At 43.8% G+C, this 134612-nt stretch overlaps 22 protein-coding genes, 2 non-coding genes and 1 pseudogene across 28 annotated transcripts; 15 read left to right on the top strand and 10 right to left on the bottom strand.

Annotated features, from left to right (window-relative positions):
• The first annotated feature begins 4350 nt into the window (after positions 1-4350).
• Positions 4351-12093, top strand: LOC9653797 (annotated as a pseudogene).
• A 10447-nt stretch (positions 12094-22540) lies between these two features.
• Positions 22541-24571, top strand: LOC112340692 (pentatricopeptide repeat-containing protein At4g02750-like). Its single transcript, XM_024659525.1, has one exon. The coding sequence runs from the start codon at positions 22541-22543 to the stop codon at positions 24569-24571; it is 2031 nt and encodes a 676-aa protein (XP_024515293.1).
• A 2852-nt stretch (positions 24572-27423) lies between these two features.
• On the bottom strand, positions 27424-29289 carry LOC9653795 (LRR receptor-like serine/threonine-protein kinase FLS2). The gene has a single exon (XM_002985551.2). The coding sequence runs from the start codon at positions 29287-29289 to the stop codon at positions 27424-27426; it is 1866 nt and encodes a 621-aa protein (XP_002985597.2).
• Positions 29270-32238, bottom strand: LOC112340691 (pentatricopeptide repeat-containing protein At2g33680-like). Its single transcript, XM_024659524.1, has 5 exons — positions 32187-32238; positions 30495-32126; positions 29570-30425; positions 29450-29505; positions 29270-29379 (listed from the first exon to the last, which is right to left on the bottom strand). Exons 1-5 carry the CDS (start codon positions 32223-32225, stop codon positions 29338-29340), a joined length of 2625 nt encoding a protein of 874 aa, XP_024515292.1. The 5' UTR covers positions 32226-32238; the 3' UTR covers positions 29270-29337.
• Positions 32239-57917: 25679 nt separating this feature from the next.
• Positions 57918-63992, bottom strand: LOC9653794 (pleiotropic drug resistance protein 1). Its single transcript, XM_024659497.1, has 23 exons — positions 63503-63992; positions 63210-63330; positions 63026-63114; positions 62872-62956; positions 62656-62815; positions 62523-62599; positions 62391-62444; positions 62234-62324; positions 61874-62175; positions 61538-61819; positions 61155-61465; positions 60780-61095; positions 60564-60720; positions 60373-60513; positions 60220-60320; positions 59827-60159; positions 59456-59746; positions 59316-59399; positions 59123-59256; positions 58845-59072; positions 58620-58791; positions 58313-58567; positions 57918-58249 (listed from the first exon to the last, which is right to left on the bottom strand). The coding sequence occupies exons 1-23, from the start codon at positions 63829-63831 to the stop codon at positions 57980-57982; spliced, it is 4383 nt and encodes a 1460-aa protein (XP_024515265.1). The 5' UTR covers positions 63832-63992; the 3' UTR covers positions 57918-57979.
• Positions 63993-64464: 472 nt separating this feature from the next.
• LOC9653391 (pentatricopeptide repeat-containing protein At4g02750) lies at positions 64465-66027 on the top strand. Its single transcript, XM_024659523.1, has one exon. The coding sequence runs from the start codon at positions 64465-64467 to the stop codon at positions 66025-66027; it is 1563 nt and encodes a 520-aa protein (XP_024515291.1).
• A 14-nt stretch (positions 66028-66041) lies between these two features.
• Positions 66042-67257, bottom strand: LOC9653793 (pre-mRNA-splicing factor syf2). The gene is made up of 5 exons (XM_002985549.2): positions 67148-67257; positions 66929-67092; positions 66625-66865; positions 66418-66554; positions 66042-66359 (listed from the first exon to the last, which is right to left on the bottom strand). The coding sequence occupies exons 1-5, from the start codon at positions 67251-67253 to the stop codon at positions 66132-66134; spliced, it is 876 nt and encodes a 291-aa protein (XP_002985595.1). The 5' UTR covers positions 67254-67257; the 3' UTR covers positions 66042-66131.
• A 6-nt stretch (positions 67258-67263) lies between these two features.
• LOC9653792 lies at positions 67264-68118 on the top strand. Its single transcript, XM_002985652.2, has 5 exons — positions 67264-67351; positions 67398-67511; positions 67575-67654; positions 67712-67836; positions 67898-68118. Exons 1-5 carry the CDS (start codon positions 67299-67301, stop codon positions 67967-67969), a joined length of 444 nt encoding a protein of 147 aa, XP_002985698.1. The 5' UTR covers positions 67264-67298; the 3' UTR covers positions 67970-68118.
• Positions 68119-74610: 6492 nt separating this feature from the next.
• LOC9653791 (EH domain-containing protein 1) lies at positions 74611-77291 on the top strand. Its single transcript, XM_024659585.1, has 16 exons — positions 74611-74844; positions 74900-74979; positions 75032-75100; positions 75156-75213; positions 75259-75311; positions 75375-75411; positions 75474-75529; positions 75578-75691; positions 75742-75844; positions 75890-75939; positions 75996-76124; positions 76182-76433; positions 76484-76563; positions 76618-76741; positions 76802-76945; positions 77000-77291. Exons 1-16 carry the CDS (start codon positions 74766-74768, stop codon positions 77192-77194), a joined length of 1623 nt encoding a protein of 540 aa, XP_024515353.1. The 5' UTR covers positions 74611-74765; the 3' UTR covers positions 77195-77291.
• LOC9653789 (LRR receptor-like serine/threonine-protein kinase GSO1) lies at positions 77292-79904 on the top strand. Its single transcript, XM_024659584.1, has 2 exons — positions 77292-79739; positions 79810-79904. The coding sequence occupies exons 1-2, from the start codon at positions 77591-77593 to the stop codon at positions 79812-79814; spliced, it is 2154 nt and encodes a 717-aa protein (XP_024515352.1). The 5' UTR covers positions 77292-77590; the 3' UTR covers positions 79815-79904.
• A 105-nt stretch (positions 79905-80009) lies between these two features.
• On the top strand, positions 80010-81622 carry LOC112340715 (mitochondrial substrate carrier family protein E-like). Its single transcript, XM_024659587.1, has 7 exons — positions 80010-80134; positions 80184-80322; positions 80399-80541; positions 80598-80793; positions 80844-80977; positions 81040-81285; positions 81337-81622. Exons 2-7 carry the CDS (start codon positions 80196-80198, stop codon positions 81553-81555), a joined length of 1065 nt encoding a protein of 354 aa, XP_024515355.1. The 5' UTR covers positions 80010-80134; positions 80184-80195; the 3' UTR covers positions 81556-81622.
• On the top strand, positions 81593-83286 carry LOC9653390 (Down syndrome critical region protein 3). 3 transcript variants are annotated; one of them, XM_024659588.1, is made up of 11 exons: positions 81593-81704; positions 81758-81850; positions 81909-81973; positions 82030-82084; positions 82138-82239; positions 82291-82375; positions 82434-82520; positions 82573-82757; positions 82815-82903; positions 82974-83061; positions 83112-83286. In XM_024659588.1, exons 1-11 carry the CDS (start codon positions 81651-81653, stop codon positions 83151-83153), a joined length of 945 nt encoding a protein of 314 aa, XP_024515356.1. In that variant the 5' UTR covers positions 81593-81650; the 3' UTR covers positions 83154-83286. The 3 variants fall into 3 exon arrangements, 2 of the variants coding, with proteins under 2 accessions (XP_024515356.1, XP_024515357.1); XR_002990242.1 differs by having other exon boundaries at positions 82819-83061; positions 83112-83132; XM_024659589.1 differs by lacking the exon at positions 83112-83286 and having other exon boundaries at positions 82819-82903.
• Positions 83287-83411: 125 nt separating this feature from the next.
• LOC9653788 (BTB/POZ domain-containing protein At3g22104) lies at positions 83412-85765 on the bottom strand. The gene is made up of 3 exons (XM_024659522.1): positions 85625-85765; positions 84363-85565; positions 83412-84306 (listed from the first exon to the last, which is right to left on the bottom strand). Exons 1-3 carry the CDS (start codon positions 85763-85765, stop codon positions 83806-83808), a joined length of 1845 nt encoding a protein of 614 aa, XP_024515290.1. The 3' UTR covers positions 83412-83805.
• Positions 85766-86127: 362 nt separating this feature from the next.
• LOC112340690 (putative germin-like protein 9-2) lies at positions 86128-86790 on the bottom strand. The gene has a single exon (XM_024659521.1). It carries the CDS (start codon positions 86788-86790, stop codon positions 86200-86202), a length of 591 nt encoding a protein of 196 aa, XP_024515289.1. The 3' UTR covers positions 86128-86199.
• Positions 86791-89663: 2873 nt separating this feature from the next.
• Positions 89664-90324, top strand: LOC112340718. The gene is made up of 2 exons (XM_024659594.1): positions 89664-89783; positions 89880-90324. Exons 1-2 carry the CDS (start codon positions 89750-89752, stop codon positions 90254-90256), a joined length of 411 nt encoding a protein of 136 aa, XP_024515362.1. The 5' UTR covers positions 89664-89749; the 3' UTR covers positions 90257-90324.
• A 1169-nt stretch (positions 90325-91493) lies between these two features.
• LOC112340689 (putative germin-like protein 9-2) lies at positions 91494-92081 on the bottom strand. Its single transcript, XM_024659520.1, has one exon. The coding sequence runs from the start codon at positions 92079-92081 to the stop codon at positions 91494-91496; it is 588 nt and encodes a 195-aa protein (XP_024515288.1).
• A 319-nt stretch (positions 92082-92400) lies between these two features.
• Positions 92401-92472, top strand: TRNAD-GUC. Its single transcript has one exon. It is a non-coding gene; the product is annotated as a tRNA-Asp (tRNA).
• Positions 92473-111282: 18810 nt separating this feature from the next.
• On the top strand, positions 111283-116126 carry LOC9653389 (pentatricopeptide repeat-containing protein ELI1, chloroplastic). 2 transcript variants are annotated; one of them, XM_024659583.1, is made up of 10 exons: positions 111283-113748; positions 113801-113874; positions 113971-114259; positions 114315-114363; positions 114427-114548; positions 114603-114674; positions 114758-114961; positions 115023-115169; positions 115413-115697; positions 115759-116126. In XM_024659583.1, exon 1 carries the CDS (start codon positions 111284-111286, stop codon positions 113714-113716), a length of 2433 nt encoding a protein of 810 aa, XP_024515351.1. In that variant the 5' UTR covers position 111283; the 3' UTR covers positions 113717-113748; positions 113801-113874; positions 113971-114259; positions 114315-114363; positions 114427-114548; positions 114603-114674; positions 114758-114961; positions 115023-115169; positions 115413-115697; positions 115759-116126. The 2 variants fall into 2 exon arrangements, with proteins under 2 accessions (XP_024515351.1, XP_024515350.1); XM_024659582.1 differs by having other exon boundaries at positions 115023-115697.
• An 83-nt stretch (positions 116127-116209) lies between these two features.
• Positions 116210-117770, bottom strand: LOC9653787. Its single transcript, XM_024659519.1, has 2 exons — positions 117647-117770; positions 116210-117394 (listed from the first exon to the last, which is right to left on the bottom strand). Exons 1-2 carry the CDS (start codon positions 117768-117770, stop codon positions 116505-116507), a joined length of 1014 nt encoding a protein of 337 aa, XP_024515287.1. The 3' UTR covers positions 116210-116504.
• LOC112340717 lies at positions 117512-118804 on the bottom strand. The gene is made up of 5 exons (XM_024659593.1): positions 118548-118804; positions 118422-118483; positions 118083-118187; positions 117881-118032; positions 117512-117754 (listed from the first exon to the last, which is right to left on the bottom strand). The coding sequence occupies exons 1-4, from the start codon at positions 118789-118791 to the stop codon at positions 117901-117903; spliced, it is 543 nt and encodes a 180-aa protein (XP_024515361.1). The 5' UTR covers positions 118792-118804; the 3' UTR covers positions 117512-117754; positions 117881-117900.
• Positions 118805-118869: 65 nt separating this feature from the next.
• LOC9653786 lies at positions 118870-119937 on the top strand. 2 transcript variants are annotated; one of them, XM_024659590.1, is made up of 4 exons: positions 118870-119149; positions 119224-119362; positions 119421-119506; positions 119563-119937. In XM_024659590.1, exons 1-4 carry the CDS (start codon positions 118889-118891, stop codon positions 119719-119721), a joined length of 645 nt encoding a protein of 214 aa, XP_024515358.1. In that variant the 5' UTR covers positions 118870-118888; the 3' UTR covers positions 119722-119937. The 2 variants fall into 2 exon arrangements, with proteins under 2 accessions (XP_024515358.1, XP_024515359.1); XM_024659591.1 differs by having other exon boundaries at positions 119573-119667.
• A 231-nt stretch (positions 119938-120168) lies between these two features.
• On the top strand, positions 120169-120780 carry LOC112340688 (germin-like protein 9-3). The gene has a single exon (XM_024659518.1). The coding sequence runs from the start codon at positions 120169-120171 to the stop codon at positions 120778-120780; it is 612 nt and encodes a 203-aa protein (XP_024515286.1).
• A 2854-nt stretch (positions 120781-123634) lies between these two features.
• TRNAD-GUC lies at positions 123635-123706 on the top strand. The gene has a single exon. It is a non-coding gene; the product is annotated as a tRNA-Asp (tRNA).
• A 170-nt stretch (positions 123707-123876) lies between these two features.
• On the top strand, positions 123877-126156 carry LOC112340687 (pentatricopeptide repeat-containing protein At2g35030, mitochondrial-like). The gene has a single exon (XM_024659517.1). The coding sequence runs from the start codon at positions 123877-123879 to the stop codon at positions 126154-126156; it is 2280 nt and encodes a 759-aa protein (XP_024515285.1).
• Positions 126157-126223: 67 nt separating this feature from the next.
• LOC112340716 (germin-like protein 9-3) lies at positions 126224-127034 on the bottom strand. The gene has a single exon (XM_024659592.1). The coding sequence runs from the start codon at positions 126862-126864 to the stop codon at positions 126241-126243; it is 624 nt and encodes a 207-aa protein (XP_024515360.1). The 5' UTR covers positions 126865-127034; the 3' UTR covers positions 126224-126240.
• Between the last annotated feature and the right edge of the window lie 7578 nt (positions 127035-134612).

Here is a 134612-nt window from a genome sequence, read left to right as displayed (position 1 = left end):
ACAAAGAATGCCGTTGTACGACGCTCTGACTTGGACAACCATAAGATCAGGCTACGTATACAGTGGTAACATTGGTAGCGTAAAGGTATACTTCGAAAAAATGCCAGATCGAAGCACCATCACCTGGAACTTAATGATCTCGGCATATGCCCGGTGTGGGAATTCACGTCAATGTAGCAGTCTTTTCGCTGAATCGTGGAACTCGGCAACGCAGGCTCTAGCTAAAGCTGGAAAAGTAGCAGATGTTTGAGCTCATGCTGGAGCGAGATATAGTTTCATGGAACGTCATGCTGCTGGCTTCCAAGCAGCTCAAGCCGAGAGCTTGTTTGCGAGCATGCCGCCAGGACGAGACGTAGTCTCTGGAAATATCATGCTAGGAGCTTATGCCAAGGCTGGAAGAATGGATCTCGCTGATAGCTTCTTCGCAAGGATGCCACAGCACAGCTCCGTGTTGTGGAACGAGATGAGCGCCGAGCTGAGCGATGCCTCCTACTCGAGCTTGCTTTTCGCGATGATTCCGGAGAGAACTGTGGTCACCTGGACGGTTCTGCGTTGCCTCTACGCTCAGAACCGCTGGACGCTCGCTTCTTCGTCTTCGATAAGATGCCGCAGTGAAACCTTGTGACTTGGAACTCGATGATGGCAGCATACGCACAGCTTGGAAATCCGGCGGAGGCTCTCGAGCTCTTCAAGTCCATGGATTTGGAAGGGTTAACTCCCAACGAGGTCAGGTTCTCGACCGCCATCGACGCGTGCACAACGCTCCACTTGTTTGAGCTCGGCAGGATCATCCACTACGATATAGTTGCCGCTGGAGTGGAGCCAGATGCGTTCCTCGCCAGTGCACTGGTGAGCCTCTATGGAAGAGCCGCATCGCTCTCGAGCTCTTTTTGAGAGGAATCCGGACAAGGTGGTCGGCTCCTGGAATGATCACGTCCTATGCTGACAACGGGCTTGCCGGAGAAGCACTGGAGCTGTTTAGCGCGATGCAGATCCATGGAGTGGATCCCGACCACGTGACTTTCAAGAGCGTCCTATCGGCTTGTAGCCATGCCGGACTGCTGCTCGATGGTGTCGTTAACTTCGGCTCCATAGAAATGGACTTTGGACAGGAGATCACTACGAGTGCGTTATTGATCTTCTCTCGCGATCTGGAATGCTGCGGCAAGCCGAGGTGCCGTTTCTCTTCTATATGCCTCTTCCTTCTTCCTTTGTCTTTTTTATTCGCTTCCTTGGCATCCCCAATTCTCCAGAGGCCAGGAAATAGTGCCTCTTCCATCAGCACAATCTCCCAGCGTGGTGCAACCAAGTGCAACCCCTGCTGCCCAATCCGTTTCATGTGCAAACAGTCCTGCACGATCTCAATTAATGTCACCAATGCAAGCATCCCAGTAGTCCTAAACTACCACCGACACCCTGTCAGTGAATTAAAATGTTAGATAATAATTTGTTTCTGATAATAAGGTATAATCAAAAGTTTAATTTTAACAAACCTTTAGAACCAACTGTACCTGTATACCTAGAATATATTTGGATATTCTAGGATATTATACCATCCAATGGTTGTTATTCATTTAGATTAATTTTATCATTAACTTTTATTTGATTAATTAAATAAATAAATAAGAATAACAGTACTAGTAAGTAAACCAAGAATTACTTGGAATGTGAAGCAAATTATTTCTTCTTTTAGACCTTGATTTTAAATATTTATATTAAATGGCATTTTATACTAGGCAATTTAATATATTTAGTTCATTTTACTTTTTTAGTTTCTGCTAGCTTGTCAAATCACTACCCAAGGTTAATAAGTTTATTGTTAGCTTGAGCACAAGGAATGAACTAATCACCTCTGCCATGAAGTTTGGCTGGCTACTACCTTCTTTCTTTTGAGCAGCACCTTTGTACACCAAGTTTTTATTTTCGTTTTTGAGCTAACAAAGAAGAACCAATTGGAAGCTTCCAACAGAAGATCGCTATTTTATCTTCTGCTTGCCTGTTTCTCGGAATTAACAACTCCACCGCAGCTCAACCTGTTGTTGGTGTCGAGAGGACTGTATTCTATCGAGAACGGGCAGCAGGGATGTATTCAGCAATTCCATACGCTTTAGCACAGGTTTGTCACACATATTCAAACTAAGCTCGTGGTTTATGCAATGTTACCACAGGTAGCAATCGAGATTCCTTATGTCTTCATCCAAACTGCGATCTATCTGATCATAGTTTACTCCACAATCGCATACGAGTGGTCGCCAGATAAATTCTTTTGGTTCTTCTTCTTCATGTATTCCACATTCTTATACTTCACCTTCCATGGGATGATGGTGATGTCTCTCATGCGGAACTATCAGCTGGCAGCAGTGGTTTCATTTGCATTCTTTGGTTTTTGGAATTTCTTCTCGGGGTTTTTTATCCCGCGTCCAGTAAGTTGGCTGATTGCCTCCTGCTATAATTGAGTTTTCATCTCGTTTTTGTTGTTTGTGTAGAAAATCCCGATATGGTGGAGATGGTATTACTATGCTAACTCAGTTGCGTGGACGCTCAATGGTCTCATAACTTCACAACTCGGGGACAAAGGAACAGTGATGGATGTTCCTGGCAAAGGCCAACAAATTGTGCGAGATTACATCAAGCACAGATTTGGTTTCCATAAGGATAGATTGGGCGAAGTTGCTGCTGTCCATATACTGTTTGTATTGGTGCTAGCGCTTACTTTCGCCTTTAGCATCAGATATTTTAACTTCCAGAAGAGATAATTACCAAAACTAAACCTTTGATGGACAAGTAAATGCCATGTCAGCAAATATCGGTCATGAACCTCAGTCATTTTTTAGATTTCTGCTACTTTATATTATTTGCCGTGCCACAATGCATGGCTGGCCGGATGCCACGTTGCGTCGCTTTATCTCTTACTTTTCTCGTTTGGGTCATATGACATGGCCGTACAAAAATCATGATATTACTTGCGTCACTAACAGGGTCCTTTTGCTAAAGTGCCAAGGTATGCGAGCCTAAATTTGTACTCCTAGTAAAATTATTAAATTTCAAATCGACCCGCGCTTCTCTCCTTTGTTCGCGATTCCAAATGCTGGCCGATCGTGGATACGGATAGTCGCGGATTTCTCTTAGATCGGCCTCGAAATGTTTCGGGCCCGTCGATCGCCATAATCCGCTGCTTGTAGGCGACCGCCTCGAAATCCTTCTCCCCGCCATTGCCCCGGACCAGCGCCGTGCGCATTCGATCCATGCTCGACAGCTTCTGGAGCGCGATCCGATCCATGCTCGACAGCTTCTGGAGCGCGATCCACTTGAGCGTCACCTCATCCTCGGCCCGCTGCGAATCGCTCGACGGCCGCCCAAACACCCTCTCCTCCCACGTACTCTCGGTCAAGGAAATCCTCCCCCCGCCCTCCACCACGCCGCTAGATCCCCCAAGCTCCGCCATGGAGGGAAAGAACCACGATCGATCGGAGCAAGTGGCGCTGGACAACGAGCGATTCTTGCGGAAGCTGCGGGATCGCATTGACAAGTAAGGGATGGAAAGATCCATTCTTTCTCCCTTTTCTTGCCTGCTTGGAAAATCCTTCTCTCTTGATCTTGGAGACTCTCTCCCATTTCCCGTTTTCATCGTGAGCCTACGATGTGCTTGGATGTTTCTCATTTCTTTCTTTCCATTTTTTTGGTTTTTTGTTTTGTTCTAGAGTGGAGATCGATCTACCCAAGATCGAAGTTCGCTTTCAGGATTTACATGTTGATGCTGATGTTTATGTTGGAGGCCGGGCTCTCCCCACGCTTTACAACTACACCATCAACACGATTGAAGTATGATAAGCTGAGAACTCCTCTTTCTCTATCTTTTCTCTGCTCTTCCTTCTCCACGTTGACTCTGTGTTTGATATCTTTGTTCTTGGCCGGAATTCCAGGAGCTCTTTGGATCGCTTCGGCTATCTCCTACTAAGAAACGAGTGCTCACCATCCTTGACAACGTTACTGGCATCATCAAGCCGTGCAGGTGCTAACTAGATCAAGCAATCCTTGTTGAAACATTTCTTCTTCCCATTTTTCTGGATTGTTTTCCAGGCTGACTTTACTTCTGGGACCTCCCGGTTCGGGAAAGACAACTTTCTTAAAGGCACTATGCGGAAAGTTAGATCACGACCTCCGGGTAATACTATTTTTTTTTGTTCTTTTGGATATTTGTTGGACACACAAGCTTTTCAGGTCTCAGGGAACGTTACATACAATGGATGCGAGTTTAGCGAGTTTGTGCCACACAGGACGTCGGGATATATCAGCCAGACTGACCTTCACACCCCGGAGCTTACTGCCCGAGAGACCCTGAACTTTTCTTGTCGGTGTCAAGGTGTTGGATCACGATATGGTAAGATTGATGTTTGACGACCTTGACACTGACGAGCTCTTTGGTTGCTCTTTAGATATGCTTGCGGAGCTCTGTAGACGTGAGAAGGCTGCTGGAATCAAACCAGACCCTGATATTGACGCTTTTATGAAGGCAAGAGCTATCGTGATTATAGTTCTTCTATGTTGGATTTATTAATTATTTTTTGTGACTCAGGCTTTGGCTTTGGAAGGACAGGAACGAAACATTCGGACGGACTACGTTCTCAAGGTAAAGTTCCTGATCTATATACTATGTCGTCACATTTACTTTTAAGTTTTATGTCCGGGGCCACAGGTTTTAGGACTCGACATATGTGCTGACACGCTAGTTGGCGATCAAATGCGTCGCGGAATTTCTGGTGGGCAGAAGAAACGACTTACAACAGGTAAGTAAAAGTCTCTCAAGACAGTTCTAAGCAGTACTGACTTTATTTACTCTGTCAGGAGAAGTTCTTGTTGGACCAGCAAAAGCTTTGTTCATGGATGAGATCTCGACAGGCCTAGACAGCTCTACTACGTACCAAATTGTCAAGCATTTGAGGCAAACTGTGCACAATGCCGACTACACCATCATTGTCTCGCTTCTCCAGCCGGCTCCAGAGGTTTACAACCTCTTCGACGATCTTATATTGCTTGTCGAGGGGCGTATAATCTTTCAAGGACCCTGCAACATGGTTCTCGACTTCTTTACTTTGCTGGGATTCAAGTGTCCTGAAAGAAAAGGCGTGGCAGACTTTCTCCAAGAGGTAAATTCATAGAAAAAGAAAGGAACGAGATCTCATAGATATGTTTCTGTGGAAGACTTCGCGCTAGCTTTCTCAAGGCATTATATTGGCCAGGATCTAGCGAGAGAACTCAAAGTTCCGTACGACAAGTCCAGGAGCAATCCTGCTGCTTTGGTGACAAAGCAATATGGGTCAACCAGCTGGAACATCTTTCAAGCATGCTTTGCGAAAGAAGTTCTTCTCATGAAGCGCAATGCTTTCATCTATGCTTTTAAAACCACACAGGTTTGTGTGAACTATTCTCTTTTTCTTTAAGCGAAGTTCTAACTATGATTCTATGATTGTTCTTCCTTGCAGATTTTGGTGATGGCGACCGTGAGTATGACCGTGTTCTTGCGAACGCAGAATCACATTTCTGTCACAGACGGAACTATTCTGGTTTCTTCTCTTTTCTACTCGATCGTTGTCATCACGTTTAATGGTTTTGCGGAGCTCGCAATGACCATTAACAGGTTACCAATATTTTACAAGCAACAGAACTTGCTCTATCCGTCTTGGGCATTTTCCGTTCCGGTTTGGATCATGAGAATGCCCTTCTCGCTGCTTGAGACTGCGATTTGGGTGTTCCTAACTTACTGGGTCATCGGCTATGCTCCAGAGGTTGGAAGGTAAGAACTTATGTTTCCTCATGAGCATTATCTTTCCCTGAGTGGTAGAAAACATGTAGATTCTTTCGCCAGTTTTTGCTGCTCTTCACGCTTCACAACATGGCAATGTCTGGATTTCGTTTCATGGCATCTTTGGGAAGAACTATGCTCGTTGCAAATACTTTTGGTTCCTTTTCGCTGGTACTCGTCTTCACTCTTGGTGGTTTTGTCATCTCTCGAAGTAAGTTGAAAACAAACCTTTTTTTTGCTTATGGACACTAAAGTTTGGTATAGATTCTATTCATCCGTGGTGGATCTGGGCTTATTGGTCATCGCCTCTGATGTACGCACAAAACGCTATTGCCGTTAATGAGTTCACGGCCCCAAGATGGCGAGTGGTAAAATTTTCGCCATTTTTTCTTTTTTAATCTCTTACTCTATGAATTTCTACTGCAGCTTGCACCAAATTCCACCGAAAGTGTCGGTACAATTGTGCTCAAGGCTCGAGGGATTTTTCCAGATCCTTCTTGGTTTTGGATTGGAATTGGCGCCCTTGTCGGGTTTGCGATTTTCTTTAACATCTTTTTCACTATAGCGTTAACGGTTCTCAAGCGTAAGATTATACTCCTTTACTTTCAAGTAGCTCAACTTCTGGTTTCACAGCTTTTGGAAAACCATCGGTGATTCTTTCTGAGGAAACATTGAACGAGAAACACAAAACCAAGACCGGACAAGCTGTGAACTCTAGCTCTCAGGAGAAGTCATCCCAGAGTTCTAGAAAATCATTTTGTTTTCATTCAAATGGTATTGTTCTCAAATTGATTTCCATATTCAAAGTCTGCCATTATTTCCTCAGGGGACCCCGAATCTGGAGATGTAAAAACAGGCATGGTGCTACCTTTCCAGCCACTGTCCATAGCTTTCCACAAAGTCAGCTACTTTGTTGACATGCCAAAGGTCTGTTTTAGCTTCACGTTTAAAATCCTCACTGACAGGCTTGGGTTTTGTAACTGTTACATGACACACCCCTCGCCACGTGTCCATTAGGGTTTTCCTGTTCTGTCCGCTAGCGCGGTGCACTTTGATCCCGATTTGTCTCATGGTATCGGAGCTGGGATAGCGCTATGGAAGGAAAGCCATCCATCTGCGAGTTTGATGGAGAAGGGTTTGAGGGATTCAAGATCCATCTTGAATCCTATCTCTTGTTTCATGGTTTGTTGGGGATTGTAGATGGGACAGAGTCATCACTGGCTCCAGGCTCTAGTGCTGCTGAGGTGCGTGATTGGAACCTTCGGGATTCCAAGGCTAGAGGGAGTATTGCGATGTGCTTGTCCTCAAATGTTCTCTTTGCTGCCCCATCGATTCCAAAGTCCACTGCGGCAGAGCTTTGGAAGTGGCTGAGTGACACTTATGGCACCAAGAGTGAAATGGATGTCTTCAACATCCATTCACAAATGGATTCCTTGAGGCTAGAGGAAAATGGCAGTATCCAGACTCACACTGCCAAGCTCCAGGGCTTCTTCACACAACTTGCAGCTGCTGGGGCGAAGCACTGTCTCACGGATGAGCAGCAAAGGCTGCGGCTCTACAGGTCCTTGCCAGCGAGCTGGAAGAATGCAGTTGAGAGCCTGCTTCTCCAACCAGGGATGACTTGGGCAGATGCCGTGAGGAGTCTTCGCAACATTGAGGCCATGCGAAGCGAGAGAGCTGAAATGCCACAGGCTATGTATGCTTCGCAGGCTTCTGGTGATGCCCAGGTGGCAAAACCGCATGCAGCTGCAAATGCCCAGAAAGGGCAAAATTCCGTGGCATCTGGGCGTGCCAAGCCCAGACTTGCTAAGAATCAGTGTGCTCGCTGCTTGGAGATGGGCCACTGGGCTCGAGATTGCCCTGCTCCCAAGCCTGTCAAGCGACTAGCTACGTTGGCGAAAGCTAATTTGCTTGAGCGTGATGGAATTGCTATTGCAAATGAGGCTGTTGAGGAGCTCTACAACACAGAGGCAATTGCTGCACCAAGCCGGTGGCTCTTAGACTCTGGTTGTACTAATCTTATGAGCAATAAGAAGAGTCTTTTTGAGTGTTATCAGCCGAGCATTGGAAAACGTGGTGTTCATTTAGGTGACAATACCACCATCCCTGTGGACGGCATCGGGCAATTCCGGCTCTCACTCGATCATGGGAGGACCATGGCCTTTGATGGTGCCATGCATGTTTCCACCCTACGACGAAACTTAATGTCCGTCGCTAAGATATGTGATCAAAATGCGGTGGTAGTCTTTGATGCAAAAGGAGTCTCTTTAGTTGACTCTAGCGACTTTCATATGCTTGGTACACAGTTGCTTCGTGGGTCACGCATTGGGGACTTGTATGAGATTACTGCTGTCGACCCAGTTCAGGCCTTTCAGACTATGGAGGCAGATTCTCGTGCGGAGCTTTGGCATAAAAGACTCGGTCATGTTCATTACCAATCTCTTCAATAGATGAAATCCCAAGATATTGTTACTGGATTGGATTTCCGACGTATCCCATCTACATTTTGTGAAGCTTGTGTTTTAGGCAAGCATCACCGCCGGAATTTCTCACCGAGTAAGCATCGAGCACTTGGACTTCTGGACTTAGTCCATTCTGATCTTTGCGGCCCCATGGACGTGCCAAGTCACGATGGCACAAGATATTTCATCACATTCATTGATGACTATAGCCGTCGAACATGCATCCACTTCTTGATGCGTAAGAGTGATGCAGTTGCTGCCTTTCAAACGTACAAGGCGTACGTTGAAAACCTCCTTGGTCGAAAGATAAAAGCTCTTCGAGTTGATGGTGGTGGTGAATACCTCAACAATGAGCTTCGGAGCATCTGTCGTGATGTAGGCATACGACTGCAAGCTACAGCCCGCTACACCCCCCAGCAAAATGGTGTTGCAAAAAGGAAGAATCGTACTCTTGTCAATGCTGCTCGTGCTTTGTTAGCCGATGCACATCTTGACAAGATGTTTTGGCAAGAGGCCATAGCCACAGCAATGCATGTACAAAATCGCCTTGCCACGGCTGCTTTGGATGGAAAAACCCCTGAGGCATTTTGGACAGGTTCTACTCCTGATGTGTCCCACTTTCGGGTCTTCGGTTGTGCAGCATACGCACATACCCCTGATCAACTTCGGAAAAAGCTAGATCCCAAGAGTAAAAAATTCATCTTCGTGGGATATGCACAGGACGACACTATCGGGAGAAAAGCTTACAAGTTGTGGGATCTCGCATCTCACAAGGCTATTGTAAGCACAGATGTCATGTTCAATGAAGACGACTTTCCCATGCGTACAGAGGCTCTTCAAGATCCTTCTTTCATTGCTGAGACTCGACTTGTTCCTTTAATCCCACTTATGGGAGATGGTCCACTCTTGCCTCCGCCTCAAGATCCTCTTCATGAGTTGCCACCAGAGATTCCATTGGGGAATCCTCCACTTCTGGACATGCTTGAACCAGCTGATGCTCCTCTAGTTGAGGACAGGCCTCCGACACCTCCACCACCTTGTCGACGTCGTGGCATGCCTGATCCGATGCCAGTTCTTGATCACCCCCGGGAACGTCGGCCCTCGTTAAAAGTCCGGGAAAATGCTGAAGCAGATGCTGCAGAGCTTGATGACTTTTGTGGCCTTGTTGACATCGGCATCCCCATGACCTGTGATGAGGCCATCTCAGGACCTGAGGCTTCATCTTGGATGGAAGCTATTGCGGAAGAAGTTTCTTCCATTCGGGCTAATGGAACTTATGTTCCAGTTGATTCAGCGCCACCGGGACGACGTGTTTTGGATCCAAAATGGATTTTTTCCAAAAAGTATGGGAAAGATGGCCAGGTTGTACGTTATAAGGCACGGTTGGTTATTCGCGGTTTTCGCCAAGTCCATGGCCTTGACTACGATGAAACATTCTCACCGGTTGTAAAAATGGCCAGCCTTCGTACTCTTTTTGCCCTTGCGGCTGCTCGCAAATGGCCAGTCCACCATATGGATGTCAAAACTGCATTTCTGAATGGGGATTTGCAAGAGGACATCTATATGCATATACCTCCTGGTTTTGAGGACGATGTTGCCCCTGGTGGCCCTATATGGCAATTGCGGAAAGCTTTGTATGGCTTAAAACAGAGCTCCCGTATTTGGTATCAAAAATTTGATGCCACCCTACGTGCTCAAGGCTTTCGTCGTTGTCATGCTGATCACAATGTGTATGTCAATGGTCATGCTGAGTGCATGGTTATTGTGGCCCTCTACGTTGATGATTTGCTCATCATGGGTGATGACAACGATGCCATTGCTGCTCTGAAAGATGCCCTCAGCCAGCAATTCCAGATGAAGGACCTTGGCCATGTCTCCTACTTTCTTGGCTTTGAAGTCACACGTGACCCTGATTCTGGTGGTTACATGCTTAGCCAACGACGTAAAGTCGAAGTCTTGCTGGATCAGTTTGGTATGCGTGATTGCCACCCCGTCAAGACCCCAATGGTCGTTGGTGCTATCGACCTCACAGTTGAGCAATTTGGTGAGCCTCTACCCACTAGGACTCCCTATCGGCATCTCATTGGTTGCCTCACATATTTGGCCCTGATGACTCGCCCCGACATCACATATGCGACTATTGCTTTGAGTCAGTACAACACATCACCAACCACCATACATTGGCAAGCTGCCAAGCGTATCGTAAGATACCTTCGGGGAACTATGGACTATGGCATTGCTTATTCAGGGGGTGATGCATCATTAGCATGCTACACGGATGCTAGTTTTGCCAACAACAAAGGTCATCGCTCGACTTCTGGCATTTGCCTTTCCTTCTTAGGAGGTGCCATCACGTGGGCCTCCAAGCGACAATCTGTGGTGGCCCTTTCTAGTGCAGAAGCAGAGTACATCGCACTCACTACTGGTAGCAGGGACGTGGTCTGGGCTCGAGGGTTACTTGCTGAGCTGGGATGTGCACAAGCTGGCCCCACTACTTCTTGGTGTGACAACCGAAGCAGCATTGCCATGTCCAAGAACCCCGTCCACCATGCCCGCTCGAAGCACATTGAAGTCCAATTTCACTACGTGCGTGAGTTGGTTGACGGTGGCACCCTCGCCGTCCAACATCTCGGGACACAGGATATGCCAGCCGATCTTCTCACTAAGCCGTTGGGGCCACATCAGTTTCAGCTCCTACGTGACAGATTTGGTTTGGTGAGTGGCTTCGGTTTGGGGGGGAGTGTTACATGACACACCCCTCGCCACGTGTCCATTAGGGTTTTCCTGTTCTGTCCGCTAGCGCGGTGCGCTTTGATCCCGATTTGTCTCAGTAACTTCGCAGGAGATGAAAGCACAAGGAGAAACTCTGGACAGGCTTCAGCTTCTCAAGGAGGTGAGCAGGGCTTTCAGGCCTGGAGTTCTCACAGTACTAGTTGGCGTAAGTGGAGCGGGGAAGACGACTCTAATGGATGTTCTTGCTGGTCGTAAGACACTTTTGCTCGAATCTCCGGCTACTGCGAGCAGACTGATATCCATTCTCCAAATGTGACAGTTGAAGAATCTCTCATTTACTCGTCATGGTTGCGGCTTCCGAAAGAAGTTGATAAACAAACGAGACTGGTACGGTAATCCTTGCGAAACTTGTTAGCTCTCTCCTTGTTCTAAAAGCTTGCGTCTTCGATTTCGTTTTGTTATAACAGATGTTTGTGAAGGAGGTGATGTCTCTTGTGGAACTCACGCCTCTCAGAAACGCTCTCGTTGGTCTCCCTGGAGTGAGTGGACTCTCGGTGGAGCAAAGGAAGAGGCTGACTATTGCCGTGGAGCTTGTTTCGAATCCTTCCATCATTTTTATGGACGAGCCAACTTCGGGACTTGACGCTCGTGCCGCAGCCATTGTGATGAGAACTGTTCGTAACACTATGGACACGGGAAGAACAGTGGTATGCACCATTCACCAGCCTAGCATCGACATATTTGAGTCTTTTGACGAGGTATATAAATATCATACATCTCTGATATTGCGGGAGTTCATGGTTGGATTTCACAGCTATTATTGATGAAACGAGGTGGTCAAGTGATCTATGCAGGACCTCTCGGTAGACACTCCCACCACCTTATAGAATTCTTCCAGGTACGTTAATGAAACGCTGGGTATCATATGTAATGATACATGTTTCGTGTTTTTCTCAGGCCGTGGAAGGTGTTCCACCTATTGAAGATGGAAGTAACCCAGCAACCTGGATGCTCGATGTCACTGCTGAGGAGGTCGAAGTCAGACTTGGAATCGATTTCGCAAAGTACTACGAACAATCTTCTCTGTACAAGTAAGTCACGACTTCTCTGGATATGGTTTTGATTCCAGCTTTATCACCAGGCAAAACGATGCTCTTGTGGAGAGACTGAGCAAGCCAATGCCAGACTCGAGCGACCTCCACTTTCCAACCAAATACTCTCAGTCATTCTATATCCAATGCAAGGCTTGCTTCTGGAAGCAATATCGTTCTTATTGGAAGAATCCTCATTACAACGTGGTTCGCTACTTCTTCACTACAATATGCGCTCTACTATTTGGAACGATCTTCTGGCGAGAAGGGAAAAATATGTAAGGAAATCTCTTTCATTCCAAAGCTCACTAGAGTTCTTGTATGATCAGACGAACAGAGCAAGAGCTGTTTAACGTGATGGGATCGATGTACGTGGATGGAAAAAAGTATCAGCCATGTCAAGTGTCCCCTCGAGTGGAATGCCAGCCACAAGAACCAACCTTGATGCCACATGGATCCAAAGCCATGGAAAGGAAAAGATTGTAGAATGAAGTTACAAGATTCAAAACATTTTATTTTATGTCCTAACAAACATCTTTATTATAGCATATAATAAATATCTAAATTATTAGAACAAAAAGTGCCCTTTAGAACATTTTTATCTATATAATGTATAAAGAGTTGTGAAACTATCAATTTTGCCATAACCTTAATATTTCAAAATTTGATATTCACATGATTTTTCTCATAACCTAGATTTAAATTATAGGCTCCAAACTTTCACACTCTCTCTCAATGTTACAATTTGAAGAACTTTGTGAGGAACCATTGGAATATTTTCCTTGCTACAGAACACAATTTTCTCCATGTAACTTATCAAAATCACCAAAACATGTGGTGATTTTCTTTGTGACAATGCAATGTCACTCAAACTCATTTTAATAGCATTTCCTGGCTAAACTAATTTCACTAAAATTGTCACCCACACTCTCTTTACTATACTGTTAATAATAATCCATTTCAAATAGTGGAGGAGATGGGATTTGCAAGAGAGATTAGGAACTTTCCAATCAAAGTGAAAAGGTTTTGTAGAGAAATTGATTTACAGTTGATACAATTTTTTGGTTGAGCCATTCAATTATCAAGCTTGGAAAAAATTCTATCTAGATCACTCCACAGTTGACTGCAAATGGATAAACAAGATTTTTCCTTATACAATGTTTGTAGTGTGATTAAAAAATATTACACCCATCTAGTGAGTGACAACATGGAGTTTAATGTTAAAGTGAACATGCATAAATAAATGGAATGATTTAATGAAGTGTTCAAATGTCAATTGTAACTCCTTTGGGAGATTAAATGATTAATGCTTTTCATTCAAGTATGAGTGGCACTACCTACTTAAATACCTTGCATAATTCATCATAAACTTACTCTAACTACACAATTGGGGTATTTTAGTGGTGGAATATAATGGGAGTACTCACAAGACTCACATTGAGCTGTGGTGTTTCAAAATGTCATTTTAAAATCATGGATCTTGAAAAGGAAAAATAATGGCCCTTTTGTTTAGTGACCAGGAAATAGTGAAAAACATTAATAACCAATATATATGCATTTATTTAAATTCCTTGACTATATTCCAAAAACTCTAAATCCACAATCTAGACAACAGTATATCCCACTAATTTGAAATTTTAAACAATGTAAAGATAATTTTAAACTAAAGGGTTAGCAATTTTTCAAGCTTAGAGTTGCAATACAATGGTTTAGTCATGATTTTCTTGATTTACATTTTGACACTTTATCCCATAATTGTTTTAGATTGATAATTTGACCAGTATGGTCAGCTGAAACTGGGAATGTAGCATAAGATAAAGAAAAAAAAACTAAATAATATAAAAACCATGAAATTTTTAAATGAAGGAATGGAACTGGAAAAATTCCATCACTGAAAATCATGTGCTGTGACTGTGGAGATGAGCCTCATGTTAATTGATGATTCTATATGAGAAATGAATGTGAGAGAGGTGCAACACTACGATCTCCACTGCCACAAAAATTATCTAGGATTAAAAAACAAGGCTTTGGAAACAGAACTAGATCCTACTCCAGAAAGCCAGTCAGAATCTTTGGAGTTCATTGTGCCAACACATTGCGAAAGCAAAGAAAAATAAAAAAAAACAAAACTTGAAAGATCTACAATCCAATCCATAACAAGTTATAGATGATCTTGTTGAGAATCAAGCTAATGTTTAGAGAAAAGCTTGCAATGAACGAAGTGATTGAATCAAGGAAAAAACACATTACCATCAACAAGAACTTGCTCCTCTTCTCTCTCTCTCTCTCTGTGGACTGGGACTGGACCGACGCTGACTACTCTGACCGGTCACGGATTAAAACCAGAGTTGTCACCTCACGTTCTATTCTATTCCATTTTCACCTGCTGCATTTACTCCCATTCGTTAAGTGAGGAATCAATCAGTAGCAGCGCAGCAGCAGACAAACAAAAAAGAAGAGAAGGAAAAGATCTCACACAAACGAGATAAACAAGCAGAGAACCTGGCAGGGATTTGGAAGGATGTAAAGTTCAACACAGGTGCTGTACGCTTTGGATTCCAAGACGTACGCTCATGATTCTATTCTATTGCGGAGATCGCTAAAACCACTCCTAGGTGGAAAGCTAGACTTGACGATAAAGAGCTAAAGAACATATAAACATAGAGCAGGGAGCGAGCGACAGCTTACCTCCATTCGTCTCAATTCTGCCTCGGCCTTGGCCTTCTGGTGATTCTCCCACGCCAAAATCTTAGCTTCCTCGTGCTCATACCTTTTTGTTTGCATCGATAAATCGATCGCAAAGACAAGAAAAACGGAAGCTTTAGAACTGAATCGATCAAACAAGAAGAAAAGAACTCTATCGCTTACCTCGCCATGCACTTGGCGTGCTCGGCCTCCTCCTCCGCGGTCGCGCGGCTTTCAACCATGGTCCGCCTCACCTCGTCCAGGTCAACGACCGGTCTAAGATAGTCAACGGTTTGATTTTGCTGCTGCTGCTGCTGGATCACCACCTTGAGGCGCATCGTTCTCTTCCTCCTCGCGCGTCGCCCACGCCGCGATGCTACTCTTGCCCCTGCGTGCCAAGCACCAAGATCTCGTGCCTGGTAGTGTTCCTGGTGGTGTGGATCGTCGCTCCACCCGGGGTCGCTGGAAGCGCTGGAATCGATGTGAGCTGCTCGACCGGAGGGAGCGGCGGAGGAGGAGAGGCGTCGGTGCCAGTGGAGCGGTAATTCGGTGGCATGGTGGGCGTGGTTGCCTGTGGCGGCGGCAGCGGCGGCGGCGGTGGAGGGATTGGCCGCAATCGCCCCGGCGAGACGCCCGGGCTGGTCATGATTGGAGTGCGCATCCGCGTCACTGTTCTTGACGGCTCCTGGCTCGCGATTGGGGTCATCTCCGTGCCCATGTCGCGCATGGAGATGGATCGAGGCCCTGGAGCGATGCACACCATACAGAGACGTCGGGCTCTTGGGCGGCTGGTGGGGATCATGCTTGCAATTGAAGCCGCTGGTAGCTGTTAGATCGTACCTTTGGATGTCACAAATATAATTATATTAAATTATTATCTAAATTAATTCATAGTATAATTATAATAAACGAAAATTTATTTGCTAGAGTTGATGGTATAAAATTATCTACTGCAATAATTACGTAATATAAATATGGTTTTGCCATTAGTTTTGTTAGAGAATTAGCCATACTAAGAAGTATATTTCTTAGATCTGTAGTAAAATTTGGATAATCATCTTTGAACGTTTTCCAAGTTGAGCCATCTGTAGGCATTCTCATTCTTTCATCAGAGGATTAATGATCAAAATAATAAATCATATATTGTGCTATTTCTTTATATTAAAATTGTTCTTGAAGTTGAAGTATAATAAGAAATTAGTCACCATTTTCTTAGGTATAAAATTATTAAAATCTTTATACCTCCTAGTGTTGTAAATTTGACAAAATTGAAAGTCTTTATTCTCCTTATGAAATAGCAAACAGTCATTGATGTATGAATCAGTTTTTGTTATGTGTAAATCCATTGTGCTTAATGACTTTTACCACTTCAGAAAAAAATTATTTTCAGGTAATATTTGTTTGAAGAGCTTTCATCTAAATAAATAAAAACTCAATACTAAATAATATTAAAGAAAAACTTACCTCACAAAATGATATATTGCTTGGTTTGATACTTTAGTAATAACTTGCACATCTAAAATATTTAAACAAGTAGACAAAATAGAAGCACTAGCCCCTTCATAAATAAATATTAAATTGTTTTTATTCCCATGTAACCATTCTGAGTAAACACTATCATTGCCACCACCATTACCATAATCATTTAAAGTTATAAAACTTTCACCAATTTCAAAATATTGTCCTACTAAAATAATAGATCTACATAATCTAATCCTTTGAATATCTTGGTGTTAAAGGATGTCTACCATAAAAATGGATATGATTTGTGATAATGTGTATGAGGTGAATATGATTATCTCCACATCTTAAACACCAACATGCAACTTTCATTCCTAAATTCTAAACAAAAAGTCTAATACAGATATGAGAAAGAAAAAATCTTATTAGTTTTAATAAGAATACAAAGTCTTTTAATAAGAAATTATGAGTTAAATGTAGGCACATTATATTGCTAATAGTAATTTAGTTGATATAAATATTATTGACATTTATGACTTAAAATTTTGAAACTATAACACTTTAAAAACTAACATTTTAGTCGTAGGAAAGAATCATATTAATGCTCAAGGACAAGCAGGGTTTAGAAAACATCACTCATGCTATGACCACATTATCACACTACACATTCTAATGGAGCACACTAGATTGAATCGAAGTAAAATACTCTTTTTGGGATTTGTCAATTTTGCTAAAGCCTTTGATAAAGTACCTTGACATGCATTGATACTTTAATTCCAGTGCCCCAACTCTAATGCTTGCTGCAATAGGGGAAATCTACCACTCAGTCAAATTGCTAATCGTTGGAGGAGACACCATCCCCTCCACAATGGATGTGCTAGTTATCTGTTATGCTTTTTGCTATATATATAGGAGCTCTTGAAGCTATTTGAATATGGCATACACCTCTATCTGTTTTTGTATGCTGATAACTTGTTGTTAGTAGCACCAAATGCCATGACCATAAAGGCTTTTTGATGCACTATTTCATTTTTGTGCATAAGCTGGAATGATGGTGAATCTATTAAAGCTATAATTTAGCAACCCATCCTTAATAGGAAAAAATTATAGCTTTCAATTAGACTACAAAACGATGCAGTCATGAGCTGGAAAGCAAAACAAGCTTTTTACATAGCTAAGATCATCCCTCTGACATTGTATGTGAGTGAAGCTACAACCCTAGGACTCCCTCAGTATATCTGTAACATGCTAGAGGACATTCACATCTAGTTTATCCAGCACAAGTTGCAAATGTGGAGGGTGCCATACACAAATTTAATATTGGAAAGTGGCTTAGTCTTTATGGACACTTCAGTTTGGAAATGAGTGGTGGATTTTGTGAAGGCTCAAAGACGTTCATACCAAGACAAATTGGTATGTTGTGCTCTGGATGACTCCATACCCCTCTTGTGGAGTGGTGGCATGAGTTGAAAACATGGATGGAATAGCTATCTAATTTGGAAATAATCCTGATAAATCCTTATGATAACTTTGCCTATTAGACTAGTAAGGCATTTCAACAATGGTTGGAAAACAAGACAAAATATGCTATCTACAAGATAGCTGTTCAACTTTGATTTCTTTGTACTTTGAATCTAGTGATATTAGTAACTTACTGGTGTAGTCAAGTTAAGCATAGGTGCCACCATCATCCATGAATTCCACCACACAAACAATGTATCTTGAGTCAAGTGAGGATGTATTTCATGTCTTCTAACAATGTCCATGACACCAGTCACTGTGGACCTGGACATCAACTCTAGAGCACAACCAAGCCTCCATGCTAGGTGATGCTGCCAACTTGCAAACTATCGCATGGTATTTTACAAAAATGGAGTGGGTGTGCATGACAAATGAAGACTACAGGACACAAGAGAGATAAGATGCATTGTATGCATGTAGGAGTAGGGTCCTTTGCTCCTTAGTTGGGCTGTAGTGGATTGTAAATATTTTATATATTGAGTAAAGATTACCATTGATAAAAAGATAGTTGAAAGGGGACAAATGATTTTTCATTTTAACTTATTCCTTAGATCTTATGAAGCGAGTACTATTTAATGAAATGTTAGTATGAAAAATTGTTCTGTAGTCACTTGAGGACAGGAAAATAAGTCAATAATTATTTAGAAAAAACTGTATTTACTAACAAGAATTTCGTATTACTAGTTGTCAAGAAAAATTCATTCAAAGCAACCAAAAAAAAAAAAAAGAAAACCTGGAAAAAGAAAATTAATATATTTATTGATTAAAATAATAATTATTGAGGTACAAAATATAAGATTTTTGTATATTTATTATTATTATTATTATTCTTATTATTAATATCATCATCATCACCATCACCATCATAATCATCACCATCATAATATGGAACATAAAATATTTGAAGTATTTGATGACTATAAAATTTTATTTGGAAATTTTGTTTCATAAAGAACTAGATTACAATTATTTTGGATAGAAAATATTATTAATTAAAAAAATGGTTGTGCTAAGCAATATCTGTTAGTAGTCCATAAAACATTTTACCATGGTATAAAACTAGATTACCATCATGTTTTAAAACTAAAATACAATCAAATAAATTATTTAAGCATATATTTATCTTCCAAATAATATGGAATTTTTAATACATCTTTAAAATAAAATTTGATTCAAGAATTAATATGTTTTGGTATTTGAAGAAACTAAAATATAATTTTTGTATACAATACTGATTTAGTAATATACATACTACTTGCATCAAAATAATAAAAGGAATATAATCTGTTAAAAGGAACTTAAAAGTTTAACTTATAAATAAAGTTTTGTTTCCTTAACTAAATTATACTGTATCAAAAAAGTTTATTGTCTTACTTTGAAAAATATTTAAAAGATTTTTATGTATATCATTGAAGTTATAGTTTAAAATATATTGTAAAAAAACAAAATTTATTTAGCTAGCATAAACAATAGACATAGATAAATAACATTAAAACTATATAAAAAATGTATAAATACACAAGGAGAATATATTAATCAGGCATATGATCTTTTTTACTCATTGTGATTATTTAGCTCTCTTTGTCTAAATGAAATTTTTTTGGTCGATTTTATGACTGGCAAGGCTGATAAAGGTTTTCACATGGTATAACTGTTGGAACTACAGGACCATAAAAAGTTTTTTTAATGGTATAATCATCTTTACATTTAATAATTAAATTAATAATTCATTGATATTTCACTGCTATCACTAAAATTTATTAGATATGAATGTCCATTATTTATTTTATTTGTTAATTTATAACATATTGTAAATATTTATACAATATGATGTGAATTTAAAACTCTAACATTTCAAAATCTTGTATGTGGTATCACAAATACAAAATAAATTAAAATTATAACACTTAAAATATTAAATTTATATTTATTAATTTAACAGAATTCTTTTTTTCTAAGAAAAGTCTAAAAATTAAATATAAATACCAAATTTTTATTATTATTTAATATTTCATCTTTAATTTCATTATGAAGTTATAATATTTTTTTTTTTTGTAAAAAATAAATATATAAATATTATTGTACTTTTTTTTGGTGTTTACTAGCTAAATTATTAAGAAGGGAAGTTCTAAGGCACTTTACTAACATATTTTTGAGTATTATTTTATGTTTTAGTGTCTACATTCTAGACCATGGTATTCTCTTTTTTCAAGAGAAAGAGAAAGTATAACTCAATTTATTTCTTGAAAGAATGCTTCTAATTTAATATCAAGATGTCAACAAATTTTTCTTTTCTCAACTGATATTATCTCAAAAGCACATAAGACCTAATGTGCATGTGTCATAGAACAGAGAAGAGTTAAAGTCAAGTTTAATTCATATAGGAAGATGATGTGATAAATGATAGGGAGGAAATTACTCAGATAGTGAAATTAAAGATTCTGTGGGGCAATTAATGTGTTGTCTTCTAGGAGTTACAGCTTAACAAAATTGCAGCATAATTCATAAAATAAGGCTAGAAGATGGCAAAACGTTAGGAGATCTAGACATAGGAATCTCTAGCAAAGGCATTATTAAGTAGCATGAAGGAATCTTGGGTTTGAGAGTATAAAAACAACATTTTGAAGTCTAATGGCATTGGACAATCATGAGCATTGGATCTTAGATCTTATAAAAAATTTCCTTCTAGAGAGAAGTGAGGAATTTTTATATGGCTCACCATCAATTATGGCAACATAGTATTTCTAAGTTTATTTGAGTTTATGCAAGTGTGATTTGGAATTCTTCCAGATCCAAAGTGAGTGAAGAATTCAGTCACCATCCCATAGTTGAGTTGGAAAAGAATCCTTATGTAGCTTTCAATTAATTGTAGAAACACAGTGCTCTTTAGGTACAAGCCTATCTGGCATCTTTTGGCTGTGTTTATGGGAATCTACAAAAGACTTACAGTCAGCCATGAAATCCCGAAGTGTAGAGAAGTGTCAAGCATCACCCAAGGAAAAGTTAGTGCAGTCATGGTGTAAAAGAAGAGTGTTTGACATTAGGAATTAACATCTGCTACAATGCAAGGCACACTTATGACATAGGAGCTAGGCTGCATCATTCCTAGCTGGAGGAAAGCCTTGATCATGCTGGATTGAAGTTAGGCATATCTAGGGCAGCCAGAGGAAAGAAGGCAATAAAGAAACAACAACCAATTGCTATTGCATGGATCAGCCCTAACTTGTCCCTAGGAGGTACATGCATTTCAACCTTAATTTGTTTTTATTATAAAAGACTTCTAACAGTGTCAATTAACCAAGGTAGATTATAATTTTTAAGAAGATCCTATTTTCATCCTCCTCTAGGTTCAATTGCTTCTATTACATGATGACTATGATTGAAAACTTTGCCAATTGGGCCTCTCATGCTAAACAACAGAAATGAAGTTGTTTGATCCTCAATCTATATAGTATAATATTCTTATTCAATATGCATTTCCTATAAAAGTGATGAATAAGAAAAAAAAAGAAAAGATGAACAAGCATGGGAATGATATACAAATTCACACTCTAAGAGCTATCTATAATGAATTATGGTTTAAGGTTATAGTAACAAATATGTGATTGCATGTGGGAGCATTATATATGAAGATTTACTTTTTTATTTTAAGTTGTATAAATTTTTTTTATGCATTCAATCACTTTTTGATTGCTATATAAGCAATTAAAATGTGATTGTGTGTATAATATTTTTGTCATGGGGTAAATTATGTATACATGTGGCATGACATATCACACTACTATGTAAGCATCATTCCATGTCATCCTAGACAATATGACATTGCAATTTAATGGGTTTTTTTGTCTCATTTTAATGTGTGAAGATTTGTGATGTGTTGATTGTGATTATTTCTCTTTTTTCATTTTTCACTATTGTAGCTCACTTTTCATAGCTTGGAGGTGTAGCTCCCCTAATCTAACTATTGTGCATCAATCAGTTGATCATGCCTTTCATTTCTCACACCTATTTGTAGTGTAGTGCCCTAATCTAGTGTAGTAGCAAGCATGATCAATTAGAGCATGATGGTGAGTGCAATTGGAGTGGCAGCAAGTGCAATTAATTGTAGTGCAATGGTAAGTTTAATCAATTGGAGTGTTAGGGCATTGAGTGTGGTGGTTTTTAATATTGCATGCAATAATTTCTTCATTAGTTGCAAAACCACTCACTTATAAAAAGAATGCCCCAAGTATGCAACAATAGTGAGCTCAACCTATAGCATCTAAAAAGCATTTCAAATCTAACTTACATGTTAAAAAACACAATACCTACAAAACCCAAACTTTAAACCCTGCTAACATGTAGAGAAAAAAATTGTTGTGGAAAAAGTCACAAATGTGGCATGATGCTGATATAAACTTTGCACCAATACATAAAGAAAAAGTTGTGCTCACAAAATTATTTTGTAAGTCACACATGTAATTTAAGCATGTTTTATTTTTCTATATATTTTACAAGCATGCAAGATTTTTTGTCAAACCACCCACCTCCCCCTAAATTGCGATCATAAATTTCTTACCATACTAAGCACTGGTCTAAATGCATTTAGATAGTTTAGGTATACACCTATTAATATATATTTCTATTTACCCAGCTTGAAATTAAAAATACCATTTCTCTTTATAGTACTGAATCAATGCTTCTATTGGCAAAAGCCATAATTTAAATTAGTTTTGTACATCAATATTTAGTGAAAGTTTGTGCTCAACCATGCCTAAGTTCTTAGTCAAGAATGATGGTTTCTAATGGAGAGGGCCTCATTCGAGGCACTTCTTGGCCAATGCAGCAAAACAAAGGCGCTACTGAGAGGCAGGAAAGCTCACGAGAAGCTCAAGGCTCATGGCTTCCATCACGAAACTTACATGGGCAACCTCCTCGTCCAAATGTATGGAAGCTGCGGGGCTCCACAAGATGCCGCACTGGCCTTTGATTCGATTGCACAGCGCAATGTCTTCAGCTGGAACAATCTACTAGCGGCTTACACTCACAGTTGGAACTTGCGAGAGGCGGATATAATCTTTAGAAAGATGGCTCAGCACTCGCTGGTAACTTACAGTACCATGATCACAGTGAAAGCAAGAGCGGGGCGTTTAGAGGAGTCTAGGGACTTGTTTGATCATCTCCCCGAAAGCAGCCTTTCTTCTTCCACAACTATGATGATAACATACGGGAGAAAGGGAAATACCTGTGACGCAAAACAAATCTTTCATGCTACAAAGAACCGAGACGTGGTAGCATGGAATGCAATGTTGTCAGCGCTTACCCAAAATGAAGAACTTGAGGACGCAAAACTTTTGCTACAAAGAATGCCGTTCTACAACGTTGTGACTTGGACAGCCATAATATCAGGCTACATATACAGTGGCAACATTGGACACGCAAAGGTGTACTTTGACAACATGCCGGAGCGAAGCACCATCACCTGGAACTTGATGATCTCGGCATATGCCCAGTGCGGGGATTCATGTCAATGTAGACGTCTGTTCGACAAAATGCCTGGAAGAACTGCCGAATCGTGGAACTCAGCAATGCAGGCTCTAGCTAAAGCTGGAAGCGTGGAGGAAGTAGCAAAGGTGTTTGAGCTTATGCCGGAGCGAGATATAGTTTCATGGAACGTCATGCTGCTGGCTTCCAAGCAGCTCAAAGACGCCGAGAGCTTTTTTGCGAGCATGCCGCCAGGACGAGACATAGTCTCTGGAAATATCATGCTAGGAGCTTATAACAAGGCTGGACGAATGGATCTCGCTGATAGCTTCTTCGCAAGGATGCCACAGCACAGCTCCGTGTCGTGGAACGAGATGATCCAAGCGAGCGCCCAGCTGAGCGATGCCTCCTACTCGAGCTTGCTTTTTGCGATGATTCCGGAGAGAACTGTGGTCACCTGGACGGCGCTGCTTTGCCTCTACGCACAGAACCGCTGCGTGGAGGACGCTCGCTTCTTCGTCTTCGATAAGATGCCGCAGCGAAACCTTGTGACTTGGAACTCGATGGTGGCAGCATACGCACAGCTTGGAAATCCGGCGGAGGCTCTCGAGCTCTTCAAGTCCATGGATTTGGAAGGGATAACTCCCAACGAGATCACGTTCTCGACCGCCATCGACGCGTGCACAACGCTCCACTGGTTTGAGCTCGGCAGGATCATCCACTACGATATAGTTGCCGCTGGAGTGGAGCCAGATGCGTTCCTCGCCACTGCACTGGTGAGCCTCTATGGAAGAGCCGGATCGCTCTCCACCGCGAGAGCACTTTTTGAGAGGAATCCGGACAAGGTGGTCGGCTCCTGGAATGCGATGATCACGTCCTATGCTGATAACGGGCTTGCCGGAGAAGCACTGGAGCTGTTTAGCGCGATGCAGATCCATGGAGTGGATCCCGACCACGTGACTTTCAAGAGCGTCCTATCGGCTTGTAGCCATGCCGGGCTGCTGCTCGATGGTGTCGTCAACTTCGGCTCCATAGAAATGGACTTTGGTGTAATGCGAACAGGAGATCACTATGAGTGCGTTATTGATCTTTTCTCGCGATCTGGAATGCTGCGGCAAGCTGAGGAGCTCGTTGCCAAGATGCCGTTTGAACCGGGATGCTCGGCCTGGAGGATACTTCTCGCTGCATGTAAGAGTCATGGCGATGCTAAGAGAGGGGAGTACCTAGGCAAGCAAGCGCTCGAGCTTGACGAGGATGGCAGCAGTGCTTCGCCTTACATCGTTCTGTCGAGCATCCACTCTCAAAGTGCCGAGGTTGATCGAGGCTTATTGGAAACCTGCTCCTGTGAGTGAGATGAGCTTAAAACACTTGTGGTATTTTTCTCTAGAGTTGCTCGAGAGATTCAGGCTGGGCAGCTTAAGCTTCAGCAACGACTCAGGAACTCCACCAGTGAGTTTGTTCGATGACAAGTCAAGTGACTCCAGCGACGTCAAGTTTCCGAATCATGCATTCATCTGCACTACAGCACATAGAAGCAGTGGGATCACAAAGAAAGGCTTAGTTCATCACAAGGTCTCCAACCTAAAATGTTCAGTTGTAGTAGGTTGAACAAAAAAGTTTCTTTTTTGGTGGGAAAGCCTATGATACTTATTAGCATAGCAAGAGTGAATGTGATACCATTCTATATTTGCCGGATCTTCCTTAGCCGCCTCCACGTCCACATTTCCGGAATCCTTCACCTCGACGCTCGACGCATCGGAGGCGACGCATTCTACCACAGCTGTGATGGAGCGCCCGTGGCCTACCCTCAAATCCTGGCGCCAAGCCTCCCACCTGAACCGAAGAGAGGCGTCGTCCAGCAGCAGCGCTGATCCGCGGCCTCCCCTGGCGATGGTGGCAGTGCCGATGCATCCGCCGGTACCTGGAACAATTTTGGGCTGCAAACAACCCATATAAAATTTTAGTCAACCATGAGTCCACCGAAGTTAACTACATGCTGCAGTAACCTCTCTTACCTTTAACATTTCCCTCCTTTTGATGAATCTTGCCACCTTTTATTTCTTGTCACTATATGACTTTGCCACCACCTTTTCTATCATTCCTACCAAATCCACCCTCTAATATAAAGGACTACATAAGAAGAGCTGGGCAACAAGGAGGGCACCACTGTTACGTAAATAGTATGGAGTAACTTCACAACCATGACAGCAATATGTTGTCAAGCTCACAAGCAACTCCCTGTAGAGTTCTCCCATGACTTTTTTTCTGGAGACTAAGATAAAGGCTTAGCGCTAAAAGTTAAGACTTGGTTTTTCTAGAGAATAAAAGCCCTGTTTAAAGAAAAACCTCACTAGAACCATCTATCCATTAGGCATTACCTTACATCCTCATCAAGTATATCTTGAGTATCAGCAGGGTCCTTTCTTCGGCAGCTTGATTTTGGCATGAGTCCCTTCACCAGGATTTCAATGTGCTTCTCCAGCAAGTGCAAGCTAGTGGACAACCACACTTTGAAGGTAGAAGTTTCAATAGAGCCCTCTATCAAGCTGCTGGTCAGAGTTCTGACTCAGTTTTCAAGCATGGATCCGAGCAAAGGCACTGACAAAACACCAGTGAGGGCAGCACAGACATGATTTCCTCTTGTGCACTGTTGTATATGCCCCAAATGTATGTTTATTTTGAGTGTCTTTGTAGCTAGGGCCAAAGAACACAAACCTGTTCATCATCACTGTGTTAGGCGTCCTCTATCGTCGTAGAGAAGCTGAAGGCTTGCCAAAGTGTTGGTGACATAATCCTCTTCATGTGGAAACTCCACCACTGTCAACCTTGAAGAAGCTCCCAAGAAGAACCACCTGTCACAAAGACCAACAATCTTGAAGCGTTTGCACACGACGCCATCACTATAAGCTCCCAATCCCTTGCAAGAATCACCTTACAAAGAGGAGGATCTCCTCCACCTTGCTCCAGCTCACCACGTCCATGGAGCAAGCATGGCAGTCCCCAGGAAAGTTGGAGAGAGGAGAAATCAGTGCTGATGGAAAACGAGAAATTTTCTTAGGATGGTGAGCTTTACAATTTCTTGCCATTCCCAGCCTTTTCATGTGGATCTTAGGTATCAATTAGGGTTCATTATACGTCCAAGGAAGACCTTCCGCCTTTACGGGATGCAAAACACACTTGATTCTAATCCTATTATTCAGACCAAATATGTGGTAGTATTCTTATTCGAGATGCATTTCCATGGAACTTTGTCGAGATGAACAACAAAAGAAGAAGATGAACAAGTATATGTGAATTCCGAGAAGGATTGCCACACAATGTTATCTGCAATGAAGTGGAAGGCTTTGTGGATTTTGGTTCACAAATATCTAGCTTGAAGTCGAAAAATACTGGTATATCAAGGGCAGGAATCCCACCTCTGGTGGATCGTCATCGCCGAAGAAGAAGAAGTAGCTGTCCATACATCGATCGATCAATCGATCTTCTACTGTCGATTGTTACTGGGTTCTCTCTTTTAGGTCTTTTCCCGAGTTTCTTTTCCCATGGTAGGTTGTTTTGGTTTGTACATCACTATTTTGGTAACTACAGTGAAATGTGCTCACTCACCCATGCTCAAGTTCTTAGTAAAGAATGATGGTTTCTAATGGAGAGGGCCTTGTTCGAGGCAATTCTTGGCCAATGCAGCAGAACAAAGCCTAGAGATAGGAAAGCTCGTGAGAAGCTCAAGTCTCGGCATGGAAGCTGCAGAACTCCACAAGATGCCGCACTGGCCTTCGATTCGATCGCATAGCGCACGGCTTACACTCACAGCTGGAGACGGACGAGACATGGTGGAACGCAATGTTATCAGCAACGAAGAACTTGAGGATGGAAACATTTTACTACAAAGAAGGCCGTCCTACAACGTTGCGACTTGGACAACCCGTATACAGTGGCAAAATTGGTCACGCAAATACTTCGACAACATGCAAGAGAGGAGAGTACCTCGGCAGGCGCGTCCTCGCGCTGGACGAGGATGGCAGCAGCGCTTCGCCTTACATCGTTCTGTCGAGCATCCACTGTGCCGAGGTTGATCGAGGATGTCTGTTGCGAGCATCCGATGCGGTTGGATGTTCCGTAGTCACAACCGCATGCTTGTCCTTCTCCATTTCCGCACAAAGTTCCTGCTCCTATTCTTCTTGTTACTCGAGAGATGAGTGAGTTCTCAGAACACTTTCTTGCATGGCGGAAGCGGAGTGCCACACAGTCCGGGATTGTCTGTGAATGCCGCAGCTGGGAAGCTGCGGATCTTCGGCCCCTGTGGTATTTTTCCCGATAGAGAGTTGCTCGAGAGATTCAAGAATCGCAAGCTGGGCAGCTTCAGCAACGACTCAGGAACTCCACCGGTGAGTTTGTTCGATGACAAGTCGAGAGACTCCAGCCACGTTAAGTTTCCGACGCTCGCAGGAATGCCACCTTGGAGCTGGTTGTGCGAGAGGTCAAGCGTCTTGATCACTTTGAGGTTGGCTATCTCTTTCGGAATGCTACCCGTGAGCTTGTTCTTCGATAGATTGAGGTAGGACCAGCTGTCCTGGGTTCTACTCGGAGGTGGAGGGATCTGACCACCCAGCTGGTTGTCGGAAAGATCCACGAACTCTAGAAATGACGAGTTAGAAGAGAAGATTGGACTTACCGAGCCGGACAACCTCGTTGAGCGAAGATCCAGTCGAGTCAAGACGGAGTACTTGCTGATGTCACTGCTCAGCGGGACGGCCAGAGGATTGAACGACAGGTTGAGATGGTACAATCCAGAAAAGCTGCTCGATAACGTTGGGAGCTGTCTCACTTTGATGGTGTTCATCGAGAGATCGAGGAGGCCCAAGTTGAGCTGGGAGAGAAAAGATGGCAGCTCCTCGATGCCACAGGAAGCGAGAGAGAGCCGGAAGTAATTCGCACGCAGTTTTGACAGCCAGCCCGGGACGGTGTGGAGATGAAATTGGTTGTAAGACAGGTCGAGAGTGGCGAGCTGCGTCTTGGAGAGGTCGGGAAAGCTTCCAGCCAGCTTGTTATGGGCGATGTTAAAGTCTGCAAGGCTGCGGAGCGACCCCAAGGAGCTTGGAACTTCACCGGTGAGCTGATTCAAGGATAAGTCGATGACGCTCAAGTTGACGAGGCTGCTGCTCCCCCATGAAACCGGAATGGTACCACTTAGCTCATTTTCCGACAGCCAGAGATTTCGTAGTGACTTGCAGTTGCCGAGCGACGAAGGCAGGCTTCCAGTGAGCTGATTGTCGGAGAGATCCAGCACTTCCAACAAAGATAGCTTCCCAAGGTCCGAAGGAACAGGACCAGCGATCTTGTTGTGAGCCAGTTGCAACTCTTTCAGCGTTGAGATGGAGACGATCGAGCCTGGAATGGAGCCGGTAAGCCTGTTGCTTGATATATCCAGCTTCTCGAGACGGCGAAGGTCGCCAAACGAGGATGGTATGCTGCCTGTTAGCTGGTTGGACTCGAGACGAAGCTCCCGGAGATTTTTCAGCGAGCCGAGCTCGAAAGGAATTGCTTGAGAGAGCTTGTTCCCCTCGAGGTAGAGCTGCGTGAGCCTGGAAAGAGCGCCAATGGCTGCCGGGATGGGACCAGTCAGGTTGTTTCGATCGAGGAAAAGCCCCTTGAGCGTCGAGATTTTGCCGATGGAAGCAGGGATCTCCCCGGAAAGACCAACTAGCGAAGAAAGTGCCAAGGACTCGAGAGAGGAGAGCATACCGAGCGAGGGAGAGATCGATCCGGTAGCACTTTCGTAGCCGATGGAATCGCCGGCATCGTAAGGATCGATGATCTCCAAGGAGATGACTCTTCCAGTCTTGTTGTTACACCTGATAGTTGGCCATGAACAGCACTGTTTGCCTGTCCAGGCCTTGAGCCTCCCCGAGCTGATAGTGATAGTGGATTTGAAGTCGAGCAAGGCCTTGAGGTCGTCCTTGTGACACGAAGCATTCAAAGCCTTGGTGAATTGATCTGTTGCTGCAGCCACTGAAGAAGCACAGATCAGCGCTAGCAAGAAGAGAGTTGAAAGAGACGAACGATTTTCCATCTTAACTTATGCCTCAACACGAAGCACTACTTATATGCCGAAGGTCAGTCAGTACGTGTCGATAGGGATAAGTGATGAATGATGGTCGTCCTGTAGCCATTGGAGGGCAAGAAACTTATGTCAGTCAACATTGTTCTGCTCTAGAAAATGTATTATTTACCGGATCTCCGACATAAAAAGCTGTCAAGAGAGTTCCGTCCGTGTTTGGCCTTGACTCTGCAAGCAAGAAGAAAACAAACTTGAAATGGAACTGCTTCAAAAAGATTTTACCAGCAATCACCACAGGAACATATTCCATTTCGGAAAATGTGTAGCCGGGTGTCTCTGACGATCACGGTCCGCTGCTCCAGCTTAGAGATAAGAGCAGTAGTTGCGTGGCATTCCTCGCAAGTCTTGTAGTTGTTTACGACTCGAACCGGTGCTCCAGGAGGAGAGCTCAAGAGAGCACATGCCACCGCAAACTTTTCCGTGTGTCCACACAAGGCGAGATCGTTATCATGGCCGCCACTTCCACACTGTTCTCCGTTTCCTTGTCCTCGCTCCAGATTATTAAAAAGATCATCCAGCTTCGCTTGAATCTTCTCAGTTAGTGGATGCCTCTTGTCACCCACAACGAAGACGTGCACTCTTCCTTTCCTATCCGTCCACCAGCTCTGTCCAGATCTTCTCAAAACTCCAGCAGTTTTTCCCATTTCCTGGATCTCCCCAACCTTTCCTGCCAATCCAGCAGCACTGTAGACGTTCGCCATGAGGGCGTAAGCCAGAGTGTTCTTGCTGTCCATCTTCATCACCTCCTCAAATGCGAACCTCCCAACTTCTGTGTTCTTCCACTTCCAGCATGAGCTCAATAGAGCCGTGTAAATCACCACGTCTGGCTCGCATGCCATCTTTTTGACCATTGCCACAGCTTCGTCCAGTTGATTGGCACGCCCCAGTAAATCCACCATGCAAGTGTAATGCCTGATGCGAGGAGCGATGCCAAACTCTGAGCTCATTCTCCGGAAGTAACCTTTCCCCTCTTCAACGAGGCCGGCATGGCTGCACGCGGTAAGAACCGAGAGAAAGGTGACCTCGTTTGGTCGCAGCTTGTCCTCTTGCATTTTCTCGAACAGATCAAACACCCGCTCGCTATCGCCCTGACAACTGTAACCTTCGATTAGAGAGCTCCATGTCACGAGAGTCTTGTGGGGAATTGAATGAAATACCTTTTCCGCATCGACTATGCTGCCGCATTTTCCAAAGAAATCAATCAGCGAGGTGGCTACAAAGGGATCCTCGCCAAAGCCAGCCAGCATGAGCTCATCCTGCACTCGCTTCCCGAGTTCTAGCGCTGCTAAAACGCCACAGGCCTTAAGAACTGCAACAAAAGTCACAGCATTTGGTAAGCATCCTTCATTTCGCATACGACAATAGTACCTGAGAGCAGCGTTTGGAAAGCCACTCTGAGCGAGCCCCAGAATGATACAGTTCCACGAGACCATGCTCCGTGCCTCCATGCTCTCAAAAATCCTGCAAGCATCTCCAAGGCTCCCACACTTTGCGTACAAATCCACCAGGGAGCTCTCCACGAACACGTCTAGCTTCTTCATAGTCTCCACAGCTTGAGAGTGAAGAGCTCGGCCTCGTTTGAGCGACTCAACCTTGATAATTTTGCCATCAACTTGCTTTCCATCTTCTTTCCCTGCCAAACCAGCGCAAGCCTTGAGAGCAGCGAGAAGAGTAACTCTGTTCGCAGCCACACCACCTTCGTCCTTCATGCTCGAGTACAAGTCCAAAGCAGCTTTTTCCTCGCCACTCTGAGCGTACCCGAGAATGATCGAGTTCCAGGAGACCACAGTCCGTTGCGGCATCGTCTTAAACACCTTGTGAGCGTCCTCCAAGCTCCCAAACTTCGCATAGAAGTCTATCAGAGCGTTCGAGACATAAGCGTTGCGCAGGGCTCCACTCTTGTCAGCTTGAGAGTGAACACTTCGAGCCTTCTCCAAACTCTCGGCTTTGACGAGCTTTCCCGACACAAACTCGCCTTGCTCTTCCTCTGCCAAGCTTGCACAGGCCTTCAGCGCAGCAAGAAGAGTGATAGAATCCGGCTCGTAGCCTTCCGAATTCATCCGTGAGAAGAGTTCCCAGGCAACTTGGCCATCCCCTTTCTGTGCGTATCGAAGAATGAGGCAGTTCCACGACTGGACGCATCGGTGGTGCAAGCTCTCAAAAACTTGACGAGCTTCGTCCATGCTCCCACACTTCGCGTACATGTCGATCAAGCTGGTTCCCACGAACGCGTCGAGATCATCACCACTCTTTGCTGCTTGCGAGTGAATCTCTCTCCCTCTCTTCAGCCACCCTGAGTTCCCTCCACCACCATTTCCAGAGTTCTTGCCATCTCCAGCCAAACTAACGCAAGCCTTGAGTGCCGCTAGAACAGTGACACGATTTGGAGCGCACTTTCCCTGTTCCTGCATTCTCGAGTAGAGATCCAGAGCTGTTCTCCCATCACCGCCTTGGACGTAGCCTTGAATCATCGAGTTCCACGACACCACGTCGTGATTCTCCATGCTCTCGAAAACCTTGCGAGCTTCCACCAAGCTCCCACACTTGGCGTACATGTCCACCAGAGTGCTGGCCACGAGAACACTGGAAATATCCCCACTCTCCACCAAATCTGCGTGAATCTTCCTCCCAGCCTTGAGGTCGTTCGATCCCCGGCATACCTTCAATGCGGCTAGAGTAATCCCGATCCCCGGCTTCTGCCCGCGCTCGCGGATCTCGTGATACGTCGCCAGCGACTCATTCGATCTGTGGAAACCCTTGCTGGAGCATCGAATCCGGCTGGGACTAGTCTAGACGAGAGAGAAATAGTGTCGTATCGCGGCTAGATCGATCGAAAATGAGAAGCATACCTGGATCAAGCAGCCGCAAAGGCTCAATCTTCCCTGCATTTGGAGAGCCCTAAATTTCGGGCCCTTGGATTTTAGGGCTCTTGGATTTTTATTTGATAAGGGTTTAGGATGGTCTCTTCACTCTTGCGCAGCTCTTGTAAGCTTCCCGTGTTTCTTCGGAATTTTGATAAGGGTTTCCCGATTTTTCATTGTCTTCTGTCTACACTATCCATCAGGCCGTGGCAGCCCGGCATGAACGCAATGAAGGGCGTTGTGGATCCCAGACTGCTTCACTTTCAAGGAGGATCCTCTACCAGGTAATATAATTGAGGATTGATTAGCCTTGAAATGTTCGAAGGCCAGAGAAAAACTGCAAAACACAGACTCGCAATTTGACTCGGCTGAAAGTTTTGGCGGTGGTGACAGCGTAGTGCAGCAGGACTGGTCTGCAATTCTGAGCTACACATAGCTCGTGAAGATGACGCTGCACACACTTGTTCTGGCAGCGGAGTGCACGGCTGCTCGAATAGCCCGGCTCATGCAGGCGTTTGCTCATGACTTCGAACTGCCGGAAGAGTCTGTTGGCCCCCAAAAGGCCAAACGAGTTTCTGTTATACAGGTAACTTCTTGAGCAATGTCCAGTTTTCTGGTCTCGCACGGTGAGCTTGCACTTTCTCTTGTCTTGCGTTGTGTCATGACAAATGGATTGGATCGTGGAGCGTGTGGATGAGGATGTCCATATCGGTTTGCACTCTGAGACGCTGTCTCCTGAGGTGGAGGATCTGATGTCGAGGTTTGCCGACATAGGGCCAGGAAAGGTTAAACAAAGCATGGATTGTGCTATGCTCGCATGGAAGATCAGAGCTGCAAACTAGACGAGCTATGCTGGGTGTTGAGGCGGCGCTTCAAAGTCGAGGGGTGTGCAACAGCAGTGCCAGGGTGGTGGCGGAGATGAGGAGTGAATTGTCCGTGTTTGTGATTCACAGCAGCATGGACAAGAGGGGAGTGTATCAAGCAAAGCAAGAACAGGTCCGTGATCATCACAGATCAATGCTGGTTTGAGACGTTTTTACTTTGAGCTTGCGTCTGACCAGATGACCAAAGTGGTGATTAGTCTTGTTGGAGGGGAGCAAGAGTGTAGCATGAGGAGTTTGTATGGGGTCAAGATAGAGTAAGTGCTTGTATTTTGAGGAAAAGGTAATATAGTAACTGGCATGAAAGAACCACATAAATCTTAATCTTAATGACAAATTAAAGATTCTATTAGGTATTGTCTAGTTTAATTTTAATGATTAAACTAACAATTTCTTATTATTGGTAATTTTAAATATGGAATATAGAAATGGGAATACAGAAATATGCATATCAATTAACCCAAAAACCTTAGCTTATATATAGAAGCAAATGGTTCAAATTAAAATCAATCCAATAGTTATCAAAATCCTTCTACACTAATATTAATATATGGCATCATAGCCATACACTTAGGGATGATGGCAAGTGATCTGGATTAAAATCAATCCAATGGTTATTAAAATTTTACTATGTTAATATTAATATATGGCTATACACTTGGATTTCATATCATCCCCTCCTTTTGGAAAAATGGAAGGCAATTAAAATTCTTCAGTTGGTCAATTGTGTGGGCATTCTTATGAGAGCTTGTGCGTAGTAAGTAAAAGGGGTGAGTAGAATGGTAGTCGGGCACACAATCCAAGCTCCTCTCGGGATCAACTCAGAATTGTGAGAGGCAAATTGGCTCAGAGCCAAGATCATAATTAAATTAGGAGGAAGCACCAATGAATTTGTAGGTGGTGCCAGTTGTTTTTAATCCCTTTTTATAAAGTGCTTTAGTTGTTACATATACATAATTTTTGGAGGATTAACCTGTTAAACGTTATGACAAACCTTATAAACTTATGGTCCAACTTGTTGCAACATTTAATACGGTCCCTTCCATTGAGCAAGGAACCCTTTAGACAAACCACATGCTGTAAGATTGAGAAAATAAATTAACATTGTGTTATCTATTTTGTACTCCATAAAAGGATGATGATAAGAGTTATAACATCATTGTTGTCCCACTTATATGCAACCCAAGTATTAAATAAACTCCATTTAGACTAGCAAAAGAATGTTCTTCAAATACTGATTCTAGGACCTAGCATTAATAGTTTATGGTAACTGTGAAGGTAAACTTAATTCCGTTGGCAGTAGAACATCATAACTATATAGGAGTTTATTTGGTGAAGCACCAATAGAACTTTACACCCTTGTGACATATACATATTAAATAGATGGCAAATAATTATTCTAATTTAAATGCTAAAAGTTCATATACTTCGCAATCATCTCTTTAAAGGTCCAAATAAGCATCTTCACCAAACAATTTTTTATGGATGATAAAAACTTGTGAAAATGTGGTATATCCCTAGTCGAGATATTAAAATGTAAAATGCCTTGAAAGCTCTATTTCGTTAAAGTGGGAATTGTCATTATCCCACTTGTAAAATAAGGTTTCCAAACCTTTATATAGTATATAAATATAACAAAATTCAACTGCATTGAGGCACATGCCATTTTATTTTAAACAAGGAAATGTCTACTCAATCATTTCTCCTCCCCCTGCCACTGCTTCACCTCTCTCTTCTCCTTGTCATCGTCGTCCAATTTCTTTCCATCCTTTTAATATTGGCTCAATTGCTCCGAGTCTAGATGGAGCCCAAGTCCCATTCAATCTTTACTTTCCCCTTATTAATAAAACAACTTCGTAGACTTCCAATAACATGTTGTAACACTTCTAGTATAATGCAAATCCTCTCAAAGAATTGTCTTTTAATATTAATACAATGGCATGGAACCCCATGCTATAATAAGTTACATTTTTAAATAAATACATGCCATCTCAGACTGTTATTTTTTGCCTCCAACGCCTATACAATAATCTTGGAATTTCATCACTCTCCACACTATCAGGATTTAAACCCAATAGTAATGCCATCTCTTCTCTAATACGTCCACGCTCATGTTCAGTGGTCGAAGAACCCATCCGGTTGAGCAGATTATGGAGATGCAGATAGTGTTTGGCTAGACAATATACATGCCATAAATGATGACTGGTGTCTGTCCGATCAAATGGCTTCTAATATACCGTTCCATCTACCATTTGGTTGATTTCTACAGCCACCTCCTGAACTGGCCGGTTCTCTATCACCATCGTTCCAAGCCGTTTTGCAAGGTCCCCCAGAACATACGGTTTCTTCTCCCTAGTTTCCATACTGCAAGAGATGGGGTGCACTGCATATGTGTGTGTGTTCGCTGCAGTTTTAATCGGCGAGTCATCGATGATGAGGATTTCACTTGACCTAGCAGTCCGGTTCATCACTACAGCCTCTGGCTTGACGAAGATGGGTTTGTTACCCCTCACATGGACCATAGTCAAGCAATCCTCCTGCGTTAGGAGAAAGTCAAATGGTAATATTACTCGCGTCTGATCGTGCATCATCTGTAGCAACGTTAATGCATTGTGGCGCATCATGGATGTCCAAACTCCCAATTGCAAATTGAACCCGGCCCTCTGTTTTAAGTGTCGCATGGTCATTATTAGATCCTGCAGTTTCTCCCGTGTGATTAATGTGAATCTATCTCTTTTGACCAACTTGCGACTGCAGGCTTTGGAGGGTGCAGTGACATTCGAGGACGAGCCACGCTCATGGGAGAAAAGGACACCGTTCAGATCAAAAACGATACAGTACCTTCGCCGTGACTCTGAAATGAAATGCGTCAGCATAAAAAATGGTACAAGTCAATTTTACCATCTACAATATTAACGAATGGTGCTCCCGATGGTCGTTGAGAGGGTTTTGGTCGAGGAAATGTGAAGGGCGGAAATACTCTCCTCTGCAATGTGGGGTCAATCGCATCCGATGGCGTGTGGGCACATGCCATTTCAGCTGTAGACTCTGGTACAACTGGCTCAACAGTGGCATGGGGTGGTTCCGATGGCGTGTGATCACACGCCATTTCAGCTGGTGCCTCCGTTGGCAAAGTGGATATGACCAAACAAGCAGCAGGGGCGGTGTAGGGAGGTTCCAACGGCGCGTAGTCAGACGATTGGGCACACGTTGAGTCCGTTGGAAATGAGGATACGACCGGCTCGGCGGCTGGGGCGGCCTCATGCGGGTCCAATGGCGCCTGGTCACCGTCAGTTGGATACGTGGACAAGATTGACTCAGTGGTATGGGCAGCATCAAGTGGAGCATGGTCAGCTTGCTTGGCGTTGATATGGATAGTAGCCTCCACCAGCTCTGATGACTCTTGCAGGCAAGTAGAGTCCACTGGCGGATCCATATGCATGTCCAAATATCTCCCTTCGATTGAGATGGTATCCTCCCTACTGGTTACTAAAAACAAACTCATTAGCACATTGAATCGACTATACTGTATTTACCATTAACTGCTATTGAGGAACTAGGACTGATATCACTTGGGTGCACTGCTGATTCTGAAGGATTGGACATACGTTTCGACCCTTGCTCCTCAACACTAAAGGCTAGAGTTTGTATCTTAATTCAACTGAATAATCTCTACTTACCATTTGCTCTGCGACCTACATGGACAATGTTAGAAATGGTAAAAGGTTAGGAATGGATGTACTAATATTTACCTGATGGTTTGTCTTGTATGACCTTCCTCCGCTGCTCTTTGGCCACCTCAGGTTGGCCATCGTCGTCATCATCGTCGTCGTCGTTATTGTGATTGTCACCATTGTGAGGACCATCCAAGTCCTCTTCATCCTCCTCTTCTTCGTCCTCCTCTTCGTCCTTCTGCTCTTCCTGCTCATTATCTTTCTCTGGCTCCTCATCCCCCTCTTGCATTTCTTCCATAGGCTGCTCAGGCTGGATGGCTTGTTCTTCCAGGACCATCTTGGGAAAATCATCTGGCCAAGTCTCCATCTCAAAATACAAGACATCCATAGCCTGTTTTAGTGCGTGACCTAGGACCGTATCCTCACCCGACTGTCTTAACATGGTTTCTGCACATTCTTGCACCCTTCGAAGACGACGAGATGAGAAAAACGTGGCCCTGACTTGAAAAGCATCCCTCATCCATTGTACCTCTCCATTGAGATTGGGGAAGGGGAGTCCACCATAGGAATCTGAGTCAGGAGGTGGTGACTGGCTGCTTTCACTCAGCCCTTGATCTGCAATGAATGGCATGAGCACACACGCCATAACCGCGAGGCATTACCTATCATCTTTTCGTTGCCCTTCTTCCTTTTCGAATCAAACGCCTCTGATCCCGACGACTGTCCAACGTGCTTTCGCTTTTTATGACCACTGTCAGTTTGAGCTTGGCTGGTGCTTGCCTGTTTTGCCTTTGAAGAAGTGTCTCCTGCAAGGAATGGCATGAGACCACACGCCATTGCAAATATAATTTGTACCTCATTTTTTCCTATTGCTTGTCTGTTTGTCCTTCGACGCGCCACCAGTGCGCTTTTTAGTCCTCGTGTCTGAATATTCACAATGATCTATAATCAAAATGGCGTGAGGCCTCACGTGACCTTACCTTGTGCAGGTTGTGAGCTCGGCCCAACATGGGTATCTTCAACAGTAGCTGTTAACGCCGTTTCAGCATCTGGGGGTGGCCACGTTCCTGCATACAGAGCTTGTGAGATAACATTTAAACTTAAAGTGCGTACTCACCAGGTTCGCAGAGAAGATACTGTTTTTCTTTGGCAACTGTAATTATATGCTCCATTGAAGTCACCTCTTCAATGGAGTTTGTCACCGCAACACACGGGACACCCTTGAGTAGTGCGGCTCGAAAGAATAGTCCGCCGCAGTTGTACTCAACAACTACGCATTTGCCCTTGGAGTCGGAAGCAGGTGACCCACCCGCTATTGCGTTGAAGACCCAGTTGAGCATTTCCCATGCTGCACCTGGAGCTTTCTCTGGATTTGAAAGCTCCATAGCCGTCTTCAGTTCCTCAGGCACGGGTAAATTGACCTCCCTCAGATCAATTCAATCGGCCTTGTCGAACGAAGCTGGGAAGTCACTCCAGTCCCACTCTGCTGCAGGACCAATAACAAGGGCGACTGTGAAGATGCGGACATTTGTCGGTATCTTCTTCTTAGCCATTATCCCATGGATCTCCCGCATCTCCTTGCCTTTCAACCGAGCCTTCACCTCGTTCAAGGCCTTCCAGAACTTGTGATAGGATTCGGAGTCGTAGATCATATAGTGGACTGAAGATTCCACCTCCGCAAGTCCCACCATTAAGTCAATGATGGAGCTGACTTCGTCTGCATGAGTGATCTCCTCGTTTGTGAAGTCCATCACACAAAAGATGTTCTTGACCTGCTCATCTCCGCAGGAAACGATGCTCCTCCACCTTTGATCCTCATCCGAATTCACGTATACCCGGTAAGGTTCTCGATAGGCCTCTGCTGCGGGGTCGAGCTGTTTCTGAAGCCGGCGGTCGACATCCCTCTTAATGAAATTTGGATACTGATCCAACTTCTCAGCTTTACTTTTCGTGGCATCCCGCAGCAGATCGATGAACTTGGGGGCCCCCTTCACGTACTCGTCGATGTCTTCATTTGACAACTCCAGCTCTTCCATCATCTCTTGCGTGGTGTCGATGCTCACCCTCTCCACGGCCACTTGCTCGAAGATCCAATCCTTCAATAGCGCACGAGCTCTCAGAGTCGTGCACAAGTCCTCGTATGTCATAATATGGCCGGGAGTCATTTTGGTCTTGTTGAAGACTACCTCACCACGTAGAAGAGCATTAGCCACTGTCAGAAGGTCGTCGTCGTCTAGAGACCGCGAGAAACGCAAGGCGTTGAGCTTCAAATCATTGGGCTTCCGCCCGTCCTCCACACCCATTGAGTTTAGCAACTCCCCGTCATGGTACCTCCTCAGCACATCTACCCATTTGTCAAAAACAACTTTTGTCGCGAGTAGAATGTTATGGATGCTGAGTGTGTCATTGACCCCCAGTGTTTTCGAGAGAAGACTCAAGAATTCCTGCAATGGAAATGGCGTGAGGCCACATGCTATGCCACATGCAACGAGGCTTACCTGCCAGGCGCTAGTTGCTAGTGCACGTCCTTGTCCTGGTTTTTGTGGCTTCTTCAGTTGAACCCAGAGCTTCCGTGTTCGTGCCAATGTCTCATGCAGACCCGATTTGTAGCACATTTCTTGCTTGACATTCTGCGCGTGGGAGATGTATATGATAGATCGGAGGGTCGAGTTGCCTTTTATCAGGCGGACAACTCTTGTTTTGAAGACTTTTTTCACCTCCTCGCCCACCATAATATCCACAACTATCTCTTGCATCGCCAAGCTAGAATGCTGCCCGGAGACGGCATAGAACCGGATGTTCTGATCGTCCAACACCTTCCTATTGATCAAGTTTGGAAACCTCGTCTCGCCCTCATTGTTCGGTAGTAGGGGATCACGTCTGCAATGTCGAGTGTTACTGGACTTGCCAGCATCTTCTACTTCAGTTTCTCCACCCACTCATCAGATACTAGCCTATGGTTGTATTTGCTTTGGATGTCGATACGGCTCACGTCGATTGTATATACTTTGTTGGAATAGTAACAAGTACTATTATCTGCGACGATTTTTGCTGCCTTTTCTTGCTCTTTCTGCTCTTTGCGGCTCTTCTTTTTGGTGGGTGTAGTGTTCGAACCCGAGGCAATGGCATCACCGAGTAGCTTCTTTTTTGGAGCAGGAGAGTCGGACGTCGGCTTGAGCTTGACCACCCTTTTCTGCTTCGGGGTAGTTTCCAGATTGACCCCCTTCCCCTTCGCTTTGCGAACTGGAGGCACTCTCAATGGCTCAATGTTGGAATATAGTTTTTGAACATCGCTGTAGGTGAGGTCCGTGGATTCCATGTGATCTTCATAGACCCGCAACGTCTTTGAAATTGTGGGCCTCCTGGACAACCTCTCCCCAGCTCCCTCTAGGAATTCCTCATAGCCGCTGCCCCCCTCCGGGAAGCCGCTAGGATGTGCAAGGTGGATCTTGAAGGCGGACGCTGTCTCTACCACAAGTGCCAGTCTATATTCTTGCATGGAACTGCATGGAGTGTCTGTCACTTGGATGAGGATCCCCATGCATTCTTTTCTCCCACCATCTGTGTTGTACAGCCTCAGATCCTCGCCTTCCATCCCGAAAGTCCAACTGGTGAGCTCCTCCCCCTTCTCTGCATCCACATTGACAGTGGCTGGAAGAAGAACGCAATTCCTCGCCTGTTCAGAAATGCACAACAATTAGAGCTGACAGATGAAAAGCTAGCAGCTGGAAATAACGTGAGGCCACACGCCATTCACCACTGCATCAGATGTCTTGAGGTTGCATCCTAAGATGGCGTGAGGCTACACGCTATCTGTAACCGGATTGCACTCGAGAGCCCAATCGGTGCATGCCAATGTTGCTACTGAATGGCATGTGGCCTCATGCCATTTTCTACTTGGCCTAAAAGACTTACCATTTGAAGCCGAATGCAGGCGTGACAATCGAGGCCGGACTCACTGGCGAATGTGCACTGTGTGTGCAGCGGATCGTAGCAGCAAGGCTACTTTGCCACTTACAGTTGGAGAGTGGCGCTGAAATCTCCTGGGACGCCAAGTGGGCTGCGTGTGGGTGGCGGAGTGGGCGGCGGAGTTGGCGGCGAAGTTACAAACTGGGTGTGTCTTGAAGTGGACGCTGATGCACACGAGTGCGATGCGAGCGCGAGTGTGATGCAAGCGCGAGTGGACGTCGATGCACACGAGAAACCTGTAGAGAAGGTAGATGAGCGCGAATGTGAGCGTGATTGCGAGTGGGAGCGCGATGCGAGCGCGAGTACGATGCAAAACCTAACCTCACACGCGCGAAATGTCACGACGGTTGGTAATCCCGCAACGTCATCATTCCTCGGACTTGGGCGCCACCATTAATTTCTGGATCGCCGCATGCATGCATGCACGTGAAATCCAAAAGAAATCCGCAACGTCATCATTCCTCGGACTGCATGCACGCGAAATCCAAAAGAAAGATCATGATTGGGATATCATTTAATACCCTCGCTATATTTATACCATGCATAATTGGATATTCCAAAGCATCTTGTATTTCCAAAAATGCCAAATGTTTAGCTAAATAAAGAGGTATACAATGTCCTTCTTGATGACCTTGCAAAGAAGCATCTCGATCGGACACCACATGAGACCACACGAGCCTTACAATGTTTCAGGGGCATTTGCCATAGATTCGACCGTTATTTTGCTCCAAGATTCTAAAGTTTGGTGTGCATTGACCTTTCCATCGACACTGCAAATGGACATCACAATCAGATGCGGGATCACAAGAAACCAACTTCACTAACTCTGGTTTCACCAAGATCTACGTAACGAATTATGAAATGAAAGGACCCTCTCTATTGAAATGTGTTTATGGTCCTAGGGGCATTGTGACATATCAAAGGATTTTGCATCAAGTTCTGTATTTGCATGTTTATCAAGCTACTGAATTGCTAAACCCTAAACCCTAAACCCTAAACATGTGGCAAATGCTGCGTGAAGAAAGATGCCCTTTCTGGGCAAATGCTGTAAGAGGCAGATGCGAAGCAGATGTATCTCAGGCTAGCAAAGGGGACAAACGAAAGCTAGCTATAAACATGATGGGATGCAAATAGATTACTAGGCTGGTCCTGCGAAAATCAAAAACCATAATTGAAAACATTGAAAATGCAAAAAGAAAGGTTTATAATATTTTTGAATTTTAAGCAACCAAAGGAATGTAAGTAGGGCATGTGTTTGTAAGTTTAAAAATGCCTCAACCACTTAAATTCCCAAGTAAATAAAGCTGTTTCTATTTTTAGTACAGGTAAACTTTATAGCGTGTGGGCTCATGCAATTTTGAACCCAAAAATGCACCAAAAAATGCTCAACTAGCATTATTCTTTGAATGGCGTGTGGCCTTATATTGCCATAAATGGACGTACACACACAGCATAATTATTCCTTTACACGGCGAATAATCTTGGCGCGGATCGCTGACATGGCATGGCAAAGTTCGAATCACTGACATGGCATAGCTAGATCGAGGCAAGGACATGATGTGACAAAGTTCAACCTCCGACAGCAAAGTCTAGAAGCTACTTAGTTTGAAATTTGTCAGAGGAATCATAAGATCTAGTTTGTTAGAGGATTTGATGTGACATTCAAGCGTGTGTTATTTTTGAATTCTCGAACTCATTCCTAGGTCTATCATTTTTGTGCGCCGTGTTCTTGGTTCCGCTGAGCGCAGTGAGCGCTGCTTGTGTAAGCGGCGTTGTGAGCTGTGGTTTATGCATCTACGAGCGGTTGTGGCATTGCGTGCGAGCGCCATTGCGAGCGGCAGTTTATGCGAGTGGCAGTTTGTGCGAGCGGCGCTACGAGCAGTTGCGGTGTTGCGAGCGGCGCTACGAGTAGTTGCGGTGTTGCGAGCGGCACTGTCTTTGGTGTGGCTACCGGTTCAACAGGCAGTCCATGGGAACGACGGTACGCACAAAACCAGGGGTCATGTTGTATATGGAGAGGCAATCTTCAAGAGGTTTGTCGAGACATGTAGCGAGCAGCAACCACATAAAACCCGCCTCTTGGAAGATGGAACACGAGACACCCAACGAGTTCTCCCTTCCATGTATACCAAGGGGGCCATATTGGAAGATGTGAATCGGGAACTCCAGAGTAATGGCTACAGGACGCTGAGCCAATCTAGATTTAGTAGATTGTGGAGCAACAGGTTCAGGGATGTGAGTATAGGAAAGTACTCTAGCTTTTCAAAGTGTGACGAGTGCACTGCTATCAAAATGGCTTTGTCGAAGAATTCTTGCAGCGCTCAAGAGCGAGAGACGTTGGTTAGAAGGCGGCTCGACCACAACATCGAGCAGAGAAGCTGCAGGACTACATATTATCATAACAAGATTCTCTCCATGGAGAGACCTGACTCTTACCTCTGCATCATCCACGACAAAATGGACCAGAAAAAGACGTGCTTACCTCGACTCAATCCTGCCCCCAAGGCAATCTCTTCATCCATGCAGCTGCCTGTGTCTCTGTTTGGCATAATCGCTCATGGGCATGGTGTCCAGAACTATGGGAACTTCTTTGTACCTCTATGGGGTGGCGGGGGTGCAAACATGATGATTGCGTCCCTAACAAAACACTTAAAGTCTCTGCAAAGTGCGCAGACTGAGCTGAATGGCCAACCCTTGCATAAGGCCCTTGTCGATTGAACCCCATACAGGGTTCAGCTGGAGGAGGAGCAAAGGCTTGCAGTATCGCGTGGGGCCCCATGCCATCCTAGTGAATATGTTGGCCGTCAGATTGTAGGGTTATCACGTGAGGCCTCATGCCATTCCGACGAGGCTGGTCGCCCGGTGAATGCACAGCCTCATCCAAACGAAGCAGAATCTCAAGGAAGTTCTTGCAGCCGATGTGGCCTTCCACCCCATCTTCTGCTCCAAACAGACAATGCTGGCAGTGAGAACAAAAACATGTACGTCTTCGCGTACTTGGCGATGCTTGTTGCCAAAGGCATATTTGAAACGGTTACACTTGGCTTACATTGGATCGCCGGAGGGACTCTGCCAGGTGACTGAACATGGCATCGACGTCTTCATGAGTGTGCCCAACCATGAGACACCCTCCCACAACTCTACGATGAATTCCAAAATTGCATCAAAGGCACTGTTGAAGCTGCACTTGTGACAGAGGTTCCAGACTTTAAGGGGTTTGTAAGAGGTTACATTAGGGACAGATCCGAAACGCTGATTGGCCACTCCAAGCCTCTTTAGTTTCATTTCAGCATGCGTGACGGTGCTCCAGTGATGAGGTACAAGATGAGAGAATGGGACACAGTGTGGCTGCCAGTGGACGGCATTGAACTCTTCAAGAGAGATCCCATAACTGGGGAACCTATGATTCCTCAGGGTTCCCCACGGCCGATGCACCCGGATGGACTCAAAGACCAGGAAAGTATAGTGGCCGGGATTAGACAGCATATTGCCTTCTGGAAGAGGGGGTTGGTGTTTGGTGGAGAATCCTATTTTCAGAGGTGCAAGCCTTTGCTCGAATACTGGGAGAAGATTATATCTGCTATCCAAAATGGGCCGGTTGTATATGAAGAATTGGAAGAGTCCTTTTAGCCAAAACCTAGAGCACCAGATAGTAGCGGAACAATGTCCTCTGGAAATGCAATGACAGATAACGATGTTGAGGATCACTATTGTGGGCCGAGGAACAAGAAGCCGGATTCAACATTCAATCCAGTACAGGTCTGCAAAGGAATGGTCATGCTTTAAAAAACAAATGATATGGGTGGGGCGCTGCATCACTAATGCAGAGGAGGACGCGGAAACTAACTCCTTCAATGTAACTGTGGAGTGGTTCAAGCCAAGTTCTGGATATACGAAGGATTGCCTAGAAAAGAGATGGGTGCTGAATCCAAGGGATCCCAGCATGAGCATATCGGTGGATAATGTTGTGCATGGTTGGATGCGGAAGCAAAGTGCCACCATCACCTTGCCAGACCATGCAAGAGATGCAGCAAGAGCATTCATAACCCGGGTTCAAGGTGAGATTCATTAATATTCCTTTACTAAGTTTCTAATGTATTTTATTTCAAGGTGAACAATCCGAATCTGAATCAGAGGAGGCGTGATGGCATGTGGCCTTATGCCATTCCTAGGTGAGATGATACAAATAACAAGTATAAATTCTTAGTTGTTCTAGCAAATCTTACTTAAAGTTCAAGGTGAACAAGCCGAATATGAATTCATCGGATTGTTATAACAAATTGCGAGGTGATGGCATGAGGCGATACGCCATTTGAGAGTGGTAGCCATTCGTATATGAGGTGAGTGAAATATTTATTAGAAATACCTCATTCAATTGTGCACTTCTAAGTCTTGGTCCACTCAGTACTGTTTGCATGTTTCTATTTTAATTCTTTCTCTAAAATGTTATTTAGCATGTGGCTTCATGCCATTGCTCTCCACAATCATGCATTGAATTTTTCTATCCTTGCATAATACTTCTCCATATATATAGCATGTGTGCACATGTGATATGGTTCATTAGGCCTGATATAGTGTGTGAGGTAAAACAAAGATGATGTGATATATGCATTTACCAATCACACGTGCATAAATCTAATAATATGGCGTGTGGCCCATATTAATGGCACATAAACCCATATTGTGGGCTTACGTGCTTTATGTACCATCATTCCCTTGCAGCGTGTGTGTTGGTTTCCTTTTATAACACAACGAACTCCATATTTTAGGCTGAAGAGCGTTCTCATGGCAAGCACAAAATCTGTAAGTGAGGCAGAAAAGGAGACGAAGAAGGAGATAGGTGAAGATGTAGAATATATAAGTCTTCCAAACTCCCCGTACTATACTCTAGGTGATCATTTTTCTGAACAAACGGCAACATTAACAACTATCGAGAACGCCCCAGTAACGTCAAAGACAACAATCCAAAGCAAAACAATTGACCCGGAGAAGGATGATAGTACCGCTGAGAGTACCAAAAAGGAGGTGTCCACTAGCGCTTAGGCTTATAATGGCGTGTGCCCTCATGCCATTTACTTGATCACCAAATACCTTTTTCCCTTTGCACTAGTATATCTTAATACCGGTCTGAGAAATAGAATGGCATGTGCCCTCAGGCCTTTTACTAAATCACCTTTGAAAGAAATGCAAGCCTCTATGTCGTAAAAAAAAGGTACTAGAGAAATTCCTTAATAATATGAATGTTATTTAGTTTCATGAAAATACACTAAGGGTCAAATGAGTTAAATGACTTCTCCAGACTAGCAATGCCTCTTGCTACACCTTCACAATTAGATTCGTTAGAAAAAAATAACATTGAATAATATTTAAATGTTCTCACCATTAAGTTATATGTCTGGCTAATAAAAATGACGTTCATCTTGGAAAGTTCACCACACGCTCAATGAACAAACAAATAGTGTGTGCGCGCATGCCATCGCTCTTCTTTAGCTTCAGATTCAGCTTGTTCACCTTGACAATGAGATTTATTATACAACCAGATGGACTCAGTCTGGACACAAAGTCACCGCGCTAGTCACCATGCCCCAGATATGTCTAGCCCCTGGACAAAAAACATATAATTTCACGTCATTTTCAAATACTTGAAAATTTGTACCTAGTCCCATTTTACTGAATAAATCCCACTTTAACGAAATAGAGCTTTTGAGCATAAATTTAGGACCATTATTTGAGAGAATTTGTTTCAAATAGAAATGTTGGAACACCACTCGATTAAGGAAGAAGTATCTAATAGTAGTCATAGATGCACTAGCAACAACATTGATTTCCATTAAGTGAGTTAAATAGTCAGAAGAAAAAATGATATACTCATTACCAACAATTAAGCATGGAAAAGGCCTTATGAGATCAAATGTCACTAATTCAAATAGATAGGAAATTGCTATTGACTCCAATTGTCCTTTTGCAATACAAAAGGGAGTATTATAAACTTGGCACTAAACACAGCTACACACATAACAAACAATATAATAGTTTCTCAATTACACACTAATGTTTTATATATCTGCCTAGAATACAAGAATCATGGTAAGTATAGAAAAGTATAGAATAAAGATCGAAAGCACCATTAGTAGTAAATAATCATTAAAATTTGTCCTCATAAAATAAAAAAGGTTGTTCGCAAGGCAATATTGAAATATAAATGCCAAAATGGCAATTATTAGTGTAGCGCACTTGAATTTAGAGCTAAACTCTAAGCCTGTTGCACTACGAAACAAGGGTCTAGTACAATCTCACAAACACCAGCTCCCCTGCACACAAAATAGTGTTAAAAAATATCTAGCATAATTTTGGCATACCGATGGCCTAATGCGAAGAAGAGGGTACCTCACCGACTACAGCAGTGTGGAGCTTGGGCTTAAACCTAAGTCGGACGCAAAACAAGGAGCGACATAACCCAGCAGAAGCTAAATGTCACGAATGTGACTTTAGGTATAGAAAGGTACTTATCGGCCATTCTTTACAGATACTCTTTCCTTACTGCCATAAGAGCAAGAAGTTGGTACTACTGGTTCCCTTTATAACCCCCTTTTGTCCAAGTGTTAGTAAATTGGACTTAGCATTTGTATTTGGATGGATGAGCATAAGGATGGAATTCTTAAATATCTATTTGGCCCGGCTTGTTAGTTCTCTTTTTCTATGTCTTGCACTGACTTGGCAAAAACCCTCACATATTGATAATAGTCCCTCAATATCACTACATGATAGTTTACTGTGTCTGCTAAACACCCTTATTATCATGCCCTTTGTGTTAATCTCATTTCGGTCCCAAATGCTATTTATGGAAAGTGTCCAAATTTGTTCATTTAATATATCTATGGAATGTAAAGATTGTCCTAAACACAATGGTGTTCGTCCCGTGTCTAAATTCATAATCTAGGGATATTCCATATTTAGTAAGTTTTGAGCTTGTCCCAGAGACTAACTCCTGGTATGCTGGATATAGAGAGCTGGTGCTCGTGGGATTGTACTTGACTCTCATTTCATAGTGCAACGGGCTTGGAGTTCATCTCCAAATTCAAATGCGTTACATTTGGTATCAAAAGAATTGTCTCAGTGATTCCTATCCAACTTTTGTCAGATTTCTTAACTCAAGTTGCATACACAAAGACTTTTCTAGTAGATCCGAAATGACCTGTGTAGGATTATGGATTGCACCATTCAATATGAATGTTGTACATATGTTTAATTATTGATAGAGGCATGCATGCAACTAGCGGGATGGTGAAAAGGAACCATATTGATGACATTGAAACCTCTAGACAGGTGAATTGAGAGGAGGAAGCTCTTACTAGAGATGCTACAAAAGAGACTAAGGCTAAGTCAGAAGAGGAAGAGTCAAATGCTATAGCATTGCAACGTATGGCTCAAGAAGTAAAGATTCAGAATTTGTGAAGGAAAGTTCGCAAATTGAAGAAGAAGAACAAGAAGAAGAAGAAAAAAGCCAAGGCAGCTAAACCAAGTAAACCTAAGCAACCGGACTCCTCTTTAAATTATGAGGAAGATGAAGTTTTGCAACCGCCTCCAGTTGCACGAATTTCAAAGTTTAAGCCTTTGAAACTAGATTTTAGAGGCATGCGGGACTATTAAGTTTTGGAAGATTGGGTTTACAATATGGAAAACTATTTCATAGCGGTATATGTAAATGATCGTACAAAAGTTGCATGTGCATAATCCTTTCTCACCGATCATGCCAAAACTTGGTGGTGCTAGGTGTGTATTGAAAAAGGGCAGACTAGAAGTTGGACCAAGATGTGGTCTCGTATCCGTAAGGAATACTTGCTGGATGATCTTGGTTTGAGACTTCGTGTAGAGTTGTGGTGGTTAAAGTAGCGAGGGAACCTTATTCATTATGTTAATGTGTTTGCTTAGAAGCGCATTATAATTGCAAGTATGAGTGATGAAGATGCTCTGAGTTATTTCTTAAAGGTTAAGCTCACTTTCTCTCAATAAGATTTTGAAGTTTAAGCTAAAGACATACCTAGAGTGTAAGGAGGTAGCGCAGCAAGTTGCCTTTAGTCGCTCACTTATGGAATAATATCAGCAGCCGTATGCTAGTAGTTCGAACAAGAATAAGAATTCTGGGAATAAATAAGGTGATCGGAAACAGAGGGTGGAAGGAAAGTTTCACCTTGGAGGCTCACAAGCAACAGTTAACAAAGGTGGTGGTGATTGGAGACCACTAGCAGCTTCTTCTGATCCTAGGCCTTTTGTTCCTCCTCCTGGTGGGTACAAGCAGTAGAAACTTGTGAAACCTACCCATAGTGGAACGGGTAGTGTGGGTCATTGTTTCCATTGTGGAAAGTTAGGACATAGGTCCTCGGAATGTCTCAACAAGCATAAGACAAAGTCTTGTGTTAATGTCATGAAAGAAGAAGGTGGTGGTGAAGCTGAAGGGGTTGATGAATTGGTCAATGTAGACTATGAGGAAGAGGAGGTGAGCTACTTTCGTTGCTTTCTTCAAGCTTTTTTTGCAATCAATGCAAACACTGATCTATTGATGTATCTAGTAGGCTTTGTCTACGAACACCGAATCTAAGTAATAATTGACACGATTGACTTGATGATCCGAGTAATGATTGACACCATGATTGACTAGAGTAATATCCAAGTGGAAAGAAAGAGTGGACTTGGTAGTGTTGAAGATACTAGATTTTCAAATGGTGTTTGGTATGGATTTATTCAACAAATATATTAAAGGGATTTATGGTGCTGGACAAAGCTGCATCATGTTGAAGTCATAAGGACATCCTGATGTGTCCTTCTAGTTGCAAAAGCGCTCCTCAAAGGATTGGGATGCTAAGTTCTTAATTATGAGAGTTACTCAAAAAACAACTAAGAAGGGATGTCAGACCTTTTGGGCAAGGAATCAAGATATCTTTTCGAAGGATTTGCCGCTAGGACTACCTCCTACATGTGATGTTGATTATCAAATTGAGGTCATTCTGGGTTCTACACCACCTACAAAGGCTCTATATCGTCTAAACATCAAAGAGATAGCTGAACTCAAAAAGCAACTTATGAAGCTTCTTGATAAAGTTATATCTGACCAAGCAAGTCACCTTATGGAGCGTTGGTCCTTTTTGTTATGAAAAAGGATGGAACCATGAGGATGTGTATTGACTATCGGGCACTCAACAAGATCATGGTCAAAAATAATTATCCTTTACCTCACATTGATGACTTGTTTAACCAACACTTAAAGGCTAAATATTTTACGCGACTTGATTTGCGGTCCAAGTATCATCAAATATAGGTGGCAAACTAGGATGTGGAGAAGACAACCTTAAGACTCAATATGGATCTTATGAGTTCCTTGTCATGCCATTTGGGTTATACAATGCTTTAGCAACGTTCAGCACAATGATGGATAGAATATTTGGAGATTATTTAGACACATTTGTTGTCCTATATATCGACAATGTTCTAGTATTTAGTGAAACGTTGGAGGATCATTTGAAACACTTGGAACTGGTGTTTTAGAAGTTGCATGAACACAAATTATATCCTAAGGAAAATAAGTGCGTTTTTGGACAATTGCGCGTGAATTTTCTTGGACATATAGTTGGTGGTGGTGTAATTGAGGTGGATCCAAAGAAGGTGGAAGTGGTGAAGTCTTGGGAAGTCCTAACCATTGTATCAGATGTTCATTTTTTTCTCGGTTTAGTGGGATACTATCACAAGTTTGTCCACAATTTTGTAAGAATTGCTCTTTTGTTGACTGAATTAGCAAGAAGTAATATATCATTACTTTGGAAACCAGCTTGTCAATATGCTTTTGTATAGTTGAAAGAAATCTTGACTATGGTTTAGGGTAGACTAACTCCTGATACTAAGAGAGACTTGGGGTGAAAGCCCAAAGCTTGTGTTCCTCAAGGGGTAGGGGGGGAAGGGGGTGTATGAGGGGGTTTCAAATGTATAGTAGGGAATAGTGGTTAGAATGCATGTTTGACCACTTGAGATATTAGTTTAGCTCCCACTAGGCTGTGTCGCTCCTTGTTTTACGTCTGGCTTGGGTTTAAGCCCAAGCTCCATGCTGCTTTAGTTAGTGAGGTACCCTTGTTTTGTAGTGCAATAGGTTTGGAGTTCAGCTCCAAATTCAGGTGCACTATATTTGATATTAGAGCAATTGTCTTAACAATTTCTATCCAACTTTTGTTGGGTTGTCTGACTCAAATTGTATACACAAAGAATTTTTTAGTAGATTTGAAGCAACTTGTATAGAATTAGTGGGATTGCACCATTTGATAAGAATATTGTATGCATGTTTTGATAAAGGCATGCATGCAGCTAGTGAGATAGTGAAAAGAAACTATGTTGATGACATTGAAACCTCTAGACAAGCCATATATAGGCTTTATACAATCCTTAGATTAGATGAAAAATAACGTTAACGACTCCACTACTTTTGCAACTCTTTGTTTCCCAAAACAATATCGGTGTTCAAGCCTTCCACTATAGCAACACTAACAAAACGACATTGATGGCAAGATTTCCACCCAAAAAATAGATGATACTAATCTAAAAAATGCTGATAACACTTTGATACATGTGGCCAACCTCATCACACGTTTAGTAGTAGACATCATAGCCATAACCATATCCTCACCTTTGTCCTTGAATATAAATAGTAGCAACATCAACCTCTATCAGAGCAAAACCATCTCCCATAGGAAGTGGAGTTGAAGGACATGTAGTACAAAGTGAAAGAAGCAATATTTCATAATATTGAAGAGCATTATGAAGGGTGGTTAAAACAACTGTATGCATAAATCCCACAAGATCTTTGTAAAGTGTTAGCCACAACATTCCTAACTTAATGAGCTTTGACATATTTGGCTTTATACAAAGCAAGAGGTTTCAAAAGCAAATGCCAAATTGCATCATTGACTTAGACAGCCCTTGACAAAAATGATATAATTATTGGAAAGCATCATCACAATTGTTAGCATGTTTAAATATGCAAAAGTTTAGGAGAATGCTTCAATTTACACATGTGGTTATGCTCAAACCATTATACCACTACAATACTGTCCTTTTTAAATATATAAATGCTTAGCATCATCCCAAAGATGATAAGTGATAATCACTATAAAGTGATAGAATCAATAGTACACATCATCATTAGGATTCCCATAGAAGAATTTTGGATTGGCAAGAAGAGCAAAAGGAGTTGTACCATACACCATGAATGTTGCAATCAATTGAGTCTAATTATTTAACTACAATCAATTATATCAACTATTTGTAAGCAACTAAAGAAAATAACTTGAAAGACGGTCCATAAAAGTTCAAATATAAAAAGAAAGGGCCCATGAATAATAATGCACCCCTTTTTCCAATTGATTAGGGTCTTGGGATACTTAGAATTAAATGTCTTTTGGGTTGGGTGACTTCCTAGGAAGTATAAATTCAGGAGCTTACACTATTTCTTCAAAGTCAAAAGATGAATGAAAAAAAAAAGAAAAAAACAAAAGAGAAGAAATTGAAAAAGTTATAAGGAAAGTGAGATTTAGATGATGCAAAAGCTAGATCTAAACTAAAAGCACAAGTCCAAGTACTCCTTATGGACAATCAAAACTACCCCTATTATAAATGTGATTGTAGGTATCGAAAGTTATTTGTCGATTAGTCACTACCACGACGACAAGAGGTTGGTATTGTTGGTTCTATTTATTAACGCCTCTTATCCAAGTGTTAGTTAATTGGATTTAACATCTTGAGCATAAGGATAGAATTCCTAAATGTCTATTTAGCCAAGCATATTTGGCCCGGCTTGTTAGTTTTTTTTTTTTCTCTGTCTTGCACTGGCTTGGCAAAAACCTTTGTGTATTGAGACTAGTCCCTTAATATTGCTAAATGATAGCTTACCGTGTCTACCAAACACCCTCGCTATCATACCCTTTGTGTTAATCTTATTCCGGTCCCAAATACTATTTATGAAAAGTATCTAAATTTGCTCATTTTGCATATTTACAGAAAGTAGAGATCATTTTGAATACAATGGTGTTCATCTTGTGTCTAAATTCACAATCTAGGGACAGTCCATACCCCATATTCTCACATTAGGCCACTAGTATATTAAAATAGCGCCAAACTCCATTTGGCTTCGTTTTGCATGTTAGTCTTAGCATTGGGATACTGCATGCTCTAGGGCTATTCCAAGTCGCTCCATAATCCTGTCCATATATATAAGAACGAATGGTTTAGATTGAAACCAATCCAACGGCTACCAAAATCCCATTACACTAATATTTGTATATAGCATTGTAGCCATACATTTGGACCTCATATCATCCCCTCTTCTTGGAATAATGGAAAACCATCAGAGTTCTTTCGGAGATGGGCCAGGATCTGGAGGAACATTAGGAGGAGGTATTGGTGGATTTATAGGTGGTACTAGTTGTTCCTAATTTCTTTGTATGAAGTGTTTCAATTGTTGTACATGCATAATTTTTGGAGGATCAACTTGTTGGACATCATGCTGACCCTCATAAACTTGCGGTCTAACTTGCCATAACACCCGATATAATCCTTTCCATTGAGCAAGGAACCCTTTAGATAAACCATATACCGTAAGATGGGGAAAACAAACTAACACCAAGTCATCCATTTTGTACTTTGCAAATGGATGATGATGGGAGTTGTAGCACTGTTGTTGTCCCACCTATACGCAGCCTAGGTGTTGGCAGACTTTACTTAGACAAGTGGAAGAATGCTTGTCAAATACTAATCCCACACTAGTGCCTTTGCAATTGCTGTTGGATACTTCCTCCTCAATCAAGTGGTGTTCCAACATTCTTGTCTGGAGTGGATTCTTTTGGATAATGGTTTTACATTTATGGCTGAGACATTTTATGTTTTGATGTCTCGATTGGGGATACACCACACTTTCATGAGTGTTTATCATCCACAATCAGATGGTCTGGTGGGACGGCTCGTTTAAACATTCAAAGGGATGATTGTGAAGTATGTGAACTTTCAACATTCGGATTAAAATGGTTATTTGTCATTTCTTCGATATGCATATGTCATAGGGTGCAAAGTTCTGTTAGTGTTTCACCATATAAACTCCTATATGGTCATGATACAATATTACCAATGGAGTTGGGTTTACCTTTGCGATTGCCACAAGCTGCCGATGCTAAGTCATGGGATCAGTATTTGATGAGCATTCTTCCACTAGAGTCTACCAAACACTTAGGCCGCATAGAAGTGGGACAACAACAGTGCTACAACTCCTATCATCGTTCACCTGCAGAGTACAAAGTGGATGATTTGGTATTAATCCGTTTTCCCCTTCTTACAGTATGTGGTTTATCTAAGGGGCTCCTTATGCAGTGGAAAGGACCGTATCACATGTTACGGCAAGTTGGACCACAAGTTTATGAGGTTCGGCATAACATTTAGTAGTCCAATCCTCTAGAGATTGTGCATGTGAAGCAATTGAAACACTTTATACAAAAGGATCAAGAGGAGTTAATACCACCTACGGATCCGCCGATACCTCCTCCTAATGTTCCTCCAGATCCCAGCCCGTCTACAAGAGAACCATGATGGTTTTCCATTATTCCGAGAGGAGGGGATGATGTGAGGGCCAAGTGTACGGCTATGATGCCATATACTAATATTACCGTAGTGGGATTTTGGTAGCCGTCGGATTGGTTTTAATTCGGACCACTTGCTCATGCATATAAGCTAGGGTTTTTGAGCTAATTGATATGCACATTTTCTGTATTCCCTTTCCATATTCCATGCACGACCTAGCATTAGCAGCTCATGGTAATCGTGAAAGTAAACCCAACTCTGTTGATAATAATGGATCATGACCATATAAGAGTTTATATGGTAAAGTATTAACAAAACTCTACACCCCTATGACATATGCATATCGAAGAGACGGCAAATAACCATCCCAATCCAAATGTTAAAAGTTCATATACTTCACAATCATCCCTTTGAAGGTCCAAATGAGCCGTTCCACCAAACCGTTTGACTATGAATGATAAGCACTCATGAAAGTGTGGTGTATCCCTAACCGAGACATCAAAACATGAAATGCCTCAATTATAAATGTAGGACCATTATTTAAAAGAATCTGCTCCAAATAGGAATGTTGGACCACTACTCGATTGAGGAGGAAGTATCTAACAGCAATTGTAGATATGCTAGTAAGAGCACTAACTTCCACCTAGCGAATCAAGTAGTCATAAGCAATAATGACATACTCATTGCTAGTAGTCAATTATGGAAAAGGTCCCATCAAATAAAACACTACCAACTTAAATGGATGGGAAATTGCAATTGACTCCAACTATTCCTCCTATGTCCCCTCCAAGTGGATCAAGACATCATCAATAAAGTTAACCGTCACCTTCGGCATATCGCAAAAAACATTGTCCATCATCTGCTGGAAAGTTGTTGGAGCATTGCTCAAACCAAATGGCATCACCAAGAACTTGTACAAACCAAATAGTGTATAAAAAGTAATTTTAAGAATATCTTCTTTGGTCATTAGTACTTGTTAATACCCAAAAACAAGATCTAACTTGCTGAACCAACAACTTTTTCCCAAACGATCCAAAATATCAAAAGTGTGAGGAAGAGGGTAAACATCAAGGATTGTCACTTCGTTTAACAGATGATAGTCGATGCAGAAATGAATACTCCCATTAGGATTTGTCATAAGATGAGGTTCACATGCCCAAGGACTCTGCGACTTTCAAATAACACCCTTTTTTAACATCTTCTTGACGTTTGCACATAAAATATTGATCTCTTTGTTTGACCAACGACAAACAAAAACCTTGATTGAACGAGCATCCCCAGTTGGAATTAGATGACGTGTGGTAATCTTGGCCCTAAACGATAGGTCAAATTAAAAGAGATCGACATACTCCTTCATGAGCCAGTCAATTATTACAACACAAAGACCGTTGGAGGGATCGGAAAAGGGAAGAGCAGAACAAGATAGAAACATAAGAGGAAGTAATGGGGAGACAAAGGTAATAAAAACAAAGGTAGAAGTAAAAAGACAAAGAAGTATAAAAGTGAGAGGAATAGATGAAATATAAGGAAGTATAAGACAAAGGGGAGAAGCCTCAAAGTCTTACTTGGCATAAGTACGCTGCAACCAATCCATACCAAGGATGAGGTCAAAAGCTTGACTCTGCACCACCTACAATGACTGCAACTCAAGCTCAAGATCGCCTATATGCACAACTAGATTTGTTTCATCCTGTGCACATGTATATATATGACTGTTGCCATAAAGAATAAAAATTGGCTCTGCCACATGATGCAAATGTAGATGGCAATGTGTGGCAATATGTCGAGCAATAGAATATAAACTTAAACCTATATCAACCAATACGGAGACAATAATAGAAAACCTTTTATTATAAAAATGAGTTTAGAAAGTAAACACTTGATGAACTAGTGCCGAGTGAACCCTTTGATGATACTCTTGAAAGAAAGATGAAGAGGTCACTAACTTATTCGCGTAAAGTCCCTCCATTACTCATGTGACTCCTTATTTCTTGGATGCATCTTGGTGTCCAGACCTTCCACTATAGCAGTACCAACAGGATGTTATTGACGCCAAGGTCTCCACCTAGAAAATGGAGGCTACAAATCCGGAAAACACTGATAACACTGATAAATGTGATTAACTTCATCATATGCCCAACAGCAAACATCACGGCCACAACCACGTCTTTGCCCTTGTCCTTGAACTCAAGTAGCAGTAGCATCAACCTCCATTGGAACAGAACCATCTCCCATAGAATGTGGAGCTAAAGGACATGCAACAAGAAGTGGAAAAGGTGATGTTTCATAATATTGTGCCAAACAAAGGGCATCATTAAGGGTGGCTAGAGCAAGTGTGTGCATAAGTCATATAAGATATTAATGAAGTTCTAGCCACAACATTACCAGTTTGATCTGCTCCAACATATTTGGCTCCGCATGAAGCAAGAAACTTCAGAAACGAATGCCAAATTATATCACCGACTCATATGGTCTTTGACAAAGACAATACAATCGTTGGAAGGCATAATCACAATCATTGGCATGTTCAAATGCGCATTTTAAAATGTCCAAGAGAATATTCCAATCCCCATAAGTGGCTGCATTCAAACCATTATACCACTATAGCGTTGTCCCTTGAAGACACGTAGGAAACTCACACAAATATTAAACATCATCCCAAAAATGATATGTTGCAATCACCGTGAAATGTTCGAACTAATGGTACATATCATCCTTAAAATTCCCATGAAAGAATTCCAACCAAATGCAAGGATTGGCACCAAGAGTAAAAAGATTTATACCACATGCTATAAATGTTGCCATCAATTAAGTTTAGTTATTCAATTACAATCACATGGCATCAAGTAATTGCACTAATTACTGCTCTAAAGTTAAAGGAGGAAGAAATTGCTACTCTGCCATGAAGATAAATGAAAAAGAAAGAGCAAAAAGAAAAGAAATGAAAAAAGCTAAATCTAGACAATACAAAAACTAGATTTAAACCAAAATCCCAAAAACATAAAAGAAAGGAAACAGAAAAAGCTAGATTTAAACAATGTAAAAATTAGATCTAAACCAAATTCCCAAATTTAAGTATTCTTCAAAGACAATCAAAATTGCTCCTCACTTCCACCAATGTAAATGCATGAAATATCAAAAGGGAATACAAAAAATGTGCATATCAATTAACCCAAAACCCTAACTTAGTGAGTAGTCCGAATTGAAATAACTACCAAAATCCCACTATGCTAATATTAATATACGGCGTTATAGCCAACAACCCTTTGCAACTAACTGTAAGAAGTGTTTAAGATAATATTTTTTCTCTTTTTTCAGGAAAAATAAAATTGACATAGACCTTGACTTTAAATATTTATAATAAATGACATTTTATACTACACAATTTAATATATTTCGTTCATTTTACTTTTTTTAGTTTCTGCTAGTTGAGCAGAAGGAAAGAACCAATCACCTCTGCTATGAAGTTTGGCTGGCTACTACTTTTCGGCAGTACCTTTGTACACCAGTTTCCTTAATTTCGTTTTGTCGTGTTTTAGAAAAAAAATTCCAGCTAACAAAGAAGAACCAACTTCCAACAGAAGATACGCTATAACATTATCTGTATAAAAGGTTTAGTTTAGTTTAGTTTTGGGTTTAGTTTTGGTAATTATCTCTTCTGGAAGTTAAAATATTTGATGCTAAAGGCGAAAGTAAGAGCTAACACCAATACAAACAGTATATGGACAGCAGCAACTTCGCCCAATCTATCCTTATGGAAACCAAATCTGTGCTTGATGTAATCTCGCACAATTTGTTGGCCTTTGCCAGGAACATCCATCACTTCTCCTCTGTCCCCAAGTTGTGAAGTTATGAGACCATTGAGCGTCCACGCAACTGGGTTAGCATAGTAATACCATCTCCACCATATCGGGATTTTCTACACAAACAACAAAAACGAGATGAAAACTCAATTATAGCAGGAGGCAATCAGCCAACTTACTGGACGCGGGATCAAAAACCCCGAGAAGAGATTCCAAAAACCAAAGAATGCAGATGAAACCACTGCTGCCAGCTGATAGTTCGGCGTGAGAGACACCACCATCATCCCATAGAAGGTGAAGTATAAGAATGTGGAATACATGAAGAAGAAGAACCAAAAGAATTTATCTGGCGACCACTCGTATGCGATTGTGGAGTAAACTATGATCAGATAGATCGCAGTTTGGATGAAGACATAAGGAAGCTCGATTGCTACCTGCGGTAACTTTGCATAAACCACGAGCTTAGTTTGAATATGTGTGACAAACCTGTGCTAAAGCGTATGGAATTGCTGAATACATCCCTGCTGCCCGTTCTCGATAGAATACAGTCCTCTCGACACCAACAACAGGTTGAGCTGCGGTGCAGTTGTTAACTCCGAGAAACAGGCAAGCAGCGTACATCGATCCCATCACGTTAAACAGCTCTTGCTCTGTTCGTCTGATCAGACAAGAACTCTAGTGAGCTTTGGAATGTGAAAGAGAACTCCTTACATATTTTTCCCTTCTCGCCAGAAGATCGTTCCAAACAGTAGAGCGCATATTGTAGTGAAGAAGTAGCGAACCACGTTGTAATGAGGATTCTTCCAATAAGAACGATATTGCTTCCAGAAGCAAGCCTTGCATTGGATATAGAATGATTGAGAGTATTTGGTTGGAAAGTGGAGGTCGCTCGAGTCTGGCATTGGCTTGCTCAGTCTCTCCACAAGAGCATCGTTTTGCCTGGTGATAAAGCTGGAATCAAAACCATATCAAGAGAAGTGGTGACTTACTTGTACAGAGAAGATTGTTCGTAGTACTTTGCGAAATCGATTCCAAGTCTGACTTCGACCTCCTCAGCAGTGACATCGAGCATCCAGGTTGCTGGGTTACTTCCATCTTCAATAGGTGGAACACCTTCCACGGCCTGAGAAAAGCACGAAACATGTATCATTACATATGATACCCAGTATTTCTTTAACGTACCTGGAAGAATTCTATAAGGTGGTGGGAGTGTCTACCGAGAGGTCCTGCATAGATCACTTGACCACCTCCTTTCATCAATAATAGCTGTGAAATCCAACCATGAACTCCCGCAATATCAGAGATGAATGATATTTATATACCTCGTCAAAAGACTCAAATATGTCGATGCTAGGCTGGTGAATGGTGCATACCACTGTTCTTCCCGTGTCCACAGTGTTACGAACAGTTCTCATCACAATGGCTGCCGCACGAGCGTCAAGTCCCGAAGTTGGCTCGTCCATAAAAATGATGGAAGGATTCGAAACAAGCTCCACGGCAATAGTCAGCCTCTTCCTTTGCTCCACCGAGAGTCCACTCACTCCAGGGAGACCAACAAGAGCGTTTCTGAGAGGCGTGAGTTCCACAAGAGACATCACCTCCTTCACAAACATCTGTTACAACAAAACGAAATCGAAGACGCAAGCTTTTAGAACAAGGAGAGAGCTAACAAGTTTCGCAAGGATTACCGTACCAGTCTCGTTTGTTTGTCAACTTCTTTCGGAAGCCGCAACCATGACGAGTAAATGAGAGATTCTTCAACTGTCACATTTGGAGAATGAATATCAGTCTGCTCGCAGTAGCCGGAGATTCGAGCAAAAGTGTCTTGCTTTTTTGGATAGCCATTGATGCTAATTTCGCCTTCGATGTAGCCACCAGTCTTACGACCGGCAAGAACATCCATTAGAGTCGTCTTCCCCGCTCCACTTACGCCAACTAGTGCTGTGAGAACTCCAGGCCTGAAAGCCCCGCTCACCTCCTTGAGAAGCTGAAGCCTGTCCAGAGTTTCTCCTTGTGCTTTCATCTCCTGCGAAGTTACAAAACCAAGCCTGTCAGTGAGGATTTTAAACGTGAAGCTAAAACCGACCTTAGGCATGTCAACAAAGTAGCTGACTTTGTGGAAAGCTATGGACAGTGGCTGGAAAGGTAGCACCATGCCTGTTTTTACATCTCCAGATTCGGGGTCCCCTGAGGAAATAATGGCAGACTTTGAATATGGAAATCAATTTGAGAACAATACCATTTGAAGGAAAACCAAATGATTTTCTAGAACTCGGGAATGACTCCTCCTGAGAGCTAGAGTTTACATCTTGTCCGGTCTTGGTTTTGTGTTTCTCGTTCAATATTTCCTCAGAAAGAATCACCGATGGTTTTCCAAAAGCTGTGAAACCAAAAGTTGAGCTACTTGAAAGTAAAGGACGATAATCTTACGCTTGAGAACCGTTAACGCTATAGTGAAAAAGATGTTAAAGAAAATGGCAAACCCGACAAGGGCGCCAATTCCAATCCAAAACCAAGAAGGATCTGGAAAAATCCCTCGAGCCTTGAGCACAATTGTACCGACACTTTCGGTGGAATTTGGTGCAAGCTGCAGTAGAAATTCATAGAGTAAGAGATTAAAAAAAGAAAGAATGGTGAAAATTTTACCACTCGCCATCTTGGGGCCGTGAACTCATTAACGGCAATAGCGTTTTGTGCGTACATCAGAGGCGATGACCAATAAGCCCAGATCCACCACGGATGAATAGCATCTATACCAAACTTTAGTGTCCATAAGAAAAAAAGGTTTGTCTTCAACTTACTTCGAGAGATGACAAAACCACCAAGAATGAAGACGAGTACCAGCGAAAAGGAACCAAAAGTATTTGCAACGAGCATAGTTCTTCCCAAAGATGCCATGAAACGAAATCCAGACATTGCCATGTTGTGAAGCGTGAAGAGCAGCAAAAACTGGCGAAAGAATCTACATGTTTTCAACCACTCAGGGAAAGATAATGCTCAAGAGGGAACATAAGTTCTTACCTTCCAACCTCTGGAGCATAGCCGATAACCCAGTAAGTTAGGAGCACCCAAATCGCAGTCTCAAGCAGCGAGAAGGGCATTCTCATGATCCAAGCCGGAACGGAAAATGCCCAAGACGGATAGAGCAAGTTCCGTTGCTTGTAAAATATTGGTAACCTGTTAATGGTCATTGCGAGCTCCGCAAAACCATTAAACATGATGACAACGATCGAGTAGAAAAGAGAAGAAACCAGAATAGTTCCGTCTGTGACAGAAATGTGATGCTGCGTTCGCAAGAACACGGTCATACTCACGGTCGCCATCACCAAAATCTGCAAGGAAGAACAATCATAAAATCATAGTTAGAACTTCGCTTAAACAAAAAGAGAATAGTACACACAAACCTGTGTGGTTTTAAAAGCATAGATAAAAGCATTGCGTTTCATGAGAAGAACTTCTTTCGCAACGCAAGCTTGAAAGATGTTCCAGCTGGTTGACCCATATTGCTTTGTCACCAAAGCAGCAGGATTGCTCTTGGACTTGTCGTACGGCACTTTGAGTTCTCTCGCTAGATCCTGGCCAATATGATGCCTTGAGAAAGCTAGCGCGAAGTCTTCCACAGAAACATATCTATACTCTCGACTTGAATCCATCCAGTACTGTTCCTGGTCCTTTCTTGATATCACCTGACATTAAGAGCAAGTTTGAGATCTCGTTCCTTTCTTTTTCTATGAATTTACCTCCTGGAGAAAGTCTGCCACGCCTTTTCTTTCAGGACACTTGAATCCCAGCGAATAAAAGAAATCGAGAATCATGTTGCAGGGTCCTTGATAGATTATACTCCCCTCGGCAAGCAATATAAGATCGTCGAAGAGATTGTAAACCTCTGGAGCCGGCTGGAGAAGCGAGACAATGATGGTGTAGTCGGCATTGTGCACAGTTTGCCTCAAATGCTTGACAATTTGGTACGTAGTGGAGCTGTCTAGGCCTGTCGAGATCTCATCCATGAACAAAGCTTTTGCTGGTCCAACAAGAACTTCTCCTGACAGAGTAAACAAAGTCAGTACTGCTTAGAACTGTCTTGAGAGACTTTTACTTACCTGTTGTAAGTCGTTTCTTCTGCCCACCAGAAATTCCGCGACGCATTTGATCGCCAACTAGCGTGTCAGCACATATGTCGAGTCCTAAAACCTGTGGCCGCGGGCATAAAACTTAAGAGTAAATGCGACGACATAGTATATAGATCAGGAACTTTACCTTGAGAACGTAGTCCGTCCGAATGTTTCGTTCCTGTCCTTCCAAAGCCAAAGCCTGACACAAAAGAGAATTAATAAATCCGACATAGAAGAACTATAATCACGATAAACATTCTCAGCTCTCAGCTCTTACCTTCATAAAAGCATCAATATCAGGGTCTGGTTTGATTCCAGCAGCCTTCTCACGTCTACAGAGCTCCGCAAGCATATCTAAAGAGCAAACAAAAGAGCTCGTCAGTGTCAAGCTCGTCAAACATCGATCTTACCATATCGTGATCCAACACCTTGACACCGACAAGAAAAGTCCAGGGTCTCTCGGACAGTAAGCTCCGGGGTGTGAAGGTCAGTCTGGCTGATATATCCCGACGTCCTGTGTGGCACAAACTCGTTAAACTCGCATCCATTGTATGTAACGTTCCCTGAGACCTGAAAAGCTTGTGTGTCCAACAAGTATCCAAAAGAACCAAAACAAATAGTATTACCCGGAGGTCGTGATCTAACTTTCCGCATAGTGCCTTTAAGAAAGTTGTCTTTCCCGAGCCGGGAGGTCCCAGAAGTAAAGTCAGCCTGGAAAACAATCCAGAAAAATGGGAAGAAGCAAATGTTTCAACAAGGATTGCGTGATCTAGTTAGCACCTGCACGGCTTGATGATGCCAGTAACGTTGTCAAGGATGGTGAGCACTCGTTTCTTAGTAGGAGATAGCCGAAGCGATCCAAAGAGCTCCTGGAATTCCGGCCAAGAACAAAGATATCAAACACAGAGTCAACTTGGAGAAGGAGAGAAAAGATAGAGAAAGAGGAGTTCCCAGCTTATCATACTTCGATCGTGTTGATGGTGTAGTTGTAAAGCGTGGGGAGAGCCCGGCCTCCAACATAAACATCAGCATCAACATGTAAATCCTGGAAGCGAACTTCGATCTTGGGTAGATCGATCTCCACTCTAGAACAAAACAAAAAACCAAAAGAATCGAAAGAAAGAAATGAGAAAGATCCAAGCACATCGTAGGCTCACGATGAAAACTGGAAATGGGAGAGGAGAGGGATGAGTCTCCAAGATCAAGAGAGATGGATTTTAAGAAAAGGGAGAAAGAATGGATCTTTCCATCCCTTACTTGTCAATGCGATCCCGCAGCTTCCGCAAGAATCGCTCGTTGTCGAGCGCCACTTGCTCCATAATCCGCTGCTTGTAAGCGATCCCCAGCTTGGCCACATCCACCGCCTCGAAATCCTTCTCCCCGCCATCGCCCCGGACCAGCGCCGTGCGCATTCGATCCATGCTCGGCAGCTTCTGGAGCGCGATCCACTTGAGCGTCGCCTCATCCTCGGCCCGCCGCGAATCGCTCAACGGCCGTCCAAACACCCTCTCCTCCCAGGTATTCTCGCTCAAGGAAATCCTCCCCTCGCCCTCCACCACGCCGCTAGATCCCCCAAGCTCCGCCATGGAGGGAAAGAACCCCGATCGATCGATCGACGGGCCCGAAATATTTCGAGGCCGATCTAAGAGAAATCCGCGACCATCCCTATCCCCGATCGGCCAGCATTTGGAATCTCGAAGGAAGGAGAGAAGCGAAGTGTCATCCGGGTCGATATCGACACTCACATGATTTTTCTCATAACCTAGGTATAAATTATGGGCTCCAAACTTCCACACTCTTTCTCAATGTTACAATTCGAAGAACCTTGCGAGGAACCATCGGAATATTTTCCTCGCTACAGAACACAATTTTCTCCACGCAACTTATCAAAATCACCAAAACACGTGGTGATTTTCTTTGTGACAATGCGGTGTCACTCAAACTCTATTTTAATACAAACGTTGTGTAAGGAAAAATCTTGTTTATGCATTCACAGTCAACTGTGGAGTGATCCGATAGAATTTTGTTCCAAGCTTGATAATTGGATGGTCCAACCAAGGGACTGTATCAGCTGTGAATCTATTCCTCCGCAAAAGCTCTTCAATTTGATTGGAAGGTCCTCAATTTCTCTCACGAATCCCATCTCCTCCACCATTTGGAAAGGACTGATTCTCGCACGATGGTGTTTGGGAACTTTAAAAAGTTGAGAAGTGGGCATCATGGTGCTCATCGACTTGCAAAGTGGAAAATTCTCGCTCGCAGATGTCTCTTTTGCAAATTCGCTGGTACAACATTACGGCAAGCGTGGGGAGCTCGACGCAGCTTTTGCGGTTTTCACTGACATTCGGAAAAAGAGCACACTGTCATGGAATCTTATAATGTCGGCATATGCCCATAGAGGGCATATGCAAAAGGCGGAGGTAATGTTTGAAGCCATGCCGTGCCCAAATATCGCGTCGTGGACGACGATTCTTGCAGGGTATGGCCGAATCGGACATGTCTATCACGCATTTTCTATATTTCAGAAAATGCCACAAAAGAACGTTGTAACATGGAATGCCATGATTTCAGCATTTGCCATGAACGGGCATTTGCAAGATGCACTTGAGTGTTTTGAAAAGATGCTCCTAGAAGGAACTCGACCCAGCGTTTCCAGTTTCATAAGTTTAGGTTCCGAATCACTGCATCATCACTTTATAACTATGATCCAAACCGTTGCCAATGATTGTGGACTGATCTCAAGTCCTCAAATCGCAACATCTCTAATCACATGGCTCACAAAACTAGGAAGTTTCAATCAAGCCCAAGAGGTCTACAACAAAGTTCCTTCGCACAAAAGAGACACAATTCTTCGTACTGCTATGATCTCTGCAAATGCCCAGGCCGGGCATCTGTGCCAAGCCGAGGAAATCTTCCAAGACATCACCGTCAAGGATTCCGCGGCTTGGAACGTGATGATCTCCGCATACTCCACAAACAGCGAGCTCCCCAAATCAGTAGCAGCATTTAATTCCGCTCCACAAAAAAATGTGGTTGCCTGGTCCGCCATGATCTCCGCATATGCCCGTCACGGCCTCCACTCGGACGCCGTGCGAACGTTTTCCACGATGGATCTCGAAGGCGTCCGCCCAAACAAGATCACATTTTTAAACGTCTTGGATGCCTGCGGATCCGCGTCACTGCTCCCAATGGCCAAGCTCATTTGCTCCGAGGCCGCCAGCTTCGGCCTAGACGAAGACGTGAGCGTCGGCAGCGCGATTGTCTCGGCCTTTGGAAAGTGTTCCACCCTGGAAGCAACTCTCGGGGCCTTCCAATCGATCCGCCACACGAACAGCGTTGTCCCCTGGACAGCCGTGATCACCGCGGCCGCTCGAGCTGCGGATTGGGATGCGTGCCTGGGCCTGTTTCGAGACATGATCTTGGAAGGCGTGATGCCAAACCAAGTCACTTTCCGCAGCGTTTTGTGTGCCTCGAGTCGTCGCGGGGAGCTGGCCACCGCCTTGGATCACTGCTCATCGATGGCGGCTGATTTCGACGTGGAGATGACCGAGGAGCATTACGTCTGCGTTGTTGACATGCTTGCCAGGGCCCGAATCCCGGGGGACTGTCGCGACTTGATGCAGCATATGCCCTTCCAGCCAGGGGTTGTCGCGTGGACCAACTTGCTGCTCAGCTCGGGCCACCATCACCAGCTAGACGCCGCAAAAAATGTAGCTCAGCTAGATTCCAAACTCGCCATACCGTATGTTCTTTGGTCGAATGCTCGCGCTCGAGAGAGCTGAAAAGCAAACGACCCTTTCCACGTAAATGCGTAGACCGAGATTGCGTTACAAAGTGAAACGTACATACCGAGATTCTCCCTTTTTCTCTCTCTCATTTGTGGTGCTTAATCTGGCAGAGCAGTGCCTCGTTCCAAGTTGTTCTTGATCTCGACAGTGTATTTGCCAAACGCTCTCTCGATCTTGCGGTTGAAATGTTCGTTTCTCTCGTTGATGGAGTCGATGTCTTTTTCCTCGTGGTACTTGCGTCTCCGGCTGAAGTCCTTCCGCTTGGAAATCCTCCCTTCGAGCTCTTGGACCATCCTATCGACGAATTCCTCCGGGACAGCGGGAGTCTGAAACAACAACAGCGTTGAGCTAGGCTGGGACTTGCAGAAAATGATTGATCGCTACCTTCCCGTATTGTAGGCTGGTCTCGTTACAGTAGAAGTCGGGGTCATTATCTCGGACTTTCGCGTACTCCTCCACTGTATTCGGGATTGTCTTCGCCCGCTTCTTGTAGGCGTTATACAAGGACTTCTGGTTGAAGACTACAGAAACAACAAAAGAAGAAAGATATTAGGATACATAGTTCGATCCGAAACGCAATTGACTTATTACCATCCCATCCAAAAGGAGCAGGATTCTTGTCACGTTTTTTATACTTCTCTTCGGCGGCTTCTTGTGTGTCCAGCATGTACATCTTCGATTTGTCAATCCCACTAAACTCCAGGCGCTTTCCAGCTTGCTTTTGCTTCTCCTCGAACCACTTTTGCTTGGAGACGCCTCTCTCTTCTTTGGGAGCGTCCTGCTTTTTCCTCTCGGCCATCATGGCTTGCTCGTTCTTCTTTCGAGCTTCGTCCTAGCACCACCAACAAAGAACGTAAGTTCTAGTTTCTAACCAAAGTAAGAAAATACAAAATACCATTTTCCGCTGTAGCAGCCTCAGCTTCTTTTGCCGCTCATCCAAGCCAGATTCGTCCTCGATTAGAGGAGGAACTGGAACTGGAGCTTCTTTTTCTTCTTCAACCTCTGGCGCTTGTTCTTTCTCGTCTTCTACAGGCCCCGCATTCGGCAATTCCTCGGTCACTGCAAAAAATTTCGCAAAATCTGTACCGGAAGAACGCGAGAGAATGATCCTTACCTGTGGCGCGCGCTTCGGCGATCTTCCGGAAGCAGTATTGCGAGCACTCGTGATACGGATTGGACGCGTTGATGCAGGCGGGATGGACCCGGCTCTCCTTCTCCATCTCTAAAAACCCTAAAAATCTGAAGAACCCTAAATCTGGGCAAGGATGCTTATGTGCGTCCTTTTCGCGAATTCCTCCGGCAATGTGCTGCTCGAGAGGTAAGGTGTGATCGTTCTTAGCTCAATCTGAGAGATCTGGCGCCAGATTTCATGGAGTTCCCGGCGAGGAGCGCCTTCACTGGAGATCATTCCTGGTGAAGCTCGGCACGGATAATCTCAAGGGCGCTCGCGACGAGGAATCCTTTGTGGCGTCTCACAAGTAAGAATGTAGCTTGATTTTCCTTCTCGCATCAAATCCATCACGCCTTTCTTCTTAGTCCAGATCCGTCCATATCACTTACACTGTGATGGGAGAGATATGGATCTTCACGGTGGGAAAGGATGAATACGACGAACTTACATGTAAGATTCTAGAGATCTCTTCTCTCACACACACACATTTTCGCGTGAACTTTGCAGTGGTGGAAGTTCTATTCTCGATCACTTCCTCCGTGAAAGATGTGTGCAAGAAAATTCCGACTGAGCGAATTTTTCTAGACAAGTACGGGAAGATTTGCTTGTGCCTGGACGAGATCGTCTCCCAGGTAGGCTTGTTGATCAATTCGCAAAAGGAGTATCGTCGTTTTTCTCGTTCTTTCCTTGTAGGGAATGCTAGAACACACTGACAAAGATCGCATACGAAGGCTCATCAGGCTCAAGCCCATAGCTGAGAGCTAAAAGACTAGCCTAGCTCGAAATCTATGTTGATTGATTTCTCCCACATCTTAGGAGTGTCAACAATGGTCGAGGAAATCTTCGTTTGTATTTTCTGCGAAGAATGTAGTTCTTTGTTACATTCGATTAATTTTTACAGTTTGTTTATGGAAGAAGACTATCTTAAAATCCTGTTCTTTGAATGTGTAACACCAAGTTTGTTTGTTCGCATGGATGTCCATCTTGTTTTTGTTATAGTGTTCTCAGCAAGAACACGGAATTTTCAAGTCAGTGAGACGAGAATTTTTCGATATCCGCAAGAAAAAAACAGATAAACGAACAAGCAAAGTTAGTAGCTATCAAAAACTTCAAAGAGATTTGCTTGCCAGACTGATTTCGCCTTTAAGCACGCAAACTTTTTTCACGATTTGTGTGCGGTGAATTGCAAGGAATATGAAAGAGCATTCTCATTCTGCGAACCTGGAAGCTGGAGTTTATAGAGCACGGCTGACAGTTTTGCAACGATTTTATGCTAGTCTGGCCAGCCAAATCTCACGGTTCGAGTTCTTCACATCCAGAACAGGCGACTTTACCAGCTCCAAACATCATTTTTGAGCGGGAGTGGCCATCATCAGAAGCAGGTGAAAAAACCACAATGATTTGATGAGATCTTTGCAGATTGCAGATTATTCTCTACAATAGTTAAGAGATCGTTCTCTATTGGGTAGGCTTCTCCTCCAGTGTATTTAACTGGATGCATTGAGCGTTTTTTGTTTTTCCCAAGTTTACCAATGTTCTAATTTTCTTTGCACTTTGTATGCAGATGAATTCTACTTTACAAACAGGATGCGCATGTTGTAAACGACTCCACAACACATCAGTTCACAAAGGTACATTTGAGATTTTGCAGATTATATATTATTCTTTGTGCTGCTGCTACAAATGAAAGAAAAGGGTGTATGGAGATCAGTTAAATACACTGGAAGAAAATGGAGAGATTCTTTCATAGTTTTTCTTTTCTGGCAACCATTTTGTTCAACATCTTTTTCTCTTGGCCTTTTTAGTGAGAGATTCATTACCATGTGATCTCGGGAGCATAGAAAAGTTGTGAGATTCCCTTGCAATAGATGGTGATCATAGTGGGATGCCTCACTTTATAGCTGAGGCATCATTGTCTTTTCTATCAAAGGATCTATGGCAAATATTGCTTTTTGTCTTCATGAATTCTAGATCTAATCGATTTAACAGTCAAAGTTCATTTGCTTGGTTTAATCTTTTCTCAAAAGTCCAGTCACATTTACATGTTTATATTATGATTATTGGTAGCTCTAGATTTATCATTGATTTTTCCCAAGATGATCTACAACACATCTTTGCTGATTGCACGACCATTCTTGACACTCCCACATTATTCATCCTTTATAACCTTTTTCCATCTTCACATATTCACCTTCCACTACATTCATGCTTATCATCTTTTTCAACAATCCTCTTTTTGAATAGTTTTTAGAATCTTTACTTCTATCATGCTTTATTTTTTCAGCCCAACTGGACAGTGTTTTAAAAATACTCCTCCCATGTTAACTCATTTTCTCAGAACTTACTAATCAATTATTACAATAAAGATTCCTAATATTCTATATATGGAGGTGTTTGTTTATCTAGTCATGTGTTCATTTCTAAAGAAAATGAGCTCTATAGCATGCCTGAGGAGGATTTTTAACATCTGGAGTAAATCAAAATCCAGTAAACAAGTAGATGGTGATGAATGTTTTTGAGTATAATGCTTCATATAAGACTACCATAGCTAAGTGTTACTTGAAGAATAGACTTTGTTGCTGCTAAGTTGAATCTTGAGAGAAGAAGTCTTCCTTAGTAGCATTTATTAGAAACTTTTGGAAGAGATGCATCCACCCTAATATGTTATCTTGTTTACTACTTTATCATTTTCAAGAATCCTCATTTATTTTATTATGGAATTTGAGTTCACTTCTTTGGTAGTAACAGTGACCTTTTTACCAATGACTTTGGGCACTAAATCTTCATGATGGCCTACAAGATACTTATCCACTAATAGAAATATTAGATATTTTGCATGCTAGCTTTATGCTTTTAAAGCTAAATAAGTCATAAGATGGTGATCATGAGGAGCAAGTATTTTATTACCACTTTGACTTAGAGTAGTGCATTCTAACAATTATTTTTAGCTTTAAGTATTGGTAATCTATATTAATAGTAACCAACCAATATATTTATTTCTTCTATTAAAATTTTATGACCCTTAACCAATTAAAAAAAGGGGTGCACTCTTATTCATTCATGAGCTTTTTCTCTATTTTATGGTCTTTCGAATTATTTTTTTTGATTACTTACAATCCACCACACTTCTCTACAAATTCATGCTCTCATGCTCTCATGAATGAAAGATAAAAACCATAAATCTCCTAAGAGCCATGCTTTTTTGGCACTTTACCCCTTGGGTCGAGCCTAGCTAATTAATAAAGTTGGATCTTAAACCTCTTTAATACTAAATGTAAGCTATTGAATTTGAATTTCTCGAAAGGTCACCTAACTTTTATAATTCAAACTCAAAGACAATTAACTGAAACATAGAAAATACCCTTCCTCAATATTAATTTTTTGTCCCCACTAAGTTTTTTTTCATCCAAAGCTGTATTTGCCAACACCACCACTCCAAAGGTTTGTCCCATTGACTTTTAGGACTTCTTTACCATTTCACTGTATTTTTAGTCACTACACAAGATGATTTCTCTACTTCTTTTCCACAGTCCAGAACTTGACATTTTTTCGAAACACCACAATCTAACATGAACCTTGTAGGGACTTTCCCCACCTTCTGCCTTTGGGGGCCCTAACTAAGCTTCTAAATTCCTAATATCCTTTAGTACAATAAAAATTGATTAAAATCCCAAATCTTGGGTGCATCTTTTGCTTTAGGACCCCAAATGAAAACACCATGGCATAATAATCTAGTATAAGTACCCTTACTCCCTCATTTCCATCCCAAAGAGAAAGCTTAAACCCTTAAAAAAGGGTGAGGACCAATGAGCCACATGATATTTAAATGGGGCATCACTCCACATGAGCTAGAAGCATTGTAAATGATTTCCCTTCCAAGAGTGGGAATTACTTTTGAACACTTCTTTAGGTGGCCTCTCTAACACCACCCAAGTCTATGTTTAAAACCTTGACCCCAACCTCAACCTCAAGCCGGTTTGAAAACACCACTAGAGAGTTTCAACATGTTGTATAGATGTGTTAAAGTTTCAACCTACAAAAAGACAAAACCAAGACTCAAGAACATAAGATAAAACTTGAATTTCCTCATGCTCAACAATTTGGTGATATCACCAAATTTCCATTTCCATTCCAAAGTTCCATTTCCATCCCTTTTCTTTTTTTTTCTTCCACCGAAATTTTATCATTTCGTCATGAGTGAATGGAAGGAAGACCTAAGGGCATGGCACTCGAGCGGAGGTTTGGGTTTGCAGCATAGATTAGATAGATAGATCAAGTTGCAAGATTTTCTTCGTGAATCTAGAGCTTTGTCATGAAAGATTCTCGTGCTGCTCTAATGCCCAACACATTTTCCATTTTTTTCTACTATTGCCATGCATCTTTGCAGAGTGAGAGATCTTTGTGAATTTCTGGCCAAATGTCTACTACTTTTTGTCAAAGAAGTTTTGTTTTCTGTTTTTTTTCGTTTTCTTACAGTTGTCCTTGGTTTGGCATATTTCTTCTTCACTTCCTTTTGGCATTGAGTATATCAATTGCCAAAACTAAAATCTCTGTATGATTCTTGGTTTGCAGCTTGATAATGGTTTTTTAACTTCCCCTTTCTAAAGTTGTCAGCTTTTTATGTTTTTCTTATTTCTTTTCCTCAATTTTCTCATGTCATTTTCATACTTCTCTTTTCATTTTCTCCCATTTTCTCTTAGCTTCTTTTTTGCTTGTTCTTAATTGGATGGAGTGACTGTTTCAAATTCTATAGAAAAACTCAGTTATAAGCTTTGAGTTTTTCTAGGTTATATTTGGAGTTTTTGGTTTTCCTCTATCATCATCTTTCTCTCAGCATTATTCTTCATCGGTTATAGTTATTATTATTAATTTTCTTTATTGTGTTGACTGCAAATGCCATATCCATTCTTTATGACACTATATGTGAGCTTGGTTTTAGTAATACTATACATGGTTAGGCATCTAAGTCCTTATAGAATTTTCTATCCCATTTTGGCATAGATAATTTTCCATATTTTCTTCTACATTGTTACAGAGATAGTACATAACTTCATTTCAGGGACTTAATACAAGTTCTAGTCATTAACAGGGTAATTCCACATTTTCATTCATCCACTTATATCTTCATCACTTGAACTTTGAGGGCAAAGGTTTTCTTTAGCACATTTTCCTCTTATAATTTTCTTCGGTTTGACCCCACAATTTTTCGTTGTTGGTTTTTTTCTGTCTTCAAACTCAATACTCTATTCCTATTTTTTTTCCATTCATATTTTCTATTTTTTCCTCTCAACCATTTTGGCTCCCCTATATATTCATTCTTCCTATGTGCAAGACTTGGGCTTTTGTCTTTCAGCTTACAGGCCGTGGGTTCTCACTGCCTAAGTGATCCAAGGTTAGAGGGTGCTTTAGATTTCTGGATATTATGTGGAGGAAGAGGGTAAGTGCATGGAAAGCTCTTGCAGAGGTATATTGTGGCGACTTTGATGCACTTTCAAATCCCGGTAGTGTCCAGATGCTGGTGGTCCCATCCCTCTACAGAAACAGGGGAAGAACATGTTTCAAGAGTGTCATAAGCTTTCTGAGCAAGCTCATGGGAGAAGGAGAAGATGCCAATGCCTCAGCATCAGCTGTCGACATCTGGGATGTGGAAGGCAAGCTTAAGTTGCTCAAGTTGCTCGAGGAGCAATTATCATGGGTGTATGAGGGATCGTGACTGGTCCGCTGGGTGAAGGGAAAACGTTTTGCATGGTGGTGGCAGCTGGATATTTATAGCACAAAGCCCTATCTGGTTGTTTATCTTTTTGCAAAGTTACTAATTGCCGACTTTGATGGTTGTTTGAGACATGCTGTCCGCCTTGCATTCTGCAAAGGGGAACAAGTGCCGGAACAGATATCTAGTTTGAGGACGGAAATCTGGCTTCAGTCTCAGCCCAAAATGATGTTTCTTGTGGATGACTTTGACGAATTGGATGAGCAACGGAAGGGACTAATCGATACAGCTTTACAGAGAGAAAAGACAGCCTCGCTAGAGACAAAGCGTGCTGTGATCTACTGCTGCTCATGTAGCAGTGATGTTAGGCTAAGCCTGACTAGGCCAAGTCACCCAGAGTATCTGGTGGTCGCTGGTGATACGAGGAGGCGAGTAAGACTCTGTGTTCTCATCTTGCTAACTGTGTACTTTAGGCTGAGCTTCAAAATGTGGCAAAGCTGGCAGGGGTGGTTCTGGACGACGCTGTCTTGCAGAAAACGGGAAAAAATCCCCGCCTGCTTCAGCTGTTCCTCCAGAACAGTCTGGATGACGAGCTGAAATCCTTGGGAACTTCACTGAGAAAGTATATCTCTGGGCTGGACAGAAAAGAGTACACGGGCTTCGTTGCACAGTTGGCTGGTGGCTACACTGAACAACTTCCAAGTACGATGGGCTCGAGATGCTTTTACGTTCGACCTGGCAAACAAGAGTTGGAGGAGGTGAGTGATTATCTTCGTGCTGTTGCGTCAGCAAGGTGTGTTGTTCGAGATTACCAGGCCACTGGCTGGGAACAGGTGGCACATATCGAATGTTATGTCTCGGTGGCCATGTTGGACGGAGGAAAGAACATGACTCGGTGTGGGTGGAACGCAGTGGAAGCAACGTTGTTAGTCTTGGCAATGCAGCATGTCTCTGTACCACTACCTGGTCGTTACTGGGACAGAAAGGGCTGGGTCGACTGGGCATTCAAAGCCGAGTCATTTGTGGGTGGTATAGAGACGGTAATCGTCGAACATAGTGGGAGATCTTTGACGCATTGCCCGGTGAGATTCAATTGCCAAGCTGCTGACGCAGAGATGGAAGGACGGGTGCTTGGGAAAAAGGCTCTGTGTGCAATGCAAATTTCGGTGAACAAGGATCCGCACAAGAACACCGTTGAACACTTCCGGGACGTGATAAAGAGGAATAAGTACAAGGCAAGTTACGATCTCTTCACCTTCCTGTGGGTTGGCTACTTCCCAGGCAGCTGCGAGCCAAACGAGACCGGCGTGGACTCGATACCGATTGTGGAGATCACGGTAAGCTTCAAGGCACTGCATTCTCTGCTGGCGCGCATTGACGATGTCTGTGAAAGAGTCAGGGATGAAATCAAAGGCCAAATGAGGCAGCCTTGCATGGTTAAGGGCTGCTCCTTGACTGTGGCGGTGCCTTCTGTTCTCTATCATGTTCATGCCACCATGCAAATGAAACTACAAATAATTTGGAATCCAAAGGAAAGTTTAATTAAGATATATAACGTCGATGACCTAAGTTGTGGGGAATCGAACTCCAGATAGACTTGCCGCCTTGAATTCAAACGGGAAGAACATCTAGACCGTTGGATTTAGGCGACAAACGATCTCCGCCGCTGGACTGTGGTTAATGCAACTGACGCTTGCGATAGATCAGGTTAAAATCTCTCTCTCTCTCTGGTTCTTTCATTTCGAATAGCGTCTCGGCTCTCCGCCTAGCTAGGGTAGCTGGTTCTCCAGATCTCGAGGAGTCGCCTCTCGATCTGTCTATCGTCTTCAATCTTGGAGATTTTGGGGGAGAATGGAGGCCCTGCCATTGCGAGAGATTTCCAAGCAAGACGAGGCTGGCTACAAGCGCTGGTTTGAGTATGTAGATGCCGGTAAGATCTTGCTGTGACTCCTTTATGCTTCGATATTACGGGATCGATCTCGCAGATGGCGATGGAAGAATTACCGGAGCAGACGCTGTGAAGTTCTTCGCCATGTCCAAGTTGCCCAAATCGGACCTCAAGCAGGTTTGCTGAGCGTGATCTAGTCTTTCACCTTCATTATTTTTTTCTGCTTCAGGTTTGGGCTATGGCAGACTCAAACAGGCAGGGCTACCTTGGATTGAAAGAATTTATCACGGCAATGCAGGTAAATTATCTCAAGAATTCTCTATGGACCTTCTAGATTTTGTGTGAGCTTTTAGATAATTTCCGTCGCACAATCTGGCGTGGAGCTCACTGGAGATGTTTTGAAAAGAACAGGTAAACAAGCTGCTTTCATGCAAATGTCTTACGACTCTTTTGCAGACTGGGAAAACATTGGCATGCCAAGCATGGAGCTTGTGGAAGATCATATAAGAGTACGTTTGCCAGTGGCTCAGAATTCACAAGATCAACTATGTGCTCTGCGTTCTCTTTTTCAGGAAGGACGAAAGTTAACTCCCGAAGTTGAGGTTCAAGGTAAATTGTTGAGAACTTGGTCCTCTATTTTTTTTTTTTTTCTCATATTTTTGTCTTTCCAGAAGTTGAACCAAAGCCTTCATTTACAAACTGGCTCTTTCAGAAAACCCCGCAGAAGGTTAAACATTGTTCTCTATACACCGGGCTCAGATTTTTAGTTTTGCAGGTCTCGCAAGATACAGCGACGTCGATAATCGATGGACTGAAAAAGCTGTACTTCGAAAAACTGAAGCCTCTCGAAATGGCATATCAATTCAATGACTTCGTTCTCCCTGCACTGGTAAGTTGTTTGCCGGTGGCACTGCATGGCTGATGCTGTTATTTATGCAGACCGAGAGCGACTTTGATGCGAAGCCTATGGTGATGCTCTTGGGCCAGTACTCCACGGGAAAGACCACGTTCTTAAAGCATCTTCTAAAAGTCGATTATCCAGGTTTGCTGATGCGCAGTTTGTAAAGCTCGACTGACATTTTTCCAGGCTGCCACGTTGGTCCGGAGCCAACAACTGATCGTTTCATCGTGGTCATGGTAAATAGCTCAGCTCCTCTATTTATAAGTGTTATGTTTATGGACATGGCTCGCAGGGAGGGCCCGACGAGCGAACCATTCCTGGAAATACTGCTGTTGTCCAGTCAGAAATGCCATTTACTGGACTTTCGAAGTTTGGAGCTGCGTTTCTGACGAAGTTTGAATGCTCTCTGTTGTCGCACCCGGTAAGTAAATTTTGATTTACGAGTCTGTGTCTTTACTGATATAAGCTCATTGTATAGCTCCTGGAACACATCACATTTGTAGACACTCCTGGTGTCTTGTCTGGAGAGAAGCAGAGGACTCAGCGGAGCTATGACTTCACCGGTGTAACCGAATGGTTCGCTGCGAAGTGTGATCTCATACTCCTCTTGTTTGATCCCCATAAGCTCGACATAAGTGACGAATTCAAGCGTGTTATTGGTTCGCTTCACGGCCATGACGATAAGATAAAAGTGGTCCTTAACAAAGCTGATCAGGTCGACACGCAGCAGGTAACTCGAAGGTTCTGTGTTGTTTTATCGTCTCACTAACTTTTTGACAGCTTATGAGAGTGTATGGCGCGCTCATGTGGTCTCTGGGAAAGGTCCTGAACACACCAGAAGTAATGCGCGTCTACATTGGGTATGCAACTGTTTATAATCTCAATGACAGTCATGGTGTTTTTGCATTTTGCAGTTCATTCAACGATAAGCCTCTGAATGAGAAGCTTGGTCCGATTGGGAAGGAGCTGTTCGAGAAGGAACAGAGTGACATTCTGATCGATCTGATGGACATTCCTCGCAAGGCCTGCGATCGGAAGGTGACATGTCTGTTTGCCGGTTTGAGGCAGTACTCACTAGCCGGGAATGTTTTCTTTCAGGTGAACGAGTTTGTAAAGCGAGCTCGCGCTGCTAAGATCCATGCACACATCATTGCTCATTTGAAGAAGGAAATGCCAGCAATGGTGGGAAAGAACAAAGCTCAGCAACGTCTAATGGTTAACCTTGAAGACGAGTTTGCGAAGGTAAGCGTCGTTTTCTTTTCTACCTAGCTCTAAGAGTCGAGTTTGCTCGCGCAGGTTCAACGTGAGCTGCACTTGCCAGCCGGGGACATGCCAAATCCTGACAAGTTCCGAGAGATACTTGCCCGCTACAACATCGACAAGTTCGAAAAGTACAAGCCCAAGCTCATACAAGCGGTGGAGACAATGCTGGCTCAAGACATACCAGACCTCCTCAACAAGTTCCACAACCCATACGATTTCTCCAGGTGAACGATGAGTCGTTTTCTTTCACTCCTCTCTCGAGTCAACTTGTTTGTTGGCTGCATGTACTTTACCGAGGCGTAATAAAGAACTTTAAGTTCCTTTCTCCACTGTGCCGGCGTCCATGTCAGCAATGGGACACGACGTTTCAATGCTGGATTTTGGATTGTCGTGATCCAAAAGTTTAGGGCTCGTGGCGGGAGCGGGGCTGTAATCGACGGAGTCGTCGTCTCCATCCCGCGCTGGTCAGTAGAGTTCGCAACGTTTTTTTCTTCGAAGCTGATGATAATGCCAACGGCTTTTGGGTCATGGAGTTCCGATTACAGGGAAGTTCGTCTGGCCAGCTAGAAACAAGGTTTTGGGGGACGCCAGGACAGGATTTAGTAGCTCAGGGTCAGCTCGGAAATGTGGAGGCTAGCAGTGTGGACAGTGTTTTTGGTGGGCTTAGCGGCGGTCTATTACACAGGTGCTGCTCCAGATGCTTTGAGTCTCAACGATGCGTATTCGCTCATGGGGTTCAAGTCACAGATATGGAACGATCCATACGCTTCGCTGAGCAACTGGAAAGTGGATCCGGCCGTGGGACACGCATGCTTTTGGAACGGGATCAAGTGCGCAGACTTGACGGCTTATAGAGTTAGCTCGATACAGCTGACGGGGTTGAGCTTAGTCGGGCCGGTTGCTTCGAACATAGGGGCGCTTTCGGAGCTCAGGGAATTGAATCTGTCCAACAACGGGTTCACGGGGGCCATTCCTGCTGCTATCGGACAGTGCACGAAGTTGACGGTGCTGGACTTGAGCCACAACGCTATGAGTGCGGTCATTCCCAACGAGCTTGGATCGGTTGTCTCGCTGCAGAAGATTTACCTGGGATACAATCAGTTCGTGGGAACTCTCATGTTTCCGTCCTCTCTGACCGCCATGACGGACCTGTCCGTGGAGCACAACAACTTCAACGGCTACCCGCTCGACATACTCGTCAACTTGAAGAACATCGTGTCCCTCAACTTGGGATCCAACACCTTCTCGGGTGTCATCGACAGCAAAGATCTCACTCACTTCAATTCGACTCTGAAGGAGCTTTTGCTGGGGTCCAATCTCTTCCAGGGGCCGGTTCCTTCGACTCTTTCCTATCTCGTTGGGCTCGAGAAGCTGGATCTCGGGGGAAACAACTTGACAGGGGATGTTCCAGTAGAGATTCAATTCTGTCCAAACCTGTACTACGTGAACATGAGCTACAATCAGCTGACAGGCGTCATCCCGACGGTCTATAACAAGCTACAGTCATTGTCGGTTTTGGACTTGCGAGGGAATGCGATCACTGGGACTATCAACATGGGAATTATGGGATGCACAAACTTGACAGACTTACGCCTTGGTGAGAACCAGCTGAACGGGACTATTCCAGGGGGATTTGGAAATCTGGCCTACCTTAGCTACCTGGATTTATCTGGCAACCGTTTGACAGGAAAGATACCCGCGGAGATCGCCTCGCTGTCGCTGAAGACCTTGAATCTGTCGTCAAATCTCCTAAGAGGCGCTCTTCTCGAATTTAGCAGTAGTCTTGTGGAGCTCGACCTGGCAGAGAACAATTTCGTAGGATCTATACCGCAGGTGTATGACAGCCTACCGAGCCTGGAGTTTCTATCGCTGGCATACAATAGTCTGACAGGTGAAATCCCGTCTCAACTGGGAAACTCTGCCAAGCTCAAGACCGTCAACCTCACCGGAAATTCCCTCACGAACAAGATTCCTTGGGCTCTTGCTTCTGCAAATATGGCACTTTTCTCCGTCGCAAGCAACGCACTCAGCGGTGAGATCCCGGACACTTCTGCAATGAGACGGTTCTCGCCAGATGGCTTTCTTCCTGGCAACATTTTGCTGTGTGGAGCTGTTATCCAGAGAAGCTGTCCGAAGAAAGGCTTCCCAACGTGGGCCAAGGCTGTGCTAGGAACGTTCGTTCCGATCGTCACAGCTCTCCTCGGGGCGTTACTCTTCATGTGGTTGTTTCCGCACGGCGAGTACTCTGCCAAAACGGTCCGGATGATCACCGACGACTTCAACAACACTAATCTCATAGGTGTAGGAGGCATGTCTACCGTCTACAAAGGTGTGTTTCCGGATGGAAACCAGGTAGCTGTGAAGCGTCTCCGGCCAGAGTTTCACAACACAAAGACAAACTCGAACTTCAATCTGGAACGCAAGCTGCTACTCGACGTCAAGCATCCGAATATTGTCCAAGTTCTTGGCTCATGCAACAGCGGTAACCTCAAGGTTCTCATTCTCGAGAACATGCCGAATGGGAACCTGGACATGCATCCAAACCTGCCTTGGAGCCACAGAATGGATATAGCTGGAGGAGTAGCACAGGCTTTGGCATATCTTCATGGCGAGTGGCAAGGCGCTAACCCGATGCATTGCGATCTCAAGGCAAGCAGTGTCCTGCTGGACGAGAAGTTCAACGCACACATAACTGACGTCCGCTTAGCAAACCAGAGCAGTACTATTATCAGCGACGGTACCTTCAGCGGATCGATCGGTTACATGCCACCAGGTGAATTCCTTTTCTATTGTTGCTGTTTCTTAGTCCAGTTTCCTAACCAAAAGCTTTTCCTGTTTACAAGGATAAGCAGAGTATGCACTCTCGACCGTTCCAACAAAAGCTGGTGACGTCTACAGCTTTGGGACTCTGATGATGGAGCTTCTGACTGGCGTTAAGCCAGACGCGTCCATGCCAATGGACTCTAATCTCCAGGCGATGGTCAGGCAAGCATTTCCTGATAAGCTCCACTCTGTGCTGGACCCACAGATACTCGACTACAACTTTCGTGATCAAATCACGATGTGCACAAAGATTGCCTTGCACTGCACAAACGATCTGCCTATCGACCGTCCAAGTATGCGGGATGTCCTCGACATGTTCAGTCGGGCTTATTCCATCGAGCCAGCGTAAGCAACTGTCTTGTGCTTTTCTTTGTTTTAACTTCACGTTTAACAGGAGATCCTTGAGATGAGTCACCACGAGCAAGCAACACCTGTATGCTCCCCATTCGCTACACGTGGGTGTTCTGGATGGCAAACACGTCGCGAGGTTGATGGTTTGCGTGTTGGTACCCTGTCGGCGGTTTACTTTCCAGGTCTTTGATCTTCCTCTCCCCCCTTTTTCTCTTTTTAGTGCGGCTGTCCGAAGCATAGCTCACATTGTCCTTTCAGCTTGTTGGGTCGCAGCGATGGAGGCGACACAGGACTTCACAGCTCGTAACGTTCTTCTCAGGCAGATGCTGTCAGCTGGGATAGCTGGGACTCTGGCGGACGGAATCACATATCCGATGATGACTGTGAAATCGCGCATGATGGTACTTGGGTCTCGCTTTTTGTTGCTTGGATCTTGCTAAAATGAGCGAATGCGCAGGTCCAAGGGTCCGCTGGCGCAGGAAACTCTGGTGCTGTGCTGTATATGTACAAAGGGCCAATGCATGCGATCCAGACCATCGCAAGCCAAGAGGGTTGGAGAACCTTGTACAAGGGATATGCGACGCTTACTCAGGTTGCCACTGCGCAAGCACTGTATATGGCGACTTATCAGACGACAAAGCGAATTGTTCCAGGTAAATTACTCGCTCAAAACCGAAACTCTCAACACAACTTCTGGTCCTAGGTGGGCAGGATAATCCCGTGGTTCAATTCGGCGGTGGATTAGCCGCGACACTTGTTCAATCGCTCATTAACGTACCTGTGGAGATCATTAGGCAGAGACAAATGGTTCAAAGAGCGGGAGAAGGCTCTTACAAGGTATGTTGCTGTTTTAGAGCTCATTTCATCTAGATCGTGACCAAAGTAAGTGGTGGCTACAGGGCTCGCTAGACACGGTGAAGATAGTATACAGGCAAGAAGGTTTCGCCGCTCTTTACAGGGGTTTTCTCCTGGCACAAATGGTTTGGGGACCTTACAATGCCATATACTTGCCATTGTGGGAGACGTGCAAACGTTTTGCTGCACGCTACTCGCAAGTAGACAGCGTAGAGAAGCTCGACATCGGATATGAGCTTGGGAGCTCCTTCTTCAGTGCCTCGGTCGCAGCAGCGATTACAAATCCCATGGTAAGCTGTCACTCTACTCTCCTTTCGCGTCACTAACTTTGGTTCGCGCAGGACGTGATCAAAACGAGATTGCAAGTCCAGGGAAAGAGCAACGTCTCAAACTCGACGAACTATAACGGGGCTGTGGACGCAGCCAAGGCAATCTGGAAACGCGAGGGATTCAAAGGCTTCACTTGCGGCATCACGTCCAGGATGTTCTGGGTGGCTCCGTCCAGCATGATCATGTTCACGACATACGACCAGATCTTCAAGCGCTTGAATCGATCATAGTGAAGGCTATCAGAAACAGTGTCAAGGTTCTTTGGTTCTTTTGAAACAAAACAATTCTTTTTTGTTCGAGATACTAGGGCTCTAGTAGTGTTGGTATGGCGCGAGTCGATGTGAAGCTCCACAGAGCTTCTCGGATCTATCGACCTTCGGTAAGAGTGAAAATGCGCTTTTGCTTTGCTCGGCTGATCGATCGTCTTTGCAGGAAGTCGTGGACGGGGTAGTGACGATCACAAGCCTCTCGGGCTTGAGCCATCAAGGGATTCGTCTCACCGCTCTTGGCTCCGTCATAATTCAGGCTAGTTTGAGGGACCATTTCTCTTCTTTTGTTTAGATGGTTGGATGGTTTCTTTCAGCCAAGCCCAAAAGCAGTTGGTGTCATTGAATCTCTTTACAGCTCCGTGAAGCCTATGGTGATCCTGTACAAGTTTTTCTCTCGGTTGTTTCCGTCCAGAGTTTCTCAAGAGCTTTGTCCAGGAAAAAAGCGATGGACTTGAGCGGAGCAGGAAAACTTGGCATTGGAAAATCTGAGGTTTGCGTCTTCTTTTCTCTCTCTCTCTCGTCTAACGTGTCCTAAATCCACAGCTTGCTTTCGATTTTCCTTTGGACGTGTCGCAAAGCTCCCAGGGAGACGGTGTTGTGGGTGTGTTATACGAGACATATCACGGTGCATACATCAATATCCAGGTACTCTTATTTCCCTTTCGCGTGACTTTTGCTCAACTCTTCCCCTGGCAGTATCAAGTGATTGTAGAGGTGGTCCGAGGCTATCTACAAAAGCCTTACACCGCAAACTTTGAGTTCTTTGTTGAAGGACACCGAGGTAGGGACTACAAAACTTTCTCTTAATCTACTTTTCTTCCGACGATCTTCTCTAACAGCGAGGCTTCTCTCAAGGCCGGAATCCGTCAGCTTCTACATCACTCACGACACTCAAAACCACTTTCTCTTGCCTGCGATTCGTTCAGGTAAGCTACTACATGCATACAGCTAAAAAAAACTCTTCTGTCGATGGTGAAGGTGGTTTCAAGGTCACTGGCAAGGTGGCGACTCAGTGCCTCGTTTCTGAACCTCTTACCGGAGAACTAACAGTCGAGTACTCGAACACTCCACTGCTGTCCATCGACGTTCTACTCTTTCGCGTCGAATCCATCCTCGTTTCGGACAGGAGCTCAACAGAGAGAACCGAAATCCAAACAACACAAGTAAGCGAAAACCAAAAAATCTAAACACTATCATCTAAGCATCGCATTTTCCACCAGATAGCCGATGGAGACGTATGCCGAGGCGTCGCAATACCCATCTACGTGATTCTTCCTCGCCTCTTGACATGCCCAACGCTCTCAGCCAAGTAAGCCAGCGAGCTTTTCCTTCTTTTCTTTCCCAGGCTTGCGTAATTCTCTCCTGTTTCGTCGGCGCAGCACTTTCTCCGTGAACTTCGAGCTTTGCATCAAGATCACATTCGACACGAGGCCGAGCGCGCAACTCGAGGCCGACTCAAAACAATTGGTAACATGATTGCGCCATAAATTCAGCTTTCAACCAGTTTGTCCGTGCAGGTGGCGTTTGAAACTCTTCCAGTGCGACTCCTACGATCGTGATGCGCTGATCTCCCAGGAGCCGTTGGATAGGCAGGATCCAACGGTTCATACGTCATAGTGTATTCGATTTATCATTGGATCAAACGACAATCCTGTTTTTTTTTCATGAAAATCAAGGAAAAAGAAAGACGTTTTTCCCGTACAAAAAGCGTCCGACCAAACGACAAAGTTTATAGACGGTCTCGTCCAGGCCTGCAAAATCCCCTCATGGATATAACAAGAGAAAATCCACAAAAATTATTCCTGCTCGGAGAGAGATTCGTTCGAATAGAGGAGAGAATGTCTAGAAGATGGATGATGAGAGGAATCCTCGCGGACCTTATTTGTGGAGCACCATCGCCAGAGCAGCCGCCACAACTGGTCCCAAAAGGAAGCCTCGCAGTGTACGTTGGACGAGATCGCAAGCGCTTCGTGATCCCAGTCATCTACCTAAACGATCAACGCTTCCAGGATTTGCTGGCCATGGAGGAGAGCGCCTCCTCCTCCCATTTCAGCTACCACGGTGGCCTCTTCTTTCCCTGTGATCCAGCTTCCTTCGAGCACGCTATGGCGTCCGCCGGCTACAAGCTCCAAAGCCCGCAGATAAGATCGAGATTCATTCCCTCCCTTCCTTCTCTTAAGCTCCTTGGCTCGATTTGTCTCAGCTTCTTTGTCAGCAGATCATCCCCTTCATCCGGACTGATTCCACCACCTCGCATCGCATCGACTTGCACATCTTCTCCAGATTCGTGACTTTGGTTTGCATGGCTCGCAGCCCCCATCGCAGCTCCTCGTTTTGCATCAGAGCCCTGCGGTACACACTCGGGTCGATCGGCCCAGCTTGCTGCTGTTGCTCTGCGTCAAGAAGCCTGCTCGCCTCTTCTTCTTCTCCTCCTCGTTCTTGGTGGTGGTCGATCTTCTGTGGACTCTTGCCTGGACTTTTGCCTGGACTCTTTCCCGGATCTATGTTCTTGGCCTGGCTGGGACTGTTGTTCACGGGGCTCGAGACTGTTTGCTTGCGAAGTTCCTTCTGTGCCAACAGCGTACGCACGGCCACGGGAGCAGGAAACCGCGGGTTCTGTGCTATGTGAGCGCACGCCTTGGGGGAGAGTTTCTGGTAATTCACCGCGTTGCACAGGCTCAGCGCTTCCGCGTTTCTGATAAACGGATGAGCCTACAAAACAAACCAAGAGCATTGAATCAGCGTTCGGTCATTTCTTTTTCACTTACTTCCAGGTAGATGTCCACCGCTCTGTAGAGTCTGTCGTCGGTTACCCTTGACCAAGGCGGTAGCACTTTCGCGAGGCGGAGGAGCTTCTGCGGGTGCAAATGCGGGTCTGGCGCCACTTCCGACAGGTACATATCCACCAGCGTTCCCAGCTTGATCAGCGCTTCCTCCCCAATGGAGCACGAATTCTCGGAAACGTAGCTCTTGAGGAAGTACCAGAGCAACCGCAGCACAGGATCAGCATCGTAGACCGGGCCTCCGGACCTCGGGGAAGTCGATGACGGTAGCAAAAGGTTGTCGAGGGTGGCGTTGTGTAGCTGCAAACCAATCATCCTCTCGATTTGTGACCGGCACAGCTTGCTCGATTCTATCCCCACGGCCATCCTATAGATCACGAACAGCGATCGGCACGTCGTCGATCCTGGTTCTAGATGACCCAGCAAGCTCACAATTGTTTCCATCACTTCGCACTGGAGTTGCTGACCATCTTCCCGGCTGCCACCATCTTTACCTTCACTCTCACCCGTAGCACTACTAGCACTGTGCCTGGACGAAACCCAGCTATACCCAAGCGAAGCCAAGCTCGTTTTCAAGTAGTAGAGCAAGAACCTGGAGATATAGCGATGCTCCACGTTGACTGTGAAGAGCGCTCGCACGACCCTTTCCATGAGATACATGGACAGCCCGCAAACGTCCGTGAACCACCAAGTTCTTGGAGACAGGCTCGTGGACGCTCGGAGCTCTTGATCCGGTGACATGGGCGATTCCCCAGCGGTGTGAAGAAGCTCGATGCTGGACGAGATTTTCCCTGCTGTGGCAAATGCTAGCCGTTGGACGATCCGGTGATTCTCGGCTATATGGAGGACGCTGTCACACCCCTTGAGCGCCGCTACCAAATCCTGCCACTGCCAGGAATCGACGCCGCCGAGCGCCTCCTCGGTCCTGGACACGAGATTTCCAGCCGAAATATCCTCGGTCATCACCAATTCATCCGCGGCAGCCCTGAGCACGGCGACATTGGATGGGGCGATCTCGAGCTGGCCACCGGAGTAGCAAAAAGATGCCGCCATTTCGAATGCCGGGGCTCCGCCAGGAAAATCGCGAAGAACAAGCCGCTGCCGCTTGGATTTCCGGCTGCCGGCTGCGCCAGTGCTGCTCGTCGCGATGAGATGCCTCGCCCGCCCGGAATACTTCGCCATTTGCCTCTGTCGGATCGATCGGAAGGGAAAATTTCAAGAAACGCTGCGAGATCGAGAGCGATTACCTTGCTGAGGACGAAAATGTGCTCCTCGTCGATCTCCACCTCCAGATCATTGTCAAGAACGCGCGATCTAGCTGCCGGAAGCCGCTGCCTCGCCATGGATTGAGGAGACCTCGTCGGTATGGCGCCGATCGTCCTCTGCATCACGGGCTTGCCCGCGGCACACAAAAAGGCCTCTTCTTTTTAACCCTTTCCTGGGGTGGTGACGTGGCACTATCTAGTCGGTCCGTTAAAAGCACCGGCCAGGATTTCCGTTAAGCACGGCATATACAAGAATATTCTACGAATGTCTCTTGCGCGGGGCGATTTTTAAATTCAAACAATAGTTTCGCGCGGAGGAGAATGAATCCCGTGAACAATCAAACGCTCCACATCTCTTTTGATGTGAGGATTGGACCTAATACGACCAACACAAGCAATAAATCCTTCCTGTTTTCTTCAATATTTTCCAAACTTGGTGAGCTTGCAATTCAAAATTTCCAAATTCTCTTAAACCATGATGCACTTTTAGTTTTAATTTATGGAGGAAAGCAAAAGCTCCACAAACACAAAAAGATGCCAATTAAGGCATATCAATTTCAGGATTTCACTGCAAAAGCCGCTTTGAGCGTCTGGATGGTGTCTATGCCCACTTTGAAGGCCTTGCTTAGAACTTGATCGTCGATTCCAGACCCAAAGATGGTGGCGGGGATGGAAACAGTGCCGGCATTGGAGCTCCCGAAGGCTGAGATGGCCTTGGCTGCGTACTGTCCTTCGTTGAATTGGAAGTGGACGAGACCCTTCGGAAACACGAACGCATCGCCCGTCCCAAGCTTCTGGACGAATAGCTTGTTGGTGGTGTCCACCAGGCCAACGGCGAGGGAGCCCTCTAAAACGTAGAGGAGCTCCGAGGCCCGGGGATGGATGTGTGGGGGATTGACCGAGCTTGGCTGGAAGAAGAGCTGGGCCATGGAGACGCCCAGACCAGTAAGACCTGGGAATTCCACAAGCGATGCCTTCCTCACCATGAAAGTTCCTGGTGCAGCTGTGACATCGCCGTGAAAGGCAGTGAAAGTGAAGAAGCTCGCGTTGGTGGCGGTGGGATCAGCAGCATAATCCGAGACAAGCTCCGGGTCTGCGGCAAAAACTCCTACCGCGAGAAACAAAGAGCACACTAGCAAGTAGGCCATCGACATATTTCTTGATCCTTTGCGATCTAAAGAGCTTTGCTTAGAAGTGTCTATTGTTTTGGAAGGCAATTAGCTGAAGGGGAGGATGAATTCATGGGCAGAGCTGGAGGCTTTTATATTTGCAAATGCCATAGCAACACCAAAGTTCGTACAGATGCTGGGAAATGCGCGTGTGCGTCTGGCGGAATGAAGCAACTCAGCACACGAGACCTGGATGAAATTTGTCCTTGACTATTGTCCATCCAGGATACGATAGACAAATCTTGTCTTCCTTTCACTATTCCCAATCTTTCAAATGGTAAAGGGTTGAGGGAATTATGAAAAGGTGTGGATTCTGGACTATATGGTTATAGGAATAACGTTGTAAAGGTACAACCGTAGCTTTTAATTTGGAAATGTCAATGTCATTGTAGTATACTGGTGAGTATTTCTGCCTGCCACGCAGACGACCCGGGTTCTATTCCAGCAACGGCAGTCTCTTTTTCTTACAATTCGATCTCTGCTGAAAAGAAACAGTAGAGTTTCCTTGTTTTCCTTCTTGTTCCTAGACCAAAGAATCTACACACCAGCAATCGGGTATGTGATGCCATCCGCAAGCTTCAAGGCTATTTGGTATTGAATCGTCCTTTTTTATGTTCTTTCAATTTCTTTTTTCTTTCGGAGAATAATCCCGATCTTTGTTTTTTTAATTCTTCCAGGTTCAACGAGCTGGAACTGGAATTGCCGTCTTTCAACGCTCTTTACACTATAGCCAGGATGGATAGGCCACGATCACACAGATTTGCTTCTCACAGGCAATGTATACATATGGTCGTCTATCAATCCACCAAGAAAATCGTTCCAGGATTCTAGCTTGGATTTTTCTCTTTTTCGTCTGTATTTCCTTTGTTTTCTCATTTCGTAAAGATAATCCCGCAGTGCAATTTGGAGGTGGATTAGCTGCCACTCTTATACGGCAGAGTGGATGCTATACGGCAGAGACAAATGGTGCAACCTTAAGGCTGCTACAAGGTGCTCGTTTTTCTACGAACAAAAGATGGAATTTGATGATATTTTCTGATTTATTACAGGGATCTTTGGATGCCGGACTGAGCTCCCTTTACCGGGGGTTTGCGTTATTGTATGGGGACCATATAATGCAATCTATTTACCACCAAAGACGTTCAAAGAAGATCTATGCGCGGGGAAACCGTGGACAAGCTCGATGCTCGATGCTCGCAAGCTCGTTTTGTAGCGCTGCCATCGCTGCCACTGTGACAAATCCCATGCTACTTTTCAATGTTTTCTTATGGATTCTGGCGTGATCAAGATGAGGATACAAGTCCAAGGCAAGAGCAATATTTCGAGCTGCACGACTTACACTGGGCCTGCAGATGCCAGAGAAACGAGAAATGGGGAGGCTTTGCGAGTGGAATCACGTCGAGGATTTTCTGGGGTGCTCCCGGTGGTATGATAATGTTCATGTGATTAAATAATTGCTTTTAAAATACTGTAGGATACCAGCAGAAGAGAGCTCGATGAGATTTCTCTTTGACTATTCCCATCCTGGATAATAAGATAGATAAATCTTGTCTTTCTTTCACTATTCCCATCTATTTTCCTATTCCAAAGGTTGGAATTAAAAGGTGTGGACAGTGCCTGGCTATAAGGGATTTCATTGTTAAGAATGCCGTTATGCTTAAAGAACCGGTGCTGTCACGCTTTTCATTTGACTTGAACTTTTAGAAAATTGTCACATCACTGTCAATTCTTGACTAATAGTGAGTAACTTTTCTTTGATTCTTTGAAGAAAGAAAGGGGTAAATGAAGGAAAACTCGCTCTCTCTTTTTATGAACAAAGGTTGATTTCTTACAGGGATCTCTGGATGTCGCTAGAACTTTGGACAGGCACACCTCCCTTTATAGGGAATTTGAGATTGTATGGGGACCGTCTAATGCAATCTATCTACCACTGTGGGGAGCGTCAAAGAAGCTCTGTGTGCGGCACTCGCAAGCGGAAACTGTGGACAAGCTCGACGTGAGGTACGAGCTGGCGAGCTCGTTTTGTAGCGCTGCCATCGCTGCTGCCGTGACAAATCCCATGGTAATTTTCAATGTTTTCTTATAGTCCCTTTTCTTTTACGTTTCCAGGACGTGATCAGGACGAGGATCCAAGTCCAGTAACATTTCGAGCTGCACGACTTACGCTGGGCCTGCGGATGCCACGAAGAGGTTAGTGAATCATCGAGGATTTTCCTGGTGATAATAAGAGATTAAGCAAAAATTGGATTAACGTCAGTAAAAAGAAGAATTCCATTCACTCCCTGGGACAATCCTCGCCGTTGATTCAGACTTCAAAGTCGTGACACGAGTGCTGAAATTTTCCAAGGCAAGGACGGAGCTGTATTTTGCCACGTACCAAAGAAGACTGTAAGAGTGAAAATCAGTATGAGCATTATGCCAGAGGATGTTCTCATCAATGAACATGCATAATTCCGCTTCCTCTTGATCTAGCAAAGAGGTGACATCTTCTGGCACTCTAGCTGCTACCAATTCTTCAAAAACTTTGCTGCGCTTGCAACAACGCTTCTGTGCAAGGCACTCTCAAGTGAAAACCGTGGACAAGCTCGAGGTACGAGCTCACGAGCTTTGTAGCGCTGCCATCGCCATGGCACTTTCCTTCTTTGTTTCCAGAAGCTGATTAACGTCAGTTTAAACATTTAAATTTGCAATAAATTTACCGGCAGAAAAAGAGACGGCTTAGAGTTGTTATTCACAACGTGGCTGATTCAGACTTAAAGTCGTTCAAACCCGTGAGTGTTGAAAATCTTACCCGGTTTCTCAATATAAATATCCAGCCAAGAGCAAGAGCAAGATATAGTGTCTCGCAATGGCTCACTTTTGCAAGCTTCTCCTGCTACCATTGATTCTCCTTCCTCATATAACCCAGGCCATCACACAGCGTCCAGCCAACATAGTCATGGGAGGGGAGTGGTTGAATTCCATGCCTCAAGGTAATGAATTCAGGCCGGGAGTGTCGCAGCCTGTCAAGGAGGTCAACTTTAAGCGATGCAAGCCCAATGTGGATGTTGTTGAGTACCTCTATGCAGAAATTCGCAGGAGCGATCTGGGCAGAGGCACAAACACGAATCCGGCAATGCGAGACTGGGTAGCCGAAATTGGTATCAAGGCGGCCAATGGGACGAAGGGCGATCAAGCTGGTCACATTATCGGGAAGAACCAGGGAGGACTGGGAACTGTCAAGTGGAACATCTTCCCACAGAATGGCAACTTCAACATGGGGGCTTATGCACAGAATGTGGAGCGATTGGTGAGTGATGCCACCAAGACTAATGGTGTGGTAAAGATGTGGTTCCAGTTTGTGTATGGTGATCGGAACAACCCTTGCCGCCCCTCCAGCTTTAAGTACTATCTGGTTGCCAACGACGTTACAATCAATAACGCTTTGGCCAATCCAGTTCCTTGACTAGAGCGAAGATAATGCAGAGCTACTTCTCAAGAGTCGTAAATAAAACAGCTAGTCCTTGCTCTTAACTAGCTCAGTAAGTCAATACAAGCCACTTAATTAAAGTAGAACCAGACTCCTGTCTAGTTGTACAAATGCCCCCAGCTTGTGTGTCCTGACCAGCTCCTTGGAATCTTAAAAATAAAAACTTATTGCTGCATAACAGGACAACTGTTTGATATTAGATGGCAAGCCTTGACTTGGCCGATAACTTGTCACACCAGAAATTGCACTAAACAACACTTCAATGCATTATAAGTAAAATTGTTGGGCTATTAATACATTAATAACTTGATTAGGTGTTGAGCAATATCAGTAATATTACAAAGTAATTTTTATTCCTGGGTTATTAAGCTGATAGATGATTTATAGAGCAATACATTATTAACTTGATTAGGTTATTAGCTAAGATGATAAATATCATACTTCTTCAATTAAAAGAGTAAGGGAATCTAGTAGAGATGGTTTTAATGATCTTTAAAAACCCAACCTCCAAAATCTGCTGCTACAATGGAGAACAAATTGCTGAGATGAACATTTACAAGTACCTAGCCTATTCTCTCCATTGAAGATGCACATGGAAAGAGGGAGTGAAAGACTGTGTCAAGGTAGCACAATTTGCTTATTACAGTTTCCAAACTAACTGCCATGAAATTACAGGTCCAAAACTTTCACAATGCATATGGGATATGCTAGAGGACTTGTTCATATACAAAAGTCCATTCTTGTCTTGGAAAGTGGCCTTCTTCCAATGGAGATCCTTATGTGGATATAAATAGTTTTTTTTTTGTCAAAAGACACAAAGACAAATTGGCAGCTTAATATAGGAGATTCCATCAACCTAATGTATGAAAAAAGGCAAATGGTAGAGTACAATTGGACAATGTGGTTAAGCCTAGATTTGGATCTTGTTATACGGGAACCGGGTCACCACTGTTGCAGTGAATTTTAAATTCAAACAATAGTTTGGTGCGGAGAATGAATCCCGTGAACAATCAAACGCTCCACATCTCTTTGATGTAAGGATTTGACCTAATATGACCAACACAACTTCCCATTTTCTTCAATATTTTCCAAACTTGCAAACTTCTTGCAATTCAAAAATTCCAAATTCTCTTGAACCATGATGCACTTTTAATTTATGGAGGAAAGCAAAAGCTCCACAAATACAAAAGATGCCAATTAAGGCATATCAATTTCAGAATTTCAGGATAGCCGCTTTGAGCGTATGGATGGTGTCTATGCCCACTTTGAAGGCCTTGCTTAGAACTTGATCGTCGATTCCAGACCCAAAGATGGTGGCGGGGATGGAAACAGTGCCGGCATTGGAGCTCCCGAAGGCTGAGATGGCCTTGGCTGCGTACTGTCCTTCGTTGAATTGGAAGTGGACGAGACCCTTCGGAAACACGAACGCATCGCCCGTCCCAAGCTTCTGGACGAATAGCTTGTTGGTGGTGTCCACCAGGCCAACGGCGAGGGAGCCCTCTAAAACGTAGAGGAGCTCCGAGGCCCGGGGATGGATGTGGGGGGGATTGACCGAGCTTGGCTGGAAGAAGAGCTGGGCCATGGAGACGCCCTGACCAGCAAGACCTGGGAATTCCACAAGCGATGCCTTCCTCACCATGAAAGCTCCTGGCGCAGCCCTGACATGGCCGCGAAAGGCAGTGAAAGTGAAGAAGCTCGCATTGGTGGCGGTGGGTTCAGCAGCGTAATCTGAGACAAGTTCCGGGTCTGCGGCATAAACTCCTACTGCGAGAAACAAAGAGCACACTAGCAAGTAAGCCATCGACATATCTCTTGAACCTTTGTGATCTAAAGAGCTTTGCTTAGAAGTATCTATTGATTTGGAAGGCAACTAGAGGAGGATGAATTCATGGCCAGAGTTGGAGGCTTTTATATTTGCAAAAGCCATAGCAGCTCCAAAGTTTACACAGATGCTAACGAAAAGCGCGTGTTCATTTGGCAGAATGAAGCAACTCGGCACACAAAACCTAGATGAAATTTGTCTTTCACTATTCCCAATCGTAAAGCGTTAAAAAGTGGGAATAAGGTTGCTTAATACCTTTGACTGTTAAGACAGATAGCCAGCTTTGATAAATGTCAATGTCGTTGTAGTATAGTGGTGAGTATTTCCGCCTGTCACGCGGACGACCCGGGTTCGATCCCCGGCAACGGCGTTCTCTTTTCTTTTTGAAAATATTTAGGGCTAGTGAATCTATGCTCTCGGTCGATGGTGTGTAGATTCTTTTGCTTGGGAACAAGAAGGAAAACAAGGAAACTCTATTGTTTCTTTGCAGCAGAGATTGAATCGAATGCCTTATAGCTGCGAGCATATTTCGTTCTTTTTAAATAAAAAACGGAGAATAATGGCGATCTTTGTGTGTTTCTGCTTCCCAGGATCAACGAGGTGGAACTGGCAGTGCCGTCTTTCAATGCTCTTTACACTATTGTCAGGATGGAGAACTCTCTACAAAGGATAGGCCACGATCACACAGATTTGCTTCTCACAGGCAATGTATACATATGGTCGTCTATCAATCCGCCAAGAAAATCGTTCCAGAATTCTAGCTTGGATTTTTCTCCTTTTTCTCTGTATTTGTGGTGGAAGTGATTGGAGGATTCATGGCCAACAGCTTAGCGATTCTGGCCGACGCGATACACTTGCTCTCCTTGTTTTCTTCCATTTCGTTTCCGCAGTGCAATTTGGAGGTGGATTAGCTGCCACTCTTATACGGCAGAGACAAATGGTGCAAGCTTTCAAGGCTGCTACAAGTTACTCTTTTTTCTACAAACAAAAGATGGAATTTGATGACTTTTTGGATTCCTTACAGGGATCTTTGGATACCGGGCAAGAAGGAATGAGCTTCCTTTATCGGGGGTTTGCGTTATTGTATCATATAATACAATCTATTTACCACCAAAGAAGTTCATCATCTGCGTCGTGATCAAGACGAGGATCCAAGTCCAAGGCAAGAGCAATGTTTCGAGCTGTACGACTTACGCTGGGCCTGCACCGCAATCTAGAGAAACTAGGGATGGGGAGGTTTTGCGAGTGGAATCACGTCGAGGATTTTCTGGGTGGTATGATAATCCTAAGGAAAGAATATTCATGCATGCCACGTGGAATTCCCATATCCATCATCAACGGTGTTTCGCAATGGGTCACTTTTGCAAGCTTCTCCTGCTACGTTGATTCTCCTCCCTCATATCGCCCAAGCCAGTGCAGCCAACATAGTCATGGGAGACTTGAGTTCCATGCCACGAGGGAATGAATTCAAGCCGTAGCACAGCCTGTTAAGGAGGTCAACTTTAAGTGATGCAAGCCCAACGTGGATGTTGCTGAGTATCTCTATGCAGAAATTTGCACAAGCGATCTCATACCAATGCTTCAGAAAATAGAAGTTTACTGTGTATACTAGCGCATATAGATCCTTTTAAAATACTGTAGGGAGTGGCCCCAAAAACTTAAGACACACCCACTAAACTTTCATTTACAATTGCCAATGACTGGTGATGAATTTGTAATAGTAATACATTTATTTTATGATATGAAGGGATTAACAATATTAAAATCAAAATGCTCCATAAGTTATTTAATTTTAAAGAGGAATTCTTAAATGATTATTGTACTCTTTTTTGCAAAATCCTCAGCCTGAGCTGGAGGTTTTTATTTGCAGAAGCCATAGCAACTCCAAAGTGTGTACAAATGCTGGGAAAAATGAGTGTGTTCATGCAGAAGAGACCTGGATGAGATTTGTCCTTAACTATTCCCATCCTGGTAAGATAGATAAATTTTGTCTTTCTTCCATCTAGTTTCCTATTCCAAAGGTTGGAATTAAAAGGTGGATTCTAGAATATAAGGGCTTGAACTCTTAGAAAATTGGGTGCTTGAGATGTTCTAAGCTGGGACGCTAGTGGATGCTAGTGGATGGCATCATATCACTGTCAAATCTTGACTAATAGCTGCGCTTTAAGGCTATTTTGTATTGAATTCTTCTTTTCAATCTTTGGAATGTTCTTCCAATGTTTTTTTCTTCTTCTGGAGAATAATGGTGCTCTTTGTTCAAGGGGCTGTGGCAATGCATATACAAAGGGCCTTTTGATGCTCTTTACACTATTGCCTTGTGAGAAGGATGGAGAACTCTGTACAAAGGATATGCCACACTCACACAGATTTGCTTCTCACAGGCAATGTATATGGGCGAAATTCGTTCCAGCTTTCTAGCTTGGAATTCTCTTTTCTCTCTCTCTATCTCCTTTGTTTTTTTCTTTCTTCCATTTTGTTTCAAGGTGGTGAAGGTGCGAGTGAATCATCTAGGATTTGCTGGGTTGCTCCTGGTAGTATGATAATAAGAGATTAAGAAAAGAATCTCCATAGTCAGTTAAAAGACGAGACAGGGTTGCCACGTAGAATTCCATTCACTTCCTGGGACAATCCTGGCCGTTGATTCAGACTTAGAAGTCGTGACACGAGTGTTGAAATTTTCCACCCGGATCTTCAATACAAATACCCACCCAATATCAAGAGGCCATCATCAACGGTGTTTCGCAATGGCTCACTTGTGCAAGCTTCTTCTGCTACCGTTGATTCTCTTCCCTCATATCGCCCAGGCCATCACACAGCGTCCAGCCAGCGTAATCATGGGAGGGGAGTGGGTGAATTCCATGCCGCGAGGGAATGAATTCAGGCCGGGAGTAGTGCAGCCCGTCAAGGAGGTCAACTTTAAGCAATGCAAGCCGAACGTGGATGTTGTTGAGTATCTCTATGCAGAAATTCGCAGGAGCGATCTGGGCAGAGGTACAAATACGAATCCGGCAATGCGAGACTGGGTAGCCCAGATTGGTATCAAGGCGGCGAACGGGAAGAAGGGCGATCAAGCTGGTCACATTATCGGGAAGAACCAGGGAGGATTGGGAACTGTGAAGTGGAACATTTTCCCACAGAATGGCAACTTCAATATGGGGGCTTATGCACAGAGTGTGGAGCGATTGGTGAGTGACGCCACCAAAACAAATGGTTTGGTGAAGATGTGGTTCCAGTTTGTGTATGGTGATCGGAACAACACTTGCCGCCCGTCCAGCTTTAAGTACTATCTGGTTGCCAACAACGTTACAATCAGTAATGCTTTGGCCAATCCAGTTCCTTGAAGCTAGGAGGAGCCGTAAATGAAACGGCTAGTTCCAAGAACTAGCCCAATAAAAGTACTTAAACCGTGTACTCGTGTCTCGCTATACAAATGCCACCGGCTAACCATCTTTCTGCAGCTTCCCTTTCAGCACATACTCAAGTTATCAGATTTGGAAGACCTTAAGAGTGAAAATCAGTATTGCAGTCTTGAGAATTATGTGCAGAGGATGTTCTCATCAATGAACATGCATAGTTCCGCTTCCTCTTGATCTAGCAAAGAGGTGACATCTTCTGGCACTCTAGCTGCTACCAATTCTTCAAAAACTTTGCTGCGCTTGCAGCCACGCTTGGTTTCTGTGCACGGCACTCTCAAGTGAAAACCGTGGACAAGCTCGAGGTACGAGCTCACGAGTTCGTTTTGTAGTGCCATCGCCATGGTACTTTCCTTCTTCTGCGTTTCCAGGACGTAATCTATCCTCACTGATTAACGTCAGTTTAAACATTTAGCTTTGCAATTCCCGTCCTTCTATCAATGGGTTAGCATCATGGTAGGCAGAAAAGATAAGTTTTCCTACCAACGCGTTTTAGAAGAGACGGCTTAGGGTTGTTAACGTTTGCTTCTAACGTGGCACAACGTGGCCGTTGATTCAGACTTAAAGTTGTTCAAACCCGTGAGTGTTGAAAATCTTTACCCGGTTTCTCAATATAAATATCCAGCCAAGAGCATGAGCAAGAGCAAGATATAAAGGCTCACTTATGCAAGATTCTCCTGCTACCATTGACTCTCCTTCCTCATATAACCCAGGCTATCACACAGCGTCCAACCAACATAGTCATGGGAGGGGAGTGGTTGAATTCCATGCCTCAAGGTAATGAATTCAGGCTGGGAGTTGCGCAGCCTGTCAAGGAGGTCAACTTTAAGCGATGCAAGCCCAATGTGGATGTTGTTGAGTATCTCTATGCAGAAATTCGCAGGAGTGATCTGGGCAGAGGCACAAACACGAATCCAGCAATGCGAGACTGAGTAGCCGAGATTGGTATCAAGGCGGCTAATGGGAAGAAGGGCGATCAAGCTGGTCACATTATCGGCAAGAACCAGGGAGGACTGGGAACTGTCAAGTGGAACATTTTCCCACAGAATGGCAACTTCAACATGGGGGCTTATGCACAGAATGTGGAGCGATTGGTGAGTCCAAGACTAATGGTGTGGTAAAGATGTGGTTCCGGTTTGTGTATGGTGATCCGAACAACCCTTGCCGCCCCTCCAGCTTTAACTACTATCTGGTTGCCAACGACGTTACAATCAGTAATGCTTTGGCCAATCCAGTTCCTTGTCTAGAGAGAAGATAATGCAGAGTTACTTCTCAAGAGTTGTAAATAAAACAGCTAGTCCGTGCTCTTACAAGCCCAATAAGTCAATACAAGCCACTTAATTAAATTAGAACCAGACTCCTGTCTAGTTGTACAAATGTCCCCAGCTTGTGTGTCCTGACCAGCTCCTTGGAATTTATAAAAATAGAAGCTTCTTGCTGCATACTAGGACAACTAAACTAGCTATTCTATGTGAGCAATTAATTATTCCTTTGTCTATGGCAAGGAGGAGCAATAAGGATAGGAATATATATTACTTAAGGGTATATTATATTTTAAGTAGCCATTAATCAATGAAAATTAAACCCTTACCATTTGCTTTAATACCACATGTATCACACTTTATCTCTTTTTTTTTAAACCAACTGGAAAAAGGATAATTGTTTGATAAAAGAGCTTTTAATGCCTATTTTATTTCCATTTATTTCCTAAGGTTCCAAGGACTTATAGTGACAATATATCCAAATTCTATCTCATGATCACATGCACTACAATGATTTATGGGCATAGTGGTTGAACAAGTAAGTACTCAAATTTGTTATAGTTAACAACGATTGGATGGTTTAGTGTTGCAATATAACTTCATATGAGCGTAGCATTAATAAGATCAACTTGGTGAAAACTAAGTTTTGAAATTAAATAGGAACAATTACAATGGATGAGTTGATCAGAATTTCTATTGAGGGTTCACTTATAGACACTTTCAACTTTGATGCTATAGTTCAAACATGAAAAAATAGACTAATGTATCGATATATTGACATATTTACATTAATTGATGTTTTAACTTTTCTTTTATATTAGCTATTTTAAGGATATTTTCCAAACTAAATTCTCATTAAAGGCACATTGAAAGGAGTGAAAGACTATGTTAAGGTAGCACAATTGGCTTATTACAACTTTCAATCTGACTACCACATCAAAGCTGTCATTAGCTGGAAGGCTAAGCACTAATGATGGCCAAGAAAACATTTTATGCAGCTAAAGTTGTTTCATGAATTTACAGGTCCAAGACTTCTAAAATGCATATGGGATATACTAAAGGATTTGTTTATATACCAAGAGTTACAAGTTTAGCATATACTATACACCATCCTTGTCTTGGAAAATAACCTTCTTTCAATAAGAATCCTTTTATGGAAATGAACATTGTTTTTGTAAAGCTTTACAATAAGACCACCAAGATAAATTGGTAGCTCCAGCTATAAAGGATTGCATCAACTTAATATATGAAAAGAATGGCAAATGGTGGAGTGAGTTGCACAACTAGACAATATGGTTAGGCTTAGACTTGGAACTTATTGTATAAGACTCCTTGATGTTTACTCTATATAGATAGCTTATTACCATTGTGGTGCCCATAAGCTTAAGGTAGAATAGAAGCATTATTATAAACTATACATCCCATGGGAAAACCAAATATGCAAACAATGCACTCTAGGATAGATGGAGGATGTTTTCCACCCCCTTTACCAAGGCCATTGTTACCAATGTCTACATATTGCATTTCCTTGGTATGAGTAGGATCAAGTTTTCTTGTAAAATCAAGTCTCTCTACTTTAGGATTGCAATAGATAACATAAACAAAAAGAATAAAGGAATTAACAAGGAAGTGCAATACACCCATGTAAATAGAGTCTCATGCTTCTTAGATGAGAATCTATATATAATGTGTATATGTGTATATTATGAATTTTTGTAAGTTATAGCACTTGCTTTCCTATTCTTCTACTTAGTTCTTCCCAGCAAAGTCGAGGAATTACATTGAAAATCTAGATATAAAATTGTTAAGTCTAAAGATTTTACTAGAGCTTACAATATGAATGGTCCATGTTCTTAAAACCTTTAAGACTCTTTGAAAAGCTTTTAATATTCATTTTCTTCAGCTTGGAATATTATCAAATACACAAAACAGAGAAAAATTAAGATTGCAACTTTGATTTATTTATCTCCATATCTATGTATGTTCAAGATCTTTAACTTTTGGAAATAAAGAGTATAAAAATTATTATGCCACTTTTTTCCCACATGTGTTTAAATGCTTAAAAGCTGGTTTAGAAGGTGTGCATGCTTGGATGTACAAGAAAATCAAGAAAGATTTAAAGACATATAACTATAATAATTTCAACAATATTCTATTATATCAATAAGTGCTATGGGATATTTAGGCTACTCTATAATGTAATATGAGAGTCATAATTTCTTTTTTATGTTACTATATTACCCATTTCTAAAAAGAAAAAAAATGGTATTGATTATAGGTAATATACCTTGTTCTAGCCATAAGATTTATTATGTATATAATGTCTTACTTTTGTAGAAATTTTAATTCATTATGAGTAAAGTGTAGAATCTTGTATTTTCTAGAATGATAGTAGTCTAGTATGTGGTTCCAATACTATTATAATTTTGAAGTTCCATTTTCAAGATTGACAATCTAAATTGACTGCATTATTGCTCCAGCAAATCTCCCAAAAGATCATCTCAAGCAAAGCAATCACCTTTATTTTACAATTGTCACTATATTTCTTTCTTATTTTTGTCAATAGAGCCACACCATAACTCTACCAAGTTAACTAAAACTCCCTCCCACACAAAGTTACCCAACTTTTCATATCCACCCAATGAATAGAGGAGAATAGAAGGAGCTCATGTTGTAACTCACCACTAAAGTGTTAGTGGCTTTTGAGAAGGCACAAGTAGATGATTAGAAAATTTTCATGTATAGTAGATCATTGATGTAACGCATATGATCATAGGATGAGATTTGGATATACTGTCACCGTGGATCCTTGGAAGTTTAGGAGATAAATGGGGATAAAATAGCCACTAAGGGCTCTCTCATTAAGCAATTGCCCCTTTTTCAGCTGGTTTAAGGGGAGAGAGATAAGGTGCACTATAGTTGGTATCAGAGCAAATGGCACGGGTTCGATTCCCATTGATTAGTGGCTACTTAAAATATAATATACCCTTGAGCAAGGTATATTCCTACCCCTAAATTTGAAATTGTACGTATTGGGCATCCATATGTATGTCTTTCCTCTTGTGTGGAGTATCCATCGTGGGACTAATTGCTTTACATGGAATAGTTGGTCTACACAATGGAAGGATTGAACAAGGTATATTCCTACCCCTAAATTTGAAATTGTACGTATTGGGCATTCATGTGTACGTCTTTCCTACCCCTAAATTTGAAATTGTACGTATTGGGCATTCATGTGTACGTCTTTCCTACCCCTAAATTTGAAATTGTACGTATTGGGCATGATTGAGCAAGGTATATTCCTACCCCTAAATTTGAAATTGTACGTATTGGGCATTCATGTGTACGTCTTTCCTATCCCTAAATTTGAAATTGTATGTATTGGGCATTCATGTGTATGTCTTTCCTCTTGTGTGGAGTATCCACGGACGAAGGTATCCACCGTGGGACTACGGTTTAGGGTGGATGACTAATTGCCTCACATAGAATAGCTGATCTACATAATGGAAGGATTGGTAGATTCAGTGTGGAAATGTGTGGAGTATCCACAGACGAAGGTATCCACCGTGGGACTACGGTATAGGTGGATGACTAATTGCCTCACATGGAATAACTGGTTTACATAATGAAAGGATTGGTAGATTCAGTGTGGAAATGTGTGGAGTATCCACGGACGAAGGTATCCACCATGGGATTACAGTATAGGTGGATGACTAATTGCCTCACATGGAATAACTGGTCTACATAATGGAAGGATTGGTAGATTCAGTGCGGAAATGGAGGTGTTAATTCCCCAATAATTAATGAGGATATTGACATCTCTGAAGGGGGGGTGAGTGTAGCCCATATAATCATGGGATGAGTGGTAGATTCAGTGCGGAAATGAAGGTGTTAGTTCCCCAATAATCAATGAGAATATTAACATCTCTGAAAGGGGGGGGGTTGAGTGTAGCGCATATAATTATGGAATGAGATTTGAATATACTATCATTGTGGATCCTTGGAACCTTAGGAGATAAATGGGGATAAAATAGCCACTAAGGGCTCTTTCATCAAACAATTGCCCCTTTTCCAAGATGCGCTACAATTGAATATACCTCTATTATTTAGATATTCTAGTTTTATCTAGAATATGTGACATATTAAATATATTATATATTTTATAAATGTTCTAGAATTTAATAATACTAAAAACTATTATGTTTTTCTTAGTAAAAAGTATATTCTTCTTGCATACTCAATAAATATTTAATTAAGTCAAACTTTGACTGTCTTACTTATGCTTCATTAGTAGGAACAACTATTAATATATTGACATTTATTTATTTATTTATGTTATATGCATAGGTTTAAGCTATGAATATCATTACTTGGATTTTCTAAATTTCACCAAATCCCATTAGATTTATTATTCAATGTAGCATAATAATTTCTTTGATGAGTTGCACCTTGTTCACTAGGTAATGATGAAGAGGAAAGGTATCATTCTAGCTAACAAGTCTAGAATGTGTATGGACAAATAAGATGTAAGTGCTAGCAAAGAAGATATAACTAAAAAAAAACATAAAGAAAAATTAAGATGCAATTCATCCTTAAATAGTAAGGAAATTACTATATTATATTGAATAATAGATTTAAATATGCCAATGGGGATTTAGTCAAATAACATTCATAGTCCAAACAATATAACATCCAAAAAACTAGCTCTCAAAAAAGTCATGAAGAACATGTAAGATGGTCAAAGTTTGACTTAACTTTGAGTATTCAAGAAGAAAATGCTATTTTTTAAAAACAATCATTATAATTTTTAATGTTACTAATTTCTAGAACATTTCAAAAATATGCATTCATATTCTGTGAGGGCCAAGTGTACAGCTATGATGTCGTATACTAATATTAGCGTAGTGGGATTTTGGTAGCCATCGGATTGGTTTCAATCCGGACCACTCGCTCCTGTATATAAGCTAGGGTTTTTGGGCTACTTGATATGCACATTTTTGTATTCCCTTTTTATATTCCAGGCACTCACATTAGTGGAAGTGAGGGGCACCTTTGATTGTCCCTGGGAAGTGCTTGGATTTGGGATTTCGATTTAGATCTAACTTTTGCATCGTCTAGATCCAGCTTTTTCCATTTCCTTTTTCTTGTTCTTTCCTTTCAGGATTTTGGTTTAGATTTAACTTTTTGCATTGTCTAGATCTACCACTTCCTTCCAGCTTTTTGTCATTTTTTTCTTTTGCTCTTTTTTTTTCGTTCATCTTCATGGCAGATCAGCAATCTCCTCCTTTGACTCTAGAGTAGTAGTTGGTTCAATTGCTTGATGCTATGCACTTGCAATTGAACAACCAAACTCAATTGATGGCAGCATTCATGGCATGTGGTCCAACTCCTGCTCTTGGTGCCAATCCTCGTGTTCGGCCGGAGTTCTTTCATGGGAATCCTGGGGATGATGTGTACCATTGGTTCGATCACTTCACGGTGATTGCCACATATCATTCTTGGGATGATGCTCGATGTTTGTGTGAGTTCCCCACATGTCTCCAAGGGATGGCATTGCAGTGGTACAATGGATTGAGCGCAGCCACTCGTGACGATTGGAGTGTTCTTCCGGACGTCTTCAAACGCGCCTTCGGACACGCCGACGATTGTGATGATGCCTTTCAACAATTGCATCATCTTCGCCAAGGGCCATCTGAGTTAGTGATGCAATTTGGCGTTCGTTTCTGAAGTCTTTTGCTTCGTGCGGAGCCCAATATGTCGGAGCGGATCAAGCTAGGAATGTTGTGGCCAGCACTTTGTCAAGATCTTGTCGGACTTGTGCATGCACTTGCTCCTGCCACCCTTGACGATGCTCTTCGCTTGGCACAACGTTATGAGACGTCGCCTCTTCCACTTCTCGCTACACATCCTTAAGCTCCACTTCCTATGAGTGATGGTCTTGTTCAAATGGAGGTTGATGCTGTTGCTACTTGAGTCCACGGACAAGGGCGAGAACGTGGTCGTGGCCGTGATGTTCGTTGCTGGGCGTGTGATGAAATTGGTCATACTTATCGGCGTTGTCGGCGCTTTCCGGATTGGCGACCTCCATTTCTTGGGTGGAGACCTTGGCGTCAGCAACGTCCCATTGGTGCTGCTGCAGTGGAAGGTTTGGATACCGAGGTGCATCCGGGAAATGAGGAGTCGCGCGAGTAACGGAGAGACCTTGCGCGAATAAGTTAGTGACCCCTCTATCTTTCTTTCGGGAGTATCATTAAGGGGTTCACTCGGCACCGGTTCATCCAGTGTTTACTTTCCAAGCTCGTTTTTATAACAAGAGGTCTCCTATTCTTTTCTCCATGTTGGTTGATACAAATTCGAATTTATCTTCTATTGCTCGACCTGTTGCCATACGTTGTCATCTACACTTGCATCATGTGGCAGATCCAGTATTCTAGCTTGTCAAAACAAAACATCTTTTGTCATAACTTCGCTCCAATAAATATGAAAGAGAATGTTTTCTGGATGGATGGATATACGACAATACCGATGGCCGAGGAAGATATTCCTAAGACTGCTTTTCGTACACCGTTTGGTTTGTACGAGTTTTTGGTTTGAACAATGCTCTAGCAACTTTCCAGTGGATGATGGACGAGGTTCTTTGTGATATGCCAGAGGTGACTGCTGACTTCATTGATGATGTCTTGATTCACTCGGAGGGGATGTGGGCGGAGCACATTCGTGATGTGTGTAAAGTGTTGGATTGGCTACGGGATGTTGATTTAAAGTTGAAGTGGTTGAAGTGCGTGTTTGGGTCCAAGGACACAACTTATCTTGGGTACCGTATTTCTCGTGAGGGTTTGCAAGTTGATTCTGACAAACTCGTAGCCATTCTAAAGTTCCCTACTCCGAAGTGTGTGAATGATGTGCAGCACTTCCTGGGCAAGGTGCAGTATCTCAATCGTTTTGTGGATCATCTTTCTGATCGCACTGCACTGTTGCGAGCCTTGCTGAAGTTATCAACGTCATCTTTTATCTGGTTTTCAGATTATGAGCGGGCGTTTGTGGATCTCAAAGAGCTGTTGACAACTCCTCTGGTTTTGGCATATCCTGACTACACTCAACCTTTTATTTTACACGTTGATGCTTCTAATATTAGTTTTGGAGGTGTGTTAATGCAAGAGAGCCCGAGTGTGCCTGATTAGCATCATCCCATTGCATATATAAGCCGTACGTTACAACCAGCAGAGGTGAACTACTCCACGACAGAGAAGGAGTGTTTAGCGGCCGTTTGGGGTTTCGAGAAACTTCATGCATATCTACATGGTTCTCGGACGTTACTTGAAGGTGACCATGCTGCTATTATTTCATTATTGAAGCAGAAGAACCTGGTTGGTCGTACTGCTCAGTGGGCTTTAAAACTTCAGATATATGATTTTGATGTTGTTCATCGCCCAGGGAGTTCTATGGTTGATGCTGATGCCCTTTCTTGAGCTCCTCTTCCTTCTCCACTTTCTTCTCATATTTCTGATGAGCCTGCTGTTCCAGCATTTGTGGATTTTCTAGACGAGGATTCTGTGCCATCAGCGGTTGCTATACTTGATGTTCAGTGTCCACAAGGCACAGAGCAAAATCTACCTTCTCTTGATAAGGTTCGCAAGGCTCAAAAGATTGAGCTGTGGATTTGAAGGCTTTGAGATGCATTTGAGGATCCTGTATCACTTGCTGATGACTTGCCTTTCCGGCATTTACATTCTCAATATTGCCTTAAAGATGGCCTTCTTTATTTTGTGGGGATGGATCCTGATGATCATTTACAACTGGTGGTGCCTTCTATTTTTATTCCGCGATTTCTCCATGCCTACCATGACTCTCCTGTTCTAGGTGGGCATATGGGACATCGTTGTGTGACCGAGAAGTTGCGCAGGTCTTTCTATTGGCCAGAGATGCGACGTGATGTTATCCGGTATGTGCGTAGCTGCGTTTGGTGCCAAGCTCGTAATACTCCTCTTTGTGCTGCGGAAGGACGGTTGGAGTCAATTGCAGTTTCCCGTCCGTTTGAGTTGGTGGCATTTGATCTTATGGGACCTTTTCTATGGTCGACTGTTGGCAATGAGTATGTTATTATTGCTTCTGACTATTTGACTCGTTGGGTGGAAGTTGGTGCTCTTGCTAGCACCTCTGCAATTGCTGTTAGATACTTTCTCCTCAATCGAGTGGTGTTCCAACATTCTTGTCCAGAGCGGATTCTTTCGGATAATGGTCATGCATTTATAGTTGAGGCATTTCATGTTTTGACGTCTCGGTTGGGGATACGCCACACTTTTACGAGTGCTTATCATCCACAATCAGACGGTCTGGTGGAACGGCTCGTTCGGACATTCAAAGGGATGATTGCGAAGTATGTGAACTTTCAGCATTTGGATTGGGATGGTTATTTGCCGTCTCTTCAGTATGCCTATGTCACAGGGGTGTAGAGTTCTGTTGGTGCTTCACCATATAAACTTCTATATGGTCATGATCCAATATTACCAACGGAGCTGGGTTTACCTTCGCGATTGCCACAAGCTCCTGATGCTAGGTCATGGGATCAATATTTGACAACATTCTTCCACTTGTCCGAGCAGAGTCTGCCGAACACTTAGGCCGCGTAAAAGTGGGACAACAACGGCGCTACAACTCCCATCATCATCCACCTGCAGAGTACAAAGTGGATGATTATAAGCCACAAATTTTTCTTTTCCAATTTGCCAGTTTACTTCGTTTATTCATCCAACACTGCCTTGGCTTTTGCTAAGTTCCCTTGCCAAGGTTCCCTCCTATGGTACCAGTTCCTACTTCGTTTCAGCTACTCACTGCATGAGCAACAAAGCGTTAGCCATCCATCCACGGATTCCCAAATCTCTCCCAATCCCCCTCCCCGGGTTAAACTGGATTTAAGGTTCGGCTACACTCCCCACAGGCACAAGCAGCCAAACACACCAAGCCTCTAGGTTCCTAACACCCCTTGGTACCACAAGACTTGATCATGGGACCCTCTAAATCCCAAGTCTTGGGTGCAACACTTACATCGGGACGCCGGGGCGAAACACCATGGCCTAACGGCCCGGTATGGGTACCTCTACCCCCCCACTTCCATCCCGAAGGAAGGCCCAAGCCCCTAGGAAGGGCAAGGACCAATGAGTTGCATGGTATTCAAGTAGGGCACCACTCCACATGAGCCAAGAGCACCGCAGTCGGTTTCCCTTTCGGGAGTGGGAGCTGCTCTTGAGCACTTCCTGGGGTGGCCCCTTCGGCACCACCCAAGTCCCTGCTCACTCCCACCCAAGGCCCCTCGGCCCAGTCTCAACCTCAAGTCAATTTGGAAGCACCACTGGAGAGTTCCTTCAAGACTGCTTCCTGGACCTCACTATCCCTATTATACTTTTGGAACCCCCTGCAACCCCCCCCCTCTGGGAGACGCACGCTTTGGGCTTTCACCCCTTGACCTATATTAGTACTCGGATTCGGTCTCAAACTCGATCTTGGACTCGATCTCAGACCCGACCTCGGACTCGGTCTCGGACTCGACTTCGGACCCGATCTCGGACTCGACTTCGGACCCAACCTCAGACTCGGTCTCGGACCCGATTTGGATCTCGGACTCTGTCTCGAACTCGGTCTCCGATTCGGCCTTGGGCTCGATCCCGGACTCTATCTCGAACTCGGTCTCAGAGTCAGTCTTGGATTCGATCTTCGACTCGGTCCCATCTGATGAACTCTTTGTCATTTTGGTCATGCTTTTGGGGATCCTTTAGCCTACGACATCTTGGAGAGTTGGTTCCTTACAATGATTTGGTGTTAGTGCGTTTTCCTCATCTTACGGTACGTGGTTTATCTAAGGGGCTCCTTGCACAGTGGAAAGGACCATATCGGGTGTTGTGGCAAGTTGGACTGCAAGTTTATGAGGTTCGGCATGACATCCAGCAAGCCGATCCTCTGGAGATTGTGCATGTGTAGCGGTTGAAACACTTCATACAAAGGGATCAGGAGCAGTTAATGCTGTCTACAGATCCGCCGATGCCTCCTCCTGACGTTCCTCTAGATTGCGGCCCATCTACAAAAGAACCCTGATAGCTTTCCATTATTCCGAGAAGAAGGGATGATGTGAGGGCCAAGTGTACGGCTATAATGCCGTATACTAATATTAACGTAGTGGGATTTTGGTAGCCATCGAATTGGTTTCAATCCGGACCACTCGCTCCTGTATATAAGCTAGGGTTTTTGGGCTAATTGATATACATATTTCTGTATTCCCTTTCCATATTCCAGGCACTCACAATTCCAAATAAATGAGCATAAAACTTAATAGAGATTTATTCAATAACATAGTGGATAATAAAGGTATATTTGGTGATAGATATAATTTATAATATAAAAATGCAAGAATAAAATTTATTAATTATTATAAATATATCATATTGTGAGGACCAAGTGTACGGTTACGATGCCGTATACTAATATTAGCGTAGTGGGATTTTGGTAGTCGTCGGATTGGTTTCAATCCGGACCACTTGCTCCTGTATATAAGCTAAGGTTTTTGGGCTAATTGATATGCACATTTCTGTATTCCCTTTCTATATTCCATGCACTCACATTAGTGGAAGTGAGGGGCACCTTTGATTGTCCCTGGGGAGTGCTTGGATTTGGGATTTCGGTTTAGATATAGCTTTTGCATTGTCTAGATCCAGCTTTTTCCATTTCCTTTCTTTTGTTATTTCCTTTCATGATTTTGGTTTAGATCTAGCTTTTTGCATTGTCTAGATCTACCATTTCTTTCCAGCTTTTTCTCATTTCTCTTCTTTTGCTCTTTCTTTTGCGTTCATCTTCATGGCCAATCCGCAATCTCCTCCTTTGACTCTAGAGCAGCAGTTGGTTCAATTGCTTGATGCTATGTGCTTGCAATTGAACAACCAAACTCAGTTGATGGCGGCATTCACGGCACATGGTACAACTCCTCCTGCTCTTGGTGCCAATCTTCACGTTCGGCCGGAGTTCTTTCATGGGAATCATGGGGATGATGTGTACCATTGGTTCGATCACTTCACGATGATTGCCACATATCATTCTTGGGATGATGCTCGAAGTTTGCGTGAGTTCCCCACATGTCTCCAAGGGACGGCATTGCAGTGGTATAATGGATTGAGTGTAGCCACTCATGACGATTGGAGTGTTCTTCTGGACGTCTTCAAACGCGCCTTCAGATATGCCGATGATTGTGATGATGCCTTCCAACAATTGCATCATCTTCGCCAAGGGCCATCTAAGTTAGTGATGCAATTTGGCGTTCGTTTCTGAAGTCTTTTGCTTTGTGCGAAGCCAAATATGTCGGAGCGGATCAAGCTAGGAATGTTGTGGCCAACACTTCGTCAAGATCTTGTCGGACTTGTGCATTAGACTCATCCGTTCATATCTATTTTTGGAGTAGTAGGAAAGATTCAGTATGCTCCTTAATAGCTTCTTTCAGTGGGATTTCTGCTCGTTCCGTAAACGTCTTAGTAAGGTGTATTATTTCTGCGAACTCTCCTGCCACCCTTGACGATGCTCTTCGCTTGGCACAACGTTATGAGATGTCGCCTCTTCCACTTCTCGCTACACGTCCTTCAACTCCACTTCCTATGAGTGATGGTCTTGTTCAAATGGAGGTTGATGCTGCTGCTACTCGAGTCCAAGGACAAGGGCGAGAACGTGGTCATGGTCGTGATGTTCGTTGCTGGGCGTGTGATGAAGTTGGTCATACTTATCGGCGTTGTTGGCGCTTTCCGGATTGGCGACCTCCATTTCCCGGGTGGAGACCTTGGCGTTAGCAATGTTCCGTTGGTGTTGCTACGGTGGAAGGTTTGGATACTGTGGTGCATCCGGGAAACGAGGAGTCACACGAGTAATGGAGGGACCTTGCGAATAAGTTAGTGACCCCTCCATCTTTCTTTCAGGAGTATCATCAAGGGGTTCACTTGGCACCGGTTCATCCAGTGTTTACTTTCCAAGCTTGTTTTTATAACAAGAGGTCTCCTATTCTTCTCTCCATGTTGGTTGATACAGGTTCGAGTTTATCTTTTATTGCTCGACATGTTGCCACACGTTGTCATCTACACTTGCGTTGTGTGGAGGATCCAGTTTTCATTCTTTATGGCAACGGTTGTACACATGCATGTGCACGAGATGAGGCGGATTTGGTTATGTGTGTGGGTGATCTCGAGCTTGAGTTGCAGTCGTTGCGAGTGGTGCCGAGTCAAGTTTTTGACCTCATTCTTGGTATGGATTAGTTGCAGTGCAATCATGCCAAGTGTGACTTTGAGGCTTCTCCCCCTTGTCTCATACTTCCTTATGTTTCATCCATTCCTCTCACTTTTGTACCTCTTCATCCCTCTACTTCTACTTCTGCTTCCATTACTTTTGTTCCCCCACTATTTCCTCTTATGTTTCCATCTTATTCTACTCTTCCCTTTTCCGATCCCTCCGATGATCTTTGTGTTGCAGCTGTTGACCAGCTCATGAAGGAGTATTCTAATCTCTTTGAATTTGACCTATCGTCAGGGGCCAAGATTGCCACACGTGATCCCATTCCAATCGGGGATGCTCGTCCAATCAAGGTTCCTGTTCGTCGTCAATCACCCAAAGAGATCAAGATTTTACGTGCAAACGTCAAGGAGATGTTGGAGAAAGGTGTTATTCGGAAGTCGCGGAGTCCTTTCCGTTAAATGAAGTGACGATCCCGGATGTGTACCCTCTTCCTCACACTACTGATCTCTTGGATCGTCTGGGGCAAAGTCGTTGGTTCACCAAGCTAGATCTTGCTTCTGGGTACTGGCAAGTACCGATGGCCAATGAAGATATTCCTAAGACTGCTTTTCGTACACCGTTTGGTTTGTATGAGTTCTTGGTGATGCCGTTTGGTTTGAACAATGCTCCAGCAACTTTTCAGCAGATGATGGACGAGGTTCTTTGTGATATGCTAGAGATGACTACTGACTTCATTGATGATGTCTTAATTCACTCGGAGGGGACGTGGGCAGAGCACGTTCGTGATGTGTGTAAAGTGTTGGATCGGCTACGGGATGTTGGTTTAAAACTGAAGCAGTCGAAGTGCATGTTTGGGTCCAAGGACACAACTTATCTTGGGTACCATATTTCTCGTGAGGGTTTGCAAGTTGATCCTGACAAACTCATAGCCGTTCTAAAGTTCCCTACTCTGAAGTGTGTAAATGATGTGCAGCGCTTCCTGGGCAAGGTGCAGTATCTTGGTCGTTTTGTGGATCATCTTTCTGATTGCACTGCACCGTTGCAAGCCTTGCTGAAGTTATCAACATCATCTTTCATCTGGTCTTCAGATTGTGAGTGGGCGTTTGTGAATCTCAAAAAGCTGTTGACGACTCCTCCGGTTTTGGCATATCCTAATTACACTCGACCTTTTATTTTGCGCGTTGATGCTTATAATATTGGTTTTGGAGGTGTGTTAATGTAAGAGAGCCCGAGTGTGCCTGGTCAGCGTCATCCCATTGCATATATAAGCCGTACGTTACAACCAGCAGAGGTGAACTACTCCACGACGGAGAAAGAGTGTTTAGTGGTAGTTTGGGGTTTCAAGAAACTTCATGCATATCTACATGGTTCTCGGACGTTATTTGAAGGTGACCATGCTGCCGTTATTTCATTATTGAAGCGGAAGAACCTGGTTGATCGTGCTGCTCGGTGGGCTTTAAAGCTTCAGATATATGATTTTGATGTTGTTCATCGCCCAGGGAGTTCTATGGCTGATGCTGATGCCCTTTCTCGAGCTCCTCTTCCTTCTCCACTTTCTTCTCATGTTTCTGATGAGCCTATTATTCCAGCATCTGTGGATTTTCTAGACGAGGATTCTGTGCCATCGGCGGTTGCTATACTTGATGTTCAATGTCCACAAAGCGCAGAGCAAGATCTACCTTCTCTTGATAAGGTTCGCAAGGCTCAAAAGATTGAGCCATGGATTCGAAGGTTTCGAGATGCGTTTGAGGATCCTGCATCACTTGCTGATAACTTGCCTTTCCGGCATTTACATTCTCAATATCGCCTTGAATATGGCTTTCTTTATTTTGTGGGGACGGATCCTAATGATCATTTATGATTGGTGGTGCCTTCTATCTTTATTCCATAGTTTCTCCATGCTTACCATGATTCTCTTGTTCTAGGTGGGTATATGGGATATTGTCGTATGACCGATAAGTTGTGCAAGTCTTTGTATTAGCCAAAGATGCGACGTGATGTTATCCGGTATATGTGTAGTTGTGTTTGGTGCCAAGCTTGTAATACTCCTCTTTGTGCTGCGGAAGGACGGTTAGAGTCAATTGCAATTTCCCATCCGTTTGAGCACTCACACTATAGTTTTATTAATTTCTTTATCTCTATATATTAAATTAATTATCCCCGTTAATTTATTCAAAGATAAAAACTGGCGGGAATCTTAAGTCTTTAGGGCTATTTGCAGTAAATACTTTAGGGCGAGAAGAATGGGATGCATCCTCGCCGCCTCTCCACGCTGCTCTCAAAGCGGCAACAGCTTGGCCAGATCGCAGCGGCAATCGACGCGCTCCAGAAGCGCAAGGATGCGGATCTCAAGGAGTGCGTCAGGGTAATCCAGTCCTGCGCCAGGCTCGGGGCTCTAGCGGAGGGTCGCCGGATCCATCAGCTGATCCGGAGAGTCGGGCTGGGATCCGATGTCTATGTTTCCAATCATCTGGTGATGATGTATGGAAAATGTGGGAGCTTGGAGGAGGCCAGGCTCGTCTTTGAGGCAACCCCGGCCAAGAACGTCTTTAGCTGGACGATCCTTATCACAGTGTGTGCTCAACATGGGCGATCTCAAGAGGCTCTGGCTCTCTTCTACGAGATGCTCAAGCAGGGAATCCAGCCACACAGCGTCTCCTTCACTGCTGCCATCAACGCTTGCTCCGCCGGGCCCGAGTTTCTCCCCGCTGGGAGAGCTCTCCACGCTCTACTCCGCCGCTATGGCTTCCAGGACGCGGTGGTGGCAACGACCTCCTTGGTCTCCATGTACAGCAAGTGTGGAAGCCTTGAAGAGTCCGTGAAGACGTTCGAGAGCATGACCGAGCTCAACGCTGTCTCCTGGAACGCGATGATCGCGGCTTTTGCCGAGCACAGACGAGGGCTGGAAGCATTGAGGACGCTGCAAAAGATGTTCTTGGAGGGGATCAGAGCTTGCAGCGTGACTTACATCACGCTCATGAGTGCCTACGACCAGCCTTCTCAGCTCAAATCTGCGAGGTACATTCACGATTGTATCTTACGAACTGGATTTGATCAGGACGTGGTTGTAGGCACTACGCTCGTCAACATGTACGCCAAGTGTAGCGGCTTGCATGATGCAAACGCGGCCTTCGTCAAGCTCCAGGAGCCCAACGTTATCACCTGGAACGTTCTCATTTCGGCCTACGTCCAGCACTGCTGCTTCAAGGAGGCAATGGGACTCTTTCGGAGGATGCTGCTACTTGGTCTGGAAATGGACGAAGTTACTTTCATCAACATCCTGGGAGCTTGCTGCGTTCCTGTGGCACTGGAGGATGGTAGAGCTATTCACGCTTGTGTTCGCGAGCATCCTCTAGCTTCGAACCATGCTCCACTGGAGAACGTCATACTCAACATGTATGGGAAGTGTGGATGTCTACAAGACGCGGAAGCCATGTTTAAAAGCATGTCACAGCCGGATGTGATCGCGTGGAACACTATGATCGCAGCTTACAGCCAGCACGGGCACACCAGCGAGGCTCTTCGTTTCTACGAACTCATGCAAGAAGAAGGCGTGGTGCCGGACGACTACACCTACGTGAGCGTTATAGACGCTTGTGCCACCTTGGGTGATATGGAAGTGGGGAAACAGGTTCACAGGAGGCTGGGAGACAGAGCCTTTCAAGTTACAGAGCTTGCAAACTCGCTCGTCAACATGTACGGGAAGTGTGGGATCCTGGACGTGGCCAGAAGCATCTTCGACAAGACTGCCAAAGGCTCTGTGACCTGGAACGCCATGATAGGAGCCTATGCGCAACACAGTCACGAGCAGCAGGCGTTCGAGCTCTTCCTTTTGATGCGGCTTGACGGGGAAGAGCCAAGCTACATCACATTTATGAGCGTGCTATCAGCTTGTGCCAATGCGGGCCTTCCGGAAGAAGCACACTCTTATTTCGTCTGTATGCAGCAAGATCACGGGGTTCGTCCAGGGGGTGGCCACTACGGGTGCATGGTCGAATCTCTTGGCAAAGCTGGTCGGCTGAGCGATGCCGAAGCTCTCATTCAAGGCATGCCTTTCGAGCCGGACGTTTTGACGTGGACATCGTTCCTTGCCAACTGCAGAAGTCACGGTGATATGAAACGAGGAAAGTTTGCTGCAAAAGGAGCTATTCGGATTGATCCGGAGGCGTCGACAGGCTACGTGGCTTTAGCACGCATCCATGCCGACGCTGGAGATTTTCAGGAGGCCTCCAGGATCAGAAAGTTGATGCTAGACCGGGGTATCAGAAAAAACGCAGGGCGGAGTATCATCAAGCTTGGAACTAGCGTCTATGAGTTTACTGCGGGGGATCAATCCAATCCAAGAAGCAAGGAGATATTTGATGAGCTCAAGAGACTTGACAAGGAAATGAAGAGAGCGGGATATGATCCTGATATGACACACGTTGCTCATGATGTGGAGGCTGGGCAGAAGGAACCGCTGCTCTTCGCTCACAGTGAAAGGCTGGCTATCGCATTTGGTATCATCAGCACGTCTCAGGGGACTCCACTTCGTATCATGAAGAACCTTCGTGTATGTGGCGACTGTCATGCCATGACGAAGCTGACGTCGAAGATTACACGACGAGAAATTATTGTGAGGGACTCAAATCGGTTTCATCACTTTAAGAACGGCTCCTGCTCCTGCAAGGACTTCTGGTGAGACTTCTTTTCCTTCGAGGCCGGATGGAACAGGTATGTCTCTGCTGATACTTTATTGCGAGTTTTGACTCCTCCGCTTTGACAGGAACTCGTCCATACGTTTTGCTATCATCAACAGGCTAATAGATACGACTAGAGCAAAGCTGCACTTTGTACGCTGTAAGCGACACAGCCCCGGTGCTCGAAATCCGTCTGACATAGATGCAAAGGTTGTCGTCGATTGATGGGACTGATTTTTGCCGTGCTTGGTTGCAGGAGCGTTGTCGCAGTAGCTCGTGGAAGCTACAGTGTGGCTTCCACCTGAGCCCGAGTCTGATATAAACAGGAGAGGCGACAGCCCCAGAATGCAACCAAAGGTAACACCTGAAGCCGCTCCAATGGTCTCCGCCCATTGCGCATTGTTGGACTTAAGCTGCGAGGGTGAAAGATCAAGCTCGGGCATAAACTTCTCTGAAGCCCGCTCTATATATCCACATAGAAGCGATCCGAGCAGATCGGACACAGCGTTTCCAAGGCCTGCAGACTACCAACGAGCTTACAACAGGTTAGCATGTCGTCGATATTTCCGTGGATTCTTTAATCAGGAATTTTCTTTGCAGTTCAGGCGTCGCGGAAGAATTTCTTACTGCCATGGTAGACAAGCCAAAGGTATCACCAATTGTGTTTTGGATAGCGTCTCCAGCGATGATCATGATTGAGTTATCTGCTCAGGGCGAGAGCTCGATGAATTATGGGGGCTGTATAGAACGACCACTCACCTATAAAGCCGAAGCCAACCATTCCTGCAAGGAAAGTTTTCCCGGAAATTCATTCGGGTGATCATAACACTCGGGGTATTAACTTACCAATTGCAGCTTTGAAAGTGAGTATTAATGTTTCCTTTCCAGTGATAGATCTCGAGTCATTGTCATCGCTTTCCTCTGAAGCTGTAGCCTAACCAACAAGAACCAAACGCGCGCGTAAGTGTGCTCTCATTCCCGAGAGTAGAAAGTGTGTTTTTTCTTCGCTGTTTATAGCAGGATTGACGTGAGGACATTACCAGAGAGCGCTGTCATCACGGCCTTTCTGCCGCCGGGATCCAACGCAGAGACCAGCTTCTCCGCAGCTTTGGCGGGGTTGTGATCGAGTGCCTGCTTCATGCTTCGCGCCGCTTCCTCGCACTCGTCCTGCTTGGCCCGCAATCTCCTCCCCCGGTGTCGCCAGCAAACTCGTGACTCCACTGAAAAACGCGGCACCGACGCTGCTCGTAAGTTTTCCACTCTACTTCTCAGCTCGGTTGCGCTGATCCCTCCGTGAATTGCTGCCAGGCGAAATGCTTCCATAGCGCGCGAGGCAAGCAAGAATTCGAAAATTTGAATCTTGCGAGGCGGTTTAGTTTCGCGCGCCCGTGACGGGCGGCCGTTGGATGCGGCCCCCGAGATCGGACGGCTGAGGCTCGCGCTTCTAGAAAGAAGGTGACGTTCTCGTGACCTTTTCGTCGTGCCTGTGATTAGAAAGGTGTATGAGTTGCATGGGCCAACTTTCACCAACTTTTTTCAATTTTTGCGGTACATTGTTTGGTTTTTTTCTCTTCTTGCGTGTTGAGTTGTTCATCACGATTCAACACTTGGGGCGATCTCTGCGCTCTCTCTCATATTAATTGCCAGCGCTTACGTGAGACGATAGTTAACTCTGTGATTTCCTGTTCCATGTTCCAGGGAAGCCAGTAAGCCGACAAATCGACAAGGAAAAGGCAGCAGCAAAGAATTTGGTATGAACTTGGACACTCCGAAGCAGGGGGCCGTGGCAGAGTCAACAAAAGAAATCGTTTTCTACTTCCTGGAAGTCAAGCGGAGAGAGACTTCCGAGGAATCAGCGACCAACATGTTCGTAAGTCATGGCCATGTTGCGCTCGAAAATGGAGTTCCATGCACCGGAGGAGACCCCGATCGATCGATCATATCAAATAGAAGCTCTTGGAAGATGAGGATCGAATCAGCAAGGTTTGGGGGTGGTTTTGGATTATTTTATCTCGTGACACTGACATTACTACTTGATCTATAGACGGATGGATTTGGACGACTCACGCGGCCAAAGGGATAAGAGTTGAGCTGGATCGATGAAACTGGGATGCAAAGGTTGCATGTGATGCAAATCCTGCAAAGGATAAGAATTCACCCCCTTGGGACCACCGACTTGCCAGATCCAAGTTGCGACCGAAATTTCTCGTCCTGTAACTGGCAAGAGATTTTCAAGCAGAAATCTTTACGCATTCAAGAGCCTCTCAAGACTTTACTCGCGTGTAAGTTGCAAGAGATCTCTCAAGACAAAATCTTTACTCTTGTGTAAGTTTGCGGAAGACTTACAAGTGAAAGTCTTGACTCCTGTGTAAGTAAGTTGCGGAAGATTGTCATGGGAAAAGTCTTTACTCTTGTCTTGTGTAAGTTGCGAAAAACTCTACTCCTGTCACGATTTTCTGGAAGAAACTTTTGGCTCCAAACAAAATTCTTGCTAGTGGAGGACAAGGGGAAGCTTCGAATTGCGAAAAAAAGCTCTTTGGAGAGCCACGGAACTCTGCGAGTTGCAAAGCAGCTCGTCCTTTTGATACAGACGATTCTCTATTTACAAATGTATGCGAGAAGAAATTTCTCGGGGTCGCAGAGATCTTGCCAGGGAAATCGCCTGGAAACGAATGACATCTTTTCGCAGCTCGATTGATCGATTCCTGAGTGCTCGCTGAGACCCCCTTGATCTGATCTGCGAGGCGAAAAAGCCCCAAATTTTTGTTCTTGTGTTCTTCCTTCTCTCGCTCACCAGCACTGGTCGGTCTCCCAGCTCCTACTCGTCTTCCACTGCGTGGATGGCGATGGCGATGGCGATGGCGAGGCCCTCATGGGCGATGGCGCCATGAACGAGTAGCTGTCGTACCCAATTCCCGAGAATCCCCGTGGGCTGCCGAATCGCGGCAGGGATTGCAGCGAGAGCTGGAGATCATACCTGGCGCGGCGCTCCGGGTCGCACAGAGTGGTGTAGGCTGCGTGGATTTTCAGAAACTCCTTGGTGGATTCCTCCTTGTTCTCCGTCGCCGCCACGTCCGGGTGTGTGATCCTGGCCAGATGCCGGTAGGCGCTGCGAATGTCCTTCACATCCGATTGCTGGGCGACGCCGAGAACGTCGTACAGGCTCTGCTGGGCGGAGAATCGCGTCGCCACTGGCGAATCCATGCACTGCGACGCCGCCGCGGACACTTGGATCGAGCGGGGGCGGACTGGGGAGCTGCGGACTGGAGAGGATTTGGCGAGTTTGCTCGAGAAGCTGGGCGAATTTACTCCTGCGATCGGAGAGCTCGGGGCCGCGACGATCAACATAAAGAGAAGAGGGAAAAATCGAGGAGATCGATCGAGTAGCGCAAGAACAGAGGAAGAAAAGAGAAAGGAATTTCTTTGCTCTTGATCTTTCGCGTCGGTGAAATTCGTGTGTATAGGTATTGTGGAGGAATGGCCCTTATAAGCAAACGGGACCTGAATATTCGATAAGAATCTTCTGAGAATATTCTCGGGTTTGCGGCTGATTTGGCGGCTTAAGCCCGAATGACCTGGCGACGCGTGTCCGTGCGCCCATGTGGCGGACAAAACTGCGTGTCTTATCCGCTTGCCACCTCGACAACGACAATAACTGCCGCCATCGAAGCTTCTAAAATCTGGGGAGAGGAGGAGGTGCCATCAGTTTAGTGGCCACTTACACTCGCGTATAAGGCCAGTGCTTCTAGAACAGCAGTGTGAGTGAATAATATGAGTGAGTGACGGGATCAAACTTCTATCGAATTGACGTTGATATTTGATTCGCTACACCACTGACCAGCGAATGCGCGAACCTAATTTTCACGAAAGGAAGCTTCCAATTTCTCTGTTGATCTTAATAAACGTAGCATTCGCTTCTAGAAACTTTGTACGAAATCCCCGTGCGAGCACTATAGAGGTTGTGTGTGCTTGATAGGCCACTTCCCTCTTTTTCCCCTTCTCTCCTCCAATCTCAAACTCGAGATCAACGCCTCTAGAAACTGGGAAGTAGACCATTAGTTACAAATCCCTGTTGCGTCCTCATGAAGAAATCATTGACTTTGCGAGCCAAAGCCTCGAGTTTCTCGAAAGTATGCTCGAGATTGATGAGAGAAACGTATGCGCACCTGGAGCTTCTTTTTCTCCCCTACTTGTACTTTTCCATGATCCTCCTGGCTTCCTCTAAGCTTGACTCCGTGCTGCTGGGCTGGCTCCTTTTGCCACCACTTGCGTCTCTGCTAAAGTAGACGTACGCAAAATACGCAATTCCAGCGATTCCCTGAAACAAAAACAAGAGTTTGTTCCGTAGAAAAGAGGAAAAGGCCTTACCAGGGCCAAGCTCGCGAGCGAAAGTAGAGAGCTAAACAGGAAGGAGGTGGCCACGATTCCTAGAACGGCGACAATTGCCTTCGCAGCAGGCCTCGGCACAGATTCCTGGAAATTAAAAAACAAAGGTGCTTAGCCACCAAATCAGAGAACTTTGAAAGTCTCACTCAAGCAAATCCAACATGCCACTAACACACACGACTCCAGCGACAAAAAAAAAAGAAGAACACACTCCAGAGAACTTTGTCACTCGAAACTCACGCAAACAATTCGAAAAAAGACTTTGCTTGCCACTAACTAAGATCACTTCAACGATCCATGGCAGAAAAAAAAACCACTCACAGGCACCAATTTGCTTCCAGCCTCCAGACTATCGTTCGCTGTCCTGGCGACAATACGTACCACTGTAGATAGAAGAACAAAAAGAAACAAAGAAGAAAGTTTAAAAATGAAAGGCTAGCGGCTAACCTCTTAGAAAATCATTGAGCTGCGAGACAACGATGTTCCCAGCTTTTCTTGTGGCCCCTGGACGCCTTCTAGCGACATTGACCCTGCGACGCATCGAAATACCAAATTTGTGGTCGACGCCATGCAAGAATCTATAGCTCGAATTGCCAGGAATCGCAGCGCGCGGCGCGATGTGATCTCCAGGTGCCGCAGCCCTGCCGAACCGGCAGGGAATAGAAGGAATCGAAGGAATCGAGGCGTGCATTCTGCGCCAAGCGCTCAGGAAGCCCTAAAATGCGCGCGCCGTTAGATCGACGGTCACTATTCTGACAAGTGGCTTGGTTTTAGGGTTCTTCGTAGCTATGGAGGACAATCGCGTGGCGGGATTGCGCTTCCACTCTACGGCCGGTATCCAGGAATTTCTCGATGCCGCCAGTAGCTCGGCGTCGCTGCTGCCCGATCGCGTCTCCGAGCTCGCTCTGAGGTACAAGGATGCGTCAGTGGTGCCGTATCAGGTCATTCGCGATGTGTGGAGTAATTTTTCTCCCGAGGCGCGGCCGAGCTTCCGTCGATTGCTGGAAGGGGCTACATTCGCCTTCCAGTCCCCTAAGCCGAGAGAAAAGGTTCGTTTCCTCTCTCATTTCTCTTTTTTTTTCTTTCTGCATGCTTTGCGATTTCTTTGATGTCTTTCTCACAGCCCAGGGAGCTACAAGAACGTCTTCAAAAGCTACAAGAGCTAGCAGATCAAAAGGCTTACAAAGATCTAGTGAAAGACGTGGTGAAGGAGAACGAAGAGATGGTTCCACTCTCCACCTACAAAGATCAAATTGGTTTCGGTATGTATCTCTCATTCTTTGACAAGGAAGAAGGACGCGAAACAAGTCTAGATCGCAGGTCTTCATGTGATTGTCACAATGTTCACTGGCTTTCTCTTGGGCTTTGCGTTGTTTAGATCCCAGTTTGAGGAATCCGTGGTCCTGGTACGTGATCTTCTCATTTTTTCCACTTTGGTTTCTCTGGTACGATTCCCGTGTAGCATGTCGCAGGGGGCCTGATCGGCCTTTTTGCTGGGATGATCCTGGAGACGGTTCTCTTCATTGTTCGTGACTACCAGTACCAAAACTCGTCGAAATTCAAGAAGAGGATCAACAGAGATGCAGTACGAAACGCTGGCTTCGAAAAGAAGAGACAGTAGGGATCATTCAGCGCATGAAGTTGGTGGATTGAACGGTGGTTTACAGATCTTCGAGTCCAAAATACGTTTTTTGGCCTACCACCTCTGCATGTTTTGCTTATCAATCATCCCTCGAAGATGATCTTCACTGAAACTTCTAGCTTGTCAAAACAAAACATCTTTTGTCAAAACTTCGCTCCAATAAATCTGAAAGAGAATGTTTTCTGGATGGATGGATATGCGACAATGATTCCAACAAGATCAAACAAACATGGACGCTTTGCTCGAGGCATTCTTTGTCAAGGTGAGCCCATTTTACCAGAGGATTAACGCGGTATTGGCAGCAAGAACACGGAGCTTTGCTCCGGTATAAAAACCGGGGTAATTCCAACTTGTGTATCAGTCAGGATCAAAGTCTGCAAGCTCTTTAGCCTCCTTGTCTCGAGCTAAGTTTGCAAACACAGTATCATGTCGACGAATAGTTTGCAAGTGATCTTCTTCTTCTTGTTAGCTCTTGTTGCGGTGGCAGTCTTTGCCTCAGATCCGGAGCTTGTCTCGGATTTCGCTGCTAATCCCGCCGCCACCAACGCGAGCTTCTTCACTTTCACTGGCTTTCGCGACGATGTCACGGCTCCAGCAGGAACTTTCCTGGTGAAGAAGGCATCGCTCGCGGAATTCCCTAGTCTGAATGGCCTCGGCGTCTCCATGGCCAAGCTCTCCTACCAGCCAGGCACGACCAATCCCCCACACATCCATCCCCGGGGCGCGGAGCTCCTCTTCGTCTTACAGGGCTCGCTCAGCGTCGGCCTGGTGGACACCACCAACAAGCTCTTCGTCCAGAAGCTCGAGGTGGGAGATATGTTCGTGTTTCCAAAGGGTCTCGTCCACTTCCAATTCAACGATGGACAGCACGAGGCTAAGGCCATCTCGGCCTTCGGGAGCTCCAATGCCGGCACCGTTTCCCTCCCCGTCACCCTCTTTGGGTCTGGAATTGACGATCAAATCCTCAGCAAGGCTTTCAAGGTGAGCACGGACACAGTCAAGATGCTTAAGAATGCCCTCACAGTGAAGAAGTGCTAAGAAGTCCTTCGATTCTTTCAAAGTTTATGAAATTCCTTTAATTCATTGAGCATATTCCTCTCCTTGGTTTAAAGATTTCTCCACCCAAGCATGTAGAAGGCGGGATCGCTCTTCTCGGCCATAGCCAGTCCCGCGACCCTCCGCCCTCGCTTGGCATCGCTCTGGAGCGCAAGCTCCAATATATGCTTTCCAAAACACTGACTTTTTCTCACCAGCCAAGGCTGTTCCAAGAGATGAGATTGTGCAGCGGCATCATCCGGAACAACTCGTGTTCGCATTGCATTGCAGAAACAGGATTCTTTTTGGGTATCATATCGAAGGTACTTTACGCTTTCTTCATATACCCTGACCAGGCATATGCAGTAAACATGAAGTTTCAAGAGATCAGATTCCACTGCGACATCTTCTCAGAAGCTTCTTCTACTTGAGAAACGTTATCCGAGTTTGTAGACAGGATGATGGTCCACGCCACCAAGGCATTTTCGCAAAGATCTTGGTAGTCTGGTGGTTGCGAGAGTAAGCCGCAACCAAGAAAACAAGTCCCTGTTACGATGATAGATTGGTTTCTCTGAAAGTGATTGCCTTAGCTTTTCCTGGAACAATGACGTCAACCCATTCTCCAAATGTGGCAGTTGAAGTTCTCATTTACTTGTCAGAAGAAGTTCTTGGTCGTCCTTGAGAAACTTAGTTGCTTGAAGCTTGCGTCTTGGATTTAATGGAGGAAGTGACATATGTCTCTTATGGAAATCACGCTGAGAAACAATCTCCCTGGAGCGTATGGACTCTCGGTGGCTAATTATTTCGGTGATTTTGCAATGTACTACGGACAATCAAGTAAGTCTGCACTACGTGATTCTGGCTTTGTCATCGAAAACGAGAGGCTAAGAAAGCCAATGTCAGACAAGAGCTATCTTCACTCTGTCCTTTATCCAGTGGTAACGCTTTGCATCCTCTTGAGATTATCATTAATAAGGAGTTTATTGTTCCTACTGAAAGAATCCTCATTACACTACAATCTTAAATCTTGCTAAAATGTTAGTGTTAGTGGGTAAGGAAATAGTCCTTGGATTTCAAATTAGTAAAACCAAGTCCTGGCCAGTCTACTGTCACATTTAACCCTTGATTTGCTAAGCAATAAACTCATAATTGGAATAATATATTGTTGAGTGAAATAGGTGTTATCAAATGATAAACATTCATTTGGATTGTTGTAAACAGTTAGTTTATGATTCACAAATCACAAATATGCTGTATTATTATTCATTTTCAAGTATCCTGCAACAAGAAAGCTTATAATTTATAAATCCATAATTCTTAATTATATCATCACTTGCAAAAAACAAATTATCATTTTGATTGTTAATATCATTTGTTATGACCAATAATTTATTATTAAATGATCAATAACATTTCTAGCTTCAACAAGACATCCAAAAAATTGTCATAATGCATCCAAATAGCATTAGAAATAATTGTAATAACTGCATAATGAAAACATGGAATATTCCTTACTAAACATTATATATTGTAATTTTATAAATCCCACTCCTAGAATTCTAATATTCATTATATGTGCAGAATTTAGCATGCTGTAACTAAGATCATTACCACCAATCTTAATATATGAATTTTTTTATCAAATTTAAAATTATTTTAATGATCTTTGAATTTAAGCATAAAATATATGGAGATTAACAAAACTTAATTATAAATACTTGGTGGATGAAAAAATTCCCACATTCAAACTTTTATAATAAGTATCATTATAAGTTAAACTCGGACGTTTACGAGTTAAATAATTAATAAATATATCACTAAATCATTTTTGTAGAATTTCTTAATGTAACAATATTTGATAATGTGAGTGCTTGCCCCTCACAATAAATGTTTAGAAAGCCGAATAAAATAAAATACAAGTAGAAAGAAAATATATTTTAGAGATCTTATAGGATCAATAGTTCATATAAACATAAGGTCGTTGAATTTAAATTTTAATATATTATTTATTATATTTATTTATCATAATCAGATTTATTCTTTTGTTTAGTTTTTTTTCCTTACCAGAAAGTGAAAATAAAAAAATAAAAATGACTGAAAGCGATTGTGACTAACAAAATAATAACAAAATAAAAAAAAATGATTTTAAATTGTAATTCAATGACCTTATGTTTGTGTGAACAGATCCAAAATGTATATACCAGAATTTTCGGAAAAGAAATCTCTTTAAGCCACTCAGAAAGAAAGGAAAATAAAAACGGATTTCTTTATTAGCTAGAAAGTTCTAGTTAACAAGCCATTTAGAGCCAACCACCACAGAGATTTCTACAAAAACAGGGGAGTCGAGAAGTGTCTCTCGCTTTCTCTTGCTCTCTCTTTGACTCATGGATCCTTGCAAACTCGATCTTCGAGATGGAGCTGCAAGTCTTCGAGGAAGTTGTTTCCAACAGTAAGATTGTGTCCGGGTCTATGCACTAGGGGTGCAATACTCCGACATCCATCGCCGTGACAAAATAGAGTCCATGATAAATATAAGTAATTCCCGCTCAAGGGTGGCAACACCTGGAGGCGAGCTTGAGATCCATATCACTCGACTGGCTCGACAAGCATGCTCCAAATTCCGTACTCTACATCTCCTTCGGCAGCGTCAGGGTCTCGAGACCGGCCAGCAGCGGTTTCAAATGGTTGCCTCGCGGATCTAGCTTGAACGATTCTTCCGCGAGTTCCGGGATCGATCGGGTCTGGAGTCTGGTATATTTCCTTAGAAAGAATCACCGATGGTTTTCCAAAAGCTGTGAAACCGGAAGCTGAGCTACTTGAAACTACTATAAGGAGAAAAAAAACGCTCAATGTCGATGTCGTTGTAGTATAGTGGCGAGTATTTCCGCCTGTCACGCGGACGACCCGGGTTCGATCCCCGGCAACGGCGGAAAAAAGAACCTCTCATTTCGTGATGTTTGGGTTATGCTCACTCGGAGCGAGTGCCTTGATCTGGTCCAGTCTTGCAAAACGCTCCCCTGCGCGCGCCAAATCCATGCCACTGCGATCCATATCTTCGGGAAGGAGCTAGATTTGTTTCTCGGGAACAAGCTCATCGAGATGTATGGGAAATGTGGCAGTGCTGCGGAGGCACGCGCGATTTTTGACGGGATGAGCAACAGGGACTCGTTTTCCTGGGAGATCATGCTTGCGGCTTACTCTCGCAACCGTCAGCTGGATGCCGCCACCGAGATCTTTGAGACAATGCCTCACAGAACTCTGGTTGCGTGGAACATCATGCTGTCTGCGAACTCGGGAAACGTTATTCGAGTGGAAGCATTTTTTGAAAGGATGCCGCAGTGGAATCTAGTCTCTTGGAACTCCATGTTTACTGCATATGCCCGGGCAGGATATCTGGAGCAAGCGCAAATTACCTTCGGTAAGATACCCGAGAAGAATCTTGTTTCCTGCAATGCAATGCTGGCTGTGTACTTGCAGATGGACGACGTCGAGGGAGCGCACGAGATGTTCCATTTGATGCCACTGCACAATCTCATCTCCTGGAACACTCTCCTCGCCGTGCTTACCCGGGCCGGGGAAGCCATCGCTGCCAAGATGGTCTTTCTGGAAATGCCAGAACGAGAGATAAGATCATGGAACACAATGCTCGCTCACGGTTTGAGCGTCGAAGAGGCAGCGTCGTCATTCAGCGCCATGCCCGAGCGCGATCTCTTCTCATGGACAGCGCTGGTAGTGGTGCTCGCGAGAAATGGCCGCGTGGGCGATGCAAGGCGAGTGTTCTACGCAATGCCCGAGTGGAGTGCGTGCTCTTGCACCGCGATCATCTCCGCGCTCTCGCAAGAGGGCTCTCTGGACGAGGCGCGCTCCATCTTTATCGAGCTTCCCGAGCGGGATAGCATCTGCTGGAACGCGATGCTCGGTGCTTACATCCAAGCGGATGATCTCCAAATGGCCAAGTCTCTCTTTGAATCCATGCCTTGGCGAGATATCCCGAGCTCCAACACAATGCTGGGGGCGTATGCCCATTCCGGGCATCTCTCAGAAGCTCGGAGTATCCTCGAAAGCCTCCACCACTGCGACTTGATATCGTGGAACGCGATGATATCTGCTTATGCTCAGGCTGGGCATTTGGACGAAGCCAAGGTTTTGTTTGATACGATGCCGCAAAGAGACATAGTTTCATGGAACTCGATGTTGGCTGCCTTTGCTCGTTGTGGCCAGCTTGGAGAAGCCCAGAAACTTTTTCGAGAGAAGATGCTGCAGCATAATCTCGCTAGCTGCAATGGAATGGTATCGATGTTGTCCCAGCATGGGCGTGTGGAAGAGGCCAAGTGCGTGTTTGACGAAATGCCGCACAGGAATCTAGTGTCCTGGAATTCTATGCTCGGAGCTTACGCTCGAAGCGAGCTTTACACCGATGCGACTGGGCTGTTTGATCAAATGCCGGAGCATAGCATGCTCTCGTGGAATCTCCTCCTGGTCTCACATTCCCGAGATGTGGATGCCTTGTCTCGTAAAATTCTTAGCCAAGCAATGCCTGAGCGGGACTTGATATCCTGGAACACCTTGCTAGCTGCGTATGCCGAGAACCAAAAGTTTGAAGAGGCATGGAAACTCTTCCAAGGCATGCCTGAGATTGCTCTAGACACTTACAATCTCATGGTTTCTTTCTTCCCAAAATCGATCTTCCAAATGCTCTACATGGAAGGCTTGCAGCCAAACGAGACAACTTTTGTTTCTGCTCTCCAAGTTTGCAATTCGAGAATGGATCTAGCGCAGGGAAAGCAGATTCACTCAAGTGCTCTTGATAATGGGTTTGATTCCAGTGCACACGTTTGCAACACAGTGATCAAAATGTATTCCACCTGTGGAAGCATCCCTCTCGCAAGACAAGCTTTCGAGTCGTTGAGCTCGAGTAAAGATGTGGTATCCTGGAACTGCATGATCCAAGCGTATGCCCAACACGGGTATAGCCAAGAGGCGCTCGAGTTGCAGAAGGAGATGCAGCTGGAAGGAATCAAACCAAACGAGCTCACACTCTTGGGCATTCTTTCGGCGTGCTGTCATGTTGGGTTTGTGGAGCTAGGACACAGATACTTCGGGGAATTCGTCCTAGATCATGGGATCAATCCAAGGCGAGAACAGTATGGATGCCTCGCAGATCTCCTGGGAAGAGCCGGATCTCTGGAAACCGTGGAACGATTCATCAAAGCCTTGGCTTGTGAGAAAAATTCGGTGTTTTGGAAAGCATATCTGGGAGCTTGCGCGACACAGAGCGATGCCAAGCGAGGGCGGAGGGTCGCTGGAATGGCTATGGCAGAGAAGAGCGATCCCGCCTTCTACATGCTTGCGTGGAAAAATCTGACGGTCAGCATTTAAACCAAGAGAAATATGCTCAAGGAATTAAAGGGGATCGACGGTAGAATTGGACCCACGTTATCAATTTTAAAAACATTGAAAGAATCAAAGCTTCCTCGCAGTTTTCTTCACTGCGAGAGCGTTTTTGAGAGTCTTGACAGTGTCCGTGCTCACCTTGAAAGCCTTGCTGAGGATTTGATCGTCAATTCCAGACCCAAAGAGGGTGACAGGGAGGGAAACGGTGCCGGCATTGGAGCTCCCGAAGGCCGAGATGGCCTTGGCCTCGTGCTGTCCATCGTTGAATTGGAAGTGGACGAGACCCTTTGGAAACACGAACATATCGCCCATCTCGAGCTTCTGGACGAAGAGCTTGTTGGTGGTGTCCAACAGGCCGACGCTGAGCGAGCCCTGTAACACGAAGAGGAGCTCCGCGCCCCGGGGATGGATGTGCGGGGGATTGGTCGTGCCTGGCTGGTAGGAGAGCTTGGCCATGGAGACGCCGAGGCCATTCAGACCAGGGAATTCCGCGAGCGATGCCTTCTTCACCAGGAAAGTTCCTGCTGGAGCCGTGACATCGCTGCGAAAGCCAGTGAAAGTGAAGAAGCTCGCGTTGATGGCGGCGGGATTAGCAGCGAAATCCGAGACAAGCTCCGGATCGGAGGCAAACACTCCCACCGCAACAAGAGCTAACAAGAAGAAGAAGATCACTTGCAAACTAGCCATCGACATGATACTACTTAACTCAGACAAGAACACTAAAGAGCTTGAATGACTGATACTCTCACAAGATGGAATTCACCTGACTTTTATACCGGAGCAAATTGCTGGCAATACCGCGTGAATCTATGGTCTCCAACGTTGACGCTCTATGCAAGGGCCAGCCTCGAGTAAAGCGTCCATCTTTGTTTGATCTTCTTCGAACCATTGCCGCATATCCATCCATCCGGGAAACATTCGACTCTTCCATAGCGTTTTTTGGATTTATTCAACTTCTAAGTATGTTTTCTTTCGACAAGCTTGGATGGAGTTATCCATCCACCAGCTTGAAACTTCATGCGCGACCAGATGTCTCTACATTACTACTGTCTTCTTTTCGAAGCCAGCATTTCGACTACTGGTCGTCACGAACAATGAAGAAAGTCGTCTCCAAGATCATCAAAGTGGTGAGCACTGTCGAGCTTCCAGCCCACGGCGAGAACCGTGTCTTCAAGCTCCCGGACAGGATGCGCGATGATGATGGCAAGCGCTGGCGCTGGAACTTGGATGGCAACATCATCCATATAGACTCCAGCCTCTCGTCACTCTCATCCCCTAGCTCGCCATCAAGGAAGTCCGAGATTCTTCCGGAGGAGCTCAGCGCCGCAAGATTGGCACACGAATCCAGCTCTTGACTGATATACCAGCTCCAAGCACAAGAGCAAGCGTGTCTTTCTTCAAGGGCTGCGCGAGAATGGCGGCGGTGAGCTCCCAGTCGCCGTCGCCAGGCGGAGGGGAGATGGTCGGCAAGAATCTTGAGCAGCAGCTGCGCCGGCTTGCCCTTCCACAGATCCGGATTCATTGGTACCAGATCACTCTCTCCCTCCATCCAGAGAGTGATCTTCTTCTTCTTGTTACTCCAGCTTTGCTAGCCTGAGATAGAGGTCCTCTAGGCCCGTCTCCGCCATGCTCCAACAACATACCTCTGCATATGAAAAAGGGCTCGCTGGTGTCGCCTTCCTGTGTTGCTCCATTGGAACAGTCAGGCTGAAAGAGAGTCGAAAATCTTCATCTGGTACGTAGAGCGCATCAGGTGTTATTCAGAAGAGATCGCGCTCGGGCATGCTGAATGCCGACGCTGCCTCTTCGACGCTCAAACCGTGAGCGAGCATCCCATAAAAACCGGCCTCGGCAGCACCACCACACTTGCGATTCCCGAAAAGATGGATCGCAGTGGAATCGCCCCGGGGAGCGATTTGCAAGACTGGACCAGATCAAGGCACCATGAAAAAGCACTAGCTAGGACCAGGGATCGAAACATGACAGGCGGAAATGCTCACCACTATAATACAACGACATTGACATTGCCTGAAGCCCAATGCAGGGAAGATTTCTGAAGAGACCATGTCGCAGCATGGTCGATGCGGAGAAGGATCGTTACTTGGAGCTCTGGAATCGAAGGTTACACTTGTCAGGGCGATAGCCGGGTGTTTCATCTGTTCGAGAAAAATACAAGAGGACAAGCTGCAAACGGTCACCTTTCTCTCGGTTCTTCGCGTGCAGCCATGCCGGCCTCGTTAAGGGTTACTTCCGGAGAATGAACTCAGAGTTTTGGCATCGCAGGCATTACACTTGCATGAAGCTGCCCTAATGGTGAAAAGATGGCATGCGTGGTGATTTACACGGTTCTGTTGAGCTTATGCTGGAGTGGAAGAAACAATTTGAGCAGGTCATGAAGATGGAATGAAGCTGGATGATCTTTTTAATAATCTGGAGAAACGGAGGACAGTAAGTGGTGCCCAGAAACGTTTGCGGTGGCCTGTGCTCTCTTGAACTCTCCTCTAAGCTGGAGCAGCGGAGATCACAAAGGCAGCCGTGAAATGGAATATGTTTGTGTGGCGATTGCTGGTAAGGTCTTTTCTAATTTGTTTTTTTTTTTTCTTGCTTGCAGGGCCAACCACACCCAGAAGGGTTGGCCATGGCCATGGCCAAGAGGACTCCCAATTTGCAACAGTTTTTTATTAAAAATAATTAAATTTTTATTTGTAAGTTACTTTTAAAGTTAAATTACCAAATTTATAGCAGGAGGGTGTCATGGTTTTTACCCGGATAACCACCTGTTGGTTGGCTGATTGCTGGTGATGAGGAGTCACGCCCTTCAAGTTTTTAGGGCAAATGCAAACACATTCATCCTCCTCACTAACATGTATAGCAAATGAAACCTAAACCCTTTATGTGTCATGTGTCATATGCCATGTGTCACCAAAGACAGTGGAGTAAAACTTAAATTTCAAAACTTTGGGCCACTGAATGAAAGAATGAAACCAAACTCTTAAGCATGGAGCCAAAAAACGACGAAACTAAAGTATAGAACAACTCTCGAGCGTACAACCCAAAAAGCAAAAGGATATAAGCATGGAATAATTTGAAACAATCCTAGAGTATCCATCATTCCAATGTTAGGACTAACATGCAAAATGGAGCTAAACAAAATCTAGTGCCATTTCAGCATATTAGTGGTTTAACACAAAGATATAAGTTGTCCACCAATTGGCAGGAATTTGGGCTTAGACCCAAGTTGGACATAAAACAAGGACAGGTACACAAGTGGGAGCTAAACTATACATATCATTTAGCAAATATTGAGGGACAAAATTCAATATTGCGGGGGTTCCTAACACTAGTAAGTGCAAATCAACAACATGAGTTTTTTGTCACCATGTTAAGTATGCTTAATTAAGTGACAACTTAGGATTTCCTTCCTTAGTGCCCTTCTAGTCTAAGTGCATATGTGATGATTAGTTTCTCAACTAACTTAGGTGGAGACTAATAAAGGGTCCAGCAATATTGACTTCTTGCCATCGTGGCAGTAAGGAAAGATTCCTAATCTAAATAGATTCTAGTCAACAATATAAAAGAACTCAAGTTACTTAAGCAAGTGTTAGTAACATCCTATTAATGTCTTAAACCCAATAAACCAATCCAAAGCAAACCACAAAAGAACATGTGGTAATGCAAAAAGCCAAAAGTCATCAAAAAAAATAACTAACTATTATGAAAGATTATCAATCATTCTATCAATGAAGAAATATATAATCATCATTGAAAAAAAAAATCCACCATCCCGAAGAATGGCAAATCATTCTAGATCAATAATAATAAAGCAAAATTTTTGATAAGGATAATCAACTATCCTAGATGATAGTTAATCATCACCAATGATTGTTAGATGCAAAAGCCAATTTTAACATCGAATCTAATGAGCCAAATGTTTTCCCTAACAACTTCTAACAAATGGATCACAAACATGAAAATTTAAAGAACCAAAAGCTCAAAGAAGTTTATAGTTAAATCTTGCTTAACAATGATCATGAGTCTCACATGAACTAACTTCAATGTTAAAGAAAAAATCATAATACAACTCACAATATCCTCTTCAACACATCCATAAACTACACTTTATAATGCTAAAGCTAATGAAAAGCATATCTGCATTAATTCAAAAGTCAAGCATATTGAAGCTATACTCAACAAATGATCACCAAACGATCTTTTATAAATCCATCTATAGCAAAACGTAAGTCACATCATAACAAGCACAAAAAAAATTATAAATGATTGATATATTCTAACTCAAATTCAATAAGGATTTAAACATTCCAATATCGATCACTAATTCTTCCTCTTATAAAGTTAATATAGTTTTTAATTGAATAATTTTTCAAAGAAAAGCTCAAAACTCAACCCCTACTCAAAAATCTCCACTAGAACATAACTAACTCCATTTGTCACTTAGTTCATTTAAATGTTAATATAATTGCTAACTAGCAAATGCACAAATGCCAATAACACAAAGCTACAGCCAAATCATCAACACTATCTATATCAAGACTAATGAAACTCAATATCAATCTTACGAAAAGACATTTCATTTCAGTCGAATCTCAATATCAATATTGTCAACGATAAAACATCACTTCAATGGCATCAATATGAGAACAAAGCTAGAAGAAAGTAAGAATGAATCACCACTCAAAACCTTTTAGCAACCAAGCTAACCTAAGTCAAAGATACCTTAGTCAGTATCTGAGATTAATCTTTCAACAATACTCAGTTTCATATAACACATCATCAATGAGTGATTCACTTTGTCCAAGACTTAATGAAATCCAACACCACGAACTAAACACAACCAAATGATATCAACAGAGGTATAGTCAATATGTCAACATGGAAAAACCATGCAAGTTTAATAACACAATCTTTTATAACACCATTTGGTAAAGTAAATTTATCACTACTAAATCATTATCGAACAAAGCAAATGTTATCAGTCCTTGATGAAGTCTACAAGCAATTATATTATTTTTCATATTGTAATATAATAATTTGTTGCACATTGCATGCAATAATGCTAAGTTTATTTAATAGTAGTATTATTTTGTGTTGATCAATCAGAAGTTTATAACTATGTTTATAACATATAAATACAATATTAATCTTATTATATATTAAATATTTAGAAATATTTAGGAAAGCTTATAACATATTTATAAATTATAAATACAAGATTAATCTAAATAAATAACTATAAGAAGGAAACCATATCTCAATATACTTAGTTTGATAATGAATTAATATTATAAGCCATCTAAATAAATTTATTTAAGTAATAAATAATTTGCTACATGTTACATGTAGTAATGCTTGATTTGCTTATAGTAGTGTTATTTATATTTATTATCCAATTGATCAGATGGAAGTTTATAATTATAAACATGTTTATATTTTATAAACAAAAGAGTAAACTTATTGAATATCAACCATTAGATGGTAGAATAAACTAGAATATACTAAAATGTGTTTAGGAAAGTTTACTAGAATATTCAAGAAAATTCCAGGTATATACGTTTGCTAAGAACTTTGACTGTCTTATTTGTGCTTTATGGATAGGATAGCATGTTTGACTTTTATAAATTTAACCAAATCCCCATTTGATTATTACTCATAGTAGTTTCTATAGATTGCACACAACTTATGCTATGTAAAAGAGCAACTCATTAGGAAAATTACTATGTTATATTGAATAATAAATTGTAATCTGCCAATAGGGATTTAGTCAAACTTACAAAATCCATTCATAACCTAGGTGAGTGAAGCACTCACTCTCCTTAAATTTTTCGAGTCTGACAATTTTGGGGCTCCACAAGAGTGGACAATTCATCTGGTGGAACAAGTAAAAATGGCGACTTTGAATAGTATGAAACACTATTGCAAGGCGTTAGATTTGAGTTTAAAAACGAGTTACCAGGTTTATGGATCCTACCTAGGAAAAGCACAAAATGCAGACTCTCGAGGAGTACCTTGGCAACGGTGTTCTCGCCGGAAGCAGTAAGATCTTCACCACAAATGGCTACGACGACGTCCACTTGCTCACGTCCATGACCAAGAATGATATGAAATCTCTCGGCCTCACTAAACAGCAGCAAGTAAGTACACAAGCATCAACAAAGCTTTACTTGGCCTACCGAATTCGTGATGTCGTTGCAGAATGCCTTGGAGCTGAGAGCTTTCTTAGATGATCACGGGCTCTTCGAGTATGCAGACGCCTTAGAGGCAACTGGAAAGACTTTGGCTCTCCGCAGGGGCAGTTCGTCCGTCTTGAGCACACGTTACGGCATGAAGAAGGGACACGCTTCTCGCTTCATGGAACAGGAGAACCCTCTGGGTGATCCGAAATTCACTTCTCGAGGGTGCTGCCTTTTCAATTTCACATGTGTGAGCAATCGATAATCTGGGAGCTTCCTAGATATTTAAGAACGAGTGCTTACACTATGCTACTTAAATACATCGCCGCTTTTAAAAACATTACGTTTCTCTCCGCTTTGGGCCACTGCGAAGTCGTAAGAGGTGAGATTCACTTTTTTTTAATCTAGGTTTGGTTTTCGTTGGGCAATCTTTGGCTAGAAGATTCCACAAGTGTTGCTTGGACAATTCTTGCTTATGTGACCATAGAGGAAACAATCTGCGAACTAAGTGCCCCCTGGGAAACCCACAGTTATAGCAAACTTAGCTGCCTTGTCCTTGACATCCCCAGCCGGGCAATGCTTGAGAGTGTTCGGCTGTTTTCTTCGGACACGTCTTGTCCTTTCCCTTGCAAATGTAACGTCCTTCCCCAGGCACCTTCTTTGGTTTGTTGTTTGGACTTTGCGACTGGCATTGGGTCCTCTTGGGCTTGATATGCCTCTTGCTCAGCATATAAACCCTAAAAATCGTACGGCTTTTTATGCGAATTCTTCTGAGCTGCGCTACTCCAAACAATATGCTTCCAGATCGTCTTGCTTCACCAGCAACTCTCCCGACGAGTACCTATGAATTCGTTTACATTGCATAAAACTTCACGAAAAGACCAGCAGCACTAACTCCAACATTTTGAACAAGCACTATGTCATCAGGCGTGGAGAGCCCAGACTCCGCAACAATATCTACAAGCCCATTTGTTTCATCCACTGTTCCATACAAGTTTGTGTGTGCTTGTTTTTGTGATGGAGCCACACCATAGCAACTAACACTTTCTCCCACACAGATTCACCTAGCTCTTCACATCCACTTAGTGAATGAGGAGTGAAATCATTTAGAGTCTAGGAACCAGTCTTGAAGGAATTTTCTAGTGGTATTTCTAAATTAACTTGAGGTTGAGATTAGAGCTTAAACACTTTGGGTGGGAGTGAATATGGACTCCAAGTAGTGTTAGAAGGGTTACTCAAAGAAATGCTCAAAAGTAACTCTCACTTCTGGAAAGGAAATCAACTACAATACTCCTAATTTATATGAAATGATGCCAACTTGCAATTCATTAATCCTTGCCCCTTCCTAGGGGCTTGGGCCTTCCCTTTAAGATGGAAGTGAAAAAGTAAAAATACTCATACTAAGCCATTAAGCTATAATATTTCCCCCTAGTGTCTTGAAGCAAATGTTACACCCAAGGCTTGGGATTTAAAGGTGACCTAGAGTGATATGGTGGTCATTGTGCCTTAATTCACAAGTATAATTACGTTTGGTTTGTTAGGAGTGGTCTAGTTTACATTCTGGCAGAAAACTATGAGTTCACTCATACTTTGCATTACTTCTCATTGTCAGTTTTGTTTTACAGGCATATAGCTCGCCTGTGGAAGATATCACACTTTCAGAGGAAGAGATTGCCCCAGCTCTATTTAATTACATGAAAGTTAAGTGAGAAATAACAAGCTCGAGCGAAGAGGACGAAGAGCACAAATCTTAGAGCAGTGATTCAAGTAAATTGCTTGTATCACTTTCATGCAATGCCAAGTTTAAATCCTAGAAGTTGCTTGATTGCACAGTAGTCCTTCGGTTTCTTAGTTTCGTGCATTTCTGCTCTCGGAGAACTTTACAAAGCTACTCTTCCTCCTCGCTTCCAGGTTGTCACAGCAGACAAGGGAGTGTGGTTTGCTCTCAAGCCCGCAGCCAACCAGTTAAGTCCTTTCGTTTTCCCTTAGAAACTTCTCTGGCTTTGCAGGTCATCTTTCTCTCGATCTCTCTCTGTTTTATTTTTCTCTTTGGCATCTGACTTGTCGGATCCACAGGAGTGAGGACTCGCTGCTTCCCGATCATAACACCCTACGTGAGAATAACGTAAGACGATTTCAACTCCACTGACTTCTCTAAACACGCAGAGATAGGCAACTTCCCATATTGCTGGTCAAGAAGTACATTGCAACGAAGCTAAACAAACCGACGTAAGCCCTCTTGACTTGTCGCAG

This window comes from Selaginella moellendorffii, unplaced genomic scaffold (genome assembly GCF_000143415.4).
Source record: "Selaginella moellendorffii unplaced genomic scaffold, v1.0 SELMOscaffold_69, whole genome shotgun sequence".
Lineage (NCBI taxonomy): Eukaryota > Viridiplantae > Streptophyta > Lycopodiopsida > Selaginellales > Selaginellaceae > Selaginella > Selaginella moellendorffii.
This window is presented reverse-complemented; position numbering and strand designations above follow the sequence as displayed.

What these genes read in the sequence shown, in the direction of transcription:
- LOC9653786 (XM_024659590.1), top strand. Translation starts at nt 118,889, where the DNA reads ATGGAGGACAATCGCGTGGCGGGATTGCGCTTCCACTCTACGGCCGGT. An exon ending in CCCCTAAGCCGAGAGAAAAG is followed by an intron (nt 119,150 to 119,223) that starts GTTCGTTTCCTC and finishes TCTTTCTCACAG; the next exon opens with CCCAGGGAGCTACAAGAACG. An exon ending in CAAAGATCAAATTGGTTTCG is followed by an intron (nt 119,363 to 119,420) that starts GTATGTATCTCT and finishes TCTAGATCGCAG; the next exon opens with GTCTTCATGTGATTGTCACA.
- LOC112340687 (XM_024659517.1), top strand. Translation starts at nt 123,877, where the DNA reads ATGTATGGGAAATGTGGCAGTGCTGCGGAGGCACGCGCGATTTTTGAC.
- LOC9653789 (XM_024659584.1), top strand. Translation starts at nt 77,591, where the DNA reads ATGTGGAGGCTAGCAGTGTGGACAGTGTTTTTGGTGGGCTTAGCGGCG.
- LOC9653793 (XM_002985549.2), bottom strand. Translation starts at nt 67,253, where the DNA reads ATGGAGAAGGAGAGCCGGGTCCATCCCGCCTGCATCAACGCGTCCAAT. An exon ending in TGCTCCTTTTGGATGGGATG is followed by an intron (nt 66,555 to 66,624) that starts GTAATAAGTCAA and finishes TTGTTTCTGTAG; the next exon opens with TCTTCAACCAGAAGTCCTTG. An exon ending in CCAGCCTACAATACGGGAAG is followed by an intron (nt 66,360 to 66,417) that starts GTAGCGATCAAT and finishes TTGTTGTTTCAG; the next exon opens with ACTCCCGCTGTCCCGGAGGA.
- LOC112340690 (XM_024659521.1), bottom strand. Translation starts at nt 86,790, where the DNA reads ATGGCCTACTTGCTAGTGTGCTCTTTGTTTCTCGCGGTAGGAGTTTTT.
- LOC9653389 (XM_024659583.1), top strand. Translation starts at nt 111,284, where the DNA reads ATGCATCCTCGCCGCCTCTCCACGCTGCTCTCAAAGCGGCAACAGCTT.
- LOC112340715 (XM_024659587.1), top strand. Translation starts at nt 80,196, where the DNA reads ATGAGTCACCACGAGCAAGCAACACCTGTATGCTCCCCATTCGCTACA. An exon ending in GTCGGCGGTTTACTTTCCAG is followed by an intron (nt 80,323 to 80,398) that starts GTCTTTGATCTT and finishes TTGTCCTTTCAG; the next exon opens with CTTGTTGGGTCGCAGCGATG. An exon ending in GACAAAGCGAATTGTTCCAG is followed by an intron (nt 80,794 to 80,843) that starts GTAAATTACTCG and finishes TTCTGGTCCTAG; the next exon opens with GTGGGCAGGATAATCCCGTG.
- LOC9653391 (XM_024659523.1), top strand. Translation starts at nt 64,465, where the DNA reads ATGGTGCTCATCGACTTGCAAAGTGGAAAATTCTCGCTCGCAGATGTC.
- LOC112340688 (XM_024659518.1), top strand. Translation starts at nt 120,169, where the DNA reads ATGTCGACGAATAGTTTGCAAGTGATCTTCTTCTTCTTGTTAGCTCTT.
- LOC9653792 (XM_002985652.2), top strand. Translation starts at nt 67,299, where the DNA reads ATGCTTATGTGCGTCCTTTTCGCGAATTCCTCCGGCAATGTGCTGCTC. An exon ending in TCCTTTGTGGCGTCTCACAA is followed by an intron (nt 67,512 to 67,574) that starts GTAAGAATGTAG and finishes TTCTTAGTCCAG; the next exon opens with ATCCGTCCATATCACTTACA. An exon ending in TGAATACGACGAACTTACAT is followed by an intron (nt 67,655 to 67,711) that starts GTAAGATTCTAG and finishes TGAACTTTGCAG; the next exon opens with TGGTGGAAGTTCTATTCTCG.
- LOC112340718 (XM_024659594.1), top strand. Translation starts at nt 89,750, where the DNA reads ATGGGAGGGGAGTGGTTGAATTCCATGCCTCAAG. An exon ending in GTTGAATTCCATGCCTCAAG is followed by an intron (nt 89,784 to 89,879) that starts GTAATGAATTCA and finishes ACCTCTATGCAG; the next exon opens with AAATTCGCAGGAGCGATCTG.
- LOC9653390 (XM_024659588.1), top strand. Translation starts at nt 81,651, where the DNA reads ATGGCGCGAGTCGATGTGAAGCTCCACAGAGCTTCTCGGATCTATCGA. An exon ending in GTGAAGCCTATGGTGATCCT is followed by an intron (nt 81,974 to 82,029) that starts GTACAAGTTTTT and finishes AGCTTTGTCCAG; the next exon opens with GAAAAAAGCGATGGACTTGA. An exon ending in TGCCCAACGCTCTCAGCCAA is followed by an intron (nt 82,904 to 82,973) that starts GTAAGCCAGCGA and finishes TCGTCGGCGCAG; the next exon opens with CACTTTCTCCGTGAACTTCG.
- LOC9653795 (XM_002985551.2), bottom strand. Translation starts at nt 29,289, where the DNA reads ATGGAAAATCGTTCGTCTCTTTCAACTCTCTTCTTGCTAGCGCTGATC.
- LOC112340716 (XM_024659592.1), bottom strand. Translation starts at nt 126,864, where the DNA reads ATGTCGATGGCTAGTTTGCAAGTGATCTTCTTCTTCTTGTTAGCTCTT.
- LOC112340692 (XM_024659525.1), top strand. Translation starts at nt 22,541, where the DNA reads ATGGAGAGGGCCTCATTCGAGGCACTTCTTGGCCAATGCAGCAAAACA.
- LOC9653791 (XM_024659585.1), top strand. Translation starts at nt 74,766, where the DNA reads ATGGAGGCCCTGCCATTGCGAGAGATTTCCAAGCAAGACGAGGCTGGC. An exon ending in AATTTATCACGGCAATGCAG is followed by an intron (nt 75,101 to 75,155) that starts GTAAATTATCTC and finishes GTGAGCTTTTAG; the next exon opens with ATAATTTCCGTCGCACAATC. An exon ending in TTCAGAAAACCCCGCAGAAG is followed by an intron (nt 75,530 to 75,577) that starts GTTAAACATTGT and finishes TTAGTTTTGCAG; the next exon opens with GTCTCGCAAGATACAGCGAC.
- LOC9653794 (XM_024659497.1), bottom strand. Translation starts at nt 63,831, where the DNA reads ATGGCGGAGCTTGGGGGATCTAGCGGCGTGGTGGAGGGCGAGGGGAGG. An exon ending in TATGCTCCAGAGGTTGGAAG is followed by an intron (nt 61,096 to 61,154) that starts GTAAGAACTTAT and finishes GAAAACATGTAG; the next exon opens with ATTCTTTCGCCAGTTTTTGC. An exon ending in TTGACAAACAAACGAGACTG is followed by an intron (nt 59,747 to 59,826) that starts GTACGGTAATCC and finishes TTGTTGTAACAG; the next exon opens with ATGTTTGTGAAGGAGGTGAT.
- LOC112340691 (XM_024659524.1), bottom strand. Translation starts at nt 32,225, where the DNA reads ATGCAGGGAAGATTGAGCCTTTGCGGCTGCTTGATCCAG. An exon ending in AAATGGAATATGTTCCTGTG is followed by an intron (nt 29,506 to 29,569) that starts GTGATTGCTGGT and finishes TCTTGCTTGCAG; the next exon opens with AGTCAAGGCCAAACACGGAC. An exon ending in CTTTTTATGTCGGAGATCCG is followed by an intron (nt 29,380 to 29,449) that starts GTAAATAATACA and finishes CAATGGCTACAG; the next exon opens with GACGACCATCATTCATCACT.
- LOC9653788 (XM_024659522.1), bottom strand. Translation starts at nt 85,765, where the DNA reads ATGCAGAGGACGATCGGCGCCATACCGACGAGGTCTCCTCAATCCATG. An exon ending in ACATTTTCGTCCTCAGCAAG is followed by an intron (nt 85,566 to 85,624) that starts GTAATCGCTCTC and finishes TCGATCCGACAG; the next exon opens with AGGCAAATGGCGAAGTATTC. An exon ending in CGGTGGACATCTACCTGGAA is followed by an intron (nt 84,307 to 84,362) that starts GTAAGTGAAAAA and finishes TTTGTTTTGTAG; the next exon opens with GCTCATCCGTTTATCAGAAA.
- LOC112340717 (XM_024659593.1), bottom strand. Translation starts at nt 118,791, where the DNA reads ATGCACGCCTCGATTCCTTCGATTCCTTCTATTCCCTGCCGGTTCGGC. An exon ending in GCTCAATGATTTTCTAAGAG is followed by an intron (nt 118,484 to 118,547) that starts GTTAGCCGCTAG and finishes TTCTATCTACAG; the next exon opens with TGGTACGTATTGTCGCCAGG. An exon ending in CGCTCGCGAGCTTGGCCCTG is followed by an intron (nt 118,033 to 118,082) that starts GTAAGGCCTTTT and finishes TTTTTGTTTCAG; the next exon opens with GGAATCGCTGGAATTGCGTA.
- LOC9653787 (XM_024659519.1), bottom strand. Translation starts at nt 117,770, where the DNA reads ATGGTCTACTTCCCAGTTTCTAGAGGCGTTGATCTCGAGTTTGAGATT. An exon ending in AGTGCTCGCACGGGGATTTC is followed by an intron (nt 117,395 to 117,646) that starts GTACAAAGTTTC and finishes TCCTCTCCCCAG; the next exon opens with ATTTTAGAAGCTTCGATGGC.
- LOC112340689 (XM_024659520.1), bottom strand. Translation starts at nt 92,081, where the DNA reads ATGGCTTACTTGCTAGTGTGCTCTTTGTTTCTCGCAGTAGGAGTTTAT.